Genomic DNA, 144,179 nt, shown 5'->3' with positions numbered 1-144,179 from the left:
ACACCATGGTAATCATGATCCGGGTTGACTTTTGTATTGTGTTGCTATTAGGTCTCGTTTTATACATGTAATTTCTACTTGTTAGAGAAATTGAGATGTGATTCATGTTAGAAATTATGTTTAGGCTATGTGCTTATTCGGTTGAGACATAATTTGCATATTTATGTTGTTTTGAGTTATTTGCTTCAACTGTAAATATGTACTCAGTCATGATTATTCATTTACATATCATATCTCAGTCTCTGTATATCATTCATTGTTAGATCACATGTTATCATTAATTGGGCTAGGTGGCAAGATATTGTGAGCCCTGGAAACTTGAGAGATTAATGACTGAGGTGGGCCTTAGGGTCGTGTTGAGAGTGTTATTATGGATCGTGTTGCATGCCGCAGCAGGCCTTATTGGATTTTGATTAGCGCTTGGGCAGGATCCGCCCCTCCGGAGCCTAACATACCAGTATTGAGCACAGGCACAGTGATATATACACATGCTTGACATGTCGGCATAGAGATGTACCATTCCTCATGCTAGCTGTAATTGACATGTTCCTATCAGTTGTTCGGATTTATTTGTTGAATTTTAAAGCATGTCTAAATTTCTGTAGTATGAACGAATCAATTATGATAATTCCTTTGAGTTATTTATTGTTATTGTCATCATTATATCTGTGTTGACATTATATCAGATTCAACTGTATTCTTCTGAGCTCGTCACTATTTTTAGCCCAAGGTTAGTTCTGTTACTTATTGAGTATATAGGGTCGGTTGTACTCATACTACACTCTTCACTTCATGTGCAGATCTAGGTGCATCCGGATGTGGTAATTGCAAGATCTGTGCTAGTACTAGTGCTTGGAGACTTCAAGGTAGCTGTTATGGCGTCCGCAAGCATGGACTTTCTTTCCCTTTATTTTCTCAGGTACTATTCTATTACTCAGACAGTTGTACTAAGGATTTGGTTGCGTTTTGATACTCAGTAGTGCCCATGTACTCGTTAACACCAAATTTTGGGGTAGCTGTAGCAAGATTTCAGTTATTTGTTTAAGATATTTATAATAGTTTCGCTGTTGAGTTTATTAAATCATGTTTATTCAATTGTTATGCTATCATGTGACTGTTGGCTTGCCTGGCAAGTAGTGTTAGGCACCGTCACGACTCCGATGGGAGTTGGGTCATGACAGATCCAACATGTGATTCATTGTCCAAACAATCATCATGATTAATTAAGAATCAAAGGCCAAATCATAGTCCTTAACGTGGGCAAGAAAACTCAAGTAGTCATACTACAATTTAAGGCCTAACACAATAATAACAAGTATGGACGCGTGTTCATAATACATGTGGATATGTCTGAATCGAGAATAACAACGATCTAGAGAATAGTTCATCATGATCAAAGTAAGGTATCATTAACCTCGACATTTAACTCTAGCAAGGCTCATAGTGTTCACGTAGTCAATCAATCGAGTAAACCATAGAACAAGTAGATCATACAACAAAACTAAGTATAAATTAATCTAGCATCTACTCCCGGTCATGAATAACCATGGCACATGCATATACGTTCGTCACCACGCATATACATCAACCCCCGCATGTCCCAAATAATATCATTTATTAGGAAACATTTTCTCAAACCAAAGCAAGGCAAGACACTTACCATACCTGGCTAGTCTTCAACCTCAAATCGCGTCAAAACATTGCTCTAGCCCTCCAGTAACAGAAATTCAAGCAAAACATCATCCAAGGAAGTCAAACAATACTATAGGAAGCAATCCCAATCGATAAAGTTTCGGTCTTTGATGAATTCCCAAAAAGTCAACAAAAGTTAACCAGGCCTGCATGCCCAAAATCATAAGCTGATACTAATTATCGATGACACATATCCTGTTGAGTCCAAATATGTGATTATTTTCCAAATTCGAGTTCAAATTGGTGTTCAAAATTCCAAAATACACTTTGTAATTTTTCACCCAAGATAGCCTTTTGAATCACCCAATTTGGCCTTAAAATGAGAGATATATGATATTTTGAAGTTTTAAAGGAAGTTTGAAACTTATGGATGAACTTAGAGATATAAGCGGTATTTTTGGAATAGTTGCACCAGAAAATTCAGCAATCGCAAAAGCTTAGTTTTAGCACCCCGAAACTCATTCAGAACCTCCGGGACACTAACCATATATGCATTTCAATAATAAAATATGCTACAAATCTACTCATATACTCAAAATACCGAAAACATGTCTTGACATGATATTGATTGTGGTCAAACTCCAAATTCTTAGCTAGTCTCTCAACCAATGGCCCAAAATAGACCTGAGCCCCTTGGAGTCCCATCCAATCATACCGACAAGTACCAATATATTATCCAAACTTATCGAAAGGCTCAAAACACCCACGGAAAAATCACAACAAAGAATCGAGGCTCAAACCGAGTAGAATTTCTCTTAAGTTGTTAAATCTTCATTCTTTCAAAAGAGTGTCCGAATCACACTTACGCTCTTCTGATTACTTCCAATCTTTGCACATAGATTCAACTATGTGAACCTGTCATTGTTTTCAAAACCATAATAGGATTCTGATAACACTAAAGTCAACTCCAGGTCAAACCTAAGAACTCTCCAATTCTTTAAATTGCTAACTTACGATAAATACAGCCAAAACCTTCTACGAATATCCAATTTCAAATTTGAACATACGCCCAAGTGTATAATCACCATACGAACCTATTGAAACCATCAAATCTCAATTCTGATGTCATTTACTTAAAAGTCAAACCTTGGTCAACTCTTCCAACTTAAGGCTTCCAAATTGAGAATCATTCTATCAAATTGATCTCGAACCTTACGAACATCAAAACCAACAATATACACAAGTCATAATACATCATATGAAGCTATTCAAGGTCTCAAACTGCCAAATGGAATTTAAAGCTCAAAACGATCAGTCAGGTTGTTACATTCTCCCTGACTTTAATATATGTCCGTCCTCAAATATGCTAAGAGTCATTCGAAAGCTTCCAAATCACTGTATAACTCATCATACACATACCCATGGGTGATCTCTCATCACCTCAATCCACATAATCCCATAAACGCAACCTGACTGAAGATTCTTCCTTCAACCTTAGCTTACAATCCTTATAACCAAATTCAACTTCTGAAACTCCCTTTAAGATCTGATTCTTGTACATATACACTGTATAGATCCCCACAAGTTGTACCAAGCAATAAATACACTCCACAAATATAACCTCACGATGTACCGCATAACTTATATACTCATAGCAATACCTTCCGACCATATTAGCTGCTCATTACCAAACCTGGTACCGGTAACATACCTATTATCAAATAAACCTTGTTCCAAACCTTTGGAATACTGCTAATGATGAAAGAGGCATGTAGAAACTCATAATCCCCCATTAAATCAACAAGTCATAGTGTCCTCTCGCCCGACAAGAACCATTGCCAAATTCAAAGCTGGCAAATGATATTCTTCTTCCAAACATACCTTATCTAAATCCAATTGCACTAATTCCAGGTCCAATAACCCCATCTCACCCAGTATGAGCTCTAGACCGACAGGCCATCCCAAATTCCACATAGAATGACATACGACGCATTCCATGCACCAAACAAACAACAACTCGAATGTAACCAATAATGTAAAGAAAACCAAATAAGACAAATTTCTAACAAGTTCAATAGATACAACAACAAAATCACAATTCTATGAATCCATCCCACATAACTCTGCTGCAGTGCACAACACGATCCATATATATAAATCCACACAGGGATACCCATCGAGCTAAAATGCTCATAATCATTAAACACATGTGTATCAACAAAAACCATGTAAAGTGCATAAACATAACCATGGGGAGACGGATATCATAATGTAGTACGAAAAAGGCCAAGCACGACTATAGTGCAATAAGCAAATCAATATTTTAAGAGACATCTACCTTAAATAATGCCACAAGAAGTAAACAGAGCCACAACATGCAAGTGAATAATCAAGTCGTCTCACAACCCATCATAGCATAAGAGAGTAGCACATGAAATACACCAGGGTGTGAATAAAATTAACTCCACTCGATGACACACCGTAGCAAAATACTACGCTGAGTACGGAAACCCAACAACTCTATTTTCTCGAGTTTTAGACAAATATAATAAAAGCACTTAATAGAGGAAGAAGAAGTAGGAAAGAATAGAAAAAATGACGGACTCTATTGATCAGACTCATTAGGTCTGCAGCTCTGGGATAAAGTTCCATAATACAATGAAAGATAGATAGAAGGGAGAATGCCGCTTTTGAAAATATACAATAGTTTCCGACTCCCCCATAATTGACCCCTAAGCTCGGGGGAATTGGTCGATCAACTCTAACGCAAACCCAATCTAGTGTAGCATATACATTCTTATTAGCCCTATGAATAGGCCTCCAAACCGATTTAGATCATTCCAAAATAGGTAAATAGCCTTCCAAAAGTCCACAGTGACCCTATCCATGGCACATACAATCTGCTCTCATATGTTGAACACACTTCCATAGTCCGCAAGCAGAGGGATAATCCGCTTCTTAGAAATATAATCTCCAAGGTATGAGAGTACCAGAATCTCTATACCTGATCACTAAATATCCCACTTAAATGACTGCACATCGTGTAGGCTACCAGACCTGAAAGTATTACCACAAAAATAATTTTAAAGCCCTATTTTACCAAAGAAACCTATTATCTCTATTACCATGTTGATCCAAGCCACTAGTAAATGGACCCAACCTCTTCAAATTACTCATGACCCACTTTCACGACAATACTACTCTTTCCCATTACAATACCGACCTCGATCAAAACTCATCTCAAGTGATCCCAAAATGAAATCTCGTCATCCTAAGACTTGTAAGCTACTTTATTCTCTCTTATACACCCAATAGTCCCTCAAGCCAAAGTACCTGCTCTGAAGAAACCTTCTATGAATTTGAAGTTGTTTCTTCCTTCTCTCGAACAGTGCCTCACATAACCAATAATGATATAGAAATGCTCCAAGTTTTTTCTTACAATCCAACGCAAATCTCGAATCCTTAGTCACAGATAAATCCGAAAATGCTCAGATACCACATATTGAATATTGAATATATTAGCACCTTCTCGAGAGTCACCCACTCATTCCTAGTCTTGAATACATAGCCAATCATGACGAACGATTAGTGCTCCATTAGCATATGAATTCTCAAAAAGAAACAACCAAACGAAAGGATCCTTTCCCTGGAACACTACCTCTACATAAAAATATCAAACCTGAGTCCTTTCACAACATCTATATATCGATAAGGTGAAATACAACATTCACCCAACAATTCCTTTCTCGAATCATCCTCGAAGTCATCCTCCTTAAGTCAAATCTAATCCACAAACGTCCCTGAGTTCATATTCTATAGAAACACCTAGGTGAACCAATCGTTGATGGTCTCCCCCACTTGGTTGGAAGCTACAAAACGCATCATATGATAACCCACAATACTCTTTCTCTTAAATTGACATGGTCTTGCACTGTAATTCAGTTGAATTCTTTATTCATATAGTACCAGTCAATACATACTCCAAATTATCTACCAAGTGCATACTCATTCTCGTGATGGTCTAGCCAACTTCCTCAAGTGCACCGAAATGGTAGTACATCATCCCATTAGATAGAAGGAAAGTTATTCGTAGAAACCACGCAAGAACCATATGACTTCAAACCTTTTGGTAGAAGATAATCCACCTGCTTAACCCAAAATCGGCATTTTCATCTATTCTTACTATTGCCATAACCATTATGCAATCAATTAATCTTCCTGAGTCTACACTAGTCATCAAGATATAAGAATCCACTTTATTCCATGAATGAACAACAGAAAGATCCACCAACGCCTCCACTGCATAAGACTATACAACACACCGAGGTGGTAATCAAGTATCCATAACCCTTCGCATCCCAAAAATATCCTTCTCTTCACATCCAAACCATCTAAACTTAGTCCTCAGTCACAAATACTGGTCAAATTGCTATCTAGCCACTCACTATGCCATCAATCCCGCTCCTAGGGACACTACAAGCATATGAGTACTCATACTCCTGAATCTGCCGAGCCCAAGTTGGGGTCTAAGCCTGGCCTCTAGTCCTCCAGATTGTCCTACCTTCATAGTATAGAAACACATCTCGTGCCTCATCCACGACATCATAAGCTGTTAGTGCACAACTAATACCGAGTACTCAGTATCACATACGAATGAATGGAAGGAATTCGAAGATACATGCTACATGATAAGGAATGAAAGAAGCTCCCTAGATGCCTTGTAGCCTATCGAAGACAAGTATGGACATCATCACACCGATTTGCAAGACTCTACTAGACACCTACTCATGACTCATTAAACCTATGAACCTAGAGCTCTGATACTATCTTGTCACGACCCAAAATCTCACCCAGTCATAATGGCACCTAACCCTAGCATTCTAGGTAATCCAAACAATAAATAACTATGATGATCTGATAGGTCATTTTGATTACTTAATTACATGTTTTGATACCTCTATTAGCTTTGTTTTATATTTCTTGATTTGCGTACAAGGTTTGTGTCATTTTCCAGGAAGTTTTTACGTAACAATTTGAAGAAAATATGATTTTTGGCTTTAAAAATAACTTGAGCTGACCACGATCAACAAACTTGGTAAACGACCTTGGATCGGTGTTTTGACGATTCTGGTAGGTTCGTATGATATTTTTGGACTTTCAAGCACATTTGATTGGGGTCCAAAGTGAGCTAAGCAATTTTTGGTGCATTTAGTGAAAGATTGTGAAAATGAACTTTCAAGTTGAAATCTTGATTTTTGATGATCAATTCTTGTTATTTGATGTTATTTTGATGATTTGAGGTAGCGAGCAAGATTATATGACATTCGTACACTTGTGTGCAAGTCGGTTTGGAGCTCGAGGGGCTCGGGTGAGTTTCAGATTGGTTTCAAACCATTTTGAACTTGTAGAACTACTGGTTTTTGGCTTCTGGTGCCTAGTGCTTCGCAATTGTGAAGGCTCTCTCGCAATCGCGAAGGGGATATTTTTGGTTGGGGCTGGTTGCTCTTCACGGATGCGAGAGGCCAGTCGCGAATGTGAAGCAATAGGGGGATTACCCTTCATGAACGTGACATGCAACTCGTGAATAGGAAGCTTTGGGGATGACATGGGGGGATGGCAGGTCATTCTTTGTGAACGAGGACCAAGGGATGCGAAGGTGATGGTAGGCAAGGTATTAAGCCTTCGAGAACGCGATGGACTTTTGGCTAGTGCTCTTGGCGAACGTGTCATGTGCTTCGCGAAGGCGCAGAGCACTTGACACCTAGTTATTTAAAGTGTTAAACATCGCGATTTAGGCATTCAACCCTATTTTGAAAGATAGAGCTCGACCTAAAGAGGATTTGGAAGAGAATTGCATCCCTACTTCATTGGTTAGTGAATTTTAACTTGTTTTGAAGTATTTCCATAATCACACATTGATTTTTATCCTTAATCTAATTGATTTTTATCCTTACTCTATGAATTTCATTATAGAAATTAGGGGTTTTTGGTAGAAATTAGGTATTTTGTGAAATTGAGATTTAAACCTCAAATTGAGGTCGGATTTCGAAACAAATCACATAATCGGGCTCGAGGGTGAATGGTTAATCGGGTTTTGGTCCGATTCTCGGGTTTTGACAAGGAGAGCATGGGGTTGACTTTTTTTGACTTTTTCCAAATTCATTAATGATTGAATCATTTTCGCTCATAGGTAGTTTCTAAAGCTTATTTTGAAATATTTGAACCATATTTGGCTAGATTTGATTGGTTTGGAGGCTAATTCTAAACGAAATGCCATGGTTGAGTGTTGATTTGATTGCAAAAAGAAGTAAGTATTTTCTACTTGATTTATGTGTGGGGGCGCGTATATGCAAGGTGACGAGTGTATATGCGTTGTCACAGGTTAAGCATGCGGGTTGGAACATTTATTTATTGTTTTCAATTATTTCATGCCTTTGTTTGATCCATGTTCCTACTTGTTAAATGCTTTAATTACTACTTGTCTTCACGTGCTAATTCATGCCTTTATTCATTACATACCTTGATTGCTAAATTGTTTCCATGTATCCGCGTATTTATTTATTGACTGTGTTTACTTACCTTTTTACCTCATGTGTTATTAGATAGCTACTTTTATCCGCCTTATGTCTTTAATTGCGTAATTCTTTTATTGCATATTATTTTGTGATTCGTTGTAGTTGGATGTAGTTTATACGTTTAATTTATATTGCTTGGGATCAGGTTGCGTGCCATAGCAGATATTGGTATTACTGTTTGGGATCGGGTTGCATGCCGCAACAGTATTTATTTATATATAATTAAGGATCGGGTTGTGCGCCATAACATAGAAGAGTTGTTTATATATTTGTGGATCAGATTGCGTGCCGCAACGGAGAAGAGTTGTTGTTTATATATTTGTAGTTCATGTTGCGCACCACAACATATAAGAATTGTTATATATATATATATTTGTGGATCTGGTTGCGCGCCGCAACGAAGGGAAAGAAAGGAAACTTGAGCAATCAGTATAGCGGTCCATTTAAGGTTTTAGAGCGAATGGATGAGATGGCTTACAGGCTTACTTTTCCACCCAGCTTATCGGGAGTTCATCCAATATTTCATATTTTCATACTTTGAAAGTATCATGAAGATCAGTCACATGTATTAGATTTCAGTTCAGTACAGTTGGATGAGAATTTGGCTCATAAAGAAGAGGCAATGGCCATTTTGGATAAGCAGTTTGGAAGTTGAGATCGATAGGGATTGCATCATTGAAGGTTCAGTAGAGAGGTCAATCGGTCGAGGAACCAACTTGTAAGATAGAGACTAATCTTTTTGGCACTCCAAGTATGATTCAAAACCCGTTTGAGGACGAATGTTTATTTAAGAGGGGGAGAATGTGACAATCCTGTCGGTCATCTTATGTATTTAAGTCATGTTTCCCTATTTGATCTGTATGCATATTTTTTTTATTTTGTGACTTAGGGGGTGGTTGCTTTGATTTCAGGAATATTTGGGATTGAATTGGAACACTTCGTTCTATTTTGGATAGCATAAATTGTAAGTGTTGATCAAGGTTTGACTTTTGAGTAGACGACCTTAGATTTGTGATTTGATAGTTCCTATAGAGTCGTCTGGTGATTTTGGACTTAGGCATATGTTCGGATTTAGATTTGGGATAGGTTCTTTTAGTTGGTTGAAACTTGTGTGCAAAGTTTGGTTGAATCCGGAATGTTTAGGCATGATTCTGACATGTTTGGCGAAGCTGAAAAGATTGAAGTTAAGAGATGAATTTTGACCATCAATTTGTAGTTCGAATGCTATCCATGGTGCTTTGAGCATGTGAATAAGTATGGATAAGGTATTAGTGCTTGTTGGTATGTTTGGATGGGGGCTGAGAGGCTTGAGTGTGTCTTAACTGTAACCGAACCAATCGGGATGTGGTAGCAATTTTCTAGTGTCTGGTACGTTGCACCTATGAAGGATTATGCGCTTTTGTGAGGGGTTGGATGGTTAGCAGTGGTAGCATCTGCAACAAGAAGTATCGTAGATGTGATGTCGCAGGAGAGAGGAATTGGGTCGCACCAGCGGGTCCGTAGATGCAGCAGGTGCGCCGCATGTGCTAAGGTCGAATGTTTATGTGAATCTTGCATATGTGAGTGTTTTGTTGCAAAAGCGACACTATGGGCCGCATATGAAAGATCCCTAATAGAAGGGTTTTAAGTCGAGTTTTAGCCCATTTTTTACTATTTTGAGTTTTGAAGCTCGCTAAGAGGCGATTTTGGAAGGGATTCTCACTACTACTTTGACTTCTACTTGATTTTGATTAAATATCTTATCTCCCCATGGATTTTTACACTTAGATTATGAAATTTGAAAGAGAAATTTGGGGTTTTGTTTGCAATGCAAGACACTATAAATTGGGGATTTGGGAATAAATTTGAACTCGATCTTTGAATCTAATCACATATTTGGACTCGTAGGGTTATAGGTAGCCGGGATCTACCCCTTGACTCGAGTTTTGGCCATGTGAGCCCGAGTTGACTTTTGTTGACTTTTGGGGATTTAATTAAAGATTGAAGCTTTATTGTTTGGAATTGATTCTTATGTCTTTATTTGACGTTATTAAGTTGTATTGACTAGATTCGAGTCATTTGGAGGTTGATTTGAGAGGAAAATCAGTTTTGGAAGGTTGAAGACTACCGGGTAGAGGTAAGTCTCTTATCTATCCTAGTAAGAGGGAATTTTCCCTAGAGGTAATTTATTTGCGACTTGTTGCTTGATTTAGGATCCATATATATGCGAGGTGATGAGCATATATAGCTAAATTATGACCATATCCGGTAATATTTGGCTTATGATTTTGCATTGTTTGGACTATGTGAACTAATTATTCATGTTTTATTGGTTCCATTACGACGTGATAATTTTTAATTGTGGATTATAAGCATGCTTAAAGTTATGACTTGTTGAATCGGGCATAAAAGATTATTTTTCATATTGAGCTTCTTTGCTAAGCCGTAGTCCTATACTCCTCTTATTGATTCTTGATTTGGAAATTATATGGATTAGTATATTCCTGTTAAATGTTATGAAAGACTGTTGAATATGAAATTCGTCTATTAAATTGTGGAGATGAATTGAGTTATATGACTTTCCATAACCATTTTTAGCCATATGGGCTTTTATAACGCATTTCTATTAATGTGATCTGGTGCCTTTAATTATATTGCCTCATACATATATTATGAGTTGGAGAGTTGAAAAGTGTGAAGAGTTGATAATTTTGGCACCACAAATATTATGAGCGGATATTGATTATTGATGTTGTTGCATGGATCGGATTACACGTCACAACGATAATATGTATGGATCGGGTTTCACACTACAATGATATTATTACTATTAGTAGATCAGGTTGTACGCTGCAACAGCGCTTGGATATGGTATTGTCCCTCCGGAGTCAGGTGATTATCCATGTTTCTTTGTGCCCTATGAGAGTAGACACTCAAATGGGTATTAATTTGGACACTCGGTTAATGTCGGATATATGGAACTGTGTGATGAGAATTAGTATTGGATTGTGAGAATGAATTGATAGCTTAGACTCATGCAATGGCTATTGTATTTATATGATTTTCGGTTGACTAATATCATGATTGTGAACGATTTGAGATATCTAATATTGTGTGATATCTCATGTTTGAAAAGTATGTTTACATACCAGCTTTACTGTGTTTCTATCAGTGGACTTGATTGATGACATCATGCTTTATTCCATATATTATATATGCTTCATATGATTATTGAGCTGATAGTAAGTATCACTATCGACTTCTCACCTTTATTTCTTCAAGGCTAGACTAGATACTTATTGAGTATCGTAATTTTGTACTCATACTACACTTCTGTATATTTTGTGCAGGTTCTGAGGCTGGTCTTAGTGGTATTCGCCTAGCGGAGCAAGAGTGCTATTTATAGACTTCGCAGTGATCTGCTTACTTGATTCGATCTGCAACACATGGAGTCATCCTTCCCTTTTCTTTTTTATCTCTTTCTATGTATTTCTATTTCCAGATAGACGTTTTAGTCAGTTGAGATTTTATATACTCTTCTTAGATGCTCATAACTATGTTGTGACACTCGGGTTTTAGGAGAGCTTGTGAGATAGTTGTGGTCATGTTTAGACCCTGTCTGAGATTCATGGACTCTTGATGTTGAGTTATATCATATTCCACTTTACTATTTACAGTATGAATCCTTAATAATTGAATTTTGTTAATGATGTGAGTGTTGGATTGGGGGCAGTATTGGGGCATATTCTTAGGCCTAATATGAATTTGTATTATACACTGAATTGGATTTGCTTACTCAACGCAACATTTGCTATGGGTGTGTTGTGGAACTTATCATATTTATGCCCTGATATATTTTTTGTGTTACTCTCTTATGTACGATGGGTTGTGAGACAACTTGATTATTCACATGCATGTCGTGGCCCTATTTAAGCCTTGTGGTGATATATGAGTTAGATGGCTTTTGAGATGTTGATTTGCTTATTGTACCGTAGTCGTGCTTACCTTTTGTTTTATAGTGTATTATTCTATCCGTCTCCCCATGGTTATATTTATGCATTTTACTTGCTTGTTGCTGATACACATATGTCTAGTGAGCATGATATGGCTCGATGGGTATCCCTATATGGATTAATAAATTTAGATTGGGCTACACGCTGTAATAGAGTTATGTTACATACTGCAATGGAGTTATGTTGGATATGATTCCTTGTGCTTATTTCGTATGTTTTGTTCCCTTTTATGGGATGAGTTCATAGAATTATGATTTTGTTGTTATATTTGTTAAACTTGTTAGAGAGCTCTCCTATTTGGTTCTTTTTCTATTATTGGTCATATTCGAGTTGTTACTTGTTGGTGCACGGATTGCATCGTATGAGGTTCTAGGTGGCATTTGATATAGTCTGTCAGTCGAACAGCTTGTATTAAGTGAGACGAGGTTTATTGGACCAGGAATTACTACAATCGAATTTGGATAAGGTATGTCTGGAAGAAGATTGCCATTAGTCAGCTCAGAACATGGCAATGGTTCTTGCGAGCGAGGGTACTTAATGAATTGTTATTTTGATCGGTGGTTATGAGTTTCTACACATTTTTTTCATCATTTACAGTGTTGCGAAGGTTTGGAACAACAATTTATTTGATATGAGGTATATTTACCGATATCAAGTTTGCTAATAAACAGTTATTGTGGGCAGAAGATATGGTTAGGGGCATATGAGTTATGGTATATATCGTGTGGTTACATCTTGGGAGTATATTTATGACTCGATGCAGCTTGTGGGAATTGATACGATGTATATATACAAGAATTGGATCTTAGAGAAAGTTTCGGATGTTGGAATTTGGGGTCTAAGGCTTATAGGTGGAGGTTGAAGGAAGAATCTTCAGTCAGGAATGTGTTAATATATTTAAATGGATTTAGGTAGCATGGAATCACTCATTGGTGTGTGTGTATAATGAGTTTATTCAGTTATTTGAAGGTTTTGGAACGACTCTTGGCACGTTCAGAGATGAACTTATGTCTAAGTGGGGGAGAATATAATAACCCGATCAGTCGTTTGAGATTTAGCTTTCCATTCGATGGTTTGCGATATTGAGTAGCTTCAAATGATGTATTATAACTTGCGCATATGGTTGGTTTTGATTTCCGAGAGGTTCGGGATTACTTTGGAAGAGTAATTCTTATTATGGAAGATTTAAGTTGGAAGAGTTGATCAAGGCTTGATTTTAGAGTATTATACCTTGTATTAGTGATGTGATGGTTCCAATAGATTTGTATGATAATTTTTAACTTGGATGTTTGTTCGAATTTTGATTTGGAGGCTCCTAGAAGGTATTAACTTCATTTGCCGAAAGTTCACAATTTGAAGGATTAGAGAGTTTATAGGTTTGACCTGAAGTTGATTTTAGTGTTATCGAATTCTCATTGGTTTTTCAAGACTTTAGACAGGTTCATTTAATTTATTGGGACTTGTGTGTAAAGTTTGGTTGTGATCCAAAATATCCAAGTGTATCTTAAACGTGTTCAGCAAAGGCTAAAAGTTAAGATAAGGATTTGGATCTTTGATTCATGATTTTGTTGTTATTTTTTATGTTTCGAGCCTTAGGATAAGTTTATAAGAAGTATATGGACTTGTTGGAATAATTGGACGGGATCCCAGGGGGTGGGGTATGATTCGGGATAGTTTCGGACCATTTCGATGAGGTTTACAACTACTGATGTGTTGGTGTGCAACAGTACTTCGCGATCGCAGAACAGGTCCTGCGATTGCAGAGATGAATTTTGGTTGGCTGGGAATTTGTGATAGAGTATTCGTGTAGTATCATGGGCTGGTGCATCGTGTTCGCGTGTAGGTGATCGCGTTCGTGCTGAAGTGGAGGCAAGCATGGGCTTGGTCTTTGCGTTCGCGGGGCGAGTGTCACGTTCGCGTAGTGTGTGAGTTGGGTGAGCTTTGGGATCACGAGGGTACTTCCTCAATCGCAAAGGAGGATTTGGGAAGCTAGCAGATTTATGCTTCGCGAACGAGAGGCAGTGGCCGTGTTCGCGAAGGGTAGTGTAGGGCAGACTACTTAAGTTTGAAACTTCGAGAGTAGGAGATCTTGAAGAGGAATGTCACTATTACATTGGAGGTAAGTAATTTTCACTTAGATTTTATTATATATCTTGATTCCCCATAGATTTCTACACCTAAAACTTGAAATTTTAAAGAGAAATTTGGAGGTTTTATTTACAACTTAAGAGGGTATATTTTAAAAATTTAAGGGCCAATTTGAACTCAGTTTTGGAATGTAATCATGTATTTAGAAACAAGGGATTATGGGTGAATATATCTATGATCAATTTTAGATTTCGGTGGCCAGCTCGAGATTGAATTTTTGTTGACTTTTTAATTTAGATTTGAAAGGAAAGACGGTTTTTTTTATTGAAGCTTACCAGGTGGGGGTAAGTCTCTTATCTATCCTTATAAGATGGAAGTTTTCCCCATAAATGAATTATTTTCTACTTGCTACTTGATTTAGGTGCTTCGTATATGCGAGGTGACGAGCATATATGTGCGGCTAAGTTATGGTCATAGCCGGTCAGAGTTATGCTTATAGTATGCATTGTTGAGACTTTATAAATTGTTATCCATGTTTCCTTAATTCTATGGCTACGTGATGAATCTTAATCATGATTAAAGACCATGCTAGAATTATGACTTGTTGATTCAAACATAACAAACTTCTTTCACAGTGTTGGGCTTTCTACTTTAGCCATATTTATGCATTTGCCTATTTGACTTATGATTAGTGATTATTGGCTCTTGTTGCTCATGCTTCATATCATGATCGGACCTAAGAATATTAAATGAACATGTTGAGCTGCTATGGAAAATTAAATTACATGATTAGTCATAGCCCTCTCTTGTTCATGTTAATATTCATCTGTATTTTATTATTTTGTCTTGGTGTGTCTTTGTTATATCATCTCATATGCATATACATGAGTTGGAGAGCTAGATATTGAGGAAAATTGAGGATTTTGACATTAAGGATATCATGAGCGGATACTAATTATGGATTTCAATTTTTTAGTGGGTTGGGTTATATGCTGCAACAATACTTGGATATGGATTCACCCCTCGAGAGTTAGGTGATTACCCATGTTATTTTAGGCCCTATGAGCGCAGGCATCAAGATTGGTGCTAGTTTGGATACTTAGCCAGTGTTGGGCATATAGATTGGTACTATGGGGTGTTGAGATTGGACCACAAGCATGCATATGCATTCTAGATTCATGCAGTGGCGCCCCTATATACATTTTGACTGGTTTATATCATGATAAATGAAGTAGTTGAGATACTAGATATTGTATTGTACTTACTTTTTCTGAAAAGCATGTCTAAATACCGGATCTTACTGTGCTCTTGCCTTTGTACCTATTTGATGATATCATGTCTTATCTATTATTTTGTTTAATGCTTTTACTTGCTTATTAAACTTTTAGAAAGTGTCGGTATCGGCCCCTCGTCATTACTTCTTCGAGGCTAGACTTGATGCTTACTGAATACCATAATTTTGTACACATATTATATTTTTGTATATTTTTGTGCAGATTCTGAAGCATGTACGAGTTGTATCCATTCAGCTACTTAGGAGCTTGCATTGAAAATTTCGTGATAAGCTTCCCTATTTGTATATCTTCGTCACATGGGTCCCCTCCCTTTGTTCCATCTATTCCCTATCAAATTTACTTATTTCTAAACATATATTGTTACTTAGTTGAGATCGTTCCACTCTTGATTAAATGCTCGTGATGTTGTGACAACGAGTTTTAGGCATTGCTAGACAGTTATGATCGAGTTTATGCTCTGTCTCAGGTATTTGTATTATTTATATTGGTTTTGAGGCTATTTTCTCTTTTATATTTTGTCATATCATGTTAAATGACTTAGTAATTTGGCTTTTGTTATTGATATTGGTGTTGGCTTGCCTAGCAAGCAAGTTAGGCATCGTCACGACTTTTAGAGGGATTTTGGGTCGTGACATTGTATCCTTTGTATATACCCTTGTGTTTCGCCTTGGTTGTATTCGAACGAATACAGTTGATGCAAGTAGTATTCGTTGCGCAAACGAATATAGTTGCGCAAACGAATACAGTTGACACAGACTGTATTCATTGAACGTGTTAATACAAGTGATAAAAGTTGGTAACAATTAAACAGTAACCATGAATAATAATTAGGCAAATTATAATTATTAGGCTCTAAATTATTGTGCTTTATATAAATTTCTTGACAAAAATTAAACACAACAGGCGAGCACCTATACACAATGTTGTATGTACCTAGAACCAAAGCCAAAAGACTCAAATAAGGAAAAAAGAAAAACAATTCACAAGACTCTATGTACGAATACTTGAAACGTCTTGCATAGTATAATTTAACTTATTTTGTTGTTTTATACCAAATCAAATTAAGAAGGAAAAAGTGCCATTGTTGGAAGGAGTATATTTTTTTTAACTGAACAATATCATATAAATTGAGACAAATGAATTACTCCTTCCGTTTTAATTTATGTAAGCATATTTTATTTTTAGTCTGTGTCAAAAAGAATAATATTTTTTTTATTGAAAAATAATTTATCTTTATGCAATAATTTATAATCACACAAAATATATGTGTCATATTTTATAACACAAATTCAAAAGACTTCTCTTATTTTTTAAAATTCGTGTCTAATCAAATAGTTCACATAAATTGACCGACCTAGACCTTTACCCCGTACCTTTGCTCACACCAGCTGATCCGGGTCCCACAATCCAATGACGATACACTGTCAACATGAAACTTACTCCTATAAGAAGCCAAATAAATGTACACATTGCAATGTCAACTGCAACCTTAGCCCCCCTTATTTTCTAGACCTTCAAATTTCTTCTAGTAATAACACATAGGAGAAAGAAAATTTTCTTTTCTCAATTACAGCCCCACACTTTCTTCCTTTGTCCTTTCGAGTTTCTTGTGTATTCAGTTTTTCTTTAATATTTTAAATCTTCATAACTCGTGTCGTTCTGGGTAGAAAGAAATTTTGACAAATCAGCTCTTTTTCTCATTTGGGTGGTGAATACCTTTTCTGGGTTTGCAGTACTTTTGTTCCTTCAGGGAATTGGGGTGCAATGAACGCATTAGAGTCAGGTCATTTCAATGAGGAAGTAGAAGAGAATGGAGTGAAGCTAGCCATTGAGGATGCTGTGAAAGTCCTTTTGCAGGGTTTGGGTGAAGATATCAATAGGGAAGGTATCCGCAATACTCCTTCTCGGGTCGCCAAGGCTCTTCGAGAAGCGACAAAAAGTTTTTTTTTTTTTTTGGTTCCTTTTTGCATGCTTTGAATGGATCCTTAATTATTTATTTAACTCCATTAAGTCTATGGAAAGTGGAGCATTTCACAGAAATTATTAATTTTATTGTATCAAGTACTTGTGGTTATAGGAACTACTGGGGACCATAATACTACTGGCACGTAAAAGTTGCATGTTTAGTGTTTGATATTATTGTCTCATAGTATTTGGTTGCCTTAGAATAAAAGAGGCCTTTTTTAGCATGAGGGTGAACCACTCCTAAGATTTTACTCATTTGTCTTCTTTTACCTTCAAAAGTTTTTCCAAAGTTGCAACTTTTGTATCCTGATGATGAAGCAATCTTAAGTTGTGGGCTTATCAAAACTGCACGCACTATCTTATTTTACCCTCTAAAGTTGTTCATTTGTGGAGTTTCTGAAATAATCAGTGCTCCGTCTCTCTGTTATTGGTCTCGTTAGGCTTATTGAGGTGAAAATGTTCACGCATTGGTACTTCAGTTAAGTGAAAATTAATGTTTTTTGTCATTAACATTTCAGTCTTGTTATTTTTTATGTGCATAGTGATGAATTAGATGAACTGAATTTTTAAAGTTTCTTGCTGATCTGTTCTGTCTATTAATTAAACCAAATAGTTATTTTCTTTGGCTGTGAAATGATTGGTTTTTGGAAAATAAAGGTAATGCCTACTAATAACCTTCGCTTTAAGAAATCCAGTATTCTCCTATTGAATCTATCAGTTAGCTTTTCTTTAGTAAGGTATCAAAGGAAACATTTAGCAATATTTTGTAAACAACTAAGGTGGTTTTATTTTCTCTAGTTTATATATACAGCCATGTTTTATAATTAGTGGGGCATGTCCTCGGTACTTTAGTATGAAGCTGTCCAATGCGAGCCTATGTATATGGTTGGGAAGCGGGTTACTTTCTGGAAATTCATAAAAATGGTGTAGCCCAAGCATATGTGAGACTTAGAAATCAACATCTTGCAAATTGAAGGAGTTATTTAGTCATACTTCCAGTCCTACCTTATTGTGTTGGTTGATGCTTTAAATATCACTGTTTGACTATTTACTTTTCTTTTTAAAATGTTGTTTGACTATTTTCATCTTTTTGGTTGTTGTACGAAGGTTATAAACAAAACGTGAATGATGTTGTTCATGGTGCGTTATTCCCTGAAGCTGGGTTGGGAGGTGGAAGTGGTCAAGCTGGAGGAGCAGGTGGGCTTGTGATTGTTCGTGATCTTGATCTCTTCTCCTACTGTGAGTCTTGCCTGCTTCCATTCCAGGTTAGGTGTCAAGTTGGTTATGTCCCATCTGGCCAAAGGGTTGTAGGACTAAGCAAGCTCTCTCGTGTAGCTGATATCTTTGCGAAACGGCTCCAAGCTCCAAAGCGTCTTGCTGACGAAATTTGCACTGCTTTGCAGGTGTTGCTGTTGTTTTGCAGTGTTTGCACATTCATTTTCCAAATTCTGAATCAGCCTTCCTTGACACCTCTCACAAAAGTTGGGTGAAGATACAAGTTAGCTCTGGTTCTGGTGTTTTTGAGGACGAGAAGGCGGACATTTGGGCTGATCTTTTTACTCTTCTGAATTTCAGAGGTATAAGCAAAGAAAACGCCCATCCTGGGGTGTTTGACCAATCATGGTGCCCATCTCAGTCTTGCAACAAGTTGGAACAATCAAATTCAACTATGACCAATGCAGTGGTTTCAATACTCAAGTCTTTGGGGGAAGACCCATTAAGGAAAGAGCTTGTAGGTACTCCATATCGTTTCTTGAAGTGGTTAATGAACTTTAGAAACTCTAATATGGAGATGAAACTGAATGGCTTTCTTCAAAGTAGAATTAATAGTTCAAGTCCTTGTGGTAAGGTTGGCAATGCTAAGGACTTTATCTGTTCTGAGCTCAACTTACCATTCTGGTCCCAATGTGAACATCATTTACTTCCTTTTCAAGGTATTGTGCATATAGGTTATTTCTCTTCAAATGGACTTAATTCCATTGGAAGAAGCGAATTGCAGTCAATTGTACATTTTTATGGCTTCAAACTGCAAGTACAGGAGAGGCTTACCAGGTAGATAGCCGAGACCACTTCATCCCTTTTAGGGGAAGGTATAATGGTAGTGGTAGAAGCAAGTCACACATGCATGATAATATGATATCTAGAGGAATTGAGAAGTTTGGAAGCAGTACAGCTACAATTGCTGTTTTGGGTCGATTTTCCACTGACCTTGCTGCATGGGCAAAGTTTTTAAAGAGCCTTCCAAGCTTTTCTTCTGCATGAAAATGATGTCTTATTCTGCACAAGGAAATAGGCTGTAGTATAAAATCATGAGCAAGCAAAGGTAGTATAAAATCATGAGCAGCAGATATTTTTATTCATTTTTTCGTACGTGTATTTGTAACATAAAACAAGGGCTCACAGCAACCTTTATGCTTGCATATCAAAAGTTGGCACCTTGGCGCCATGTAGCTTTTTGAATATCAAAAGTTGTTGCTATATAAATGTCAGAGTTGAGTTCCTAAATTCCAAAAGTTTTTGTAATTCTACTGTTATGAAGCGCTTGGCAAAGAGACTGCTTTGATTTCCTTTTTGCTATGGTAGTTTACTTTCCTCCTAGAGGAGTTTTAAGACCATCAACTTCAAAAGGCTCTGGAATTTACACTCCGGTTTGAAAATAAATGAAGCATATCGTTGTTTAAGTTTCATATTGAGTTTGTGTTATATTTTGGAGAACATTTGAGGTGTCGTCTCTTTGTTCTTTTTAGTCTCTCTCTCTCACACACACACACATATATGTGTGTGTGTGTGTGTTTGTTGTTAGATTAATGGAAGGAAATAATTGTGTTCATTTGTTGCTATAAAATATAGTGACTTATGGAACAGTTTATTCATGACCTTTTTTGATGTGCCAACGGAAAAAATTGAACCAAGAAAATTAAAAATAGTTGGTTTGGTTTCCTTTTCTTCTCTTTTTATAAAATCTAGGGAAAATACATAACTTGTACTCCATAATTGTCCGAAAAAGTCAGTTAAACACTTAGCTGAAAGTCCTATTAAGTATTAAGACATTAGTTTTTCTTTCCTTTACTTAGTACAGTGAGGAACAAACTCCCACAGTAAGCTCTTTCTTCTTTGCTTTATCCTTCTTCTCCCTCAGTCACCTCATTGAACAAAATTAACGAATTCCGGCAAAGCTCTCCGATCTACTGCTTCGGCTGCACCAGACATGGTGTTTGGAAAGAAATGGTGAATTAATGGGGTTTAATTTGTAGTTGTGAGATATTTTGAAGATTGAAGATGAAGGGAGGCTCGGTAGAGAGGTGATCCTTCCGGCAAGATAGAGGAATAATGCTAAATTAAACAATCATCTAAAGTGATAATATTAAATCTTTGTAAATAGCTATGCTATCTGTAAGTTTTTTCCATCTCTATTCATGCTTTAGTTTAATTTGGCATAATTTCAATTCTTCCTATTTGATCATTTCATCCTCTTTAGTGGTCACCAGAATCGTATACTGGGGTTGGAGTGGGTTCAGAATCAGGGATTAAATGGTTAAACAAGGATTAATTAGTGTATAATGAGTAATAAAAGGAAAAAACTGTGATTGAAAACAAAAACAAAACAAAAAAAGAGTACAACAACAACCCAGTAGAATCACACTAGTGGGGTCTGGGGAGGGTAAAGTGTACGCATACCTTACCCCTACCCGAAGGGATAGAGAGGCTGTTTCCGGGAGACCCTCGACTCATAGATAATAGATCTGTAACAACAACAGAAATCAGAAAAATAGTATCAGCATCGTAAAATACAGCAAATAAATGGAAAGGCCAAAATGTGAAAGATAGAAAAATATAAAACACAATAAAAACCGCTAGTAGTCCTAGACAAAGCACTATCAGACTAGCCGGCACAGCGAGGAGAAACGCTCGACTATCCCCTAACCTACAACTCTAATGCTCGACCACCACACCTTCCTATCAAGGGCCATGTCCTCGAAAATCTGAAGTCGCGCCATATCCTGCCTGATCACCTCGCCACAATACTTCTTAGGTCGCCCTCTACCTCTTCTCGTACCTGCCAGAGCCAACCACTCACACCTCCTAACCGGAGCATCTAGGCTTCTCCTCCACACGTGCCTGAACCATCTAAACGTCGCTTCCCGCATCTTGTCATCCACGGGAGCCACGCCAACCCTCTCCTGGATATCCTCATTCCTAATCTTATCCATCCTAGTGTGTCCGCACATACATCTCAACATCCTCATTTCTGCTACTTTCATCTTCTAGGTATGTGAAATCTTGACTGGCCAACACTCAGCCCTATACAACATGGACGGTCTAACCATGCTCTGTAGAACTTACCTTTAAGTTTCGGTGGCACATTCTTGTCACACAGGACTCCAGACGCTAACCTCCATTTCATCCATCCCACCTCGACACGGTGTATGACATCCCCGTCAATCTCCCAAAATCCTTGGATAATAGACCCTAGGTACTTGAAATTCTCTCTCTTATGGATGACTTGTGAGTCAAGCCTCACTTCAGCATCTGATTCCCTCGACACGTCGTTGAATTTATACTCCAAATATTTCGTCTTGGTCCTACTCAACTTGAAACCTTTAGACTCTAGGGCCTGCCTCCATACCTCCAGTCTCTCGTTAACACCGCCTCATGTCTCATCAATCAGAACTATATCATCAGCGAAAAGCATACACCAAGACACCTCCCCTTGAATATGGTATGTCAGTGTGTCTATCGCTAGGGCAAATAAGAATGGGCTGAGCGCAGATCCTTGGTGTAACCCCACAACTACCGGAAAAAGCTCTGAGTCACTTCCCACAGTCCTAACCCGAGTCTTAGATCCATCATACATATCTTTAATTGCCCTAATATAAGCTACCGGAACACCTTTCACCTCCACGCATCTCTAAAGAACGTCCCTAGGTACCTTGTCATACGCCTTCTCTAGGTCAATAAACACCATGTGAAAATCCCTCTTCCTATCTCTGTACTGTTCTACCAACCTCCTATTAGGTGGATAGCTTCCGTAGTAGCACGACCCGGCATAAACCCGAACTGATTCTCTGATATAGACACTGTCCTTCTTACCCTCTCTTCCACCACCCTCTCCCAAACTTTTACGGTATGACTCAGTAACTTGATACCCTTATAGTTGTTACAATTCTAGATATCACCTTTGTTTTTGTACAGCAGAATCATCGTACTACACCTCCACTCATCTGGCATCCTCTTCGTCCTGAAAATAACATTAAACAGCCCAGTCAGCCACTCCAAGTCTTCTCTACCCACATTCCTCCAAAAGTCTACTAGGATCTCGTCTGGTCCGGTCGGTTTGCCCCGACTCATATTACGCATCGCTCTCACGATCTCTTCAACCTTAATACGCCTACAGTACCTAAAGTCTTGGTGACTCTCGGAGTGCCCCAATCCCCCTAACATGATGTTTCTTTCCCCCTCTTCGTTCAATAGTTTATGAAAGTACGTCTGCCATCTTTGCTTAAGCTGGGCCTCTTCCATCAATACACGACCTTCCTCATCTTTGATGCACCTAACTTGATCCAGGTCACATGCCTTCCTCTCTCTCGCTCTGGCCAGGCAAAATAGCTTTTTGTCCCCATCTTTGGCCCCCAGTTCCTCATACAGCCGACCAAACGCAGCAGTCTTAGCCTCCGTGACCGCTAATTTCTCCTCCCTCCTAACTTCCTTATATCTCTCTTTGTTCGCTCTCATCTGCTCCTCGTTGGTGCTCTCCAATAACTTAAGGTATGCCACTTTCTTTGCCTCCACTTTACCCTGGACCACATCATTCCACCATCAGTCGCCTAGGTGCCCGCCAGAGTAACCCTTCGAGATCCCTAACACCTCCTTCGCCGCCTTCCTTATACAGTTCGTCGTCGCCATCCACATAACACTAGCATCCTCACCACTATTCCAGGCCCCCATAGCCGTTAACCGCATCTCCAACTCTTGCGCATTGTCCTTAGTCAAAACTCCTGATCCTCGGTTGACCCCGTACATACCTCTTCTTCCTCTTTATCAATATACCGACGTCCATCACCAGGAGCCTATGTTGTATCGCGAGGTTCTCACTCGGAATCACCTTACAATCCTCGCACATTCCCTTATCACACCTCCTGAGGAGGAGATAATCAATCTGAGTCTTAGCCACCACACCTCGGAAAGTAATCAAATGCTCCTCCATCTTCGGAAAAATAGAGTTCACAATCACCAACTCAAAAGCTCTAGCAAAATCCAACAGTGAAGTTCCTCCTCCGTTCCTATCCCCAAAGTCGAAGCCACTGTGCACCTCGCCATAGCCACCAGCACACGTCCCAATATGACCATTGAAATCCCCTCCTATAAATAACTTCTCCGTAGTCGGAGTACCCCGCATCACCTCATCCAACGCCTCCCAGAAGCGCCTTTTAACCTCCTCGTCCAAACCCGCTTGCGACGTGTAAGCGCTAATGACATTTAGAGTGCTCCCTCCAACTACTAACTTAATCGCCATCAATCTGTCGTTTACCCGTTTAACCTCTACCACTGACTCTCTGAGCTCCCTATCCACCAAAATACCCACTACGTTCTTGCCCTTCACGCCTCCGGAGTACCACAACTTATACCCGTCCGCATTTTTTGCCTTCGATCCTACCCACCTAGTCTCCTGAACACACGTTATGTAGACCTTCCTCTTCTGGAGAATCTTCGCCAGCTCTATAGACAAAAACAGAGTGAAACTTTTAAAATCTAGTGTATTTATGGCGTGTCGCCAACATGCACACGTGTAACGACTTTCCCGCACTCCATCTCATGAAACTAATATTATATACTTCAGGGTGGTAAATTCTACTTCAAATAAGAGTAGATGGGTAAAGAGACGCCCGTAAATATTAAGGGCGTAACTGACTTTCCGACAACCATATGGTGTAACTTAATTATTTTCTCATGTAGGGGTGTCAATGTATATTTAAAAATCGGCTAAATCAAACGAGCCGATTATTAGTTTCTTTTACTAAATTCATAAGTTTTATATAAACATATAACCACACCAAATATTTAGGTTAAGTTTTATATTTTATGAAAATAAATTAAAAAATAAGCAAATTGTACAGAATAAATTTATATATAAAAAATATATTTATATATTAAGTTAAGCAATAATTTTATTTTTTTAGGCCTTGTGATTATGAAAACGGCTACAAATTAACAAGTAATTAACACATAAAGTCCCAACTCCCAAATATATTTTGCTACTCCTATTAAATTAAATTAGTTCTAGCATCTTGATCAGTAGCAAGCCACAAAATATTCTAGCGATCTTGAGTAGCATACCACAAGGTATTAGATATCTTTCCTCTCATATGATTCAGATTTCTCTTGTTGGATTAATCTTTTGTTAGAATCCATTCTTAAGTCCCAATGTGATTAATATCTTTTTTACTCGTGTAAATTTGTATTTCTCTTGTATTTGCTTAATTTATTTTACGTTGTGGAATAGTGGAATGAATCTCTATTTAGGCCAATTTTCATTGTTCCCTTAATTAATCATCCTCTAAATAGTAAAAAAATCTAGATTTTGCTAAAGTCCTATGCAAGTACGCCTGGCATCGCTTTCTAACTATTACTATACATGATATTTTCTTTAAAAAAAATATTAAAAATTAATCAAACTGTAATGATACCGAAAAAAAACCTAGATGATTGGGATGGTTTCAAAAAAATTTAATTGTAGTTATATAAAATAAAATAATTAAAAAATTAGTATAATACAAATTTTCATAAAATATCGACCTAACCGAACCATTGACACTCTGTCTTTCACGATAGCATTTATTGAACTGAAACACTAAAACGAATCAAATTATTTCAGTTAAGAATGATGTGACAATACATATTTATTAATTATAATCAAGACAAAGAAATTATAAGACAACAAAATTATGCTATTAATTTTGCGTAAATATTTTCCCCCTATCGTAGTTGGACTTTAAATTTTTGGTTGTGCAAATTCCTTTTATTCCTACTATTTAGAAACGGGAATAGAGGGCCTTTTCGTCGTCCTGCTTGCCGCTTGAAGAGTAATTTAGTAATTAAATTCTGACACGTGTTGCACCTTATAAATCGACAGCTGAATCCAGTGATTTGTCACAAAAACCTTTTTTTGTATCAACTTTGCCCCTGCGTATTCCTTTTCCACCTTACATGATTTTTTGTTTGAGGGTAAATTGCGCCACTTTGGAGCCCTTTTAGATAATGACAAAGTAGTGAACCTTTCTACCAATTCCTCAATTCTGTCCTTCAGCTTAGCTTCACGTTCTCTGATTCTCTCTACTTTCTTTGTTTCTGGTTGTGAGAAACTGAAATTGTTTATTCTATTATGGTCCAGTGGAAATCAGCGGCTTGGTAGGAACGATTATAGACCTTCTTTTGCGCGGTGGAATTTGGCCGAAGCCCGAACGTACATATTTGTTTCTTTCCAAGGATCAGTTGCTGGTTGGATACTCAAATTAGAAGCCTCTGAGGTTGCTAAATGGTGATATTTAGCTATTATGGTTGACTGTTTTCTTAGATTTTAGATGCCATTTTTTCCCTTTTTGGGTAATTGAGAAGTTCTCAAGAAACTAAGGTAAGGTTTACTGGTGTAGTAGGGTTGCTTGTGCTTCTTTCTTTTTGGGTATTTTGGATGATCTATAGTCTCTCTACTGGACTAATTACAATTAGTTCGAAAAGTTACATGGTTTACCTTTTGCTGCATCTTGCCTTACTGTGATGATTTGTTCTCATTAACCATCAACAGATTAATTCTCTATTTCTTTGTGAAAAACTTTCAAGGTAAAAAAAAAATCCTTCCTTAGGGAAATTTGTAAAATTGTTTGATTTAATTATTATTCAAGCACAATTGTACTTATGCCTATCGCATGCACTCGCACTTCAATTTGTTTTCATAAACTGAATGTAGATTGTTTGTGTTATCGTACATATGATATACTTTGAGAACTTTGCTAACGCCCAAAAAGATATCAAAACTGATGATGTAAGAAGTGGGAGTAATAGGGAAACACACAGCATCGTCGTCCTCCTTTTAAGTCATGTAATTACATTTATGCCTTTAGGTTTTCTTATTACCCGCATTTCCTTGCGGACATTTATGTAAATTTATTTTGTTCTTGGGCGGTGGTTGATCAGCCCTCTTTAATCGTTTGCTCTCTCTCTCTCTCTCTCTCTCTCTCTTTGTTGCTGTGAAGACGTCGACCACGGTGTAACAGACATCAGTGGAGATCAACAAGCGTGGTTACGAGTATTAGCCATGGTGTAACTTGGGCAGAGGTAGAAATTTATTTCTCCGATGACGGACAACCATGATAAATGTTAGGATCGGGAATCCGGGTAGTGCGAAATATAGCCAAACAACGGTATAATGACAATAACAAAGACAATGGAAGTTGATAACAACGACAATTAAAGTAGATAAAGAAGACACAAATTTAACGTGGTTCGGTCAAAGTGACCTACGTCCACAAGCGGAGAGGAGCAATTTACTATAACAATAAGAGTACAAAAGAGAGTACAAAATTAGAGTAAACACTCTAATTAATCTCAAATACCCTAAGAGAATAACCTCACAAGATCACTCCAAAGAAAGGGTTCACACAAGTGCTTCCCAACATTAACTCTCATACAAAACACTCTTAATAAAGGAAGAAAGGAAGAAACAAGAATTGAAGACGTCTTGTTGGTGTGTCTAAAATGAACTAATGGCCTTCCCTTTTATAGGCAAAAAAGTCTTGACTTCTTAGGTGTAAAAGAAGAGATACAACTTGTGCAAATGATGTCCAACACACAATGCAATATTTTTGGGTCCCAAAGAATATTGCCAACAAAGTCTACACTTTGCAAAGATGCTTATGCTTATGTGAGATGGACTCCATTTGACAAAATAATGGCCATATTACAAATCTCCACCTTGGCCTAATTTTGGATGATATAGTAAATTTGCTCCACCTTCTCCGCAAAAGCTCCCAATGGGCATATGTCAAAATTTAATGCCATCAAAATCAGACAAATTGTCTGATACCGAAACTGTAGTAGGGCCTATAACAGTGGATCCCAATAAAGTATACAACGAACCAGATCTGTGTGCTTTCATGATCAAACGAGCACCTTGAAAAATTTTCAGAACTCCACCTTCACCAGTGAATTTGCACCCAAGGGATTCTAAAGTGCCTAGAGAGATGAGATTTTTCTTCAACTCAAGAACATATCTAACATCGGTGAGAGTTCTCACCACATCATCGTGCATTCTGACCCAAATTGTACCTTTGCCAATAACGTTACAAGTAATAACATTGTTACCCAATTGGACAACTCCACCTGCAACTGAATCATATGTAGAAAATAAGTCCCTGCTAGGACACATATGATATGAACAACCGGAATCTAAAATTCACTCATTGTCTAATCTGAAACTAGTTTCAGTTGCTAAAAATATAGTTCCCTCAATCTCATCAGTTGCTACACTAGCTTCGGCGGTGTCAGTATTTTTGTGCTCATTTTTTCTTTCTTTGTGCTTTTCTTTATTTTTCAGTTTATAGCATTCAGAGATATTGTGACCTTTCTTATGACAATAGCGACACTCTAAATTATTGTATCTGGAATTGGAGTCGGATTTGCCCCTAACAAACAAGCCAACTTCCGCTTGAGTTCCACTAGCTTCCCCAGTAATATCACTATCTATCTGTTCTTTTGATTTTAAGATAGATTTAATATCCTTATAAGAGATATTATCATTTGCATAAAGCATAGTATCTCTTATATGCTTAAAAGATGGGGGTAGAGAACAAAGCAGTAACACAGCTTGATCCTTATCTTTAATTTCAGCATCTATATTACTCAAATCCATAAGAATGGAATCAAAGGTGTCAAGATGAGAGAGAATAGAGGTACATTCACTTATACGAATTGTATAAAGCTTCTGCTTCAGGTAAAGTCTATTTTCCACTGTTCTGTTCATATATAAGGTTTTCAATTTTTCCCGCATGCCTTTAGCTGTGGTTTCTACAGAAACTTCACGTAAAACCTCATTTGAGAGATTTAAAATAATACTTGCTTTTGCCTTTTTGTCTATGATGGCAAATTCCTCATCCGTCATTTTATCCGGCTTCTTCTCCTTTCCTTGTAACGCCAAGTCTAAGTCATCCTGAATTAGGATAGCTTCCATCTTTAATTGCCACATTTCGAAGTTTGCTCTTCGGTCAAATTTCTCAACATAGGTCTTTGTTAGAGTCATTTTGGCTATTGAAACTAACCCGGTTAGATCCGGCTCTGATACCAATTTGTTAGGATCGGGAACCCGGGTAGTGCGAAATATAGCCAAACAACGGTATAATGACAATAACAAAGACAATGGAAGTTGATAACAACGACAATTAAAGTAGATAAAGAAGACACAAATTTAACGTGGTTCGGTCAAAGTGACATGCGTCCACAAGCGGAGAGGAGCAATTTACTATAACAATAAGAGTACAAAAGAGAGTACAAAATTAGAGTAAACACTCTAATTAATCCCAAATACCCTAAGAGAATAACCTCACAAGATCACTCCAAAGAAAGGGTTCACACAAGTGCTTCCCAACACTAACTCTCATACAAAACACTCTTAAAAAAGGAAGAAAGGAAGAAACAAGAATTGAAGACAAGTCTTGTTGGTGTGTCTAAAATGAACTAATGGCCTTCCCTTTTATAGGCAAAAAAGTCTTGACCTCTTAGGTGTAAAAGAAGAGATACAACTTGTGCAAATGATGTCCAACATACAATGCAATATTTTTGGGTCCCAAAGAATATTGCCAACAAAGTCTACACTTTGCAAAGATGTTTATGCTTATGTGAGATGGACTCATTTGACAAAATAATGGCCATATTACAATAAATATCAGACTGCTATATGGAAATGACTGAAAACTCAAAAAAGAAGCGGTCGAGGCTGGTAAATGGTGCTATTGAACTACTGTTGTCGATTTTGACGGTAATTTGTTTTTTCATCCCGAAATTATTCAGCTTTGAGTATTTTCTTGGGTTTCAGATGCCATAGTTTTTATTTCATTTTGAATATATAAATTGGCATAATTTCACAAAAAACTAAGGTAAATTGGTGTAGTAATCTCTCTCTCTCTTGGTGATTTATAGTCTTTCAGAAAGTTAGCATCTTTGCTTATGATATGTTCTCATTAACCAATATGTAATTCTCCATATTTCATGTAAGGACCTTTTACGGTTAAAAGACTGATAATTTCTTAAAGAGATTTGCAAATTTCCTTGATTTTAATCATTATTAAAAAGTAATTGCAATGGTGCCTATTGCATTTGCAATTTGATTTGTTTCCATAGGCTAAAAGCAGATTGATTGTGTTTTTCTTTTTGTGCCTGCTCTGGGAGGTCGAGAGGTGCTTCATTGTTATGTTTTATCATAGTCGTCAGACATGTGACTAACATCATTAAATATTAGTATGACCAGTTGAGATGTCCAATTAGAAATTTCACTACGATGGCCCATAAAGTAAACCATTTTTTCTTAATACATTATCTTCACTTGCTGTTGTATTCATTCTCAAATACACAACTTCCTTCTTATTAACACTTGGAGGACTCATGATATGGTAAGATATCTGTTGTTTACTCTTTATTATGTCATGTTGGGTAACACTTCATTGAAATTATTTAGACATAGCAGTGATACTAAGTGTTTTGGAGACTTCAACCAATAGTAAGGTTTTTGTTTATACTCTCAAGTAACTGAGATAGGCCGTAACATCAATCAAATAGTATTATTTCAAGTTGATGTTAATGGTAGTGAATATAGTAAGGAATATAGATATCAACAGAGCTAGTGTGAAGAAATTTCTTAGAGGGAGGAGTGAGAGACATTTAAAAATAACAAGTTCTGAAGTTTAAAAGTGGAGATGAATACCCAATACTTATAAGAACTGACACCATTTTTCTTGCCTTCTCCTTCATTTCTGTGGAAGGAGTTCAAAATATATTACTATATGCAAGTACTTGATCACTTCAAATAAAGACGCATAATTAATTTTAAGTATTGGGGTGGCTCTACTTCAGAATCCCACTTCTTCTTCACTTCCTTATCGTTATACATATCTCTGACAAGTATTTTTGTTTGCGGTTTAATTTAGGTTATATTAAAGTAATTATCCTTCTAATTTGAATGAGTTTATTTGATTTTACATTGAAGATTTAAATCAAGCACATAGTTTGCAGGATCATTGTATTCGTTTCACTAGTCAAATAGTTCAATCACATGTTAACACACGAACTAAACTATAAAGTTCACGGTCTATGATCGTACCTTGTTACAGAAATTTGTTCCAAGTGTTTCGCAGAAGAAATCTTCACAAGACCTTCACCAGAACTCTTTAGAATTGTGTGAGACAAGAAAGAAAGAAAAATTCGGTTGAAGGAGGAGAGAATTCGATGATTGAGTTCTCACACAGGCTTCTCCTTTTATTGAACAAATACAACACAATGGTTTAGGGAGTCCTAACCGTTGTGTCTCTTCTTTTATTTTAATTGGATATTATACATATATAAATATATTTACTTATAAATATATTTACTTATTAAACATGGACTGGGTTGGCCCATAATTTCTTTCATCTCCCACTCACACATAGTGGGTCAACTCTCACTCATATTCTGTAACTTTCATACATAACGACTAGACCGTGTGACCGGTGCATACTTCGAGAGCTTCACTGCTATGCATCTGTTAGGAATATATAGCTTCTCGATTTAATGGAATTTGGAGTAGACAATAGTATGCAGTACCCTAGACCATTTATCACATTCATATCCCACAATCTCTTTTGTCTTAATTTGAGTTCATCATTATGCTCTTGTCCAATGAACAAACATAATGGATCGATTAATGAACATAATTAATGTGATAATACTTAATGATCTTCCTCATCTCATGAATCTCTCAATCTCAATCTGATATGCTTTTCTAGAGATGTTCTGCTAGACCGAATCAAACATGATCTTTTGACAACACTAAGATAGCAAACACCAAACTGAATCTTAAGAAACTGGTCAGAGTCATGAGGGTACAAAGTGAATCAGGACTTCACACGATAGCAAGCAGAGATTAAAACTTGTACCTTCCTTATAGGTCATTTTATACATACGTGGAATGAATCACGTATCACAGTATTGACTCCTTTCCCGTGGAGCGTATGTCTTTTACAAATTCAATACTATGCAGATGATAGTTCAGACAACTCATGTCTAACTTTGAGTTCATAAATCTACTCTTTATTTTATCAATCTATCACAACTCACATCTGGCTTTAAGACAGACTGTTAAATATAATCACACATGATTAACTATAAATTCAAAAATGACATTCATATTATAAACATCAAGCTCTCTATTATTATCGCTTCTGATAATAATAAGTTTATAATTGTCTCATCTCTATTAGTCACTTGACAACAGAGGCGATTTCCTGTGTGAATAGGCAAATCAGTTTGTCTGTCCGACATATTTTTTATTCTTAAAATTTATGTACTCAAACATAAAAAATATTATATGTATATGAACCGACAAGAATGAATAATACGGCATCACTAACATTAACTATAATAATTTAGTTATACATGAACATGTTTGGGAAAAAACTTAAAAAATATAAATACACTAGCATCTACGCAAACCCAATGACTTCACATGTCTTTAATAAGTATCACATGCTATAGGTTTCGTTAGTGGATCTACCACCATATGGTGCGTAGATATGTATTTCACGCTCACTTCTTTATTTACAACCATGTCTCTAACAAAATTATACTTAATATCAATATGTTTCGTCTTCCCATGGTACTTAGGATCCTTTGTGTAGGCTATTGCAGCTTGACTATTACAATTGATGGTTACTGGTTCAATAATATTGTTATACACACCCAAGTGGATCAGAAAACGTTTAAGCCAAACAGCTTCCTGCACAGCTGCTGAAAGTGCTACAAATTCAGCTTCCATTGTAGATAGGGCTATGCATGATTGTTTCTTGCTACTCCATGATACAGCGCCATTGTTAAGCAAAAATGTGTATCCAGAGGTAGATTTTCTTTCATCTAAATCTCCTCCCCAATCGGCATCAGTGTAGCCTTTGAGTTGCAGATCAGTTCCTTGGTAACATAAGGAATAGTCGATTGTGCCTTTAAGATATCTCAGTATTCTTTTAACTGCTTTCCAATGTTGTTGTCCTGGGTCACATTGATATTTGCTAACTAATCCAACAACATAACAGATATTGGGTCTTGTACACATCATAGCATACATTAGACAACCAATTGCATTGGTATAAGGAATCTTTCTCATTTGTTCTGTCTCTTGTGGATTCTGAGGGCACATCCTCCGGCTTAAAGCTTCACCTCTAGAAATAGGAGTGTTTATGGGTTTGCAATCTTGCATATTAAAACGTTCAAGAACTTTCTTAATGTAAGGTTCTTGGGAAAGAGACAACAATCTCTTTGAACGCTCTCTTGAAATCTTAACTTCAAGAATGTATGATGCTTCACCCATATTTTACATCTCAAAAGTAGAAGATAACCACTCTTTTGTCTCTTTTACATACTCGATGTCACTTGCAGCTATAAGTATGTTGTCTACATACAATGATAAGATTACAAACTTATCTTTGGATCTTTTAATGTACACACAATGGTCTTCGTGGACCATAGTGAAATCATATGATATGATTGCATTATGAAAACGTAAATACTATCGTCTAGAAGATTGCTTAAGGCCGTAAATCGACCTACGAAGTCGGCATACTTTATGCTCTTTGCCTTTTTTCACGAAACCTAGAGGTTGTTCCATATAGATTTTCTCTTCTAGTTCTCCATTATGAAATGCAGTTTTTACATCCATTTGATGCAATTCAAGATCCAAATTAGCCACTATTGACAAAATTAGCCTTATTGAAGTAAACCTCACAACAGGTGAAAAAGTTTCTTCATAATCGATTCCTTCCTGATGTGTATACCCTTTAGCTACTAGGCGAGCTTTATATCTTCCGATACTACCATCAGCCTTACGCTTGATTTTAAGAACCCACTTGTTCCCAATTGCTTTACGGCCCATAGGTAGATCAACCAATTATCACACTTGGTTTGATTTCATTGACTCCATCTCATCTTCCATTGCTTTTAACTATTTATCTTTTGCGGGGCATATAAGAGCCTCATTTACATTTCGTGGCTCTTTTTCGCCTTGTGGAGTAACCATAAATGCTTCCCCTTCGATCTCAAATCGACGACGGGGAATATGTTGATGACTCGTTCGTCGAGGTTGAGATTGATAAATTAATCTATCAATTGGTAAGTTACTCCTACTGGGACCAGCAATATCAAATTCACTCAATTCGGATGGTGTATTAGTAGTAATTGGAACATACCCATTATCATCAGAGTGACACTCATCCAAAATTATTTGAGTGTTTACAACGGAAGCTATCTGGTCCATAGTTTCATAAAGAGACAAGTCATGACCTATCTTGCCCTGCTTAGGAAAATCATTCTCTAAAAATGTAACATCACGTGATTCAAGTTCAGTCACCTTGCCGTTATCTTGTTCACCTATGAACACACAACCCTTCGAATGTTCAGAGTATCGTATAAAGATACATTTTCTTCCCCTTGGACCTAATTTTTCATATGAAGAAAAAGGATTATGAATAAAAGCAGCACAACCCCAAGGCTTTAAAATACTCAAATCGGGTTTTCGATTAGTCCATAACTCATATGGCGTATATGTAACTGACTTAGAAGGGACACGATTAAGTACAAATGCAGCAGTGAGCAAAGCATCACCCTAATAGGTGATAGGCAATTTTGCTTGTTCCTTCATTGACCTAACCATTTCTAACAAGGTTCTATTTCGTCGTTCCGCAACACCATTTTGTTGTGGAGTGTGGGGAATAGTCAGTTGCCTTTGAATTTCCTTTTCATCACACAATTATTTGAACTTATCAGACAAGTATTCTCTTCCTCGATCGGTTCTTAAAGCTTTGATTTTTCTATTTAGTTGATTCTCAATCAAGTTCATAAACTTGACGAAGCAACTTAAAGCTTCAGATTTATGAGAAGTTAAATATATATAACCATATCGAGTAAAATCATCGATAAATGTGATAAAATAAATAGCAATGTGCCTTACCCTTATATTCATTGGACCACAAATGTCAGAATGAATTAACTGCAATGGAGTTTCGGCTCTAGTACCTTTTCCAAATGGTTTTCTTGCAGATTTTCTAGTTAGGCAATACTCGCAAGTAGACAAATCTACTTTATTTATAGAGCCAAGAAGATATTCTTTGGCTAAGAGATTCATTTTTTGCTGGCAATATGGTCAAGACTAGCATGCCATATATTTACATCATTTTCACATATAGAAGTTGACGTAAATAAGGAAAAACTAATATTATTATTATTAGGACTAGGAACAACATCCATTACAATAAAACCATTACATAAATAACCAGTGCCATATTTTGTCTTGGCCAAATACAAATCAAAACCATGTTCATGAAAGACTAAATGAAATCCTAAACTAATCAACATAGTTACTGAAACCAAATTTCGACGAATTGATGGAGCATATAGTACATCATGTAGAAATAGAGTTCGGCCACCACGCATATCAAGTTTGCAGGTATCAATCCTTTTAACCTCTGCTTTGGAGTTATTGCCTACATAAATCCATTTTGTTCCTTTTGGAATTCGCCAAAATTCCACGAAAGCATCTCTTTCTGTTGCTACATGGTCGGTGGCTCCCGAGTCTACAATCCACACAGGATGTGATTCAGTTAGATAAACAGGAAAAGAAACATTTACATCACTATGTAAATTAGAAATAAGGTTATGTACCTTTTTAGGCTCAGGACAATCACGATCAAAATGTCCCTTGTTCTTACAGTTATGGCATTTCAACTTTGCCATATTCAGTTTCTTCTTTGGTTTGGGAACCGAAACATCATTCTTCCCTTGATGATTAGTCTTAGGCTTCTTCCAGGCTTGTCCCTTCCCCTTCTTTCGGAAAAAACCACTAAACTTGCGTTTTTTGCCTTTTCCAGAATTTGGATCAAAACTTGCCACATATGCACTTGTAGTAGCTTTGTCCACTCCGAGGCGCTCTTCCTCAAGTTCCAAATGACGCTTAGCATCTTCCATAGTTTTGATGCTAATGTTATGGGTTAAGTGCATCTTCATATTCTCCTAATTTTGTGGTAAGGAACGAATCACAGCTTGGACTTGTTTCTCTTCGGTCAATACATGGCCAACATCTTTTAGTTCATTTACCATATTTGACATATGGCGGAGATGTTTACGCATGGTATGATCAGGACGTTTCTTATAAGTGTCAAATTTAATAGTAAGTGCCCTCAGGTTAGCAACAGAAGTATGGCCAAACTTTTCCTTCAATGCAGACCACATGTCCTTAGCATTGTCATATTTGTGAAATTCTCTCTACTCAACAATGTTATGCGAGCAAGAGAATTTTTCTTTTTCCAAGCTTGATATGCTTTAAGATCTCTCTCATGTTGGGGCGTGTCGCCACTTTCAGGAGGTGTCATAGACACATTAAGAGCCTCAAGAGCCTCTTTCTCTTCCAGGACATACTGGATTTTCATGCTCCAGATCTCATAATTATCACCATTTAGCCTATCACCCTTGTTAAGCTCAGCGACGATAGTTTTCGCAGCAATAGACATACTGATGTAAACAAGCATAAACTATTATGAGACAACTACGTACTTATATTTTAAAAAATAAAAGCCTAAATTCATACACATAATCATTAACCATGTTAATATTTACTTCACATTAGATTCAGATTCGAAAGTTCACTAAGTTCCCAATCATCATCTGAATTCTCATATGTTGTAAACCTAACATAATTAATCATATAAGCAAGCTTATCTTAAATCACATAAATTCAAGACAAATATAGAATTATTCAATAACATGAAATATTAAATTATTAATTCATACAAGTATACATACAAGTTAGTCAGATATAGACAACTATTATACATATTATCACATTAATTGCCGCTTATGAATAGGAATGGATGAAATAAAAATTTTATGCAAGTCATCAGGCAGTAATATTTTTGCTCTTAGAACTATTGGTTTGACCAAATTTATTCTATTACTGTTTCTCATAGGCAGTCCAAGGGAACGACACATAGTCTTCTGAACCTTCAAATCTATGTACTTATACACAAACTCTTGAACTGTCTTCCTATAAGATCCTTTTAACTTGTGGTCAACTTCTTGCCATGATTTATCAAGCAATTCTTTATGGAAGTTATAATTATATGGCAATGTAGACCATAAAGCCCTATACTTCTCTTCATCACTTAATAGACCACCAGCCCAAACAACTTCTTGAATTAACTTAGTAATTCTAGTAATATATTTCACAAAATTTGAATGATCATCATCTTGTTCATTAGATTCCATCGACAGATTGATCAAATTATCAATCATAGCCTTCACCCTTCTTCTTTGGTCCTTTGTGAAAACTCGTTTGGGTGTCCTTATCATCACCATAACTTTCTGTTACACGTACGGAAAATATTAGAATCACCATAAATATACATATACACACATGTATATGTTTTTATATATTATATATATGCACAAATGTATACATTAAAATGGTGACTAACGATAGTTTATTAATACATGTATTCGTTTAAGTTACTTGTTATATTAAATTTTAAACCAATGTTAATAAATAGATACATAGTCTACCATATCTAAAGAGCAAGCAACTGACGGGAAAAAAAACGTCTTTGCTTGACTGTTATTTAACAAAAAAAATAGTCTGTAATTACTTGCCAGATAACTACTATTAAAGTTTAAACTACAAGTTTAAACTACAAACGTGTGACATAAAAATCTGTAAGTCACACGTTTAAACCTTTATACTTAAACCAAAGTACTGTACTAGAAACAAAATTCTTCACAGTGTGAAGTTTGAATTGATTGATAACCAAGAAAATTGGTTACGTATTGCCAACAAATGGCAAATCTTCAACCCATTTATAATAAACTAATGTCACACTACACTTATGTGTTCTTTACTGGAAAAAAAATAGCAACACTTAACTTTATAACCAATTTACATTATAATGTAAATCTATCTTCACAAGAAAAAGGAAAACAAAAAAAACACAAAGTTCTAAAATAACAAAAAAATTCGGCGACAGCCTTCATTGTGCGGATTACCAAACAGAAACCCATTATAATCTTTATGGGTTTCACTTCAATTAAGATGAAAACAAATTTCATCGTAGTGACGCATCAACAAGTTTTGGAAAAAACTATTTACTGTGCGTTTCTTCAATAAGAGGACAAACTGTCGCTTCCAATTTTCACATTGTAAAAAAAAAGAATATACGATTATGAAACTGACTAGAAAACAAATAACATAGGCTCTTGATACCAATGAAGATTTAAGTCAAACACATAGTTTGCAGGATCATTGTATTCGTTTCACTAGTCAAATAGTTCAATCACATGTTAACACATGAATTAAACTATAAAGTTTACAGTCTATGATCGTACCTTGTTACAGAAATTCGTTCCAAGTGTTTCGCAGAAGAAATCTTCACAAGACCTTCACCGGAACTCTTTAGAATTTTGTGAGACAAGAAAGAAAGAAAAAATTCTGTTGAAGAAGGAGAGAATTCGATGATTGAATTCTCACACATGCTTCTCCTTTTATTGAACAGATACACACAACAGTTTAGAGAGTCCTAACCGTTGTGTCTCTTCTTTTATTTTAATTGGATATTATACATATATAAATATATTTACTTATTAAACATGGACTGGGTTGGCCCATACGGGTGGCCCATGTCTAATTTCTTTCATACATAATGTACACTTGTACTAAAACAATGTAACTTAAATAAACGATATAGTTAATTTTTAGATGATCATTATTTTCGCTGTAACAGTTGATTAGTACAACTGATCATGTGATTGATGTGCCTCCAAAAGAGTACTGGGGTACCTTTTGTTTGTTGTTTCAAGTCTTGAAGAAGATATGGATTCAATTAGTTCATGAAAATGAAAATGAATAATATTCCTATTCCTTGTTTAATGGCGGATCATATTGAAAACAGATAGTGATTTGTGATTGAGCTTTGACTTACAAAATTGGATTTCAAAATAGCAGAAGATTAGTACTAAACTAAGCATCAAATGGCTAACAACCAAATGAATGCTTCACTGCTACTATGGTAACACATGCATGGACACCGATAAATAAGATATTTTATTGTATAAGTGACTACTTCCTTCAAAATAAGTTTCATGAGACAGTTATTCCAAAAGGATATGGGCAATTTGGAAGAAAGTGTGACTGTTGTGGTGCTCAGCCAGAAGAGAACTTCCCAGCTCTATGGGAATTGAATTCAGACCAGCAATATACTTTTGGGAGGCATGGTTAAGTCTAGCTACAAAAAATTCTAGGTCTGCATGATCTTTTTGAATATCCATCTTCTTCTTCTTTTGTTTCACGATATAGTAATTAGGGAAATTTAAATGGCCATCTTCTCCAGTCTTATTTCGATTTGAAGAGGTATACTGGAAAAATATTCAAATCATGTAAATTGAATCCTCAGTATCCTCATGTGTGGCCACTGCTGAAACTTGAAGAGAATAGTTCAATTCGATCAGAACTATATAATACCAGAAAAAATCCAATGAGGATGAACTAACCAAAAAAATCAACAACCTAAAATCCGCAGCTTTAATTCCAAACCTAACGCCAAAGGAACTAAGAAAGAGGAAACAAGAGAGACAAAGAAGAGAGGGAGAGTATAGGGTAAGGGGGTGGGGGGAGGTGATGTAAAAGAAGAATCTGGGTTCTCTTGCCTTGTAGAGAAAAATTTAAGTTTTTGAGCTTTACCCTAATTTGCAATAGAGTGTTTTTCTCTATTTTGTCTTCTTTATCCTTGTTTTTGGTTCCAAGCAGGGTGGTGATAGTCTTTATCTTGTTTTCAATTGCGTGTGGTGTTTCTTTATCACGTTAATTGGTTCCAAGTGGTGACTTTAGGAATTGTTTGAGTTCTTGATCATTCAAGAACACGTTTCTTGATCTAAATTCGTTCTTTTGATATCATAGAATCATAACTTTCATTGAACTGGTGCAGCATCAATATTTACTTGTTTTAAACGAGTAAATAGTCTTTCTTATAGTTCAAATCGCCATCTTTCACCTCGTTTTTGAATCATCAGATTCCTAGTCCTAAAACTTGAGAGACGTTGTTTCTTGAAATTGGCCCACAAAATTACGTTTTCGTTTCAAGATCTTGATCCCGGTCGGTTGGTTCTTTGTTAACTCGAAGAATCACATCAGGAGGGGTTAGGGGTGAGGGCTGTGGCGGAGTTAGAAATTTCGCAAAGGGTGTGCAAAGTTTTGTCTCAATTGTGATAAGGGTGTGCAAAAACTAAATATATACTTATAATAGCTAACATTTAACCTATGTACACCGCATAATTTTCCGACGAAGGGTGTGCACTTGACCACCCTTCGCCTAAGGTGACTCCGCCCATGGTGAGGGACATATGTCATCCAGAGGTAAAATGCATCAACCTTCAAGAATCGTCGAGTTTATTGCTAATAACAAATCATGTGAACATTTTGTAACTACCTCAAATTAAGCCTTCAAATCCCTACTCTAACTAGGGCTGTACATAATTTGGTAAACACCGAATTACCATACTAAAATCAAAATTTTTGATATTTGGTATTTTGATATTTGGTATGGTATTTGGTTTACATTTTAAAAAAATTTGGTATTAGGTATGGTATTTGGTATTTTTTTTAAAATACCGAAATACCGATACCGTACCAAAATATATATTAGATTAATTTTAAATGTCTTGTCATCCTTGCAGCCTGCAGTTACCAGAGTGCTTAAGGAGAATGTTTCTAGTTCCATATTCTTTAGTTAAAGCTTGTGCGCCACCTATTTTTGTCTATGTGGTTAATGGATATTACCCGAATGATTTATGTAAACAACACTTGTGAAAAACTTAATTTGGTCACATTTGAGAAGCTTACTAGTGTCTGGTATATTACGGAGATGTAAGTTAGAGCTTTAGACCAGACATACTTACACGTTGATGAAGTTTGTAAACGTTATTCTGATCTTATGCTCTTGTTTATAGAAGTCCAATATATGATGTGTAGTGTTATTGCATTCATAAGATTGATTTTGCTGGTTAGTTAAGGTGTTATTCTCCCTTAAATATAACGTTCAGAAGCTGCTTTAGAACCGAATAAACCGAAGTTACTGTACCGAATAAACCGAAACCGAAAGGCAAAAAATCGAACCATACCGAATTTAATTAGGTACGGTATTGGTATAATATTTTAGGATATCGAATACCGAAAATACCAAACCGAAACGTTTAAATACCGTACCGTACCGACCAACGAACACCCCTAACTCTAACTACCTCAAAATTTTCAATTTTAAGTTTGGGTCTGGGCTCAGCACGGTCTAGCTCTTAACTAGTACTCTTGATAAAAGTTATAAGTCGTAGTAATCTATTGGATAGGATAAACATAAATTTGTCTTGATTGTTTGCAGCATGATAAATGGGGTACAGCGACATGCCGTACAACAATAGCGTGACAAGCCATATTAAGCAGACAGATCTCAGATCCATGGCCGGGTGGTACCATTTATAATAGACTAGAAACACACACTTAAAGTTCGCTCTAGATGTCTCTCTCATGCTTCAACATACCATGTGACCATATAGACACTTTATATTAGTTTTAGTATGTCTCGTAAATACTCCGAGGTGACATGAAAAAATGAGTGTCTCGCTCATATTTGAGCATGTGAAAATGCATAAAATTATATTTTTACTTTAATTTTTTTCATGTGGACCCCGTCTTCTTCATCTCCAATCAAGCCATAGCCACCATCACCATGTTTGATCTTTTCTTGTTCTGAAAGATGGATTTCACATTACCTTTTTTTTCTCTCGCCTCACCATCTTCACTTTGCCACAAGCTCATCTTCTCCATTTGTCTTCCACCATATGAGCTTTACCAAACTTCACTCTAATACTCAAAACAGCCATGTACATAAGCTCTTTTAAGTCAAAAAACGAGCAGCCCCATCACTATCAAACAACTCGCACACAGAAGTACAAAAACACCATGTAACCATCACCCATCTTCTCAACCTAAAAATAACAAAAAATTTGTCAATTTGTCCAAAAGTAACATGAAGAAGAAAGAAAAACCTCGTTACCTCCATCTCCTCGTAAACAATATCTGGATCATTCAAAAACAATAACATTTAACATTAAGAAGAAGAAAAATCTAAACAGTAACATTCCCGGCGAAAAAAATCTAAACAATAACATTTTCGGCGAAGTTTCTTTTTTTCTCAACAATAACGAAATTAATTTTTGTGACTTAAATCTGGAAAAAAAATCAGATTTATATCTCAAAAAAATCCGACGAAGCTTCATTTTTCCGGCGAAGTTTCGTGAATCTAAAGAAGAAGAATCAGATTTGGAACTTTCAAAGAAATTTCGACGAAAGCTCCAACATGAAGAAAAAGAACAAAAAAAAGATCAAATTTCTGGAGAAGAAGACAAAATTGGAAAAGAATGGCCGGTATTTAATTTTTCCGGCAAGGAGGGGTCGTTGGGGAAGATGATGGAAGAATTGTTCTTTTTGAGTTTTTTTAATCAAGTTATTATTAAGGTGATAATATTTTTATTTTGAAATTACATGTGTCATTATTTCATTTGTTGACTTGACATGTCAGCAGAGAGTGTATTTCACGCAGGTAGACTTACAGACACAGGTGTCCACGTGACACATCTGTGCTAAGTTGAAGTATTTATTGGTCACCTGGTAAGTTGGAGTGTGAGAGAGACATCTGAGGCCAACTTTAAGTGTTTGTTTATGTATTTTGCCTAAATTAAATATTTCTAAAAAGGTAAAAGTTACTCAAAAGATGTATTCTTTTATTAAGGTCAAATACATAAGCAATTTCTTAAACTTGCTCCTTTTTTTGCCACTTAGGGATCGTTTGGTAGGATGCACTAGATAAAATAATGCATGCATTAGTTTTGTGTATTAATGATACCTTGTTTGATAAACTTTTTGAACATATGCATTAGTTATGCAAGCATTAGTTATACATCATATTTGGTATTATCCTATGCATAACTAATGCATAGGAAACCATGGTATTATGTTATCAATGCAATGGGTTTTAATGCATGTATTAGCTAAATTAAATACAAAATTGCCCTTCAAAATTTATACTTGATTAAAATATATTATTATATTAATGCAAGTTTGAATGTAAAGTTTAATACTAAAATTTCTCCCGCTATTTATATCAATACACCGCCAATTTCTTCATTGTAAATTAATAAATATGTACTCTACTACTACGTATTGGAATGCACTTGTAATCAACTTATTTTCCTTTTATTTTTTTAATTCAAACTTTCTTTGTCTAATATCCTAGAAAGTGAGAAATAAAATTATATCCCTAGTAGATAAATAAATACCTAGTATATTTCTCTTTCATAAATAAATATTCAGTTTTATACTACAATATATATAGGTAGACAAATCAAATAACTTTTTAAAATATTTTTCATATAAAAACATTACTCAACATATATTTCTTTTAAAATGATAAAGTGATGGATCGGTTATAAAGGTATTTTTGTAAACAAACAATTTTTTTTGAAATTGTACAATGCTTTAATACATCAAATCAAACAATGAATAAAAAATATGCATAACTAATGCAAACATAACTAAATACACTCTATTCAGCATTCTTCTTATGCACCGTACCAAACGACCCCTTAAATTAGACTTTGTTCCTATTGAACACCTAAACTAGAACCAAATTGTATCTGTTAAACACGCACGACACAATGTGGAACGGCTTAAGTGTGGCTCGTGGCAAAATAAATAAATTAATATGTGACGCGTGGAATTTTTTACATAAAACTATCGTTTTACATTATTTTATTTCAAAATCTCCTCCCTTTATCGTCTTCTTGCCCTTCCCCCTGCCCTATTTTTTTCTGTCTTTCCCAACTCCACCGATTATCATTGGTACCAGAATATACCGACAACTATGGCGTGGGAGCTTATGAATGAGCCTAGATGCACATGCACATCAGATTGTGCTTTGTCCTTTTTAGTTCGTCCTTTCTCCATATCTATGCATTTATACAATGGCTCAAGTTTTAAGAAGCAAAGTTTAAATCAATGCATATTCGATGTCCCACTGTTCCAGCTTTTTCATTTGGGGAACATAAGAGTTGCTGGTGGTGCTTTAATTTCCGACCGACGGCAAAAATTTTCGGTGGTTGTGCGGTCAATTCATTGTCCATAGCCTCCAAGTATAGCATATCGGAGTTTGTTCTAGGTAATTTATGTACGAAATGGGAAGATATTTGTGGTGAGAAAGTAGCGATTTCAAGCAAATTCTACCCGTGGTTGGGTTTCCCGGCGAGTAATTCTCCGGTGTAGGCTTTTTTGTTTTTCCGCCAAAAGTTATTACTGATATATTTGTGACTTTAGAAGAGAGAAGAGATGACTAATAGGGAAGGATTTTAACAAGAAGGATGAGGAAATTTTCTTTGTATTGTATTCAAAGGCATGTATATATACAAGTATAGGTGTTGAAAGAAATAATGTAATATGAAAAACTAAAGAATATTCCCTTTACACTTGTTATGTTTTCATTCCTACTCCTATAACAAAATAACTAATTTTATTCTTCTACTATGTATTCACATGTGTGGGCATGTGTAGAGAAGCTTCCAGACCTCTCATTCTTGTGAGCTTAATATGCCATATCGACGGCTCAGATTAAGAGCAGCTGAGGGTCAAGATACTTCCATGTGTCTCATTATTTTAAGAGACCAAACTATACACTACATAGATAAATCCGAAATCCCTAATATTCTTGTTTGAAACCCATCTCTTTCCCTTTCTTCTCTTTCCCTTTCTTTCTTGCATCGATCAAAATCTCGATGCCTTCTTCTCTACATCCCCCCTCAAGTTGGAGGGGAGAGAATGAACCCCCAACTTGTGTAAGAGAAGATTATGTGAAGCTCTCGATAGAGGTTTGGTAAAAAGGTCGGCGAGCTGCTATTGCGATGGGACGAAAGAAAGGATTATTAAACCGGAGAGATACTGTTGGCGGACGAAGCGACAATCGAGCTCAACGTGCTTCGTTCGCTCGTGAAAGACAGGGTTACGGGCGATGTGTATCGCTGCTTGGCTGTCGGAGTGAATCGGAATAGGAAGAGAAGGTGGAGATGACATGTCTGCAAGAAGGCGCACCAACCGGGTAATTTCTGCAGTAACTCGCCTCATAGGCCTATATTCTGCCTCTGCAGATGAAAGTGATATTGATGCTTGTTTTTTCTCTATTTTCAGGAGATCGGAGCTCCACCAAGCATGATGAAAAACCCACTTACGGACCTCCTAGAGTCTTTGCAAGCCGCCCAGTTGGTGACACAAAAAGCGATCAAATCAAAAGAAGGATCTGAAGATAGGAAGATTCCCTGTGAAGGATCTGCAGATAAATAGCGTAGAACATGCAAGCCAGCTGTGAAATGAGAAAGGCAGGGCCTTTGCATAAATTAACTGAGGCAAAACACTACAAAGGACAAGTCAGGGCGGGTGTTTGTGAGGTAATTAAGCTTGCCCACCAAAAGCCTGTAAAGACTGGGATCTGAAAGAAGAGGCCCATCATGAGCGCAGAGCTTGGAATAAGGATCAAGTGATGAAGAGACAGTCGAGCCAGAGTAATCAAATTCCTTCAAAAGATCCAAGGTAAATTGCCTTTGACTAATAATGAACCCCTATTTTTCTCGAAGAATTTCCATGCCTAGGAAAAAATGAATGTCTCCTAAATGTTTGACCTTTAATTCTGTATTGAGAAAATCTTTAATTTGATTGTTTCCTTCAATGTCACTACCTGTAAGCAAAATATCATCGACTGTTATGATAGAAATTAAATCCCAGATTGTTTGTAGAATAATGAATAGTCATTGAGGGAACTAGAATAACCTTTATAGCTAAGTGCCCCAGCAAGCCTCGCATACCACTGCCTAGAGGCTTGCTTTAAACCATACAGTGATTTTCTCCATAGACACACTTTAGTAGGATCAGGAGGGGATAAGCCAGCAGGAAATCTCATGTAGACTTTTTATTGCAAGTCTCCATGTAAAAAGGCATTGTTCACATCAAGTTGTGAAACAGGCCAACCTTTCTTGACTGCTACTGTTAAGAGACACCTAATTGTGCTCATTTTTACCACAGGCGACAAAAGTCTCTGAATAGTCAATTCCTTCTCTTTCCACAGGCGACAAAAGTCTCTGAATAGTCAATTCCTTCTCTTTGTACGTCCCCCCTTACAACTAACCTGGCCTTCCGCCTTTCTATAGTGCTGATAAGTGGGGATTTTGATACTTATTAGCGCATTTTAGCTTTTTATTTTAATCTAAAAGCATTGATTGTGTTCCCGAAATTGATGAAATATGCTAAATTGCAGGAATGTTAGAAGATGGACTCCCGAGATGAAATCCGACTCAAAAAGGAGTAATCTAAACTCAAGGCAATAAAAGGCACAGAAGCTTACAAAGTGCGGACTGCAGAATTCCATCTACGGTCGCAGATGTTGAAGGAAAGCACAACAGACTTTTGTACAAATTACAGACCGCACATGAATTGTGCGGCCGCAAAAGCTGGGCTAGGAACAAAGTTCAGAGAATGTGTAAATTCCCAAGTTCCAAGTCCCTCAGAATTGCGGACCGCACAGGAATTGTGCGGCCGCAGAAGTAAAGTTACGGACCGCAGAAGACCAAATTACGGCCGCAGTTTTAAATCTGCGAACCGCAGAAAGACTGCCTCGCGGCCGCAAATCAGAATTGTGTGGTCGCAGACCCCCATTTCGTGACAAGTTGAAGAAACCTGCAGACATCACATGGAATTGTGCGGCCGTAGAACCTCCCGAGGGGCATTTTTGTCCGAAATTGTCAGCTTTGTATAAATAGAAGAGTTTCACGAAATTAGGTCAACTTTTGACATCAGCAACTACAGTAGTCGTTTCTTTTTGCTTCTTTTAGTAGTTTTTGCATATCTTGGGATATTTTAACATAGATTTAATCATTTTGATTTTACAATATGAGTTTAATTAGCATTTCCTCTTCTATTTCTTCAATTTCAAGCATGAGTAACTAGATTTTTATTAGGGTTGTGACCCAACCCTAGTGTGTAAACCTTATGGGTGTTTAATTTAATGCTTGTTTATGGTTGGGTGTTTATTATTTAGCCTTGTTCATGCTTTAATTTATGGAATTAATGGTTGCAAATATTAGTTCAGGCCTATTTGACTTAGTTTCTACTTGAGAAAGAGAGACGTAGTCTAGGAAAACTTGGCTAACAAGAAATTGGGTCAATCGAGAGATTGATAATCCCAATTAAAGGGTTCAACCTAGAGATAATAATAACCCGACTTGAGCTTTTATCAAATGTTTTGTGCAATACCCATTTGGACTTGAGAAAGCCAAATTGGACAAAATCACTATCTGACTAAGAGGTATTGAATGGGTAATTGAGAGTTGATAGTTATAATACACCCCGATCAACAAAACAAGCATTAAGGTCTATATCTCATTAGGCAAACACCTAGGTGATGGTCATAGCCCTAGGCTTTTTACAAAACTTGAAAAACAACAAAAATAATTTCTTAGTTTCATGTCATAACTTTGCAATCTTAGTTTAAAATAGACATAGAAACAACCCCAATTTGTGGAAGTGTAAATTGAGGTAGTTCAAACTCACGTACTACAATATATACTCCTAACTCCCATATATAGCTCACTGTGGAAATTGACCCCGACTCTTGTTGGGTACTTTTATTGCAATCGACCATTTCAGAACCTTGATTTGAGGTGTGAAATTAGACGAGATCAATTTTTGGCGCCATTGCGAGGGAGTTAAAACGGTGTTAACTATATATTTAGTTGTGTTTTTGGAATATCTTATTTTCCTTCATTATTACTAACGTGTTGAGAAATTGTAGGTGCAATCATGGCAAACAATGAGTTCGGAAACATAGCTTTGGGGTATGTGGACGTTGAGGAGGATCAAATGGATGAGGTACCTCTTGAACCTCAAGCCAATAGACGAGGCCGAGTGCCTCATGAAAATGTGTCCGCTCCACCCTCACCGCCACCACGAGCGGCTCCACACCGGTTGTTGCCGAATGAAGGGTATGCAAGTGCTATAGTCCTTCCCCGTATTAGGGCGGGCAACTTTCAAATAACCAATGTGATGCACACTTTGCTCGAGCAACGAGGGTTCTTCACCGGTGCACCGAGTCAAAATGTATACAAACACTTGAAGGAGTTCGTAGATATGTGTTGGGGGAGTAAACAAACAAATGTCTCTAAGGATGCTTTGAGGCTAAGGTTTTTTCCCTTCTCTCTACGGGGGAAAGCTTTAGATTGGTTGGAACGTTTGCCAAATCATTCCATTCATACTTGGGATGAATTGGCGGAGAAATTTATTTCTTAGTAATTCTCTTTCGGGCACATGGCTATACTTTAGGATGAAATTCTAGCATTCAAGCAACAGCCCAATAAACCACTACACGAGATATGGGAACGATATAGAACAATAGTGAAAGAGTGTCCCAACAATGATATGACGGAGAACATGATTTAACAAACTTTCTATCAGGGATCAATACAACTAGCCAATGTGTAGTGAATCAATTTGCCGGTGGGAACTTCATGACTACGCCTTATGCGGAGGCGTGTGATATTTTGGATGAGATGGCGGATACTTCATCGGCGTGGCAATCTCGGGCTAATGATCCACAAGGTGATCCCAATGTGATTCACTTTTAAAAAGAATTGCATGACCATAGGCAAGCCATAGCCAAATTGACCACCACCATGAACCAATTGGCAAAGGCTCAACTTCAACAAGTGCAAAACCCGAGGCAAGTCAATGCAATGGAGGGAGTAAACATGATGGTGAACAAACGGAGAACAAAGGGTTCGCAAGTGCAACAAAGAGTGGAAAATGTTGTACAAAAAGATAGTGGGTTTGAGAAAGATGATTCCTACAACGACCAAGAAAAAGAGGTCCAATATGTGAACAACTTTCAAGGGCAAATAAATAACTTCCAAGGCCCAAGCCAACAACAATGGAGACCTCAAAACAATCAAGGAAATTGGAATTCTCACAACCAAGGTAATTGAAGTGGTGGAAATAATCAAAGCAATTGGAATAACAACAACAATCAAGGAAATTGGAGTGGCGGAAATAATCAAGGGAATTGGAATAACAACAATAACTAAGGCAATTGGGGAGGCAACAATCAAGGCGGTTGGAGTAACAATCAAGGAAATCGGGGATCGGGTTTTCAGAGGCCCCCGATGTATCAACAACCGAGCAACCCACCTCCTTATCCTTCCCATGGTCCTAGTTCTTCCAACAATGAAATGGGCCGTATTGAGATCATGTTTAAGCAAATGATGGAGAAGAATGCCGATTTCGATGCCCAACTTGCTTCACACAACACATCGATCCACAACTTAGAAGTGAAAATGGGGCAAATCTCTCAAGCTTTAAGTTCTCGTCCTAAGGGGGCACTACCAAGTGACACGGTGGTGAACCCAAAGGGTGGGAACAACACGGGGCATGCCATGGCCGTTACTACAAAAAGTGGAAGAGGTGGGAATGCACCCACCTCAAGTCAAAGGCAACTTGTGGATGATGAGCAAGTGGTAGAAGAAGAAGAGATCCCGAACAATGTGGTGCAAGCAAATGATGAAGTGATGATTGATATTGATGACAATGTGGGACAGACTCAAGCAGAAGTGAACCCGTCTAGGGATCATGTTATTGACATACCAGAACCGGTAGTGCAAAAGGCTAAGGCGCCATTGCCTAAGCCTCCTCCTCCATATCCTCAAAGGCTCACCAAGCAAAATGGTGAGAATCAATTAAAAAAGTTCATTGACATGATGAAGAATCTCTCAATAAATGTGCCATTAGTTGAAGCTTTGGAGAAAATGCCCGGTTATGCAAAGTTTATGAAGGATTTGGTGACAAAGAAACGGTCGATGAATTTAGAAACTATCAAAGTCACGCATCAAGTGAGTGTAATTGTGCATTCGATGGCTCCTAAATTAGAAGATCTCGATACTTTCACAATACCTTGTACCATTGGAAGTGCCGAGTTTGCTAAAGCTTTTTGTGATCTTGGGGCGAGTATCAATTTGATGTCCTATTCGATTTTCAAGACTTTGGGAATTAGGTAACTAAGACCCATATCTATGAGATTACAAATGGTCGATCGTACCATGAAGAGATCGTTGGAAGTGATTGAAGATGTATTGGTTCGTGTTGATAAGTTCATTCTTCCGGTGGATTTTGTTATTCTTGATTGCGAAGTGGACTATGAGGTGTCGATTATTCTTGGAAAACCTTTCCTTACTACGGGGAAGGCTCGTGTTGATGTGAAAGCCGGAGAACTCACTTTCCGGGTGGGTGATAAAAAGGTGATGTTCCACGTATGCAAATTTATGCGGCAACCAAACAACAATGAAGTATGTTCTTTCGTGGATTTGGTGACCACGTGATTATTGATGATACAAGTGCCACGATTAATGTGGATGATATGTTGGAGGCCGTCTTGCTCAACTTTGATGATGACAAAATGGATGGCTCCATGGGATATGTGAATTCTTTGCAAGGAATGGGGTCGTACAACTATGCGCCCCGAAAACTTTCCTTGGATCTTGAAAATAGGAAAACTCCTCCTGCAAATCCTTTAATTGAAGAGCCTCCTACCTTGGAGTTGAAGCCATTGCCACCACATCTTCGGTATGAATTTCTTGGTCCTTGTTCTACTTTACTGGTTATTCTTTCCTCTTGTTTAACTAACGTGCAGGTTGACTCTACATTGGCGGTGCTCCACAAGAGGAAGAAGGCTATTGGGTAGACTTTGGCGTATATTCGGGGAATAAGCCCCCGCATTTAGCATGCACAAGATTAACTTGTAGGAGGATTCCAAACCATCTATTGAACATCAAAGGAGATTCAGTGAAGCTATGCAAGACGTGGTCAAAAAGGAGATTATCAAGTGGTTGGATGCCGGGGTTGTCCACCCCATTTTCGATAGTTCGTGGACTTCTCCGGTGCAATGTGTCCCAAAGAAGGGGGCATGACGGTGGTCACCAATGACAAGAATGAATTGATTCCCACAAGAACGGTGACCGGGTGGAGAGTGTGTATGGACTATCGGAAGGAAAACAAAGTCACGAGGAAGGATCACCAATGACAAGAATGAATTGATTCCCACAAGAACGGTGACCGGGTGGAGAGTGTGTATGGACTATCGGGAGGTAAACAAAGTCACGAGGAAGGATCATTTTCCACTTTCCTTCCTTGACCAAATGCTTTATAGGTTGGCCGGTCGTGCTTTCTATTACTTTCTATATGGATAATCGGGCTACAACAAATCCTTATTGCCCCGGAAGATCAAGAGAAAACAACTTTCACATGTCCCTATGGTACTTACGCTTTCAAGCGGATGCCATTTGGCTTATGTAATGCACCGGCGACTTTTCAAAGGTGTATGATGGCGATCTTTACGGATATGGTTGAGGACTACCTTGAAGTCTTCATCGATGACTTCTCAGTGGTCGGGGATTCCTTTGATGATTTCTTGGCAAATTTGGATAAAGTATTGGCAAGGTGTGAAGAAACGAACTTGGTGCTAAATTGGGAGAAATGTCATTTCATGGTCGAGGAAGGAATTGTCCTTGGCCACAAAATTTCAAAGAATGGTATAGAGGTCGACAAGGCAAAGATTGAGGTGATTTCTAAACTTCCACCTCCAACTTCGGTGAAAGGCGTGCGAAGTTTCTTAGGTCACTCGGAGTTCTACCAGCGTTTCATTAAGGATTTTTCTAAAGTGGTGAACCTGTTGTGCAAGCTCTTAGAGAAAGATGCTAAGTTTCACTTCAATGATGATTGAATGAGAGCCTTTGAATTGCTAAAGTTCAAGTTGACAACCACTCCCATTATCACCGCTCCTAATTGGAGTATCCCTTTTGAGCTCATGTGCGATGCTAGTGATGTAGCAGTTTTGGGAAAATGCATCAACAAGATTTTTCATCTGGTCTACTATACTAGTAAGACCATGAATGATGCCCAAGTCAACTACACCGTTATGGAGAAAGAGCTCCTTGCCATTGTGTTTGCAATTGAGAAGTTTCGCCCGTTCTTGATGGGTGCAAAGGTTATTGTTCATACGGATCATGCGGCACTTCGCTATCTTATGAGCAAGAAAGATTCCAAAGCTCGGTTGATGAGATGGGTGCTATTGTTGCAAGAGTTTGAAAGACATCCAAGATCGAAAAGGGAGTGAAAATCAAGTGGCGGGCCACTTGTCTCGTTTGGAGGAGAAGGGGAGGCAGCATGATGGCCTTGAAATCAATGACTTCTTCCCGATGAGCAACTCTTGGCTATCTCAATGAAGGAGGTGCCATGGTTCGCGGATCTAGCAAACTTCCTTGTGTGTGGAATCATCCTGGATGAGTTCTCTTCAAATCAAAGGAAGAAGCTCAAACGGGATTGTCAAGATTATTATTGAGACGAACCATACCTTTTCCGGATTTGCACAGATGGGGTAATTAGAAGATGTGTACCGGATGAAGAGAAAAGTGTTATTCTTGAGGCTTGCTTGCCATTCTTCGCCGTATGGTGGTCACCATGGCGGATCAAGAACGGAGGCCAAAGTGCTAAGTTGTGGTTTCTATTGGCCCACTCTTTACAAAGATGCAAGTGATGTGGTGAAAAGATGTGATGAATGTCACCGGGACGGTGGAATCTCGAAGAAGAATGAAATGCCTCTCACTACCATTTTAGAGATTGATATCTTTGATGTGTGGGGTATTGACTTCATGGGTCCTTTTGTGAGTTCTTGTGGAAACACCTACATCTTGGTCATGGTTGATTATGTGCCTAAATGGGTTGAGGCTATTGCTCTACCCAAAAATGAAGCGAGAAGTGTGGTGGTGTTCTTGAAGAAGAATATTTTCACAAGATTTGGTACTATGCGAGCTATCATAAGCGATGGGGGTCGTATTTTTGCAGCAAGGCTTTTGACACTTTGCTTGGCAAGTATGGTGTCACTCATAAAATCACGACTCCCTATCATCCATAAGCTAGTGGTCAAGTGGAAGTCTCCAACCGGGAGATAAAGAATATCTTGTCCAAAACAGTGAATGCTAACCGGACGGATTGGTCAAAGAAGTATGATGATGCATTATGGGCTTACCGGACTGCTTTCAAAACTCCTATCGGAATGTTTCCATACCGGTTGGTGTTCGTCAAATCTTGTCATCTTCCGGTGGAACTTGAGCACAAAGCCATGTGGGCTTTGAACAAATTGAATCTTGATAGGGATGCAGCTGCTAACTTGCGGGTTGCACATTTGAATGAGTTGGATGAGTTCCGGTACCATGCATACATAAGTTCGTACTTATACAAAGTGAAGATGAAATATCTTCATGACAAGTACATTTGGAATAAAGAGTTCAAAGAGGGTGATCTTGTATTTTTGTTCAACTCACGGTTAAGGATGTTTCCCGGGAAGTTAAAGTCTAAATGGAGTGGCCCGTTTGAAGTCGTGGGTGTGACACCCTTTGGTGCATTGGACTTGAAGAAAAAAATGATGAGGTATTCCGAGTCAATGGTCACCGGGTGAAGCACTATGTGGGAAAAGTTGGTGATGGCCACGTTGTGGCAGTGATTCATTTCAAATGATGGTAATCTGCGTCGTGCCGCGACGTTAAATCAGGCGTTGCTTGGGAGGCAACCCATGTTTCTTTTTCTTTTCTTTTCTTTTCTTTTCTTCTTTTGTAGTTAGGTGTTATTTTTGTGCTAACTGGATTTGAAGTGTGTTGCAGGGTTGAGGGTGCTTTACAGGAAATATGTCCAGAAATTTGGCTAAGTGTGGAAAGAATTGCGGATCACAATTGTTTTGTGTAGACCGCACACCTATGGTTATGGCAGCAAAAGGTCCTCTACGGCTGCACAATTACATTGCAGACCGCACAAATTGAAGGGGGGAAATGACAACTCTCTGAAGTTGGTTTGTTAGAGAAATGGCCAAATTGTGTCCGCAAGACAAAATCTGCGGTCCGCAACAAATTTTGCGGCCGCACAGCAAATTCTGCGGACCGCAACACAAGAGGGCTTCTAAGCCCCCAGGTAACAGAGTGCGACCGCAATGGGAATTCTGCAGCCGCACTCAACTCTCTTTCCCTCAGTCAGAACCGTCCAGTATAAATAGAGGGCCTAGGGCTACTGTTACTTTTTTTCCCTCTATGAGAATTCACAAGTCTAAAACATTGAAATCATCTGGTAAATCATCTGTCACACACACTCAATATTTGTGATCACTCATTTGCACTACTTCATATCTTGTATGCCTCAATTACTTATAGAATTTTTTAATTTTTAGCTTAATTTACAACTTGTTAGTTAGGTTTAGGCCATTTGTCAGTAGAATTCAATTATACAACCATGTGGGGTTAATACTGTAGTGGGTCAACTAGTATAGGTTTTCATGACTATACACTACCACCATGTCAAATTTGTGCAAAAATTGCAAACACTAGAACTCTGATCGTAATTGTTTTGAAATTTGCGGCCGCACAAGAAAGTGTGCGGTCTGCAAAAGTTGAAATAAGGGTACTTTAGTCAAGCATGATTCTACGGCCGCAATGAAAAATGTGCAGACCGCAGAAATCCCATTGCGGTCGCAGAACAACTATTTATCTGTTATCAGAGAGTTGTCAATTTGATGACTCACATGTGCGGCCGCAATAGAAAATGTGTGGACCGCAGAAAACTGATTGCGGCCGCAAAACAGCCCATTCTCCGTTATCAGAGAGTTGGCATATTGGTGGTATCTGAGTTGCAGCCGCAAGGGCAATTGTGCGGACCGCAATCCAATTCTGCTGCCGCAATGATAAATTGTGTCGTCCGCAATGTCCATTCTGCGGACCGCACTCCTCTACCATGCAAGCATGTTTTACACTGTGTTGTTCACTGTCTCTTTGGTGTGTTCTTGTATGTTTGTACTTGAATTATAACTGACACCTACTTTTTCTTGGTACAGAAAATGGTTAGATCTCGAGGCAGAGGTGATACTTCAAAGGGGAGGGGTGAACCTTCCAGGGATCGAGGAAAGAGTGCTTTACCCCTCACCCTCCAAAAGATAATCAGAAAGAAGGCTACAGTCGGCCGAGGGAGAAATGCAAAGCCCTCCGAATCCATTTCTTATGTCCCATCTAGGGAAGCATCGGAGGGCAACTCGGTTCAAGAGCAGCCGGCTGTCCAATCAAAGCCACCAGGAAGGTATCAACTCCAGGACGAGCCTTCCACATCTCAGAGCACTTCTGAGGATGCAGAGAGTGCTAGTCAGGCTTCCGAGCCCTCCTCTACACTTTCAATGAGGCACCAGCGACTACGGTTGATGACCGATGATGGCAGAAAGGGAGATGCTACGGTTGCCGTCCTTGAGCGATCGAAGAAGAAAGAGAAGTGGGAGGATAAATTCGTCAGTTTGGCTGCCTTCTCTAGTTTCTGTGAGTGGTGGATAGTGAGATCGCTCACTCTTGAGCGTCAGTTCTAATTGAAAGATCTTGAAAAGTACAATCCGGCAGTCTTGAGGCAGTTCCGAGAGCAGAAGATGTGGATGTGGTTTCACCCAGAGCATAGAGGACGTGAAGAAATACCTTGTCCGGGAGTTCTACGCCAATGTGGCGCATATCAAGAAACGGACCAAGGTAACTAAAGTGAGGAACCTGAAGGTGCGTTTTGACCAGCACACATTGAACACCTACTTGGGGTTTGATGATGTTGAGCCCACATAGTATTTGGAGAAGTTTGCAATGGGGGATGCAGCTCGCCCGTGGCTAGCTGAGATTCTGGCAGCTCCTGGGCCACCACCACCATAGATCACAGCAGGGGTATCTATTCACAGAAACACCCTGAGTTTTGAGGCAAAAGGGTGGCAGACCTTTGTATGCACCCGACTGGACTCGAGTCAGAATGAGACATACCTTCCCATCCCGCGGGCAATTCTAGTCTCCTCTATCATGACCGGGTACCCGATCAATGTGGGTGCCGTGATGTCAGCCAACATATCTGTGGTTGCCAAGCAAGCTGATACCTCATACCCGTATCCCAACACCATTACTGAGTATCTTACGGATGCATGGGTGGAGCCGTGAGATTTTGATACGAAGGTGCGGGCAAAGAAGCCCTTCTCATGGTATTCGTTGATGGATGCACACAACCCTAAGAAAAAGGGTCAGCCGACTACCACCATAGGCCAGTCTGATGAGCCATCGATGGTAGCTGCAGAGTCAGCCGACATGCCATCTACTTCGGCAGAGCCTTCAGCCAGTGCAGCAGCTATGCCTCCACCTCCAGCCTCAGTGCCTCCAGTAGCCCCCATTACAGGTTCCACCTAGGCTTTGAAGCCGGTGCCGATGCCCACTACTCTATTATCTACGCTGCAAGTCTCCCAGACACTAGCGAGCCTCAACAACTAGATGCAGACAGCTACTGCAAAGCTGTCTGACATATCCAGTAATGTTGTAGCATAGTCCTCCATTCTGGCACCCCAGATTCCGCCCATAGTTGAAGAAACTTTGAAGAAGCTCTTAGAGAATCAGAACACAATCATGGCCACTTTGGTGCAGCATGGGTCAGTGATAGAAGATCTGGCCAAGGAAGTGAAGAAGATGTGGAAGTCCCAGGCCTCCAAGAAGTCAGTGGACAAGCTCCGGAGATAGGTTACCAAGCTTGCAGCAGCCGGAGACATTCCATTTGACATGTTGATTGACCCGCACCACCCAAGCCCAGATCCTACAGCACATACATCACCAGTTGTCCAGTCTGAGGAGCCAGACCTTGCTGCTAACACTACCGAGGCAGTACGTCAGATGTTCACCAACCCAGTCACGCCCGGAGTTGATGATGATGAGATCCAGTTGGATGAGACTGAGGTCGGTGATGCTGTTGTGGACACAGAGATGGCCAAGGAGCCATAGGGAGTTTTCTTCACTCTTACCCTTCCTTTACTCTTATTTTGTTAAGCATTGGGGATAATGCTTATTTTTATTCGGAGGGGGGGGGGAGTTTATTTGATCTGATTTGATGATTATGAGACAATTGGTTTGTAATAACTGACAGTATTTTCTTCTTTTTCCTTATTCTGTATATATTCTCTCTTTTATTCTATTTTCTTCTTTCTCCTTATTCTGTATATATTCTCTCTTTTCCTCTCTCATTATGTATATATCTTCTTTCATTATGTATAGTCGTTATGCTTTCGATAGTTTTTGCTTTGTAGCCTCTTTATATGTGTTTTCTTATTAGTTAGTGTTTAACTAAGTAGTTTTTTTTTTGAATTAGTAGCTTATTTTTAATTTAATAGCTTCTATTTGTGTTTTAGTAAATAATAAGCCTTTGGTTTTCTTAATGTCACGCTTCTTTCCAAAGGTAGTTTTTGTGTGAACCGGGTGACTCTTCCCAACGATGGATGGCGTGACAACCTTCTTAAGGGACTGAGTCTGTTTTGGTGTTTAGATAATAATAGTAGCAGTAATGAATAAAAAGACCTAATTAAGTCATGCTCGAAGAGTCAAACATGCTTCACTTGGTACCAACACACTTAGCTACGTGCTTATGGTTAAAAACAAGATTTTCGAAAAGAAATAGCTCTAGTTAGTGACTTTGTGACTCTTGTGCTGACTTAGGCAATCTCGAGTGGTTTAATCGAACCATAGTGATTTTCAATCTTGAATGTGGTCATTGTGGGCCCTCGACTCTATCCTCTTTAATAATCCAGTTGTGTGAGAAGTGAGATGTTTTTGTTGCAAGTCTGAGTATCCATGCGAATGGTCTAGAACTTGCTCTGAATGTGTTTCAAGGCGAAATCTTAAGTTATGCTTGGCTAGAGAAGTGATTGTAGGCTTTCCTTGAGAGAGATGAGTGAAACTTTCGCAAATATTTTGGATTGAATGCTAAAATTCTTAAGTGAAATACGCAAACGAAGAGAAGAGGAGGAGGAGTTTGGGATCCACAATGACCTACATGAAAGAGTGAGCTTCCTTAAGGAATAAAGTCAACTCTTGATGATCAAGTGTCACATTAGAACTATATGTGCATAAAAGTTTAACTTGTCGCCTTGTTGATAATACATAAGTAGTATGGGTAAATGTTGGTCCCAATTGATGTGTGAATGACTCACATTTGATTGGCTGGAATGGCCCTTAACTTGTGGAGGTGGGAACTATTTTATTCGCTTGAGGACAAGCAAAAACTTAAGTTTGGGGGAGGTGATAAGTGGGGATTTTGACTACTTATTAGCACCTTTTAGCTTTTGTTTTAGTCTAAAAACATTGAATTGTGTTCCCGAAACTGATGAAATTGCTAAATTGCAGGAATGTTAGAAGATGGACTCCCGAGATAAAATCCGACTCAAAAAGGATTAATCTAAACTCAAGGCAATAAAAGGCAAAAAAGCTTACAAAGTGCGGACCGCAGAATTCCTTCTGCGGCCGCAGATGATGAAGGAAAGCCCAACAGACTTTTGTGCAAATTGCGGACCGCACATGAATTGTGCGGCTGCAAAAGCTGGGCTAGGAACAAAGTTCAAAGAATGTGCAAATTCCCAAGTTCCAAGTCCTTCAGAATTGCGGAACGCACAGGAATTGTGCGGCCGCAAAAGAAGTGCCTTGCAGACCGCAGAAGTAAAGTTGTGAACCGCAGAAGACCAAGTTGCGGCCGCAGTTTTAAATCTGCGGACCACAGAAAGACTGCCTCGCGGTCGCGGACCTCCAGTTCGTGACAAGTTGAAGAAACTTGCGGACAACACATGGAATTGTGTGGCCGCAGAACCTTCCGAGGGGCATTTTTGTTCGAAATTTTCAGCTTTGTATAAATAGAAGAGTTTCACGAAATTAGTTCAACTTTTGACATCAGCAACTACAGTAGCCGTTTCTCTTTGCTTCTTTAAGTAGTTTTTCATATCTTGGGATATTTTAACATAGATTTTACTATTTTGATTTTACAATATGAGTTTAATTAGTATTTCCTCTTCTATTTCTTCAATTGCAAGCATGGGTAGCTAGATTTTTACTAGGGTTGTGACCCAACCCTAGTGTGTAAACCTTATGGGTGTTTAATTTAATGCTTGTTTATGGTTGGGCGTTTATTATTTAGCCTTGTTCATGCTTTAATTTGTGGAATTAATGATTGCAAACATTAGTTCATGCCTATTTGACTTAGTCTCTACTTGAGAAAGAGAGACGTAGCGTAGGAAAACTTGGCTAACAAAAAATTGGGTCAATCGAGAGATTGATAATCCCAATTAAAGGGTTCAACCTAGAGATAATAATAACCCGACTTGAGCTTTTATCAATTATTTTGTGTAATACCCATTTGGACTTGAGAAAGATAAATTGAGCAAAATCACTCTCTGACCGAGAGGTATTGAGTGGGTAATTGAAAGTTGATAGCTATAATACACCCCGATCAACAAAACAAGCATTAAGGTCTATATCCCATTAGGCAAACACCTAGGTGATGGTCATAACCCTAGGATTTTTACAAAACATGAAAAATAACAAAAACACCTTCTTAGTTTCATTTCTTAACTTTGCAATCTTAGTTTAAAATAGACATAAAAATAACCCCAATTTGTGGAGGTGTAAATTGAGGTAGTTCAAACTCACGTACTACAATATGTACTCCTAACTCCCATATATAGCTCCACGTGAAAATCGACCCCGACTCTTGTTGGGTACTATTATTGTAATCGACCATTTCAAGTGCTATCTGACTTGTGTTTAACTTTGTAAACCCACTTGCATGGTAGAGCCTTCTTGCCTGGTGGCAAAACCACCACATCCCAAGTATGATTTAGCTCTAGAGCTGCAATTTCTGCATCCATTACCCTTCTCCAACCTGCTTCCTTACAAGCTTCATGATAGTTTGTTGGTTCTGAAATAGTGGACACACTCTTTAGAACATTTTGATTGTTCAGTGTTTGTGCTCCAAAGGAGAAATCATTAGGTTTAGATGACTGAGTACAACATGAGGAGTTGAGGTCAGTGAGAAATATGTTGTTGCACACATAATCACTTAGGTATGTTTGCTTTTGACTAATCCTTTCAAATTATCTGATTGGAGGTGGTGGAATAGGAAAAGTGTGAAGAGGAGATGAGATAGGTGTATTGGGTGTGCTAGGGTCACATGTTGATGATGTACTAGGTGAGAAATGTGGTGAGTTGGTTAGCCCAAAGCTTGGCAAGGGGGAAGAGGGATCTGGATGGTTGGTGGTCTGATTTACTAACCCAAGTGTCCTGCTAGGTGTAGAAAAGGAAGGGGAGTCAGCTGAATCTGCTCCAGGTGTAGGGATAGTGTTGATAGGTGGTTGGACAGATGGTGGATTGTCATAGGATGTGGTAGAAGGGGAAAACAAAGGCTGAGGTGTTATGGTTGTTAAAGTGGATAGAAAATGATCCTCATGGAACTTGGCATCCCTGGAAATAGACACCTTTCTTGTCTCAATTTCCGAACTTTATAACCCTTTTTGACCTTGTGCATAGCCCAATAATGCGCAGCTCTTAGCTCTTGGCTCAAACTTACTCCTGTTATGAGCCAAAGTAGATGCATAACATAGACACCCAAAAGATATAAGTGATTCATAGTTAGGTGGTCTCCCAAATAGAACCTCATAAGGTGTTTTCCCTTTCAAAACTCTAGAAGGTATTCTATTGATGAGATGAGTGGCTGTCAGCACACATTCTCCCCAGTATTGAATAGGGATCTTAGACAGAAAAAATAGACCCCTTGCAACCTCTAAAATATGCCTATACTTTCTCTCAACCACCCCATTCTACTGGGGTGTTGCCACACAAGATGTTTCATGCAATATCCCTTGTGAGTCAAGGAAAGCAGCTTCATGTGATCATTTGCCTAATTCCCATGCATTATCAAACCTTATCCTTTTCACCTTCATCCCAAATTGCCTCTCTACCATGCTCAAGAAAGATTTTAGAACTGTAAAGGCATTACTCTTGCAACTTAACAGAAAAGTTCATGTAGCTCTACTATAGTCATCTACAATAGTTAGGAAGTACTTAAAACCATTGTATCTCACAGTCTTGAATGGTCCCCAAGTATCAATGTGAATTAAATCAAAAATTCCTTGTGTTTTAATATGACTTAAAGGAAAAGGAAGTCTAGTTTGTTTAGCTTGAGGACAAATGTTACACACATAATCAAAATTTGAAGGGAACTTAATGAAACTAAGATTCTTCATTACTGAAGAGGGCAGATGATCCAATTTGACATGCCATTGGCTTACATTAGAAGTAACATTAGCCACTAATGGTGTTTGAAAAGAAATAGAACTAGAACAGTGATTGGAAATTCTTCCTTTTGGAATTGAAACTACATCTTGACAGGGCAGAATGCCAGAAACTACACTAGTGGGCCTGAGTAGATATAAATCATCTCTTACTTCGCCAAAAACTTGTCCCCTCCTCATTAAAGGGACCTGCATTAGACAGCCATCAGAAGTTAGATTTAAGGAGCATTTGAATTGACTACATAACTTATGAATAGGTAATAAGTTATATTTGAAAGAAGGCACATGAAGAACTCTTTTAAGGATCATATCTGATTGAATGGGAACACTACCTATATGTGTAACATATAATTGGAAAGAGTTAGGTAGACTAATATGTAAAGGAGTCAAATCTATAAATGAACTTGAATCAAAACACATGTGTTCAGAAGCTCCTGAGTCAATGATCCAAGTCTTAGTATTAAAAGCTGAAAGACAAGTTCAGGTATACTTAAGAATTGTACCAGCCACTGCATTGGCATTGATTTCTGAACTTTCATGTGCTGAGTTTCCAATCTGAACCTGTTTGATCAAGTTAACTAACTCAGAAACTTGCTCCTTGCTGAACATTTGTGGTTGATTGTTCATGTTTCCCTCATTATTAACAGCTGCTACACCCTCCTTCTGTCCTGTTACCACTGCATTTTCTTTCACTGTTGCCTGATAATTGTTTGGTTGTTTGGTGAACTGAAAATCTTTTGGGAACCCAATTAATCTGTAACAATCTGCTCTCACATGTCCTATCCTCATGTAGTGAGAGCAGGTCACATTAGGGTTGTATTTAGACTTCTTGCCTTTGAACTTTTGTGAACTATTCCCAAACTTTTGAGTGGCAGTCCAGGGTTTCTGAGTGTGATTGTTGTTCCTCTGTTGAAACTTTGTCTGAGTTCCTACCATAAAGGATGCTCCATCAGAAGGGTATTGAGGGCTCATGTATACCTCTCTTTGACTCTCATCCTGTAGTAACAAAGAGTAGGTATGGTCTAAACCGGGTAGAGGATTCATCATGAGAATATTGCCTCTTGATTGGCCATACACATCATTAAGTCCCATAAGAAATTGAATAACTCTCTGATCTTCCAAAAACTTAGTTACCTTCTTCTTTCCATCACACACACAGTCACAGATGCATCCTAAGTGTGTGCTCGGAGAGTCCAACTCATCCCACAGTCTCTTCAGAGTTGTGAAATAACCTGCTACACTAATATTTCCTTGAACTGACTTAGATATCTCCTTTTGCAGGTGGTATAGTTTGGCCCCATTGGATTGGCCAAATATGTGCTCAAGATTGTTCCACAGTTCCATTACAGACTTAGAGTAGATGATACTGTCTCATATTTCTTTAGATAGAGAGTTCAGTAACCATGAGGTTACCATGTCATTGCACCTGCTCCATTGAGGAAGATTATTGGAATCCAAGCTTGGTTTCCCACAGCTTCCATTGATGAAACCAAGTTTATTCTTGGCAGATTGTGCAATTATGATTGACCTCCTCCAATCTCGAAAACCTCTCGCATCGAATGGTGTGTTCACGAGAGTCATACTAGGTGCATCGGAGGAGTGAAGAAAATAAGGGTGATTACAGTCCTGATTGACTGTGGTAGATGAAGAACCAGGGTTGGAAACCACTTGAGTAGAGATGACTGGAGTTTCTTCTGTTACTACCATGGTTAACTTTGAAATTTATGAGATTTTGAGATGAAGTTTATGAAGGATCGAGCTAAAAGTGCTCTGATACCATGAAGGATTTTAACAAGAAGGATGATGAAATTCTCTCTGTATTGTATTCAATCTCAAGGCATGTCTATATACAAGTATTGGTGCTGAAAGAAATAATGTAAAATAAAAAACTAAAGAATATTTCATATACACTTGTCATGTTTTCATTCCCTACTCCTATAACAAAATAATTTATTTTATTCCTCTACTATGTATTCACATGTGTGGGCACGTGTAGGGAAGCTTCCAGACCTCTCATTCTTGTGAGCTTAATGTGCCATATCGACGGCTCAGATTAAGAGCAGCTGAGGGTCAAGATACTTCCACGTGTCTCGTTATTTTAAGAGACCAAACTATACACTACATAGATAAATCCGAAATCCCTAATATTCTTGTATGAAGCCCATCTCTTTCCCTTTCTTTCTTTCATCGATCAAAATCTCGATGCCTTCCTTCTTCTCTGCAGAGGGAAGGGTGCGGGTGAAAGAAGGAGAAGGTGGATGGTGGTGGAAGGTGGCAGGGAGTGCCATATCAGCAAAACCGGTTTAATAGGTACAATTTGACTTTAGTTTAAAGTGTTCAGTAGGAACAAGAGTTGGTTTAGGTGTCTAAATGAAAACAAAATAGGTAAATTTAAGAGTCAACTTATATATTTGGCCTTTTATTAAAGTGTAGAATTCCAAAATTGTGTTAATTCAAAGAAAATATTTTCGTATGCAATTTTTCTCTTTCCCTTGAAACAAAATCAAATCTAAAGCTTTCAAAATAAAAGGCTAAACTCACTTGATATATGTCCTAGATATGTATATTATTGTATTTTCTATTTTCCTGGAAAAAGTGAAACTAGCTAAAAATGACGGATTAGAAATTAAGGTTAAAATTAAAGAAATTAATATTCAAACGCTAAAGATATATCATACGAAAATGAGAGACAAAAATGAAGCGTCTACAGTATTAGAGAGATCTGGTTTGAAATAAATTCATTAAACTGTTTATTTCGGACAAAATTCGAATCAATCCTTTTAAAAGTTTAGATCAACTAGAGAGTCTTAAACCCATGTCAACAAAACATAAAATCATATCTCATCCATTTCAATTTGGGAAAACTACCCAAACTGTCAGTCCATAAACAATTTCATCCAAAACTTGCCCAAAACAAAATATCTACCAAAAATAGTCCAAATACTATTTTGTAATTTTGTTTTTTTGCTAAAACACAAAGATAGTTCAAACTTTTTGAGACTTCAGCAATATTGCAATATTCTAATTCCTTCAAGTTAAAATTCAGAGAATCGAGCACCTTAACTCGATTAAGAAATCACTATTAAACATTAGATTGTTGGATTGGATAGAAAGATTAAACTGAAAACGTCATGGACAGCTATTGAAGCTTGCATTCAAAAATTTGGATTTTCGAAATTGGACTTTATTTCGAGTGGGTGTTATTGGAATAGATTGGGTATATCTTAAAGAGTGGAAATCTCAATTTTGGGACGATTTGGTGGAGATTCTAGGTATTTGAATTGAAATTTGAGGCAAATTAGAAGTACACAAGATGAACATGGAAGATCATATGTGTATCACACTATGTATCATTTGTGCATTACATATGTACAGGGGCGGCTCAACGGATCTCGTGACCTAAGGCGAAACCATATAGAGAGGATTTACTTTCTAAACAACAAATTAATCATTTAAGACAAAAAATATCGAATTTCAAAAAAAAAAGGAGGAAGAACACAAAGGATAAAGTGGTGCATTACTAGATATTGAGGTCCGGAACTCAATGTAAAAATTTTGATTTGGCTATTCCCACAAACAAGAAAAAAAATTGAACGTACATAACGTCATAGTTTAAGTTTTGGGCATTGACAATGTCAAAAATATTCACACATTCTGGTCAATTTAAACGATAATTATACTTCATCATATTAAGTAGCATCATTCGTGAATATCTAAACTAAATTGTAAATAATCCAATATAATATGTCGAATTACACTAAAAGAAAACTGGTGCATGAATGCTTTTGTGTTCATGCAGTTTCAGAGAAGATTGTAAAAGAAATTCATTATGTTGTCACTGTATATAACTTAATTTCTATATAAAAAGAATAACATTAAAATTGAAGAGTGAGGCAAATATACTAATTAATGAGTAAAGAAATTATCATAATTTATGAATTTATTGGTGTGAAGCAACCTCAATCAAATAATAAAAATATATATAGTAACACTTTTATTTATACTAATTATGATATAAATTAAATAATAATAATAATATAATAAATAAATTTGGGGCCTTCAAATTTTGGGGGCCTAAGGCAATGGCCTCACGTCCCTAGCCTTTAGAGCCGCCCCTGCATATGTATCACATATATATTCATGTATACATGTGTATGAGATACATGCGTGATACATGTATCGCAGAATAAAAATTTAAACTCGATTTTAACTACGAAGTTTGACCAAATCACCTCCAATCTTGCTCAAATTTTATATATTGCCTCATCTATATGTTTTCAACGAATTCCAACCATACTCACTGGAAAAACAAATCCTTTGTTGCCTAATTTTTTTAATATTGTTTATCATTGATAATAAATTTTAATTCCAAACTAGTCTAACTCACCTTCAAACTTCGTCAATTTTGACTATTGCCTTATCAATGTGTTTTTAATGAATTGCAATACTACCCATTGAAAAATTTGCCTATATTTTTTTTATGTTAATGGTAATTTTTTTTTATTTTGTGGTAGCTTGACTAAAATGACTAGTTATTGATAAATAGTGTCTTTTACACTTAACTTATAAAAGAAATAAGTAAAAACAAATTAACACCTAAATAAATATTTAAATGGTACATAAGATATAAGATACCTTTGTACCAAACAACTAGTATTACTCGTTAAAGTGGCGGTCATTCAAGAGTCATGAAATGGTTATACTAACCTTCTTTTACGGTCAACCGCAAGTCTTTGTTGATCGACAGTTTGTCCACGAGGCCTAAAAATGCTCATCAGCTCACCATTCATTCTACCTACCATTCTACAAGCTACAACATCCTGCTTTCTTCCTGTGTCTTTACTCTTTTTTGTCCTTTGGCTTCTCCATGTCCCATATATATGGAAGTTCCGATTATTTGCATAGCTAATACTACAACACACACTCATAATTATACTACTGAATCAATTATGAAGAATGACAAGTCAAATGATGTTCTTCATGTAGTTATGTTCCCATTTTTTGCTTTTGGTCATATTAGTCCATTTGTGCAGCTTGCTAACAAGCTCTCCTCTCATGGTGTCAAAGTTTCTTTTTTCACCGCATCTGGCAATGCTAGCAGAGTCAAATCTATGTTGAATTCTGCTCCCACTACTCATATAGTCCCTCTAACTCTTCCTCAAGTTGAAGGTTTACCTCCTGGTGCAGAAAGTACTGCTGAGTTGACACCAGTAACTGCTGAACTTCTCAAGGTTGGTTTAGACCTTATGCAACCACAAATCAAGACTCTACTTTCCCATCTCAAACCCCACTTTGTTCTTTTCGATTTTGCTCAAGAATGGCTCCCAAAAATGGCTGTTGAATTAGGGATCAAGACAGTTTTTTACTCTGTTTTTGTTGCACTTTCCACTGCTTTTCTTACTTGCCCTGCTAGAGTCCCTGAAACCAAAAAATATCCAAGTCTTGAAGACATGAAAAAACCTCCACCTGGATTTCCTCACACCTCTGTCACTTCAGTCAGAACTTTTGAGGCTCGAGATTTTCTATACATTTTCAAGAGCTTCCATGGCGGTCCTACTGTATATGACCGTGTACTCTCAGGACTCAAGGGTTGCTCTGCTATACTAGCCAAGACTTGTTCTCAAATGGAGGGCCCTTATATAGAATACGTGAAAGCACAATTCAATAAACCTGTTTTTCTTGTAGGACCAGTAGTCCCTGATCCACCTTGTGGTAAATTGGAAGAGAGATGGTCTAGTTGGTTAAACAAGTTTGAAGCTGGAACAGTCATTTACTGTTCTTTTGGAAGTGAAACTTTCTTGAAGGATGAACAGATCAAAGAACTGGCTTTAGGTCTGGAGCAAACTGGGCTACCTTTCTTTCTGGTTCTAAACTTTCCTGCTAATGTTGATTTCTCAGCCGAGCTAAACCGAGCTTTACCTAAAGGGTTTATGGAAAGAGTGAAAGAGAAGGGAATTATTCATTCAGGTTGGGTGCAACAACAGCATATATTAGCTCACACTAGTGTAGGTTGCTATGTATGTCATGCAGGGTTCAGTTCAGTGATAGAGGCACTAGTGAATGACTGTCAAGTGGTTATGTTGCCCCAGAAAGGTGACCAGTTTCTGAATGCAAAGCTGGTGAGTGGGGATATGAAAGCTGGGGTGGAGGTAAATAGGAGAGATGAAGATGGGTATTTTGGTAAAGAAGACATTAAGGAAGCTGTGGAGATGGTGATGGTGGAGATTGACAAGCAGCCAGGTAAATTAATTAGGGAAAATCAGAAGAAATGGAAGGAGTTCCTGTTGAACAAGGATATACAATGCAAGTTCATTGAGGATTTACTTCATGAAATGATGGCAATGGCTAAGGTTTCAAGTACCTAGGATATATCAACGTTCATCTCACCTTTCATAGTTGGCATTATTACAATGAATTGAGCATTTCCCAATGTACCCGCAGAATGTCAAATTTTAACCATCAGGTCACTTGAAATGAAACTACGTAACTTTTTATTAAAGTATTGATTAATAAGTAAAATTTAAAAATAGCCAGATTTACAAGTAGTAGTTGAAAAATAGCCACAATTTCAAAAGTAATCGAAAGTTAATCATTTTTCATGTAAAGATAAATCTGAACAAAAACACAGTTCAAAATCCGAAAAATATTTCAGTATAATATACTGGAGTTCGAATTTTTTACACATGAACTTCAAGCATAATATACTGGAGTTCCAGCATAATATATTGGTCCAGCATAATATACTGGTCTAGCATAATATGCTAGAAGTTCATACACAGGTGCTCCAATCTTCAGAATATTATGCTGGAACTTTTCGTGAGCTGGAGTTCCAGCATAATATGCTGAAAGTTCATACACATGTGCACCAATCTCCAGTATATTATGCTGGAATTTTCCGTGTTGCAACAAAATAGTAGCTATTTTACAATGACTTTGCAAACGCTGATTATTTTTCAATTACCAATGCAAAAACTAGCTAGCTCGTACTATTTTCACCCTAAAAAATAATACTAAATAACTTCCTAATAACAGATTATATCACATTAATGATGTAAAAAATTACATTGTCACATATGACTAAAATTCTTTAAATTTTAACCCAAATTGCAAATAAAAATGGGAAGAAGAGGAAGCTGGCAGAAATGCATAAAATTTTCCATGCAGAAATTAAGTTTCACGATTCAGTCACTGTTATCAGCAATCAGAAATAGGCTGTGAAATGCTATTAGCTTGTCAGATAAGGTCACGTATCATTTCTTTTCAGTTTGTTGCACAAATAAGCATATGCTCAAATCAAGACCGGTCTTTACTAGTTATATTTAAATAGTTTCTTTCTCCTCGTCTTTGATGCTTCATACACAGCTGAAAACACATTTCAGCTTAATTCCCATATATTACACCAACTAAGCCACACAAGGGGCATGAATCATCTACGTTTTAGAAGAAAAAACTTCTAAGAAATAAAATAGGGCTTGTGATGATCCGTACAAGACAATTATAATTTTTTATGTGGGCAATAACATTTACAAACTACAACTGTATTCCCTATAAATCACTTAATTACTCACTCAAACAGCTGAATAATCAGTTGCTCAAACACAATGTCTCTGCTGGAAGGAGGAAGACATGGCTAGAAAGGGGTGGTCCAAGATGTTAGACTGCAGAGATGCCAAGGGGAATACCCTCGATTGTGGTACTCCCGCAGTTGTGTGTGGAATTGAGCTGTTGAAAGATAAAAAAGAATTTATTGTGTGCATCTACTGTTTACACAAGTGCAGTAACTTTTGATGTCCGCCTACTGTTTAAAGAAATATGTTCACCAACTTTCAACGTCCGCTGTAAATTCAAGGACCTCTATATCATGAACAGAAGATACTACTCCATGTATAATAATCTCATTCAAGAAAAAAGGTCATTTTAATTTTAAAGCTGAAGGGTTTTCTGGTCACACACACGCGATTGCATTTTTTGGTTAATTGTGTCATTTTGAGCAGGTAAATATTGCTATATTGCTAAACCATCATGATATGAGCAAAGTCTTAATCATTTGACCCAACCATATATTTGATATCCTAAGGGTTTTGAAGAATACAGTTACTATCCAAACTTGAGTGGGGTGTATTATCACTTAGTCCAGTTTGACCAATCTGATCTTTTTCTTTAGCAAGTACTTCGTCATTTCTTTTCTTTAGCAAGTCCAGTTTTTTTCAATAAGTATTTTGTCTCAACTCATCTTTACCAATTCATCCATCAAATTTTGGACTGCACCCTCTGAATCCGTTTTAACCCGTCCAAGTTAGCTGAACCAGTCAATTATACACTCGTGTTGAAATACAAAGTGGAGGACAAGGTCTTTTTAGTGTTTGCTTTTCTTTTGATAACAAACACTTGAGCTTGACTGTTTAGAGTTGGAGGATAATTTAATTACACTCTCAGTAGGATATGCTTAGCCTACTTTCTTTTAGGATTATTCCAAAATAATGTCCAATTTTCCCAATTCGAAAATTTAAATACATTTCAGAAACTACAAAAAAAAAAATGAGACCCACTTAATGCAATCTTTTATGCTTTAATCCATTTTTCCACACCACAAAACCATGGATTAATATACACTTGGATGTTCTAAAAAATATTAATCTACTCACATCATCACACCGCCATTAATTAATTGAGCTAAATCAAAAGGGGGCAAGCAAATTGAGACAACACTAATGATTATGAGCAAAGGGCTTTTTATATATACAGGGAAACCTTAGTAGTGGCATGGACTCTTGAATGAATTGGGGCACAAGACTATTGTGTTGGGTGATTTAGAGCACTCCGAGAGTCGTCGTGATTTTGGGTATTGTAGGCATATAAAGTTTGAGGAGGCTGAGGGAGCTATGGTAAGATGAGGAGGGGAAGAGCGACCAGACATGACGAGATCCCAGTAGAATTATGGCAGAGCACAGGCAAGGCAGCTATAGAGTGACTGACTAGGTTGTTTAATGTCATTTTTAGGAAATCAAAAATGCCCGAGGAATGGAGGTGGAATACCATGATTCCGTTGTACAAGAACAAGGGTGATATTCAAAATTGCAACAACTATAGGGGTATCGAGCTGCTTAGCCACACGATGAAAGTTTGGGAGAGGGTGGTGGAGATGAGGATAAGCGGTGGGGGGGGGGGGGTGTCGAATTCCGAGAACCAATTGAGATTCATGCCGGAGTGATCTACGACAATTGTCATTCATCTTGTTAGGAGATTGGTGGAGCAGTATAGAGAAAGGAAGAGGGATATATATAGTATTTATTGACCTAGAGAAAGAATACGATAAAGTCCCGAGGGAGGTTCTATGGAGATGTGTGAAAGCTAGAGGTGTACGTGTGGCATATATTAGGGTGATTAAGGACATGTATGATCGAGCCAAGACCCAGGTAAGAGCAGTTGGACGAGACTCGGAACACTTCCCAGTTGTGATGGGGTTACACCAGGGATCAACTCTTAGCCCGTTTTTATTTGCTTTGGTGATGGATGAATTGACGCAATATATCCCAGGGGAGGTGCCATGGTGTATGCTATTTGCATATGACATAGGGTTGATTAACGAGACACGCGGCGGAGTTAACGCTAGGCTAGAGGTTTGGAGATAATTCTTAGAGTCTAAAGGTTTCAGGTTGAGCAGGATCAAAACGGAGTACTTAGAGTGCAAGTTCAATGACGAACCTCATGAGGCAGACGTAGAAGTAAGGATTGGTGCACAAGTCATCCCCAAGAAAGGAAGTTTCAAGTATCTAGGGTCTATAATCCAAAGAAACGGGGAGATTAACGACGATGTCACACATCGTATTGGAGAGAGAGGTGGATAAAATGGAAGCTCGTATCCGATATTTTGTAATAAGAAGGTGCCACTAACACTTGAAGGTAAGTTCTATAGAGATGTTGTTAGACCAGCCATGTTGTATGGTGCGAAGTGTTGGCCAGTCAAAATTTCTCACGCTCAGAAGATGAGAGTAGCGAAAATGAGGATGTTGAGATGGATTTGTGGACATATTAAGAGAGATAAGATTTAGAACGAAGATATTCGGGACAAGGTAGGAGCGACTTCCGTGGTTGACAAGATGAGGGAAGCGAAGTTGAGATGGTTCGGGCATGTGATGAGGAGATGCACAGATGACCCAGTGAGCAGGTGTAAGAAGTTGGCTATTGTGGGTCTAAGGAGAGATTGAGGTAGGCCGAAAAAGTATTAGGGAGAAGTGATTAGACAGGATATGGCACACCTCCAGTTTATCGAGGACATGATCCTAGATAGGACAATATGGAGATCGAGGATTAGGGTAGAAAGTTAGTAGGTAGTCGAGTTTGGGATTACCGTATATGTTCTGTGTTTTTCATATCATGTGTATGATTATTATCATTATCGTATTATCTTAACCTTCGATTTTTATTACTACATGTTGTTTCCGTTGTGTCGGTTTTCTCATTGCCCTGTTATTTTGTTGTTGCTATTATTCTTGTCTTCATCGTTTTCAACATGGCTTCTTCACTATTGTTTCTCTTTTTCAACCTGCCGAGTATTGCTTTTCTTGAGCCAAAGGTTTACCGGAAACAACTTCTCTACCTCCACAAGGTAGCGGTAAGGTCTGCGTACACATTATCCTCCCCAGACCCCACACACGGGGAATATACTGGATATTGTTGTTGGAAACCTTAGTAGTGTAGAAATTTGTAAAGAGAAGGAAGATGTATTCCTTCGCCATACTCCATATATAGTACATTATTAAACAGCCAACCGAAGTTTAATTAGAAGAATAATAACTGACCTGAATGAGGACTCCACTGGCACAGAGGTATGATGGTGATCAGGAGGAAGCAATGACCAAAAAACTGTTAAAAAAAAAGGCATCAGCAATGACTTAACTGGATAACATTGAATATGAAGGTCTAAATGCTTAAAGGACAGAACCCAAAGATGTCCCGATGGGGTAATATGCAGTGAGGACAAGTGCCATAAATTTCTACAATGGTCAACACAATAAGGTATTAAAGATATCAAGAGATGTACACAACCTACCTGATTGCTGTGAGTGACCCTGAAAATCAGAACAGAACATATCCTGCCATTTGTCACCAGAAAATTATTCAGGCCAATGTAACTGCTATGTGATCAGGAGCATCATGAAAGAAAACCCTAAAAACAGTGAGTAAAGCTACTGAGAAACGAAAACACAATACAACTCACCGTTCCTGTGCCTCGACTTCTACTTGTCATTTCCACAGGAAATAAATCTATATAACATGATCAAGGTAAATAGTTTTAGAAAGGCGCAACTAAAAAGAGAAAATAGAAAAGTAAAAAACTTGAAGTTTAAATTCAAGATAGAAACTAAACGGGACAATCACTTCCTACTTGAAACAAAAATAATCTCTCTGTCACTTGAAACAAAAGTTATTTCTAATGACAATGATAGTTTATTTCTTTAAGGATTTTTTTTTTGTATAACTCTTTTTACTGGGAAATATTTTTCGTTGATTTTTCTTTTAGGGGAGTATGGTGGTGCAGGCATCACTTATGAGAGACAACAGGGAAGAATGCACCAGTTATGATGAGATCCAGGATTAACATCAACCAAACTGCAATTTTTGTTAAAAAAGAGACTCTTAGGCAGACATGTAAATGCAGTTTTTGCAACAGATTGAGTCACAGGCAGATGTGCATCACAGCAAAGACATGAGACTGTTGCGAATTTATATTTCATGGCTGCAAAAGGTATCATGAAAAAGAAAATGGAAAGCATATTGCCCTGCAAGTAACAGGAATAATGAAAAATATAAAATACATACCCAAACTAGGAGGACTTGGGTTAATTGCCAAAGTTAAACCAAGAAAATAGTCATCTTTTTGTCTCCCAAAGTCCCAGAGGTTCAACTCAAGATTTGGCTTAGGTCCTGCAGAAACAGAGGTTAGCTTCACAGACTTGTTAAAGATAACACTAAGGCTAAAATTGTTTTGTGAGTTCTTACCACCATTGCTTAACTTAAGCTGCAGCGGATCCTCTAGCGGCTCAAGTATCCACTTACCAACCTAATTTATTAGCAAGCAGCAACTTATTCAACCATTACGGAAAGATGCCAATCATGCCACTAAAAAATTCTAATTAGAGTAAGCAAATGACAAATAAGAGAAATATCTTACATGGAAAAAAGGGTGCTGCAAGCATTGTTCAGCAGTTGGCCTCCTTAAAGGGTCCCATGAACAGAGTTGCTATGATATGAAGGCATAAATTGTTAAAGTATTTTCTATTTCATGAGAAAAATGGCAATTTGGTAGAGATTGCAAATAACAACCTTGATCAAATCAATAGCTTCCAAACTTGCATTTGGAATGACATCAGACAGATTGACTGGTGAAACCTGCCAAAAAGAAAGGATAATAACAGAAGGAAAGAACTCAATGTGTTAGTGCACATGTCAGCATGCGCATGCACATATCAGTAAGGGGTCGTTTGGTTGGGAAACAAGTTATCCCATGATTAATTATCCCAGGATTAGTTATCCCGGAATTAGTTATTCCACCCTCTCATGGGGATAAAAAACACTACCATCCCGGGATTAGTTATACCACAATTTTATCCCAACCAAACGTGGAATAAACTTATCTCAAATTTAATCCCGGAATTAATTATCTCCTATCCCTGGCCCTAAGAGAGATCACATGAAAATGGCAGGAAACTTGCAATAGGTTCAAGCTAGACTTACGTTTAAATTACTTATATCAACCAATCGTGAAGCACCTCTCACTTCTGGGAAGATAGTCCAATCTGGTGGTCCAAGAATGTAGCATATCTTATACAATTGATCAGCTTCACTGACCATGGGAAAAGAATATTAGAAAGCTCAAAATTAACAGTTCTCCAAATAATTTGACTTAATATTCAAATAAATCAAGCTTCAATTTACTAGCAGAAAAGAATCTTGCAACATCAAAATAATTCTGGGTAATTGACTATGAGAGTACTTCAAGATATATCAGTATCTCTTTAAATTTTCACGAAAGCAACAAGCATTCTAACTATATGAGGTATAAAGAAGTCTAAGCTCCAAAAGAAAGAATGTAGCACATCATTTTCACGTAACTAATTATGGGCCATGAAATCACCTTTCACCAGGGAAAATTGGGCACAAAGTGAAAAGTTCAGCAAGTATTGCACCAACTGCCCACATATCTGTGTTGGTTGTTTACATATGTTACACAACACCAATAATAAAGAATAACGGTATATAAGCAAGAAAACATCAAGGAACTATTCAAAGAAGCAACCAATAATAACAATTGACTGGTTATTTCTGCCAATTGTAGACCTTATTAAAATGAGGCAAGAAACAGATTGCAGAACAAAGGGTATATACCAAAAGTAATTGCAAAACTACATCAAGTTCAAACTCTCGAACACCAACTCAACTATCTACAAACTACCTGAATCATTGGTTTTGGATGCCTGTGCAATTTTTTAGTTATACTCTTATTCTATGTGCCAATCAAACTAAGACCACAAAAAATGGGATGGAGGCAATAAGGTTGTACTAGGACAAGGTTTTACTATATCAAAAGAAGCGGAAAATTTGTTCCTTCCAGCTTTTATTATCCAAAGAAGCTAACACTTTCAATCATAACATTAATGTATTCGGGTCAGGCATTTTGAAATTAGTTCAAGGAAATTATTGGAATTGTCCTATTTATCTTCATATAACCTTCCAACTGACTAAAGCTTATTTAACCTTTTTAAGAGCCATGACAGCTAACAAAATATTATTCCCATCAAACTCACCGGTTGCCTTTATCTTGTTCCAGTATAAAACTTCACAAACGAATTTATGCCCAGTCATGTACTGAGAATTAAATTCAATAAGGCCAAATATAAAGCTACCGACAATAATATTCAAGATTGTAAACATTTTGCTCTTGATAAATAATACTCAAGATCAAGAACGTAACCAGAGCACAATGATCCAAGGCAATATCTGAAAAAATCAAATTTTAGCTTCTAAAAATACAGTATCTGGCTAGTATCAAATAAAAACCCAGTGCATTACTCAAGAAGCTTCTGGAATAGTAACAGTGAGTGGACAGTGCATACCAATGGCAGGTGTGTATGAAGAAGATTGCAACAAGATCTCTGGTGCTCGATACCTTTTAAACATATAAACACCCATCCCATCAGAGGCAAAATATTTAGTAGCACATGAAGAGGAATAATGCACTGAGAGTAGAGGAGATAACTCACCAACGAGTTGAAACATAATCAGTGAAAGGTGGCATTGATGACAGTTCTCTAGCCAATCCCATGTCAGCAATTTTAATTATGTCATTTGTCACCAATAAATTCTCTGAGACAGAACAAAGTTTACTAATTAAGGTTCACACTGCCGCAACGAAAAATATCCGTAAGCTGCATGAAATACAGATAATCATTTGATAGCTCAATACCAGGTTTCAAGTCCCGATGGAAATAACCATTTTTATGCATGTGAGCAAGTCCTTGCAGCACCTGCAACATAAATCCCCGGATCTCCTCCTCTAAGAAGGGTCTTTGTCGTTCTTTCATTGATTGGTAAAGATTACATTCCTAGATACAGGTAAAAGGGAGATGCTATAGAGGTTAACATAATATTTCAAGATTCTGAAGCTAAAAGCCACCTAATTTCTAGAGTGACATAAATGCAACCTATGTTAATTGAAATTGTTGCATTCACAAGTATTTAGAGATTTTACTGCACAGACAAAGAGGAAAAAGCTAATAAAATAGAAAATATAGCTAAAAGTCTCAAATGCTACCATGTATTCAAATATGAAGAAAAGCTCATTGTTTTCCATCACAATCTCCTTCAGCTTGATTATGTTAGGATGATTCAATTTCCGAAGGGACTGCAGAGAGAAACACTAGAAAGTCAGTGAGACCAAGTTAATACACGTAAGCAACTCTAACAGTATTAAGCCTTGTGAGTTGACAGTCTTTTGTCGATGTTTCTAGTCAATTAAGTGTTAAGAACAAAGCCACCCACTTTTACTTCACGTAGATTAATGCATTCTTCCCAAAAATAGAACTTCCTCTTCATTTTCTTGACCGCAACCTGCAAAACATTAGTTAATCTAGCTAAGCTGCATTCTTGGATAAGAAATAACATCCTATGGAATTCCAAGTATATAGATATCCATATTGGGAAATAGTATACCTGTAAACAACTAGACATAACTCCATCAGAAGTAGGGGAAGCAGAGACAAAATTAGTGGAGAGAAAACACTTGCTCATTCCAAAAGGTGAAGACAATAGAGCAACATCTCATCATCGTAGACATGAAACCTAAGTTGCTCGGATTTCGGTGCGGGTGTCCGATACGGGTGTGGATCTAGAGGTTGGATCCTTCATCATCTAAATTTTAAAATTCAGGAATACGGATCCAAGTATGAATATGAGTGGGATTTCGGCTAAAATTAATTCCCTAAAATAGAGTTATAAAAATATGTCTAAATTATGAGACATTAGGAGGAAAACTTACAAGGTATTCCGAGAAGGAGAAAATATTAATCAAGAGGAGAATTTGAGAAGAAGATAAAAGGAAAAGGACTGACATAGAAATTTCTATATAAAAGGTATTCCATTTTCTTCAATGATACCCTAGCTTTTGTTTTGATTTCAAAAATCAATGTGCATGTCCCGAATTTCTCCATCGATTTTGGTCAAAGTCCTAAAATCAGTTGACAAGATCCGATACGGATCCCACACCTACACCCACGTTGTGTCGACACGGGTGTCGCATCAAAAGTGAAGAGTTCGAGCAACTTAGCATGAAACAAGGAACATGACCTCCCACTTAACATTTCATCCAATGGAAGAAAAGGAAGTTGAAAAAATCCTAATGCATCATGCTTCATTAGACATAATCTGAGGCAAGAAGCTTTCACATGAGTCTTGCTAATTGTTACATGCCGGTTTTAACGTAACATTTTTTAATCAGGTGGTTTGAACCTAACATGCCCATCAACTCCCAAAATGTACTAGCCAAAGCTAGGCAATCTAGGATTTTCCATGTGTAATTACTGTTGCATGGGATGCACCCATGTAAATATATTATAAAGGAAACCAAGGACAAGGAGCAAAGTTAGTTCTACCTTTACTTCTCAAGTCTTGGAAATGTTAAGCGCTAGCGCTTAAACTAAGGGGTTCTCATTAATTCAAGCACACAACTCCCAAACATGCACAGACAGAATAACTATTACTACTACACTCAATCCAAAACTAGTTGAAGGCACACAAACAACAACTTCTCTCAAAGCTCAAGCTTCACAGTTAGGCCTAAATTTGTTAGAACAAAATCCTGGAACATGCTCTTACATCAACTACTCCCTACATCACAAGAAAGAATGGTGGGATTCAAAGTAAGGGATCAACCATCTACATATAAGTGTCTAATCTAAATATTGATTCTTAATTCTTTTATTTGACAAGTACATATTAAGAAACAACAACAACAACAACAACCCAGTATAATCCCACTAGTGGGGTCTGGAGAGGGTAGTGTATACGCAGACCTTACCCCTACCCTGGGGTAGAGAGGTTGTTTCCGATAGATCCTCGGCTTCCTCCCTCCAAGAACTCCCCACCTTGCTCTTGGGGTGACTCAAACTCACAACCTCTTGGTTGGAAGTGAAGGGTGCTCACCACTAGAGCAACCCACTCTTGTCTTACATATTAAGAAACAAATATTTAAAAATGTTTGAAACATCCTATTCAGAGGAACTGTTTCTGAAAGAATAGTAGTGTTTTCCTCTTTGAACAGAGGAAATTAAAAAATAAAAAATAAAAAAAATGATTCGGATGCATGGATAAATGAAACACTAAATTTTAGTAAAGTAAAGAATCACTTACAATCTCATATGTTTCCATATTAAGAGCCTTATATACATTTCCGCAGGTTCCATCTCCAAGCTCCTTCAATATTCTATATCTGGGATTATAAAGTCGCACATAAGAAATGGATAAATCACAAGGTTGAAACAACATTTAAGTATCTAATCGACATCCAAACAAAGACCTTACTTTTCCATCTTTATATTTACAAATGAGTGACAGACCAACTCTTGCTCAACGGACTTCTCACCTCTTGATAGAGGTTTCTACAATGTAAAAACAGTGCTCTTCATGTTGTTGTTGACATACATCAGGCTTTATATGTGGCATATGATACAGTATATTGTAAAAAATCCACGTCTCATTGAAAGAGTAATTGAAAAGGAACTGAAAACTTATCAACATGCTTAAATGCAGCCTTCACAAGCTGCAAGCAGTTGTTATCATCTAAAAACAGCCACTATTTTCTGTCAATTCCTTGCATATCTGTCAAAAAGTTTCAGGAAAAAAAAACAATAGAGCATAAAAAATCATGCTACCTTCAATCATTTAAATGGATCAAAACTGCGGGATTAAAAATGTAAAAGAGAAGCAAAAAGAACTTTTCTTAGTTGTCCGTTACACACACGGTGAGACAGAAGATGACAGAAAAGATAAAAGAAACAAGAGAGGTGATATGGTTAGGCTGCTCTTTTATACACCAAATGCTCTCTCCCCTTGATATGATCTTTTTGTCAATAACACTCGTGAATGTAATAAGCAATTAGGTATTCAGTATTCCGTTGATGTTATTATGATTCTTTAGTAACATTTGTGCGCTATAAATAGAAAATCGCCATTTCATGATCAAATTTGATTTTTTTTTTTAAGTTATCATTAAGAAAAAAGATTAAATGGAGAATCAATCAAATCAAATCATCATAAGGTCCAAGTATAGAGCGTGTGTAACTACATATTCACAAATACACATGAATGTGATGGTTCAAATTCAAACCGCTAGAGAAAATGTAGGAAAATTGTATAGCTGTTGTCTGAAGACAAATCAAACAGCACTTTTTAACTTAAGAAAAAAGCAAACAAAGCAACTTCGAGTCCAAGATTAGTATAATCGGCACTCCACTAATGTAAATCAGCAACAGGAAAAAAAGAGACGAAAAATGAGCTCGAAGAGATAAATACAAAATGTAATAGAATTCGCTCAAAATTTGCTAACCGTAACGACAAAAGAAGATTCTCGAGCCACAGAGAAAAGCCTATGATATATCATATACTCATGAAAGGAAATGCAAATACAGAGAAATTTGGAAGAGATGAAACTCACCGGTTAGTGCAGCGGAAACGGAATCAACGTGGGAAGATCTAGAGAGAGAAAGTATAGGGAGAATTATAGAATATTCCAATGAATAATGGACCCGTGTTGTCGTTGAAAACAAAGAGGAAATATGAAGAAAGAGAGTAGAGAACAAGGAAGGAATTGGTTAACAGAGAGAGAGAGAGAGAGATGGTTTTGCTGGTATTTGGCATGTAACAGCAGAATTCGCTGAAGAAGCAAATAGTAGACTGAAACCGAAAAAAGATTTTAGGATTTTGTTTTTCCTCTGTCGAAATAGTTTTTACTGATATATTTTAAATTAATGAAAAATCTGCAAAAGATGTTTGGTGGATGGTGGGAAAAAGATCCATGGGTCCCACCCGCGTAAGTTTACCCCATTGCCCCTTCTCCAGCTCATTTTTCTAGCTTATCCATATCCGTTTCTCTCTAATGACTAACTTGCCCTGCTATCGTTCATCTAATTGCTCTTTTTACCCCTTGGAGTCTAGGTTATATTCGATACTCCTTCCTTTACAATGTACTAGTACTAGTTTTATGATACGCGCGTTGCGCGTGAACCCTCTATCGATGCGTATAAAATTATAAAAATATAAGTCCTTGAAAAAAAATTAAAATATAAGATCTTGAAAATGATAAATATTGAGCCTATTTAATCAAAAAAAAAGGAGTAGATAGCCTAGCTAAGCATGAAAACAATCAAGATAATTTTGAAAGTTTAGTGTTCTGTTATGTAACCCCTTCTTTTATATTAATTAGTATCAAAATAATAGTCGAGGTACCATGTATTCTAGATGAGTCAACTACAAAAAGAAAAAAAATTAGCGATGGACAAATTATGTAGTCAAATAACAAAAATTTATCACTAATCTTATTCAGTGATAGAATTAGTGACATATTATTAAAAAAAATTATATCAGCCACAAGATAAATTTCGTAAGTAATTTCTATTTTGTAAATTTATATTATGTAATAAACTTTCTTAGTAATAATATTAGTTTCTTTTTTACCAAAAAATAAAAGTCTTTTTTCATCTATTTAACATGAATATGCATTGAGGTAATTTAGGTATTTTCTATAAACTAAATTACAGTAATTATTTTTTTATCACAAATTAATAATTACTATTTTTTTCAAAAACAATTACTATTTCAAAACCTAATGTCGTATGAATAAACGAATTTAACCAAACTTCTTAAAAAGTACTTATGATTTAAATTTTAAAAACAACAAATAAATCATATGAAAGGAAAATAAAGAGGCAAAATTGGTCTCTATGATTAAACAATGACAAGGAACAAAAAATATTAAACAAAATCGTGAAGTTTCCTTGTTGGAAACTGTCACGACCAAAAATTCCAACCTGTCGTGATGGCGCCTATCTCGATACTAGGCAAGCCGATAATCTCGATAAACCACAATTTCTCTTAAGTTTGAAAATACAATAATTTAATACAATACAAAATCTCATAAATACTGACACGAACACTTTTCAAAATCTGGTGTCACTAAGTACATGAGCATCTAATATGAATACAAGTCTGAAAAATACGGTCTATAATAGTCTGAGACCAAATACAGTAAACAAGGAGATAGAGAATGAGAGACAAAGTCTGCGAAACACGGCAGCTACCTCAAAATCTCCTTAAAATCAACCGCGCGAAAGGATCAACACCCGCTATGTCGGAAAATACCTGGATCTGCACACGAAGTGCAAGGGGGTAGTATGAGTATAACCAACTCAGCAAGTAACAATAATAACTAAGAAATTGAAGATAATGACGAGCTACATAGTTATAGTTCACTTTCAGTAATTCCCGCAAAGAATAGACATGTTTTCAAATCCGGCAGTTTAACTCAAATCAATTTTATACAGTTCAAGTTCATGTAATCCGAATAGAAAATCTTTCAGAGATTTCACAACAATGACATATAGCAACCAAGTGCAACAACAAATGCAAAGCAAGTACAACCTCTCAGACAACAGTCACTCAACTCATCACTCGGCTCTCAACCCTCAGCACTCACACTCAATGGGTATCCACGCTCACTAGGGGTGTACAGACTCCGGAGGGGCTCCTACAGCCCAAGTGCCTTAATCTGCACGGACAACTTACGTGCCATAATATCCTTACCTCACCGACAGGCCCTCGGCCTTACTCAGTCCCCAACCTCTCTAGTCTCTCGGGCTCTCAGAAATCACAAAGATCAGCCCAAACAAAGATAACATAGCGTATCAATAAATATCCAGAAAAGACTGAGGCATAATACGCAAGAAAAATTATGACTGGGTACAAGACAACAATTAGCAAATAATTAAACAAGTACGCGACCTCGGTGGGTCCCAACAGTACTATCACATAGCCTAAGCATGATTTCTAACATGATTTATAGTCAAATTTCTTCAACACATAGAGAGCATATAGCTAACAATAAATTATTCAACTTTACAGTTTCACGGGGCGGACCAAGTCACAATCCCCTCGGTGCACGCTCACACGTCCGTTACCTAGCATGTGCGTCACCTCCAAAATAATCACATGACACAAAATTCTGGGGTTTCATACCCTCGGGACCAGATTTAAAACTGTTACTTACCTCAAGCCGTGAAATTCTTATTCTGCAATGTCCTTTCCTCGTGAATTGGTCTCCAAATGCCTCGAATCTAGCCATAAATAATTCGTTTCAGTCAATAAAATTTATTGAAATTAATTCCATACGAAAATAATAATTTTCCAGAAAAATCCGAAAATTAGCTCAAAAATTGCCCGTGGGGCCCACGTCTCGGAACTCGACAAAAGTTATAAATTACGGAAGCCCATTCAACCACGAGTCTAACCATACCAATTTTACCAAAATCCGACCCTCAATTCTTCAATTTAAACTAAGAGTGTTTTCTAACTTTTCCAACTTAATTCACCAATTATATGATAAAAACAACCATGGATTCGGGTAATTTAACCAATATTGACTTAAAAATACTTACCCCGTTGTTTTCCTTGAAAAACTCCCGAAAATAGCCCCTTCCCGAGCTCCAATCCGTCAAAAACTGAAAATCCTATTTTCAGAACTTAAACTTTCTGTTCAGACCTCTCTTCTTCGCGAACGCGACAGGTCCCTCGCGTTCGCGAAGCACAAAATGTGCTGTCCAACATTTGCTCTTCACGAACGCGATGCTTTACGGAGCCCTTCTTCGCGAACGCGAAGGGAAAAACCCATGCCCACTATTTTTCCCTTCGCGAACATGATACCCCAAACGCGAACGCGATGCATAACCCAGCTCCTCTTCGCGAACGCGAGACCCCCTCGCGAACGCGAAGAGCAAAATCCTGCCTGCCTGAAATTTCTCTTCGCAAACGCGAGGGCCCACTCGTGAACGCGAAAGAGAAAATTCGAAAAATACAGCAACAGATATCAGCAATCTCACCAAGGCCACAAATCATCCGTTAACCATCCAAAACTCACCCGAGCTCCTCGGGACCTCAACCGAATATACCAACAAGTCCTAAAACATCATACGAACTTAGTCGAACCCCCAATTTACCTAAAACAACGCTAAAACCATGAATTACACCCCAATTCAAGCCTAATGAACTTTGAAATTTCTAATTTCTACAAACGATTCCGGAACCTATCAAATCACGTCCGATTGACCTCAAATTTTGCACACAAGTCATAAATGACATAACAGAGGTATTTCAATTTTCAGAATCGGATTTTGACCCCGATATCAAAAAAGTCAACCCCCGGTCAAACTTTTCAAAAATTAAACTTTCGGCATTTCAAGCCTAATTCCACCACGGACCTCCAAATAATTTTTCGGATACGCTCCTAAATCCAAAATCACCATACGGAGCTATTGAAATCATATAAATTCAAATCCGAGGTCGTTTACACATAGGTCCATATCCGGTCTACTTTTCTAACTTAAATTTTCAATTATGAGACTAAGTGTCTCATTTCACTCAGAATCCCTGCCGGACCCGAACCAACTAACCTGGTAAGTCATAAAATAACTATAGAGCATAAATTGAGCAGTAAACGGGAGAACGAGGCTATAATACTCAAAACGACCGGCCGGATCGTTACAGAAATCAAGAAAAACTTTCCTCCTATTTTTTTGTATTCTTTTACTGCCTTAATATTTTGTATCCATATTAGGAGATGATATTTAGAACTCCTAAATATTAGGAATTTTTTTTTATTTTACAGTTTTATCCAGTGTGAAATCTATTTCTAAAGGGTAAAAAAAGCGAACGACAATTCGCTAAGGGTCTTCGTGCTTTTAATATAGTATAAATTTATATCCGCGCGCAGACAAATACCAAATTATAATTTGAGTTGATTGGATTATGCAAATTATGTTAAAATTTAAATCTTCTAGATAAAAATTACATATAATTATTAGATATAAGTTAAAAAGAAGGACATGAAACTATTTCTCATATTTCGTACCGGATAACATGTTTTCTTTTTTTTATATCTGTAGCAAACCAACCCCTTGATCTTAGTACTTATATTTTATTTTGTGATCAATATTAAAGAATACTAAACATATCACGTTGTAATATGTCTTGTTTGAACAAATTATTTTAAAAAAAATTATTACCACTTTATGTTTTTACCTCAAAGTCGAATAAATCCTATCCTTCTACATTTTCACCGAATTGTTTTTTATCTAGTCTTTGCTTATAATTGCTGCATTATTCATTACTTAATATTGTTATATTTTCATGTGATCTTTTATTAGCGTACCAAATGATTTAATATCTTGCTTATTACACTTTTGATAATCATATATAAATATAAATTTTTTATTCCTAAAATTTAATGTATTTTAATACTTTTATCCTCTTACTTAGAGTTCTTTCGTCATTTAAATCTATCAATAATATTTTTGAGTATTATTTAATTATTTAATATATTTATCCTTAAATTAATTCAAACCATAAATATTCTCACACTATCTCTATTTTCCTTTTTATCTATTATGAAATTTTAATTAGTTTTTTTATTAATATTTTATTATATAATCAAAATACCACATTTCATTTTAAGTTATAACTTTGAATTAGTCTAAATTATTAATACATAAGTTTTTAAATTATTATATTAAATCTATTATGTTTTCTTATAATTATGTTTTATATCACGTGCAATTAAATTTTCTTTCTCTTTTAGTGTCAGAATACAAACTTTTATTTTTCATTACTAAATTACCTACATAAGATATTTATTTTGTATTCTTAAAATTTTAATTTGTTATCCAAATTATTTTTATTTATGTAGTAAAATTTTAACTTTGTGGTCCTGTCCATAGTTTGAGCATTTTTATAATAATTTTAATCTAATCTCAAGTTCAAATCATCTCCTCACTTCTATTTGTAATATTAAATATTTTTAATTTTTAATTATTGCTATTATGTTACCTAATATATAGTATTTCCTGTTTTCATATGGCCTTCATTAACTTTCCTCTTTATTTAATATCATTATCCATTTATATCCTTTAATATAATATAGATCAATGTGTGATTTATTAATCTTGAAATAAATATTTATATTATTTCAAATTAATACTCGAAATTATTAAATTTTTTTATATTTATTAATAATATTTTTAAGTATTATATAGTAAAATTTCTAATATTTTAATTTAGTTATTTATTATTATATAATTAACAAAAGTTATATGCGACTTTTTCTGGTTATGCCATATGGTTGAATTAGTTATTAGTTAAAAATTATATTTTTGAGTATTATTTAATTATTTAATATATTTATCCTTAAATTAATTCTGTCACGACCCAAAATCCAACTAGTCGTGATGGCACATAACCCAACCCGTTAGGTAAGCCAATTACCAACTATCTGATTCCAATGAAATTAACGATGCAAATAATTAAAAGAAAATATCTAAAACCAATACTTTTCCCCAAGAACTGGTAGTACAAATCATGAGCTTCTAAGAATAGAGTATACAAAGCGGAAATAAAATAAATACATAGTCTGTTTGAATAATACATAAACAGAACTTTTATAAATGTAAGGCTACCCTGAACAAGAGCCAACTACAACAGGAACGCATGTACATCTTCAAGTCTCGCAACCATCGAGCACAGCAACAACAATAGCCAACATCTGCACGCAATGTGCAGAAGTGTAGTATCAGTACAACCGACCCCATGTACTGAGTAAGTAACAAACCTAGCCGTAGGTTGAAAGTAGTGACGAGCTTCCACCAAGTCAGATCCAAAATCAATAGTCCACAACAATCCATAATAACATAAAGTAAATAATAATAGAAGTAACTCAGGGATAAAATACTCAGCCAAATACTGATTTCAAAAATTATAGTTCTTCATTTCAAATACATCAGTAAAAATCCAAATCGTTTGCCGGAGTTGCCAAAAATATAAATAGTTTGAAAATAATAAATTTATCCCAAAATCTTGTCAATAATAAATAAGATATTTTATTTTCCTTTCGGATAACCTGTGTAAAAACAAATGCATCACTATGCCCATCTGTCAACAATGTGTGAAAAATCATGAATGTTGTGATGCAGTACAGCACAAGGAAATACATCTATATGCATGTATGTCGTGTGTGCATGCCAATGCAATGCAACTCAATGATAAAATCATAAACAGCCCCTCGGGCAGAACATCACTCATATACAGCCCCTAGGGCAAACCTCACAGTCACTCGCGCCACTCGGGCATACCTCACAATCACTCTTGCCACTCGGGCATACCTCACAATCACTCTTGCCACTCGGGCATACCTCACAATCACTCATGCCTCCCAGTCACTCAGCACTCGACATTCGGCACTCGCACTCAATAGGTACCTATGCTCACTGGGGGTGTGTACAGACTCCGGAGGGGCTCCTTCAGCCCAAGCGCTATAATCTGCACGGACAACTCATGTGCTGTACGGACAACTCACGTGCTATAATAATAAAGTATGCTGCAGGCGGGCAGCCCCGATCCACACTCATCCTCACAATCAGGCCCTCGGCCTCACTCAGTCATAAACCTCTCAAGCCACTCGGGCATTTCAGTAAAATAGGGCATTCGACCCAAAACATTTATATGCATCAAAATAGAGTCATAAAACTGAGTTATGATATGCAGTGAAATGAATATGACTTAGTATGAATTTTCAATTAAAAATAAATAATTCACAGTAATATGACCTCTGTGGGTCCCAATAATACTGGCACATAGTCTCAACATAATTTTTAATATGCTTTTCAACTCAATTTCTTTAACTCATAAAACCGCATGGAAAATGTCAAGATCATTTAACTACAAAATTCCACAGAAATAATTATGTCACAATTTCTATAGTGCACGCCCACATGCCCGTCACCTAGCATGTGCGTCACCTCCCAAAAATTCACAAAATACATATATTCAGGGTTCATACCCTCAAATCCAAGATTAGAAGAGTTACTTACCTCGAACAAGCCGAATCCAATGTCGAGCAAGCTAAACAATGCTCCAGAAATCCCATTATGCGAGTATCAACTCTCGAATGGCTCGAATCTAGTATAAATTAATTTGATTCAGTCCACACAATTTATAAAAATTAATTCCATATCAAAATGCTAGTATTTTCCACAAAATCTGAAATTACGCCCCAAAAATCACCCGTGGGGCCCACGTCTCGAAATCCGACGAAACTCACAAAATACGATAACCCATCCAATTACAAGTTCAACCATACTAATTTCACTTAAATCCAACTCCAAATCGGTATTCAAACTTGAAAAGTTCATTTTATAACATTATATAAATTTCCTTCTATTTCTCTTGAAGATTCAATAATCTTACACCAAAAATGAAGATTAATTCATGAAATATAATCACAATGGAGTTACGAACACTTACCCCAAGTTGTGTTGAAAATTTTCTCTCCAAAATCGCCCAACCCGAGCTCCAAAGTCCGAAAATGGGTGAAAATGTTGAACCCTCGAATTTAAGGTTCTGCCCCAACGATTTCCGCATATGCGAACAAGTTTTGCGCACCTGCGCATCCGCTTGTGCGAGCAAATCGTCGCATTTGTGGACTCCACTCGCCTGCCCAGTTTCCGCTTTTGCGCGCATCCGTCCGCATCTGCGCTCACGCAGGTGCAGAATTTTCCCTCGCACCTGCGACCAATGCCTCACAGCCCTCTGCCCGCATCTGCGCTCCTTCTCGCGCAGGTGCGATTCCGCACCTTTCGAAGCACCTTCCGCACGTGTGCACCTCGCTTCAGCGCACCCCTGCTCGCACCTGCGACTACTTTTCCGCATGTGCGATTACACCAGAAGGCTTCAGTTCCAGGAATCTTCCCAATCGAAAATCAATCCGTTAACCACTCCACTCGCCTGCCCAGTTTCCGCTTCTACGCGCATCCGTCCGCATCTGCTCTCACTCAGGTGCAGAATTTTCCCTCGCACCTGCGACCAATGCCTCACAGCCCTCTGCCTGCATCTGCGCTCCTTCTCGCGCAGATGCGATTCCGCACCTGCGAAGCACATTCCGCACCTGGTCACCTCGCTTCAGCGCACCCCTGCTCGCACTTGCGAGCTCGCACCTGCGACTACTTTTCCGCAGGTGAGATTAAACCAGAAGGCTTCAGTTCCAACAATCTTCCCAATTCAAAAATCAATCCGTTAACCATTCGAAACTCACACGAGGCCCTCGGATCCCCGTCTGAACATACCAACAAGTCCTAAAACACACCATGGACCTACTCGAGGCCTCAAATCACATCAAACAGCCTCAAAAATACGAACTACACACGGATTCAAGCCTAATAAATTTAGAAATTTCCAAATTCTTCAAACGACGCCGAAACCTATCAAATCACGTCCGATTGACTTCAAATTTTGCACACAAGTTACATTTCACATTACAGACCTATTCCAATTTCCAGAATCGGATTTCGACCCCGATATCAAAAAGTCAAACCCCGGTCAAACTTCCCAAAAATTTAACTTTCGGCAATTCAAGCCAAATTTCACTACGGACCTCCAAATAATTTTCCGGACACGCTCCTAAGTCCAAAATCACCATACGGATCTATTGGAATCATCAAAATTTGAATCCGAGGTCGTTTACCCATAAGTCTGCATCCGGTCACTATTTTAACCTAAACTTTAAACATTGGAACTAAGTGTTCCAATTCCTTCCAAAACCTCACTAGACCGGAACCAATTATCCCGGCAAGTCACACAACAACTGTAAAGTACAATTTGAGCAGTAAATGGGGAAGCAAGGTTGTAATACTCAAAACGACCGGTCGGATCGTTACAAATTCAAAGTATAAATATTCTCACACTATCTTTTTTTTTCCTCTTTATATATGTTTACCACGTTTACGAAATTTTAATTAGTTTTTTATATTAATATTATTATATAATCAAAATATCACATTTTAGTTTAAGTTATAACTTTGAATTAGTCTAAAATATTAATAAATAGGTATTTTAGTTATTATATTTTAAATCTATTGTATTTTATTATAATTATTTTTATATCACGTGCAATTAAATTTTCTTTCTATTTTAGATGTAAGATACAAATTTAACTTTTATTTTCGTTACTAAATTACCTACATGAGACATTTATTTTGTATTCCTAAAATTTTAATTTGTTATGCAATGTTTATTTTTATTTATGTAGTAAAACTTTAATTTTGTGATTTTATCCATAGTTTGAGCTTTTTTACCATAATTTTCATCTAATCTCAAGTTCAAATCATCTTTCCCTTCTATTTCTAATATTAATTTGAATTTTAATTATTGTCATTACGTCACCGAATATATAGTATTTCATGTTTTCGCGTGGTTTTCATTAACTTTCCTCTTTATTTAATATCATTAACCATTTATATCCTTTAATATATAAATTGGGGAGAAACTGCTCCCCGATTTGAAGGTAGTTATTTATTTATTTATTTTATTCTAAATAATTTTAAAACTCCAACTTAAAACTACTCTCCAATTTGAATGAGAAGTTTTTTTTTTATATTTTTATTTTTTATTATAGATAATTATAAGATATCTATATTTATTAATTCAAATAGAGTAACTAATTAATTCAAAATTTAAAATTTAAAAGATTTTTTAGTTTTATATATAACTGCTCCCCAATTTGAAGGTTTTTTTTTTTTATTATTTCTATTTTTATTTTTTTAATCTAAAATAATTTTAGTACTCCAACTTGAAACTATTCCACAATTTGGATGGGTAATTTTTTTTTCTTAATTTTGTTTTTTATTATAGACAATTATAAGATATCTATATTTATTAATTCAAATAGAGTAACTAATTAATTCAAAATTTAAAATTCAAAAGAATTTTTAGTTAAAAAGGTAGTTTATTTTATCTTAAAGTTCCGAATGACATATTGGTATGATGTCACTTGGCTTAATGAGATTACTTTTTCTTCTACTTTTAATTATAGATAGATATGACATTGGTTGAATCGTCAAGAAATTTTAATAAAAAATAAATTAATAATTAAATTTATACTCTTGAGTATACTATAGTATTTATGTGACTATATAATATTGAAACGTGTGACCTTAATTTAAACATGGTATATCATTTGTGTAATTAAAAAAATATTGAGAGTTAAATAATTATTGTTTAGCTTAGTGCTTAGCTGATTTTATGGCATTTAATAAGTAGTTGGGCTAACGATTAGTTAAGTGTCAGCTGGTGTCAGCTCATTAGTTGGTTAGTTACTAGATATTTTTCTTTTGTCTCAAATGTGTATATAATACAGTCATTACATAGAATGAAATTAGTTTTTACTTTCCCAAATTCATTTCGTCTTCTTCCTTAGCTTCTATTGACCTAGAAGATTAAAGAGATTATTAATTGAAGCTCAGCTCGAGCTCAAGTAATATCTTATAACTGTAATTTGATATGGTATCAGAGTCTACAAGTTTTAAATCTTTCTCATTCTGTGTTCGATCTAAACATGCAAGCTTTATTTCAGTTCAATCACTAAACTTTTGAAAATTCGTGAATTTCACGCATAATCTGTTCTAAACTCTTTTTTAATTTCATAAATCAAATTATTTTGCCATGCCTATTATGAAAATAAATAATTCATTATTGAATCGAGTAATCATGCTATTGTTGACACGAGTATATATGCATCCCTCTGATAATTTCGATGCGATGTTATTACAAGTTCCTTGTAATAGAGTTAAATACTGATTCTAAAGAAGAAGAGTATTACGAGCACTGTTGGCCAAAAATAAATAATATTTTATTAATGGAGAGTATAAAAGGCTTCTAGAATTATTGAAGTAGTAGTGGGAAAGGCGTGATGATATGGTGACCTCGTAGATTTTGAATTTCTTAGCTAATGAAATTGCTAATAGTATTGAGTATATAAATAATGCAGTCGAGTTACGGAAGGAACTTGAGGATTGCTATGATCAGACTAATGGTACAAAATTATATCAAATTTGAAGGAAATCAATGACATGTCACAAGTATTTCTTAACATAACTAGTTATTATTAATAGGATGAAGAAGTTATGGGAAGAGTTGAGTACTTTAAGTGCTAAAATCTAGTACAGTTGTCAATGCAATATGGAGCAATGAGCATATGCACAACATTGAATAAGATCGGGGACGATATAATTTTTCATAGGGTTGAATAAAATATACACTGTAATTCGAGAAAGTATTCTTAAGATGAATCCATTGCGCTCAATAACACAAGCCTTTTTTATGCTGCTTCAAGAAGATAAATAGAGAGAAATTAGGTCAAGTAACCAATCGGTTATTGAGTCTACATTACTAAATGTGAATACAACAAGTCCAAACTCTTTTAGAACATATTATGCTCCAAACAACAACTATAATTACACCAACATATCTAGACCTTTCTATGACTATTACATAAGTGTTTGTTCCCAAAGTACATACAAAGTATACAGGGCTCACAAGCAGTAAAGTAACTCGAAATCCGGATGTGGAATGCACAAACACTTAGTTTAATCACTACCTAAGCTAGCAATAATTTATTATCCGTTCAAGGTTATCAAAGAGTGGTAGTTGTGACTAAATTATTATCCCAAAAGTTAAACAAGTAATTAACTAACAAGAATGCAAGTGCTTATGATTATGACTTAACCAATTGAGATGAAGATTCCGTGGTCGATTTATCAATCCTAATTATACTCCGTTAATTCAAATTATCTATGGTTACTAGTTAACTCGATCATTTAACGAATAGTATGCTCCTGCAGTACTACCTGTCTATTATAATATATCAATTATATATCCCTATGGTATTGAATCTATCATGCACGAATATAGTACGACATTCAACTGAGCAAGACTACTAGATATATCTCTATCCTAACCACGAAATCTTTTTTCGATACGCGAGTTCCAAAATAAGCCCTATTTAATTCTAGTCTAATCTAAAACGGTAGCATAAATAATAAATAAATTGGTGGTTACACAATTTATAAATTAAATCTAGAATTAAAGAAACAATCAATAATAATAATTCGTATTAACAAAGTAGTAATCAATTAGTGCCAATAATTATGTCAACCACAAATGAGAATAAAAGTATTTAGCTACTCATAAAAAGAATTTTCAAAACAATAGCTAAAATTCATAAACGAACAAGAAAGAATGAAAGAAATAGTTGAACTCGCTGCCAGATCCCTTTATCTTCCGCTCTTTGTATGTCTGCCTCAAAAGATGTGACCCTCCATCCCAAGATATTTCATGGGGTATTTGACATAGGGCGGCTAAGAGGTCATCTAATGCAATCCAATTTCGCCTGGGTCTCGCGCGATGCGAGCCCAAGCTGTAATTTTTTTTCCTCTTCTTTTTCTCGCATAGGCTCGCGCAATGGCCCTTTTTTGAGTGAGGGCTGACTCCTCTAACTCATTTACCTCTCCACTGATACACGACCTTTGGGTGAGCTACCTTTCACTCTTTTTCTTGTGTCTTCACTTCCCATTTCGCACGATTTCATCCGCTTTTGATCCACTTTAGTCCAAACTAGTACCTACACTTAACAAATACATAATGAGTATAAATCACATCAATACTCATAAAATCTTCATCAAATCACACAATATATAGGATGCAAATATATCTAGAATATGTACTTTTTTTCAATTATCACCGTCACACGGTTAAACTTTTGCTTGTGCTCGAACAACTTTAAAATTCAAACACAATGTCAAGAAACACTTTCAAAACTCACTCAAGTATCACAGTAATGACATTAGCTTATATGAACGTTTAGAACCCAATTTTCAGATATACAAAAAATTATCACTTTTATCCGGGGAGAACTAATAAAGAAATAGTATCAGATAAATTTAAAAAAATGAGTGGTAATTGAAAAATAGTCTCAGTTTAAAAAATAATCGAAATTTAACCACTTTTCATGTAAAGATAAATCTGAACGAAAACACTGTTCAAAATCCGGAAAATATTCCAGCATCATATACTGGAGTTCGAATTTTTTACATGTGAACTTCCAGCATAATATACTGGTCCAACATAATATGCTGAAGGTTTATTCACAGGTGCTCCAATCTCCAGTATATTATGCTGGAACTTTCCGTGTGCTGGAGTTCCAGCATAATATGCTGGAAGTTCGTACACAGGTGCACCAATCTCCAGTATATTATGCTGGAACTTTCCGTGTTGCAGCAAAATAGTGGCTATTTTTAATGATTTTGCAAACGCTGGCTATTTTTCAATTACCCGTCCGAAAATTGGTTAGCCCATGCTATTTTTAATTGTTTGACTTACCCAAAAAAATGTTCAAGTTAAAACAACTTGAAGATATTAGAAGCTGTTTTTCCAAAGAGACTTTTCAGAACATCATAAAAAATACATTTTAGAAAACAACTATTCAAACACCGTTTCTTTTTCCAAAAACTTCTCCGAGAAACTGCCGCTAAACACTAGCAACAACAGCTAACTTGTAAAACTAATTATTCGATTGTGGTTCACATTTGAAAGTCAATTAATTCATATGTATTTCATATTTGTGAGATAACGATTGAAATCCAGTGGCTCAATAAACCACTAAAATGTTCGTTAAGACTAACACCAACTAGTTTAAGAGTAGGCTTTAGTTGATCAACTGATATGTAATGCTAAAAGGTGCATTCAACTATGAATGGAGTTGTTTCATGACTTGTATTTTACCGATTAGTCTCCCTGTTCCCTCCCAATCGTGCAGTTTCAAGTAATTCCTGCATATACTGTTGAGGCTGGTTTATAGATGGAGCAAAACTCAAAAGTCATTTGCTCATAATTCTTAATCTGCATCTTCGATTTTATTTTTAGACAGCTACTTTTCGATTTAGTTTGTCCTAGTTTTCTTTTCAATACTCCAAGGATTTCTTTCATTTTAGATACATTCCTGAGGCATCCACCTGTGGAATTAAATACAATTACAAAACACCTTGTGAACTAACTCGCATACTTTCTTACCATACACCATTATTCATATAAAGAACGTAACAGGGGTCTTTAAATTGGAAAATTAACAATAATCAGAAATGGAGTGGCGTACTTAGTTTGCAGTCATTGATTTGGAGAGAACCAGCAGTTGTTGACTTCTCAGTAATGTTATGATCTTCTTGATCATCATCAGACAAGTTCTGATTGATTGCCTCTGTTACTGTGGGCGCCATTGTTGCATCTCTTTCTCTATCATCAACTTGTTGCGTTTGAGCTTCTTTATCCCTTTGTTGATTAGACATTTTGAACTTCTTGATACTCGCTTCTACTAAATTCAGAGAGAGAGATTTACACCTTACCACCGAGTTATAATGAAAAGAAGCTGTCTAAAAATAAAATCGAAGATGCAGATTAAGAATTATGATTAAAGAACAGTCGCCAAGAGCGAGCGAGTTTGAGTTTTGCTCCATCTATAAACCAGCCTCAACAGTATATGCAGGAATTAAATGAAACTGCACGATTGGGAGAGAACAGGGAAACTACTCAGTAAAATACAAGTCATGAAACAACTCCCAGAGAAATAAAGATTTATCACACAACATATAGTAAGTGAAAAACCAGTTGACACACTGCACATCCATACAAGGCAAATGAAAATTGTTATCGCTGGATAGATTTACCTGTCATAATATACATGCCTCCCAAACCTTTTATTACACACCTATATAACATTAACATCATTTGAAAGACTACTCTATGGCTCCACAATAATCTTTCCTGTTGCATGTCCATCAATGCTCCTGCTCCAAGCATCTTCAGCCTTGCTCAGGGGATGTTTGGAGTCTATCACTGTTTTAAGTTTCCCTTCCTTCACAAGACTAACAACCAAGTCCAGGTTCTCCTTCTTGGGAATTAAAAGCAATGGCACCAACTGCTTCTTTGAGAAGGTTAGTTTCTTTACTGCATAGGTCCACATGGCGCTAGGTCCAGGAGTCAGGTCGATGACCTTCCCTTTCGCACTTAAATTAGGCTCAAAGGTAGACCAAGGAATGCCTGTAGTACAGTGAATTACTGCATCATATATTTGGCCTGATGGACTCTTAAGAGCTGCTCCCTCTGGGGTCTTGTAATCAAGAACCTCATCTGCTCCTAAGCTCTTCACAAAATCAAAGTTACGGGCTCCACAGGTAGCAGTAACATGGGTGTTAGCAAGTTTCGCCAGTTGCACAGCATAATGACCTACACCACCAGAGGCAGCTGTAACTAAGATGTTCTTCCGGGGTCCAGTTCCATCGAGCTTGACCTCAGCAGGATTGACAAGGGCCTGAAGAGCTGTAACTCCTGCAACAGGAAGACCTGCACCTTCAGCAGCTGATACTTCAGCTGGTCTTGGAACAGTCAAACTCTCCTTAGCCACCGCGTATTCAGCCAATCCACCTCCATTCTGCATGACAGTTCACAAAGATCCAACAAGCATAAACGATAGAACAATATTATGGTTCAAAGAGAAATGATTAAGCAAAAGAGGAGAAATACTACAAGATAGGACAAGGGCAGGTTGTTCTAGTCACGCGAGTCCACTTCCAAACAAGAGATAAGGAGTTTGAGTAACTTGGAGAACTGTTGTTGGCCCATGGGGAGGAGGGTATGAAAAGGGGGATTTACCATATAAATAAAAAACAAAAGTAAGTAGCATTGAACTGTAAAGGCAGCCAGCAAGAAACAGAAACAATATTCATGTAAAACGAATGTAAACCCTGCGCATGCCCTTCACTTTTTAAGTTTCAACCAAGCTCCAAAATGCAAGAGAGATAAATAAAACATTTGAAAAAGAATTGGACTTACCAGGGTATTAAGCATAGCCACAACCTTGTCGCCGACCTTGAAATCTTTTACACTAGATCCTACCTCTACAACCTCTCCTCCCACGTCAGTAGCTGATACAACAGAAATTGGTTAAGAGCACAGTAAAATCACAAGAATAAAATGCATAGTGCAATGCATCATGCAATTACTCCCTATAAATAAAGATAACGGCCATGCTGTCTTGATGTCTTCCCCAGTTAACTTCCTATTCAAGTACATTACTATTAACAACAGTTGATGTTGTTGAGCAAAGTTAATCTTCCTGTGGGCTTCACACTTTCGTTCCTTTTACTTTTTCAGAATTCAACAAGTTCAGATCACTCGTTTATTAAATGCTAAACAAGCAAAATAACTTCCATTTCTAACAATATGACCTTAAATCCTTTTCCAATCAAATTATTCACCTTTTTATGTCACGATTCTCAATTTCTCAGATATTTTATACTGATGCCGTCTCCTATTCTAGTTATCCCTATTGTTCCGAAAATTTTGATAGAGCCTTCACTTTGTCAATACAGCTTCACGATAAGTTATTAAATAATATATATTGCAAGTAAATTTATATGTAAATAGTCCAAGAAAAGACTTCTATCTTGATTTTGATGTGTTTTGGGAACTCTACTCTAGGCAAATGCATACATGCTAGGAATTAGCTTTAAGATATATCATTCAGCAAAAAGCCTGAATATGAATACGCTTCCAAACAAACTCTATCAGCACAAAAATTTAATTAGGGATTCTAGATATGTCTGTCGGCCTTGTATAACCTAACAGCCAAGTACCTAGGCATTTCTGTTTTTTGGCCAGACAAAATGGGCAATGAAAAAGTTGCTCAATACAGGAACACCTATCTCCACCAATAAGAAATTCTCTGTTAAATCACCTAGGTTACTAGAAAAGGGAACAATAAGACAAACTATATTAACTTGTCAAGGGAGATGAATTTTGATAGTCAATATATATATTTGAGAAAACCTAGACAGAGCCTCTCATACCAAAGCTGATGCGAAAAACATTTGAGAACATATAACACAAGGCAACAACTACCAAAACCAAAAAACACTGCAAACAGTGTGTAAGGAAATTCTGACAAAATGTCTAGATGTATTGATGATTGAACTTACTAGGAATAAAAGGAAACTTGGGAGGCAGAAGAGGACGAAGCACGCCCTTCTGAATTTTCCAGTCAACAGGATTTAAGCTTGTAGCCTCCAGTTTTAGCAAGACCTCATCCTTCTTCGGAGTAGGCACAGGGACTTCAACATGCTGCAAGAAGCAAAGACGAGCATACAATCGAAAAAGCTCTTATATTAGCAGAAATCTTACTAGTACCGAGTAAATGAGCAGCCTCATTCACAAAAATGCTTAAAGCAAATTACAAAAAAAGAAATAAGACAAAACAATATGGGAAATAACTGCAATTCATTATTCAAGAGCTGTATCCCCGTTAAGGCACAAAATCCAAATGGTGACAAAGGAAAACTTTACTTATAAACATCAAATAAAATTTTATATGTATACGACACTCAAATTTTCTTCTAAAATGACCAATTCATTGATATTGATTACTAAAATATGGGTAGTCACCTAGAAAAGGTCTTTCATGGTTGGTGGAGTTGCTCTTTTTTTCCTTTATCTTCTTTTCCTCAAACTAATACTCAATTTATACTAGGTATGTTGTTATTGTTGTTTGTTCCAAGCTAGCACTTGTCTAGAAATAATAACACAATTAAAGCTAGAAGATATGCTAGTTAACAAGAATCCATCTTAAACTTTTCAAAATTAACTTTAATTTATTTATATTTTAACAATCCTCCAAACTCCTTTGCCTTGAACCCCGTACCCCACACTCCCCTATCTCCCTATCATCCGATAGCCACAAATAGTGGGCATCTTTACTACTCAATGGCTGTAGCTCAAAACCTACTACAATTACAAAGTTATGAACCTACTGTATTTCAGAGTTATGATAACTCGGGATTACATAAAAAGCTAAGCAGAGGAAAGGGAATTTTTTTTTCTTTGCAGGGTTCATATGCTGGTTGGGAGGAATAGATAAAGAAAGGAGGAAGACTAAAGTGAGAGAAGATTTTAAAAGGAATCCATTTTTGAAGCTGCATGTTGTCTAGATTGAGATTTTTTGTTAGGAAATGATTTCTGCAATAGTGTTATCTTGGAAAAATAGACTGAGTTAGTTAACCTTGTTTTTAGTTGGCATTGCCCCAGTTAATTTGCAAGTTGCATTACCTAATCTGTATTTCCATGCATTATTGACCCCATAATTAGACTTTACCCAAATTTCAGTATATTCTTGCCGCTACTGTGGTTTGATAATTCGATTTGCATTGACTGAAAAATTGCACTTTTGACTAAATGTTTTAAGTAGTCTCATGCTTAAACATCAACTTCGCCAAAAAGCACCTGTATGTATGCAGAGCTACGTATCAGAAGGCATTTTTCAATCTCTCCTTACAAATACAAGTAGCACAAATGTAAATTTTCTTGTCAAAACTAGCACCCAAGATGAACGCTACTCAATATTGGAAAATCTCATTACAAACTATTACCAAGTACATTCGTGTGTGTGTACGGAGACATATCAAAAGGCATTTTGAGGCTCTTAAGAGATAGCTGTGTTTTAGAGAATAGTAAAAGGTATTTGAGGCCTATCAAATCTTAATATCCCGGAAAGGCCAAGGCCGCGAGGAAAACTCCAAGCCCAACTTTACTGCTTTCGAACTACAGCCTTAGCAACAGCCGACGTCTGATGTTACCATTTCAGCATATGATCGAACTGTTGGATTAAACTGGTTTACTAGGAGAAAGACATGAGACCAAACAAATTTAAGGGAATAATAGGATCTCAAGTTGCTTGGAATGGATCAGCCCTTTTAAGATTAATAACTCTATAACATTATCTAAGAAATACAAGTAACTTTTGTTTATAGGAATTTCTTCCAGCTTAACCAACACTTCCATTGATAGATATTTCTTCCATCTTAACCAAACCACCGTTTACCATAAGCCTATTTCTTTCTCATTGCTTTTTTTATCAGCTTATGCATTATGGTATTCTGGAAATTCAAGAGCTTTTAAGACTTATCCCTTTCCCCCTTAACTCTTGCACCTTCGCATTATGAAGTTCCACTACATACACAATTGAAGCAGAAAATAAATTGGATTATTCAACTCTTAAAATTTGGTCACCTAAAGTTTTATTATCAACTCAACCATGAAAATTAGAATACTTGTAAGGATGGTTTATCAAAATAAATAGGACAAGAAGTAGGAAACCCCCTAAAGCTAATGGCATCAAAATAAAGCCCTTCTGTCCTCTTCTGTTACTAGAGTATTTTAAATCCCTTTTTGTTAAAGCTACGAAGCAAAAACTTAATTTCCAGATAGTAAACGGGAAAAAATAATTAAGTTTTATAATTCTTAACTAATGGCAGATATCATCTTCTCACATCCCTACGTCCTAATTCTGCAACTTTTTGTGATACCCAATCCCCAACAAGAAAAGTTTCCTATAGAGTAAGTAGTTAAATTATCATTTCAAATACTAGTCTGAAAATAATTTTTTCTGTCTAAACTTCAAATAAATTCAAGTATCCTGCCAATAAGAATTCAGTCGAAGAATTCTAAATTTCTAATGACGTAAGTTCAACAGTCCAAGGGCCAATTATATAGGTTTAGACGATCGTCGCCCTCATCAAGAGTCCCGTTCAAACAACTATATCTGCAATTTTCTAATGAGAAATGAGCCAATTAAAATACCCACTTTAACCATCTTCAGTAACGTCCCAAAGAATCAATAAAATATGTTAACACTCAAAAATAGTTATTGATATGTCAAATGATGAGCGGAAGTGAGAATACCTTTAAGCCAGCGGCACCGCCACCATAAGAGTTGTATTGGATAGCATGCATCACCTTCCCAGCCATATCAAATTCACGCCTTTCTCTTAATTCGGGGAAGGAGCGAAACCACCGAGGCAATGTAGTATTGTTATATACTACTCCTATGCGGGAATCGCCGCTAGCATAGGGTGCTTATTCTATATCTTTAGGGGACACGTGGCTCATACAGGACTTCTCATATATAAGAAACTTAGGTGGCATTTATTTCGATTAATGATGAAATCTTTTTTTTCTGGAAATGAAGACCGGACCGATCCTAAAGAGTAAAGACAATGAATGATAAAAATAGTAGTATGTCACATCAACGAACAGATCTGAGAATGCTCCATCCATTGTTCCTAAATCTGAGGCTACAGATTCATTCCCTTGATTCACAATGATGATAATTTTTTACTTCCCTAAGGTAAATTATTGTTTACCTTTCGAATCTGATAACAATTTAATTTATACGTGGCTTTAAGGATACGTGATACAATTTGATACGATTTGAGAGAATAGATTAATATTCAAATTGACGATAAAGAAATAAATGCAAATCACAGGAATCGAACAGCCTTGGCCCTCAAATTCGATCACCCTTGAACCAATAGATGTTTCAACTAATGTATGAACAAATTAACAAAATGATAAAAGCTAGAAAATAATAGTATATTACTTTATGTTGCGTAATGTGTTTCTTTTTACAAATGATCAGACCCCCTTTATATAGTAGGGGAGTCCTACTCTTGATATAATTCTATGTGAGGTAAAAAATCTCATGATTAGCTAATTAATTGGTCTATCCTTGATACGTGCCGAGATTTCCGTCATGATCTACAACCGATCTCGATTTTGTTTGGTCCCGGAGTCTCGAACTTAACGGTATAACCTCGCATCTCAGTTTGATATAATTCGAGGTCGAACCTTGACCTATCATATTCCTGTTTCGATTAGTCACACAAGGGGCGAGCCCAATTTTGATTGTATACAGATAGTCCTCTCGTTTCTCGGAAAGAAGATGACGAGAAATGATATGAACTTCCGAATCCCGTCTCGATGGGACATGACGTAAGCGACGAACGGTCACTGAGACACCCGACTATGACGTAAGCGACAAACGGGTACCGAAACGTCCCGTCGGCCCAGTTACCAAGGCATTAAATGCATGTCTGTTGCTGGTCGGTCACTACGGGTTCTGAACCGTCATCAGCAAGCTATAAATACCCTAACTTTCATTTATTCAAACTTTACGTTCAAAGCTGCTCCTATTCTTGTTCTTCAAAAATCCCTTTGCTCTCCATTTTTTGCACCCAAATTTCTTGAACTTTTAGCAAACCGCTAAACATACCTTCCTAATTTCCCTTTCTTCTGTTCTACAATGGCAAAAGCTTCTAAGACTGTCCCGTAAAAAGAGGCCGCCTCTTCATCACGACCCGCCGGCGACGGGGCTGCGGCGGAACTACACCCTGAGGAGTTCGTTCCTGCGGGGTGCCTGATCTCGTCCAATTTCACTCCTCTATTTGAGGATATGAAAACGATCGATGCAATAATAATACTCAACAGAGTCGGGGTCGAATTCCACATGGAGCTATATGAATGAGTGTTAGTAGTATATATCTTAACGCGTGAGTTTGTATATCTTAATTTGCACTTCCACAATATTGGCTTTTGTTTGGAAATCTAAGTTAGATTACAGTTGCTATTTAAAGAATGAAACCAGGAAATTATTTTTGGTTGTTTTTCAAATGATAAAAAGACCTAGGACTATGATCTTTACTTAAGTGTTCGCTTAACGGGTTGTAAACTTTAAAGCTTTTTTTATTGGTCGGGGTGTATTATAGCTATCAACACTCAAGTACCCACTCAATATCTCTCGGCCAGAGAGTGATTTTGCCCAATATGGCTTTCTCAAGCCCAAATGGGTATTTGAACAAAGCAATTGATAATAAGCTCAAGTTGGGTTTTACTATCTCTAGGTTCAACCCTTTAATTGGGCTTATCAATCTCTCGATTGACCCAATTTCTTGCTAGCTAAGTTTTCCTAGACTAAGTCTCTCTTTCTCAAGTAGAGACCAAGTCAAAAAGGCATGAAATAATATTTGCAACCATTAATTCTTCAAATAAAAGCAAGAACAATGCTAGATACACCTAACTATAAACAAGTAATAAACCAAACACCCATTAAGTTTATACACTAGGGTTGAGTCATAACCCTAGTAAAACTCTAGCTACTCATGCTTAAATTAGAAGAAAAAGAAGAAGAAGTGATAATTAAACCCATATTAATAATTAAAAATGACAAAATCAATATTCAAAAAGCTCAAAATAGCAAAAACTACTAAAAAGAGCAAAAGAAAACGTCTAGAGTGGCTGCTAATGTCAAAAATTGACCTAAAAAGTAAAACTCTTCTATTTATATAGAGCTAGAATTTTTGGACAAAAATGCCCTTTCGGAGAGTGTGCGGTCGCATAATTCTATGTGCGGTCCACACTTTGCTTCAGCTTAAAAAGGTTGGAAATCTACGGCCGCATAATAATGAAGTGCGGTCACACTGCCCCCTTTCTACGGTCCGCACAATAATGTCTGCGGCCGCACCTTGTTCTTATGCGGTCCACACAATAATGTTTGTGGCCGCACAACTCTTCTTTTGCGGCTGCACAATAATTGTGCAGTCCGCACTTGAGTTGGACTGGAGGTGCAGGTTCTCTGAACTTTTACTCTGACCCAGCTCTGCAATTGCTTCATGACCTGCGGTCGCAGATGGTATTCTGCGGTCTGCACTTTGAGCTTTTGTGTGCTATTTTTGTCCTTGAATTCAGATTACTCCTTCTTGAGTCGGATTTCATCTTGAGGGCTCATCTTCCAATATTCCTGCAATTAAGCATATTTTATCAATTTTCGGGAACACAATTAAGCGCTTTTGAACTAAAACGAAAGCTAAAAGGCGATAATAAATAGTCAAAATCCCCACTCATCAACTCCCCCAAACTTAAGCTTTTGCTTTTCCTCAAGCAAATAAAGTAGTTTCTACCTCCACATGTTAAGAGCCATTCCAACTAATCAAAGGTGAATCAATCACACATCAATTAGGACCAACAATTACACATGACTTTTATGAATTATCAACAAGGCAACAAGTTGAACTTTTAAGCATGAATAGTTCTAATATGACACTTGAGCATCAAGAGTTGACTTTATTCATCAAGGAAGTTCGCTCTTTCATATAGGTCATTGTGGATCCCAAACTCCTCCCCCTACTCTCCGTTTGCCTATTTCACTTAAGAATATAACACTCAATTCAAAGATTTGTGAAAGGTTCGCTCATCTCTCAAAAGAATATCGCAAAGTATGGTTTTAAGTACCATAGGCTTGCCCCTCATATAAATCACCACTAATGTAAGCTTACTCGGCTTGAAATCACATAGGGCTTTTTTGGGATGCAATGAAAGCTTTTGGACTAAGGATGGATAAGCTATGATAGAACGAGTTCATCTTTCCTTAAGCACTCCATGTTCTTTTAACGGCTTATGCTTTTGCCAACTCTTTGAGGCATTTCCTTTTCCGTAGGGGAGCTAGAGAGACTTAACTTCACTCTTTCTTGGTCATGATACTCATTTTCTCCTTCTTTGCTCTTTCCATGCTTTGCATCATTACATTTTTTTGAATCCCTTCAACTCTTCAACTTATTCACTTTATTTTTGCAATTTTTTTGTTTGGTTCTTTCTTTTTCTTGCCTTTCCTTTTCTGTTTTGTGCCTTGATACCTTTTTCAAACTCCTCGTCTCTCCCCCAAACTTACATTTTTAGCCAATTGTTTCACAAGGGTGTTAAGGAAAGCTCGGGTGCCAAGAGAGGGTCACGACAAAATGGGTAAAGGCTTATAACATGGTTATCAAATGAGAAAGGTTTTAGGCTCAAATAGGTTGACTAGGGATAACAACATAGGTGGACAATGAAAAATTTCAAGCGGGTCAAGGAGAGCCTACAATCACTTCTCAAGCCAAGCAAAACTTAAAATTTCGCCTAGAAACACATTCAGGGCAAGTTCTAGACCATCTGCACGGGTACTTGGACTTGCAACAATAACATCTCACCTCTCACGCAGCTGGATTGTTAAAGAGGATAGAGTCGAGGGCCCACAATGACCATATTCAAGATTGAAAATCACTATGGTTTGACTAAACCACTCGATGATTGCCTAAGTCAACACAAGAGTCAAAAGGTCACTAATTAGAGCTATTTCTTTTCAAAAACCTTATTTTTAACCATAAGCAAGTAGTTAAGTATGTTGGTACCAAGTAAAGCATGTTTGACTCTTCGAGTATGACTCAATTAGGTCTTTTTATTCATTATTACTGCTATTCTTACCTAACCATCAAAAACAGACTCAATCCCTTAAGAAGATTGTCATGTCATCCATCGTTGGGAAGAGTCACTCGGTTCACACAAATACCACCTTTGAAAAAAACCGTGGCATTAAGAAACCAAAGGCTTATTATCCACTAAAACATAAAAAGAAGCTATTAAATCAAAAAAAAGCTACTAATTCAAAAAGAAGACAAACATAAAAATAAAGAAGCTAATAAAGCAAAAAGTTATTAAAAGATAAACGGATATACATAATGAGGGATAAGAGAGAATATATACATAATAAGAAAGAAGAAGAAAATAGTAATAAGTTAATTACAGGCCAAATGTGTCATAGTTATCAAAATACAGAATCAAAATCATTAAAATGTCAAAGAAACTCCACCCCCCACCCGAATAAAAATAAGCATTGTCCTCAATGCTTAATAAAATACGAGCAAAAGAAGGGTAAAAGTTAAGAAAGCTCCCTATGGCACTGCGGCCATCTCTGTGTCCATGGCATCATCACCACCCCCTGTCTCCTCCAATTGGATCTCATCGTGCTCAACTCTGGGAGTGGCTGGGTTGGTGAACATTTACCACACTGCCTCATCAGTGTCAGCAGCATTGTCTGGCTCCTCAGACTGGCCAGCTGATGCTACTGGAGTTGATGGTGCTGGTGCTGCTGGTGCTGACATTGCTGGATCTATCAGTATGTCAAATGGAAGATCTCCAGATGCTACAATCTTGGTCACCTTTTTCTGCAGCCTTTCAATTAATTCTTGGACGCCTGGGATTTCCTCATTTTCTTTACTTGCTTGCCCAAATCCTCAATCGCTAATCTATGTTGTACCAATGTGTTCATTATTGTGGTCTGGTTCTCCAGGAGCTTCTTCAAAGTCTCCTACACTATTGGAGGTATTTGGGGTGCCTGAATGGAGGAATCTGTTGCAACAGCACTGGATATGTCAGAAACCTTTGCAGTAGTTGTCTGCATCTAGTTGTTGAGGCTCGCCAGTGTCTGGGAGATTCGCAGCGCAGATAGTGGAGCAGAAGGCATAGACACCGGCTTCAAAGCCAAGTTGGAAGGTACTGAGGCTGAAGGTGGAGGCATGGCAGTTGTACTGGAAGATGGCACTGCTGAAGTGGAGGGCATATTTGCAGACTCTGCAGCTACCACTGAAGGCTCATCAGACTGGCCTACGGTAGTAGTCGGCTGACCCTTTCTCTTTGGGTTCTTTGGATCTATCAGAGAATACCAAGAGAAAGGCTTCTTTTCCCGAACCTTCGTGTCAAAGTCTTGGGGCTCTACCTGTGCATCCGTAAGGTACTCAGTGATGGTGTTGGGATACGGGTAGGAGGTGTCAGCTTGCCTAGCAACCACTATCATGTTATCTGACATCACGACACCCACATTGATTGGGTACCCGGCCATAATAAATGCAACTAGAACTGCCTGTGGAATAGGTAAATTGGTCTCGTTTTGGCACGGGTCTAGTCTGCTGCATACGAAGGTTTGCCACCCCTTCGCATCAAAATTCAGGGTGTTCCGCCGAATAGGAACCCCTGCAGTGATCTATGGTGGTGGTGGCCCCGGGGTTGCAAGAATCTCAGCTAGCCATGGGCGAGTTGCATCACCCATTGCCAGCTTCTCCAAGTACTGCACTAGCTCCATGTCCTCAAACACCAAGTAGGTGTTCAATATGTGCTGGTCGAACCACACCTTCAGATTTCTCACTTTTGTCACTTTGGTTCCTTTCTTGATATGTGCCACATTTGCATAGAACTCCCGGACCAAGTGGCGTCCACTACTGACTGAGTGAACCATATCCACCACTTTCTTTCTCGGAACTGCCTCAACACTTCTGTATTGTACTTGTCAAGGTCTTGAAGTAGGAACTTTCGCTTAAGAGTGAGCGATCTCACCGACCACCACTCACGAAAACTAGTGAAGGCAACTAGACACACAAACCGATCCTCCTAGCCCTCTTTCTTCTTCGACCTCTCAAGGCCGGCAACTGTGGTATCACCTCCTCTATCATCGTCCGGAATATCATCCACAACAGCTGCTGGTGCTTCAGGGATAGGTGTAGAATAGGTCTCTGAAGCCTGACTTGCACTCTCTGAACCCTCGGAAGTGCTACGCAAGGAGAAAGGTTCGTCTCTAAGTTGGTAACTTCCATGCAGCTGCTGTGGGTATGATTGAACCGCAGGCTGCTCTTGCACTGAATCGCCCTATGATGCTTCCCGAGATGGGGCATATGAACTAGATTCGGAGGGCTCGGGCTAGCTTCCTCGGCCTATTGTGGATTTCTTGTTGATTACCCTTTGGAGGGCGAGGGGTAAATTGCTTTTGCCTCTGCCTCTGGAAGGCTCACCCCTCCCCTTTGACATGTCACCATGACCTCGGGATCTGACCATGTTTTGTAACAAGTAACATCAGAAGTTAGTTATGGTTCAATTGTAAATAGGCAGTATAACACATTTCACAACATGAATGCAGGGTGGGGAGGTGCGGTCCGCACAATTGCAAGTGCAACCGCAGATTGGGTTGTGCGAACCACACAATTTAGAAGTGCGGCCGCAGTGATGAAACTGTGGTCCGAACAATTTTGAGTGTGACCGCACATTTGAAGTGCGGTCTGCTTCGGCCGCACATTGGATGCCTTAAAATAAAAACTCTCTAAAGACAGAGAATGGGCTGATATGCGGTCGCACACACATTTCTGCGACCACGATGATATTTCTGCGGTCTGCATAATTTCAAGTGCAGTCCGCAGAATCATGCTTCACCAACTACCCTACTCTCCACTTCTACGGACTGGCGGAGCGCACAATTTCTTGTGCGGTTGCATATTTCAAAATTAAATCGGGTAGATTTTCTAAGGGTTTCAATTTTTGCACAAATTCGACATGGTAATTGTAATAAAATATGATAATCAAGATACTCATTCCCTAAATAGCAATTAGGAGTTGACCCAGCACAATTTAAATCCCCTCATACATAAAATTGACCTCTAGTGACAAATGGCCTAAAATAACTAATAAATTGTAAACTAAATTAGAAAATTGAAGAATCCTAGAAGTGATTTGAGTATACCAGATATGAAGGAGTGAAACTAAATGATCACAGACGTGGATGGAGTGTGCCAGATGTTTGAACAGATGAGTTCCAAATTTTAGGGTTTAGAGTGCTCAGAGATGGAAAACTTGTACAATAGCCCAAGACTACAATTTATACCTATGGGTAGGCTTGAGGAACAAAGGAGAAGTGTGGTCGCAGAATTCCTTCTGCGGTCCGCACTTTGTTACCTAGGGGCGCAATTTTCCTTGATGATCTGCGGTCCACACAATTTGGGGTGCGACCGCAGATTTTGGCTGCGGACCGCACAATTTGATGTGCGTCCGCAGAATGGCCAATTCTCTGACAGACCAAACTTCAGAGAGTTTGCATTTTTTCATCTCAATTTGTGCGGTCCGCACAAGAATTATGCGGCTGCAATTGCCTTCTGCTGTAACATTCAAAATTGTGCGGTCCGCACTTTTTCCATACTTAGCCACTTTTTCTGAGCACAGTTCCTGAAAAGCACACTCATTCCTCCAACACACTTCAAATCCAGTTAGCACGAAATAAGACCTATCTAAAGAAGAAGAAAAGAAAAATAAAAATAAACATGGGTTGCCTCCCAAGAAGCTCCTAATTTAACATCGCGACACAACGCAGATTACCATCACTTCAAATGAATCACTGCCACCACGTGGACATCATAAACTTGTCCCAAATAATGCTTCACCCGATAACCATTGACTCGGAATACCTTATCATTTTTGTTCTTCAAGTCCAATGCACCAAAAGCTGTCACACCCACAATTTCAAAGGGACCACTCCATTTGGATTTTAGCTTTCCGGGAAACATCTTCAATCGTGAGTTGAACAACAAAACAAGATTGCCTACCTTTAACTCCCTGTTTCAGATGTATTTGTCATGAAGGTACTTCATTCTTTCTTTGTACAAGGACGAACTTGCATATGCATGGTACCAGAATTCATTTAATTCATTCAAATGTGCAACCTGCAAGTTAGCAGCTGCATCCCAATCAAGATTTAACTTCTTTAAAGCCCACATGGCCTTGTGCTCGAGTACCGGAAGATGACAAGCTTTTCCAAATACCAACAGGTATGGAGACATCCTAATAGGAGTTTTTAAAGCAGTCCGATAAGCCCATAGTGCATCATCAAGCTTCTTTGACCAATCTGTCCGGTTTGCATTCACTATTTTGGACAAAATACTCTTTATCTCCCGGTTGAAGACTTTCACTTGACCGCTAGCTTGAGGGTGATAGGGAGTCGTAACTTTATGAGTGACACCATACTTGCTAAGCAAGGTGTCAAATGCTTTGTTGCAAAAATATGACCCCTCATCCCTTATGATAGCCTGCGGAGTATCAAATCTTGTGAAGGTGTTCTTCTTCAAAAATGCCACCACACTTCTTGCTTCATTGTTGGGTAGAGCAACGACCTCAACCCATTTAGACAAATAATCAACCGCAACCAAGATGTAGGTGTTTCCACAAGAACTCACAAAAGGTCCCATGAAGTCAATACCCCACACACCGAAAATATCAATCTCCAAAATAGTGGTGAGGGGCATTTAACTTTTCTTTGAGATTCCAACATTCATCACAATGCTTGGCTAGATCACTTGCATCCTTGTAAAGAGTGGGCTAATAGAAACCGCAACTTAGCACTTTGGCCGTTGTTCTTGCTCCACCATGGTGACCACCATATGACGAAGAATGACAAGCCCCAAGAATTTCGACTTGTTCCTCCTCTGATACACATCTTCTAATCACTCCATCCGTACAAATTCAAAAAAGGTACGGTTCATCCCAATAATAGTCTTGACAATCCCGTTTCAGCTTCTTCCTTTGGTTTGAAGAGAACTCATCCGGGGTGATACCACTTACAAGAAAATTTGCTAGATCCGCGAACCATGGAACATCTTTAATTGAAATGGCTAAGAGTTTCTCATCGAGGAAGGAGTCATTGATTTCAAGGCCATCATGCGGCCTCCCTTCCTCCTCTAAATGAGACAAGTGGTCCGCTACTTGTTTTTTACTTCCTTTTGGGTCTTGGATGTCTATATCAAACTCTTGCAACAAAAGCACCCATCTCATAAACCGGGCTTTGGAATCTTTCTTGCTCATAAGGTAACGAAGTGCCGTATGATCCGTGTGGACAATCATTTTTGCACCCATTAAGTACAGGCAAAACTTCTCAATAGCAAACACAATGGCAATGAGCTCTTTTTCGGTCACAATGTAATTGACTTGGGCATCATTCATGGTCTTACTATCATAGTAGACTGGATGAACGATCTTGTTGATACGTTTCCCCAAAACTGCTCCAACCGCTACATCACTAGCATCACACAAGAGCTCAAAAGGAATTCTCCAATTAGGAGCGGTGATAATGGGAGTAGTTGTCAACCGAAACTTGAGCAATTCAAATGCTCTCATGCAATCATCATTGAAGTGAAGTTTAGCATTTTTCTCCTAAAGCTTGCACAAGGGGTTCGCCACTTTGAAAAAATCCTTTATGAAACGCTTGTAGAACCCCGCATGACCCAAGAAACTTCTCACGCCTTTCACAGATATTGGAGGTGGAAGTTTAGAAATCACCTCTATTTTCGCTTTGTCGACCTCTATTCCCTTCTTTGAAATCTTGTGGCCAAGGACAATACCTTCCTCGACTATGAAATGGCATTTCTCCCAGTTCAATACCAAGTTTGTTTCTTTACACCTTGCCAATACCTTATCCAAATTTTCCAAGCAATCATTAAAGGAATCCCCAACTACCGAAAAGTCATCCATGAAGACTTCAAGGTAGTCCTCTACCATATCCATAAATATTGCCATCATACACCGTTGAAAAGTTACCGGTGCATTGCATAAGCCAAATGACATCCGCTTGAAAATGAAAGTGCCATAGGGACAAGTGAAAGTTGTTTTCTCTTGATCTTCCGGGGCAATAAGGATTTGATTGTAGCCCGAATATCCATCTACAAAGCAATAAAATGCCCGACCGGCCAACCTATCAAGCATTTGGTCAAGAAAGGGTAGTGGGAAATGGTCTTTCCTTGTGACTTTGTTTAGCTTTCGATAGTCCATACACACTCTACATCCGGTCACCGTTCTTGTTGGAATCAACTCGTTCTTATCATTGGTGACCACAGTTATGCCCCTCTTCTTCAGAATACATTGCACCTGATAAGTCCACGAACTGTCAGAAATGGGGTAGACAACCCCTACATCTAACCACTTTATGATCTCCTTTTTGACCACCTCTTGCAGGGATTTATTGAGTCTCCTTTGATGTTCAATGGAGAGTTTGGCATCTTTCTCAAAATTAATCTTGTGCATGAAAAATGCGGGGTTTATTTCCCGAATATCCGTCAAAGTCCACCTAATAACTTTCTTCCTCTTGTGGAGCATTACCAATGTAGAGTCAACCTGCATGTTAGTCAAACAAGAGGAAAAAATAACTAGTAAAGTAGAGCAAAGGCCAAGGAATTCATACTTGAGATGTGGAGGTAATGGCTTCAACTCCAAGATAGGAGGCGCTTCAATTGAAGGCTTTGTAGGAGGAGTTTTCCTATTCTCAAGATCTAAGGAAAGTTTCCGAGGTGCATATTTGTATGACCCCATCCCCTGCAAAGAATTAACACATTCCATGAAGCCATCCATTTCATCATCATCAAAATTGATCAAAACGGCCTCCAACATGTCACCCACATTAATCGTGGCACTTGTATATTCAATAATCACATCGGTCACCAAGTACACGAACAAACACACTTCATTGCTATTCGGTTTCCTCATAGATTTGCACACGTGGAAGACCACCTTTTCATCACCCACCCGGAAAGTGAGTTCACCGGCTTTCACATCAACAAGAGCCTTTACCGTAGCAAGGAAAGGTCTACCAAGAATAATCGGCACCTCATAGTCCACTTCATAATCAAGAATAACAAAATCTGTTGGGAGAATGAACTTGTCAACTCGAACCAATACATCCTCAATCACCCCCAACGGTCTCTTCATTGTACGATCATCCATTTGTAATCTTATAGATATGGGTCTTGGTTGCCCAATTCCCAATGTCTTGAAAACCGAATAGGACATCAAGTTGATACTTGCCCCAAGGTCACAAAGAGCTTTTGCAAACTCGACACTTCCAATGGTACAAGGAATTGTAAAAGCACCGAGATCTTCCAACTTTGGAGCCATCGAATGCACAATTGCACTCATTTGGTGAGTGACTTTGATAGTTTCAAAATTCATCGATCTCTTCTTTGTCACCAAGTCCTTCATAAACTTTGCATATCCGGGCATTTGCTCCAAAGCTTCAACTAATGACACATTTATAGAGAGACTCTTCATCATATCAATGAACTTCTTGAATTGATTCTCGCCATTTTTCTTGGCAAGCCATTGAGGATAGGGATGAGGTGGCTTAGGTAATGATGCCTTAGCTTTTTGTACCACCGGTTACAGTATGTCATTCACATGATCCCTAGACGGGTTTACATCCTCTTGAGTCTCTTCCATCGTGTCATCAATATCAATCCGCACTTCATTATTTGCTTGAGCAATATTGTTTGGGATCTCTTCTTCTTCTACCACTTGCTCATCATCCACAAGTTGCCTTTGACTTGAGGTAGGTGCATTCTCACCTCTTCCACTTCCTGTAGTAATGGCCATGGCATGCCTCTAGTGTTCCCACCCTTCGGGTTCACTACCGTATCACTTTGTAGTACCCCCTTAGGACGAGAATTTAAAGCTTGAGAGATTTGACCCATTTGCACTTCTAAGTTACAGATTGATGTGTTGTGTGAAGCAAGTTGGGCATCGAAATCAGCATTCTTCTCCATCATTTGCTTGAACATGTTCTCAATACAACCCATTTCATTGTTGGAGGAACTGGGACCATGAGAAGGATAAAGAGGTGGGTTGCTCAATTGTTGGTACATCGGGGGCCTTTTAAAACCCGACCCCTGATTTCCTTGGTTGTTGTTCCACCCACCTTGGTTGTTGCCTCCCCAATTGCCTTGATATTATTGTTTTGCCAATTCCCTTGGTTATTGCTTCCACTCCAATTGCCTTGATTATTTCCACTATTCCAATTACCTTGGTTGCTAGAGTTCCAATTGCCTTGGTTATTCGAAGGTCTCCATTGTTGTTGACTAGGTCCTTGGTAGTTGTTTCTTTGCCCTTGAAAGTTGTTCACATATTGGACCTCTTCATCTTGATCATTGTAAGAATCTCCTTGATCAAACCCACTATAATCCTGCACAAAATTGTCCACTCTTTGTTGCACTTGTGGGACTTCTTGTTCTTCTCTTGTTTACCATCATATTGACTCCCTCCATAGCATTGACTTGCCTTGGTTTTTGCACTTGTTGAAATTGAGCCTTTGCCAATTGGTTCATGGTGGTTGTCAACTCAGCTATTGCTTGCCCATGGTAATGTAACTCTTTATGAAGAAGAATCACATTTGGATCACCTTGTGGAACATTGGCTCTAGATTGCCACGCCGATGAAGTATCCGTCATTTTATCTAAAATATCACACACCTACGCATAAGGCATAGTCATGAAGTTCTCACCGGCAAGTTGATTCACTACACATTGGTTGGTGGTATTGATCCCCTGATAGAAAGTTTGTTGAATCATGTTCTCCATCATATCATTGTTGGGGCACTCTTTTACCATTGTCCTATATCTTTCCCATATCTCCTGTAGTGGTTCATTAGACTCTTGCTTGAATGCTAGAATTGTATCCCGAGAAGTACTTTGAAATAAATTTCTCCGCTAGTTCATCCCAAGTGTGAATGGAATGATTTGGAAAACGTTCCAACCAATCTAAAGCTTTCCCCCGTAGAGAGAAGGGAAAAAGCCTTATCCTCAAAGCATCCTCAGAGACATTTGTTTGTTTGCTTCCCCAACGCGTATCAATGAACCCCTTCAAATATTTATATACATTTTGACCTGGTGCGCCGGTGAAGAACCCTTGTTGCTCGAGCAAAGTGAGCATCACGTTGGTTATTTGAAAGTTGCGCGCCCTAATACGGGGTGGGACTATAACACTTGCATACCCTTCATTCAGCGACACCTGGTTTGGAGCCTCTCATGGTGGAGGTGGGGGTGGAACGAGAACATTGTCTTGAGGCAGTTGGCCTCGTCTATTGGCTTAAGGTTCAAGAGGGACCTCTTCCGTTGCATCATCATTAACGTCCACATCCCCCACGACTATGTTTTCGAGCTCATTGTTTGCCATGATTGCACCTACAATACTCACACGTTAGTAACAAGGAAGGAAAATAAAATATTCCAAAAACACACCTAAATATATAGTAACAAGGAAGGAAAAGACGATATTCTAAAAATTGATCTCGTCCAATTTCACTCCTCTATTTGAGGATATGAAAACGGTCGATGCAATAATAATACCCAATAGAGTCGGGGTCAAATTCCACAGGGAGCTATGTGAATAGATGTTAGTAGTATATATCTTAACGCGTGAGTTTGTATATCTTAATTTACACTTTCGCAATATTGGATTTTGTTTGGAAATCTAAGTTATACTACAGTTCCGATTTAAAGAATGAAACTAGAAAATTGTTTTTGGTTATTTTTCAAATGATAAAAAGACCTAGGGCTATGACCTTCACCTAAGTGTTCGCTTAATGGGTTACAAACTTTAAAGCTTGTTTTATTGGTCGGGATGTATTATAGCTATCAACACTCAAGTACCCACTCAATACCTCTCGACCAAAGAGTGATTTTGCCCAATTTGGCTTTCTCAAGCCCAAATGGGTATTTGAACAAAGCAATTGATAATAAGCTCAAGTCGGGTTTTACTATCTTTAGGTTCAACCCTTTAATTGGGCTTATCAATCTCTCGATTGACCCAATTTCTTGCTAGCCAAGTTTTTCTAGACTAAGTCTCTCTTTCTCAAGTAGAGACCAAGTCAAAAAGGCATGAAATAATGTTTGCAATCATTAATTCTTCAAATAAAAGTAAGAACAAGGCTAGATACACCCAACTATAAACAAACAATAAACCAAACACTTATTAAGTTTACACACTAGGGTTGGGTCACAACTCTAGTAAAAATCTAGCTACGCATGCTTATATTAGAAGAAAAAGAAGAAGAAGTGATAATTAAACCTATATTAATAATTAAAATGATAAAATCAATATTCAAAAAGCTCAAAATAGCAAAACTACTAAAAAGAGCAAAAGAAAACGTCTAGAGTGGCTGCTGATGTCAAAAATTGACCTAAAAAAGTAAAACTTTTCTATTTATACACAGCTAGAATTTTCGGACAAAATGCCCTTTCGGAGATTCTACGGTCGCACAATTCCATGTGCGATCCGCACTTTGCTTCAGCTTGAAAAGGTTGGAAATCTGCGCCCGTATAATAATGAAGTGTGGCCACACTGCCCTCTTTCTGTGGTCCGCACAATAATATCTGCAGTAGCACCTTGTTCTTTTGCGGTCCGCACAATAATATTTGCGGCCGCACAACTCTTCTTTTTGCGGCCGCACAACTCTTCTTTTTGCGGCCGCACAGTAATTGTGCAGTCCGCACTTGTGTTGGACTGGAGGTGCAGGTTCTCTGAACTTTGACTCTGATCCAGCTTCTACGGCCTCACAATTTTATGTGCGGTCCACATTTTGCAACCTTCTTTGATGGAATTGCTTCATGACCTACGGCCGCAGATGGTATTCTGTGGTCTGCACTTTGAGCTTTTGTGTTGTTTTTGTCCTTGAGAGTTCAGATTGCTCCTTCTTGAGTTAGATTTTCATCTTGGGAGCTCATCTTCTAATATTCCTGCAATTAAGCATATTTTATCAGTTTTCGGAAATACAATTAAGCGCTTTTAGGCTAAAACAAAAGCTAAAAGATGCCAAAAAGTAGTCAAAATCCCTACTTATCAGTGCCCGGCCGTTGCCGATTTTAATATTGAAAAAACTTCCTCGGTACCTGGTCGATGTGAGCCGATCTCGAGGTACATATGTACGATCATCGATGATCTCCTCACCAAGGTTAAAGAAGATTTCAACTGGGCCAATAAACATGTGGTGGTGCCTTCACCTGAGGAGTCAATCACTACCCATGTGGGGGATCTTTTTTTAAGTGTTTATACTAACCCCTTTATGTTGGGGACCTTAGACTCGATCATTGTTTCCTTCTGCAGGAGGTACGACATGACTCTTGGCTAGATTCACCCTTCATTCAGGAGAATAGTGATTCTCCTTCGATTCTTTGTAAACAAAATCGAGGGGTGTTCCTTCACCCTCGATCATCTTATGCGCCTCTACAGTCCTGGACTCTATCGAGGAGGGCTGATCAAACTTGCTCGCCAGGCCAGTAGAGCCCCGTTCTCGAGTATAGATGAGGCTCGAGACCGAGATTGGATGGGCCGATTTGTTCGAATAAAGACTTCGGGCCTGATCCCTGCCGATGACATGCCATTTCCCGAGAAATAGAACATGAAACGTAAGTGGTACTTTGCCTAGAAGATTTAATCTTATTGTTTTCCCTCTTATCTCCTTTCTTATCGATGTTTTTGGTGTTGCAGTGGTGACCTAGATGCTAGACATAGTTCCTCAACTCAAGGAATGGGTCGAGGGCCTTGTGTCACAGAGACCATATTCCGAGTGTGCTTGGATGGAATTATCGAAGGGTCGATGAGAGGCCTGTAATCATGGTAAGTTTTTTTCCTGATGTAATAATGTTTGATTTCCTCCTTTCGCTGTCGAATTCTTATCTAATTTCTCTTGTAGGTCTCCACAAGGACATTGCTATGAGGCCTCCATCCGGTGATGAGGATATGCCTCTCAAGTCCCCTGATCCGAGGCAGGGTGATGAAAAGAAGAGAAGAAGGGCCCCGAGTTCCCTGAACTTGGAGAAGAAAAAACCAAAGAGGAGGCTGGTGCGTAAAGCTAAGGAAAGTACCAGCGCCCTCCCATCGGACTCGATCCGCCGACTGAGGGATGAGTCTGAAGAAGAAGAAGAAAAAGAAGAAGAAGATAACTCTGAGCTAGTGGCTCGGGTGCGGACCGCTTTGCCCCGAACTAAGGAGGATGTTGAGAAGGCATTGGCCGGTACCTGCGAACCGGAACGGGGTGCGACAGCTTTGCCCCAGGCCAGGGAGGTCGAGAGAGAGACCGGGGCTGAAAGTTCTCTAGCAGAGGGCGTTACCCCAAGGGACGTTCTTGGGGCGATCGACCTTATCGGGTCCCCTCAGATCTCATACGCCATGATACGCGAGGTCGGTATGCTAGAAGGTAGTTCTTACGAGGGGCCTCAGGGGGCAACTGATATCCACAGCTTCTTGATTGGGTTAGAGTCCGCTACCTCAGAAGATGTCACCATGCTTGGTGACTTGCTGGTGCCAAGGAAGGTACCATTATCGGGTGCCAGTGGGTCTTCATCGGGCCCAAAGCTGGTGGATCGGTTCCCGGCCCCGAGTGTTAACCCTGACCATAGGCGGTCGATAGTTTTCTCTATCCCGGAGGATGCCTGGGTTTTCTGCCCCTGTGGAGATTGCTAGCTACCTCAGTTGCTTGGTGACCGAAGAGGACCAAGCCGTGATGGACGTGGTGGAAATGCCTTACCTATGCAATGAGGCCCAACACACTTTGAATCGGGTAACTTCGAGTGTTACTTCATTATTTATTTTAAATTTGAAGTTGTAAATACTCCTAACACCTTTCTTTATGCTTGCAGGCCTCGGTATTGCACCATGAGGCTTTCCTCCGAATTGGGGAGGAGTTAACCCGACATGAGGCTGAGGTTCGGGAGCTCATCGAGAAGAGAGATACTTATAAGCTTTTGAGTGAGAAGCTTCAGACCGAGTTAGAAGCGGCTCGGAATGAGCATACTGAGTGGGCTGAGTAGGAAAATCGAGTACTTGAAGATAGTGATGACCAACTAGACTCAGTGGCTAATGATCTGATCCTGCAGGTACAATAAAGGCTTGAACAAATCGAGCAGCTCCAGGCGCAGGTAGACGCGATACAAACTGAGGCCGATGAGTTCAAGAAAAACATGGACCTCATAACCTCGCAAAAGGAAGTTGTCCAAGCATAACTGGCGTCGGCCGAGGCTCAGCTTTGGGCTGCAAAGGAGAAGACCTCGGTGCATGCCAAGAGGATCGAGGAGCTCCAATCTGAGCTTGAGAGCCTAGCAACGGAGCTCGAGGCGGCCAAATCTGAGGTGGCCGTGGTCAATATCAAGGCCGATGCTAAAGTGACCCAATTCAAGGTTGACTTCAAGGCTATTCAAGCACATGCCAAGAGCATGGAGAACATGCAAGGTGGGAAGCTCGAAGGGAAGCCCTCGAAGGAGTTCATGCTCAGGGTTTTGACATATTGGCGGAAATCAAGAATGCCAAGGTAGAAGAAACCAGGGCCCGAAAGCTGGCTTTTTCCCAGAAAGGCTCCGAGAGCTTATCTGAGTCTGAAGGTGGGGAAGACGCCGAGGATGAAGTTGCTGCTTCCGATGAGGATCAGGCCATTTAGGTCTTTAGATGTTTTATTTTTTGCTTCTTGCATCTTTTTGAGGTCGTTTTGGCCACTGTACATTCCTATATTGGGCCATTCTGGCCTTTGTAAAAAGATTATATACACAACGCTTTCTTTCCCTTTTGGCTTTCAAATTTCCCCTTTGCTTATTTACTTGTATTCATAAGGGCCGGAACGCCTTAATATAAAATAATTTAGGTTATGTCTGAAAGTTCGAACAAACCTTGTCTTTGCTTTACTTTGTTTTAAGGCGTCTTGGGGGTTTGGTGTTATCGAAACATTTTCCCCAAGTAGGTAGCTGCGATTGTAGTTTGCCGAAGGTAGCCTTTAGAACTGGTTGTGAAAAAGTTTCTTTTTCGGAGGCCTAACTTTTGTTACAGGTTTCGGACGTCTCCGAGCCGTGTTAATTCGGCCGTAGACTTTTAGTTCGGGAGCTTCCCATTGGACTTGTTTTTTCGAGCTATCCGGTCTTTCCCAAGATAACAGTCCCCGAGTGGGGTGGCCGTGGCCTTTAAAAATTGAGAATTGCCTAATAGGTCTTATACCCCCGAGGCCTAGTGACTTGGGTTGTTTGAGCATTTAGGACGGTAGTCCCCGAGTGAGGGAGTGGTCGTTCGTATTCCATTATGGATTGCCTTTGGGCTCGTTATTTCAGTAGATTGGAAGTACGAAACTCTTTAAGGGATGTAACAATTTCTTTTTAAAACATAAGATGATAGCAAGGAAAGTACTTCTCTTTATTCTTGTGCAAAATAGTCATACATTCGTACATGTTTTATGCTAGGGCTCGAGCAATCTATGTGGGCACGTTTCATTTGACCGTTTGGCCCTTACAATAAATCCTACCTATCGAAACCCTTCCTTTACGAAGTAATTTCCTCGCTAAAGTTGATATCCAAAGGTAATGCATATCTAAGGGTAATACCCTCCCCCGTATTCGAGGTTGATTGTAGAGGAACCTCGAATATTGTTGAATTGATCTTCGGTAATGATTCATAATCGGACTTAATTCTAAGTTAGCATGATCCATTGTTGCCTCGTTAAAAACCTTGCCGAAAAGCCCATTTGGGACAAAACTGGTCTAAGGAAAAAAGAGTGCAACCTCTCCCCTCCCCTGTGGGTTCAACCCTAAGTCTAATGCCTTAACGGCCTTTTAAGCGCCTCTCACAACGGACTCGACACCAATGGGGCTTAATTCTAAGTTAGCATGATCCATTGTTGCCTCGTTAAAAACCTTGCCGAAAAGCCCATTTGGGACAAAACTGGTCTAAGGAAAAAAGAGTGCAACGCATGCTTTCAGACCTAAAGACTTCGTGCCTCTTCTTGTTGATCACCTTCAAGTGTTAGTCCGAAATAAAAAAGAAATGAAATGGGGTCGTACCTTAGCAGTAATACCATTTTAGGTGAGATATATTCCAATTGCTCGGTAGTTATTCTCCGTCCATCATTCCGAGCTTGTAGGACCCTTTCCCGTTGACCTCGAGAATCTAGTATGGTCCTTCCCAATTCGATTAACCTCTTCTTAATGTTTTGGATGATGGTTTTGTTGGTCGATTCGTCTTGCCCGTTTCTGCTAGGGTGATAAGGTGCCGATAAGATTCTTTTGATCTTTTGATCTTCGAGAAACTTGGTCACTTTTCTGCCGATGAATTGTTTCCCGTTGTCACACACAATTTCGGATGGCATCCCGAACCGACATATGATGTGGTCCCAAATGAAATCGATGACTTCCTTCTCCCTAACCTTCTCATATTCCTGTGCTTCAACCCAGTTAGAAAAATAATCAATCATAAATAAGATAAATTGAGCCTTACCCGATGCCCATGGAAGAGGGCCAACGATGTCCATTCCCCACTTCATGAATGGCCATGGTGACAAGACTGAATGCAGCATTTCCCCGGGTTGGTGAATCATCGGGGCATATCTTTGGCATTTGTCACATTATCGAACAAACTCCTTCGCATCTTTTTCCATGTCGATCCAGTAATAGTCGACTCTGATTATCTTTTGAACCAATGATTCGGCGCCTGAATAATTTCCGCAAATGCCCTCGTGAACTTCCCTCAGAACATACTCGGTATCTCCCGGTCCCAGATATATTTCTAGTGGGCCATCAAACATTCTTTTAAACAAGGTTCCGTCTTCGGACAAGGTGAATTGGGTTGCCTTTGTGCGCAGGGCCCTCGATTCTTTTGGATCCGAGGGAATTTTCCCGATCTTCAAATACTCTACATATTTATTTGTCCAATCCTAGGTTAAGCTCGTGGAGTTTATATCGGTGTGACCTTCTTCGACTACTGACCTCATGAGTTGCAAGATGGCCCCTGAGTTGAGATCGTCATCCTCGATCGACGACCCTAAATTTGCGAGGGCATCAGCCTCACTATTTTGATCTCGAGGTACGTGTTGCAAAGTCCATTCTTTAAATCGAGGTAAAGTTACTTGTAACTTATCTAGGTACCTCTGCATTTGTTTTTCTTTGACTTTGAATGTTTCGTTAACCTGATTCACCACAAGGAGGGAGTCACACTTAGCTTCGACCACCTCCGCCCCCAAGATTTTGGCTAGTTCGAGACCTGCAATCATGGCCTCATATTCGGCCTTGTTGTTAGTCAATTTCATAGTTATAATAGTTTGTCTAACCATGTTGCCTGTGGGCGGCTTTAGTACGATGCTAAGTCCGGACCCCTTTGCGTTCGACGCACCGTCCATAAAGAGGGTCCAGATTCCCGATGACGTCCCCGAGTTAATCAACAACTCTCTTTCGACCTCAGGTATTAGGGCCGGCTTGAAGTCAGCCACAAAGTCTACCAAAATTTGAGACTTAATGGCTTTTCGGGGTCGATATTCAATATCGTACCTGCTGATCTCTACGGCCCACTTGGCCAGTCGCCCCGAAAGCTCGGGTTTATGCATTATATTCCGCAATGGGTAAGTTGTTAGAACATATATATGGTGACATTAAAAGTACGGTTTTAGTTTCCTAGAGGCGCTTAACAAAGCAAGCGCCAATATTTCTAGGTAGGGATATCTAGTTTCGGCCTCACCCAAGGTCCGGCTAACATTAAAAATCGAAAATTACGTACTTTGTTCTTCCCGGACTAGGACTTCACTTACCGCTATCTCTGATACTGCCAGATATAAGTACAACTGTTTGTCTACCCTCGGCGTGTGAAGCATCAGCGAGCTTGACAAGTATCGTTTAAGCTCTTCCAGGGCCCGTTGGCATTTCAGTCTCCATGTCAAGTTATTTTTCTTTTTCAGCAACGAGAAAAATCGATGACTCTTATCGGAGGACCTCAAGATGAATCGCCCCAGGGTGGCTATGCGCCCGGTTAGCCTCTGTACGACCTTTATTTTGTCTACTACCATGATATCCTCGATTGATTCGATCTTGTCGGGGTTGATCTCGATTCCTCGGTTGGATACCATGAATCCGAGAAATTTACCAGAGCCAACTCCGAAAGTGCATTTTTCCGGATTCAACTTCATGTTGTACTTATTCACTATACTGAAGGTTTCCTGCAAATGCTTCAAATGCTCCTCTACTCGCAGGGACTTAACTAACATATCATCAATGTAAACTTCCATAGATTTCCCTATTTGTTCTTTGAACATCCGGTTTACTAGGCGTTGGTAAGTGGCACCAACATGTTTTAATTCGAATGGCATTACGTTATAGCAGTATCTACCATATTTAGTGATGAATGAGGTCTTTTCCTGATCATCCGGGTTCATTTGAATTTGGTTGTACCCGGAATAAGCATCGAGAAAACTAAGGATCTCGTGGCCAGCCGTGGCATTGATCATGCGATCGATGTTATTCAAAGGAAAAGAATCCTTGGGGCATGCTTTATTTAAATCTTTGTAATCCACATACATTCTTAGTTTATTTTCCTTTCTTAGGGAATACTACTACGTTTGTTAGCCATTCGGGGTATTTGACTTCCCAGATGGACCCTATTTTAAGAAGCTTAGTTACCTCATTTTTGATGAAGGCATGCTTGATCTCGGACTGGGGTCTCTTTTTCTGCTTCACCGGATGGAATTTCGGGTCCAAGCTTAGTTTATGGGTGGTGATCTCAGGTGGGATACCTGTCATGTCAAGATGGGACCAAGCAAAACAATCCATGTTAACTATAAGAAATTAAATGAGTTTTTTCCTGAGCTCGGGAGTTAGCCCCGTTCCCAGGTATACCTTTCGATCGGAAAGATGTTCGATCAATATGACCTGCTCCTGCTCTTCGACTGTTGATTTGGTAGCGTCGGAATCATCGGGGACTATGAAGGATTGAGGAACCCCATAATCATCGTTTTCGTCAGTCCCCTACTTATCTAGTTGGGTCGAGGTCGGCATCTGTGATTGCTATTTGGCTTCCTGTTTTGCTTTTGAATCTGACTCCTTTGTCGATAAGAGTGTTGATATTGGAATCACTTCATCAACGACAAACATTTCCTTCGCGGCGGGCTGCTCCCCGTAGATTGTTTTGATCCCCTATGGTGTTGGGAATTTTAACACCTGGTGCAAGGTCGAAGGCACAACCCTCATGTTGTGGATCCACGGTCTCTCGAACAGGGAGTTATATCTCATATCCCCTTCGATCATATAAACTTGGTCTTCTGGATGGTCCCGACTGCGTTTACTGGCAACATAATTTCCCCCTTAGTATTTTCACAAGCCATGTTGAATCTGTTTAGCACTCGGGCCACATGCACGATTTGGTCTTGTAGGCCGAGCTGTTCTACGACCCTTGATCGAATGATGTTGGCTGAACTACCTGGATCAATTAACACACGTTTAACTCGAATTTTATTCATGAGTACATATATTACCAGTGCATCATTATTGGGCTGTATGATTCCTTCCGCATCCTTGTCATTGAAAGATAAAGTTCCTTCTGGTACGTAGTCCCGAGTTTGTTTCTCCCTCGTGATCGACACCTTGGTGCGTTTTAACATCGGCCCTTGGGGAACATCGACCCCTCCGATAATCATATGAATGGCGTGTTGAGGTTCTTCTTGCTCGTTCTGTTTATTAGAATCCCTATTTTTGAAATGATTCTTGGCTCGATCACTCAGAAACTCCCGAAGGTGCCCGTCGTTGAATAATCGGGCTACTTCTTCTCTTATCTGTCGACAATCTTCCGTTCTGTGGCCATAGGTGCCATGATATTTGCACATTTGGTTGGGATTTCTTTAGGATGGATCGGTCTGCAAAGGTCGAGGCCATTTGGCATCTTTAATGCGTCTGATAGCCGATACGATGGCGGCTGCGTCAACATTAAAGTTATATTTTGACAATCGTGGTACTTCTTTAGGTCTGATAGGCCTATCGAAACCATTCTTGCTCATGATCCCTCGAGAGCTCTGACCTCAGTCATTTCTCCTTTTATTTCGTATAGGATTTCACCCAGATCCGCTGCTCCTACGATCTCCATTATACGACTGGTACCGATCCCTATTCAACCTCGTTTCTCGATCAATGTCCCTCTTGATTTTATCATCGGGCCTGATAGGATAAACGGACCCGGAAGGAGCCCCAAGCTGGTCATCTTCGACCATGATCTTTGATTGATACCGATTATTCACATCGGCCCAAGTAACAACCGGCTATTCTATCAAATTCTACTTCAACTGCTATGAAGCCACCGAGCTTCGTACATTGAGTCCTTGGGTGAAAGCTTGAACAACCCAATCATCGACGACCGGTGACAGATCTATTCGTTCCATTTGGAATCGTGACACGAATTCTCTGAGTATTTCGTTGTCCTTCTTCCTTACCTTGAAAAGGTTTGATTTGCTAGTTTCGACCTTGATGGCCCCAGCATGTGCCTTTACAAAGGAATCTGCAAGCATAGCAAACGAATCAATAGAATTAGACGGTAAATTATGGTACCATATCATAGCACCCTTTGACAGGGTTTTCCCAAATTTCTTTAGTAAGACAAATTTGATCTCGTCATCCTCTAGATCATTCCCTTTAATAGCACATATGTAAGAGGTGAATGCTCGTTCGGGTTGGTCGTTCCATTGTATTTAGGAATTTCGGGCATGCGAAACTTTTTGGGAATCGGTTTGGGAGCCGCGCTGGGGGGAAGGGTTTGTGCACGAACTTTTTGGAATCAAGACCCTTCAATATTGGTGGTGCCCCCGGGATTTGATCGACCCTGGAGTTGTAAGTTTTCACCTTCTTATCATTTTCCTCGATCTTCTTTTCCCCCGACTCAACTCGTTTTGTTAGTTCTTCGAGCATCTTCACGATTGCAGGATCGGCCCCCGATTCATTCCTGTTCGATTTCCTTGAAAATAATCGACCCTGTGGGCAACTTCCTGGGATGGCTCGGGCTCGATCCTGCTTGGTGGGCGATTCTGGTTTTGGAGCTGGGCTATCGCTGCTTGTTAAGCCTGCAACATTTCGAAGATCACCCAAAGGCTGATCCCGCCCTCTTTACCGCCATGTGTGCTTTGAGCGGCTGATCGAACGTCCCTACAGATGCTGCTCTCGGGATCGACGGCCAAATTTGCATTGATGGCTACATGCAAGCTGACGTCGATTGGACCTCTAGCCGAAACTCCATCGAGGCCAACTGGAGGTACGTCGTTCCCTGGTGCTATGTTATCATTTTCGTCATGGTGACCGAAATCATTGTCCACGTGTATGGGTGCTGACTGAGAGTTCGACATTTTGATCCTAGAATCAAAGATACTTAAAAGAACAAGTGTAAAATAGTGTGTGTTATGAAAGCTTGTACCAGGTAATCACTATTATCCTTAGCCCCACGGTGGGCGCCAAACTGTTTACCCTTCAAATCGGATAACAATTAAATTTATACGTAGTTTTAAGGATACGTGATACAACTTGGTACAAATTAAGAGAATAGATTAATATTGAAATTAACGATACAGGAATAAATGCAAACCACATGAATCGAACAACCTTGGCGCTCGAGTTCGATCACCCTTGAACCAATAGATGTTTCAACTGATGTATGAACATAGTAACAAGTTGATAAAAGCTAGAAAATGATAGTATATTGCTTTATGTTGCGTAATGTGTTTCTTTTTACAAATGATCAGACCCCTTTATATAGTAGGGGAGTCCTACTCTTGATACAATTCTATATGAGGTAAGAAATCTAATGATTAGCTAATTAATTGGCCTATCCTTGATACGTGCTGAGATTTCAGCGTGATCTACAACCGATCGCGGATATTTCGTCCTTATATTATTCGGTTTGGCAAATTTTCCTCGATCTCGCCTGATCTCGATTTTGTTTGGTCCCGGGGTCTCGAACTTAATGGTATAACCTTGCATATAATTCGAGGTCGAATCTTAACCTATCATATTCCTGTCTCGATTAGTCACACAAGGGGCAAGCACGATTTTGACCGTATAAAATCATACTCTCTTGTTTCAATTTATGTGATTTTTTTTATTATTTTGGAGATTCAATTTTGTTAATTTTGATCATGCATCTAAACATAAGATCTTTTTTTTTTTATATAAACTTTACATTTTTAAAAACTACGTAAAATATACTATACGTCACAATAATTAATAATTCAAAAAATAATTCGTTAGATTCTCGAAATTCGATATATATATATATATATATATATATATATATATATATATATATATATATATATATATATATATATATATATATATATATATATATATATATATATATATATATATATATATATATATATATATATATATATATATATAATAATTTATACACACACATTTTTCCGACTTCTTAAAGCTATCAATTAATATTTTATATAGAGAATAACTTGCAATACATTTTTAAGTAATATGATGATATATACATATTTTTACACCATCAATACGGAGAGCTTATATTATATTTATATATGATCTCCGCTTATTGATATTGTGTTCCATGAAAAGGTTTTGAATTTTTAATTAATTAATTAGGAATTCAATTTTTTTTATATGAAACACATACGTAATGAATATGTGTGGATCATAATATCTTTCCTTCCTTTCAATTACATTTTCTACTTATTTAGAAGCGGGAGTTAAGTGCTCTTCGTCGTCCTGTTTCCCAGGGTAAATTTGTAAATTCCTTGTATTAAACTTTGCTCTTTATATGTGTTAAAAGCTGGAGCAAATATCTGCTTTTCTATTCATCTTCCACTTTGGCTATGTTCCTCTAGGTGTTCACCGACTGGACTAGAGATTATAGCTAATTATCTCTTTGAATAATATTTAAAAGATAATAATAAATCATAAAATACTAAATCTTTTTACTTTACTGTGACTATGACAAGCATTAATTTTACGTCAAAGTTACGTGTGCACCCATGATTTTAAAATTCTAGATCCGCCTCTGCTTGTGGCAGGTTTATCAGAGCTTAAGAATCTAGCTAGGGCTATTTGAACTAATAAGGAAAAGTAGGCATGCTAAGTATATTTTGATAGCATTGAATCAGAAGATACTACTTTATGTCTATCTACTGGGGGTAATTTGGATTTCTGTGCTTGAAAAATATTGTTCCCGCATTCTTAGATGTACCATTTACTTTAAATGGACGAAAAATTTAGGTGCTCTCTTAATTTCTTTTGCATCTCAGGTACTATATGGACTTTCTTCTCGATTTAGCTCTTCATGTTGCTTTCACTTCTTCTTCACTCTGTTGCAGATGTTATTATTTTTAACTGTGCTTCAATGACTATTAAGATCTTCTGATTATATCATCCAAAAAAAGCTCCAAAATTTCAACCACATATCACAGGTGCAAACTATGATCCAATTGTTATTACATATATCTATGGATGAAAACCTTATATAGGTATCTGAAACTACCCATTTTTTGTTTCTATGCTGATTTTTTTGCGCCTCTTTCTGCATATATATGTGCACATTTGTGTGAATGATGACAATATCCATGTTATATTGCTCGGCTCCTCTTCATTGAATCTAAGAATCACTCTAAGGATGTCCTCCTTGGACTACCAGTTCTTTTCATGTTGCATTTTGAATTGATTCTTTCTGAGTTTTGTTTACTTTCCCCTTTGGTGACCTTAGTTCCGGAAAATATTTTATTGTTTAGCTCAAAATAGGAAGTGAAATTAGATATCCAATGTTGGTGATATTCAAAGTACTGCTTGTCTAGCCCATCCCAATGTCCAAGATAAAAAGAACGAAGGTAACACTAGAGTGCTTGTGAAGAGAAATCGTGTTGAAAAAAATGTAAGGAGATTGTAAGCTCTCCTACTACAGCTTCAGTTTCCATCTAAATATCTTACTTTGTTAGACAGGCTTCACAAGATTAGTGCTGCAAGCATAAAACTTACTTCTTATTTTCCAGTCCATTTGGATGGAACATTAGGTTGCTCTTGCCCTGTCTCTCAAGGTTCTTCTTATTTTGCATCGAGTTCTGCAGTAAATGAAGTTGCATCGCTCGAATTGCATGTGTGAATGTACTTCAGAAGTGAGGTGAAATACTATTCTCTTTTTCTTTCTTCCCATTTGCCTTGTTTTGTTTTTCCCTTTTTTTTTTGTTTCTTGAATTTTAGTTCGTTACGCTTACTTAGAATGCAATGACATTCATTTGAGGAGTTTACTACTGCTGAAGGTGTTTTGTCTCCAGGTTTACCATCTTATTCAACCAATGAAGGTTTTTTTTTTTATGGTCCTATTAGATTAATGGATTAAAAATATATTATTTCTCTCATGTCGTTAGCATGTTGTAATTAATGATACGTGTGGAACATGTGATGGTGGAATTCTCCATGCCTTCGAAAGAAAAATTCGAGGTGTTTTGAGGGCAAAAAAGTTTTGTACGGATGGTGAAGTATGGGTTTAGATTGTTAGCATTTTGGTGTAACGAGTGTGATGTAAATGAGAAATATAGTATGGTAGACTTTATCAACACTCTACCATAAGCAATTTTATAGAGAGGACAACCATTACTAGAAAAATCAATAACTTTAACAACGAATAAGTCTTAAATGATCATGATAAACATGCAATTATTTTTCTAATAATGATTGTCCTCTCTATAAAATTGCTTTTGATAGAATGTTGATAAAGTCTACCATCATGTAATTATTTTAAAAAGAATAAGGACAATGTGACTCGAATTATTCTTTTCTAATTAAATTTAGTAAAACTTTTATCTCAAGTTTGGGCCCGGGCTCAACAGGGGCTGCCCTCTAACTAGTGTGTTAATAGGACGAGATTTATCCTTCCAACGGCAAAAAAAGATGTCGTCATACGTGGGACTTTCAATCCAAGATGCCCATTTCAGTGGCATTATTTGAATCCACTATATGTTTCATATGTGGGTAGTTTTTTTTTAATTGATCAAAGGTTTAAGGTAGTTGAGTTTATTGTGTTACTAGATAACGAGAGCATAATTCAAATAATCCTCTTAAGTTTCTCAAATTATTCCGATGGCATTAAGAGGAACCATCACAAGAGCTATTAAGCAACTAAAGACAAGTTTGGAGGGAGGTTTCTGGATTTGTTTTCTTTCTAAAGATCATGTATATAATTAGGTTCAATCTACAGCTACTGTTATCATGAAATATGAGTTGGTTAATAACCAGGTACACAGCGCCAATAAAGTTGAACGATTGTTGACTGATTCTTCTAATTTATATTTTGAGCTTCTCCTCTTTCTCTGTTTTTTTCTTTTTTATCGTGAATGGAAAAAGAAAAAGAGAAAAACAAGAAGAGGTTATGTGCATCTGGAAATGATAGGTATTTAGCAAGCGGCAAGTTCTTTGAGGATTACAAACAAGAAAGAGCTGAATCATTTAATGATGGATAAATTAAGCAACTTAATTAGCTTTTAATTAGATCATATTATATTATACGGGCTCAAAAATTTTACCGATAAGATATGTTTGTCAAAGCAACGTGAACAATCATTTGATATACTCTGAACGGTAAAATTCTCACCGCTTGTTTTGTCCAGTTTGAGAATATTACTACAAATTTCAATTATAATTCCACTAGATTTTTAACCTCAAAATCAGTATCTTTTTGGAGGTTAGCTAATTTCACTTTGTACCATCAAGATTCCTCCACCCTTAACAAAGGTCTTTACGTTCCAGCCCAAAGAATAAAAAGATCACGATAAGGAGCACTTCCTCTTCAAATAGGCCTTACACCATGCGAATCTGATACAATCTCCACAATTGAAGATTGAATCGAGAAACCTAAAGAGCAAAGTTGGAAGAATTGCTCTTGAACAATCACTCGAAGAATTGAAAATATTGAAAGAGATATAGAAAGAGAGTTATTATTGATCAATAGAAGAAAAATCATGTGTACAATTGGGGAGGATTCTACTGATATAGGAGGGGAAAATCTGGGAGGGAAAACTTGGAGGGAAAGGTAGTTATAACTAACTTGGGAAAATATGTGCCTCTCACATGACTGAGCTTAACAACTTCAACTAACTCTTAACTAACTCAGCTGATTTAACTAACTCTTATCTCTATTACAAATGAATCATAACAACTACCCTCCCCTTCAAACAATCCTTGTCCTCAAGGATTGAAGTGAGGAAATCGAAGCTGGAAGTCATGTAGATCCTCCCAAGTGCTGTCTTCTGGTCCTGTGTTGAGCCATTTGATAAGAACTTGAGTAGTTGCTCGCCTATGTTTTTGAGCTAGACATCTATCCAAAATAGCTTCAGGAGCCATCAAGACATAACCATGTTCAGTATGAACAGCAGGTAAAACTGGTGAAACAAGGTGGTTGCCAATCTTCCTTTTGAGTTGGGATATGTGGAATGTAGGGTGAATTTTTGAGTGAGCTGGTAAAGCTAGTGTGTAGGCAACAACACCGACTTTGTGAGTAATTTGGAATGGTCCATAAAACTTAGCAGAAAGCTTTTAAAAAGAGTGATCTTTTAAGGAAAGCTGCCTATAAGGTTGTAATTTGACATATACCCAGTCCCCAATTGCATAGGTTCTGTCAGTTCTGCCTTTATCTGCATGAGCTTTCATTCTATTTTGGGCTCTGAGCAAATGAGCTTTTACAGTTCTCAGAATAGCTTCTCTTGCCTGTAAGCTTCTATCCACAGCCTCTATCTGAGAGTCGAAAGGCATGTAAGGAAGTAGAGGTGAAGGTGGCTGGCCATACACAATCTCATAAGGAATCATCTCTGTGGCAGTGTGATAAGAGGTGTTGTACCACCATTCAGCCAAGGATAACCACTGAGGCCACTCCTTTGGTTTGTCAAATGTCATGCACCTAAGATAACACTCCAAGCATCTGTTGAGTACCTCTGTTTGGCCATCTGTTTGAGGGTGGTAGGCAATAGAAGTGAGCAGGTTAACTTTCTGCAGCTTGAACAATTCCTTCCAAAACCTACTTGTAAAAACCACATCTCTGTCTGACACTATCGATTTAGGCATACCATGCAGCTTGATAATGTTGTCCATGAATGCTTGTGCTACTTCTAGGGCTGAGTATGGATGCTTTAGAGGAATGAAATGTGCAGCCTTACTTAGTCTGTCCACCACCACATAAATGACATCTTTGCCTCTAGCTTTAGGAAGACCTTCAATGAAGTCCATATAAATATCATGCCACACCTTTGATGGAATGGGAAGGGGTTGCAGCAGACCTGAGTAAGCTACATTCTCATGTTTACACCTTTGACATGTGTCACATTCCCTGATGAAAACATAGACAGTCTGCTTCATCTTCTTCCAATAAAAATCTTGTTTCAGCCTATGCAAAGTAGCTGAAATGCTTGAATGACCTCCAATGGAGCTACTATGATAGGAATGTACTAACTTCTTCTTCAGATGTTCATCAACTCCTACCATCATTTTGCCTCTCCTGCTCAGAATGCCATTATGCCATTTGTAGTGAGCCTTTAACAGGGGAACCAAATTGTAATTTGTCAATGAGAGTCTTTAATGTAGGATCCATTTGCCAAGAGTGCTTAACCTCCTCCAATAACTCCACCTGAGATCCAGAGATGCTGTATAACTGGACTGACTCCTCTCTCCTAGAAAGAGTATCAACAACTGTATTTTTCTTGCCCGTCTTGTAAGATATGGTGTAATCATACCCCAGTAGTTTGACCAACCATTTCTGCTGACTTGGAGCGGTGATCCTCTGCTCCAACAGGTACTTAAGACTGTGATGATCAGTCTTGATAGCAAAGGGTCTGCCCAGCAAGTAAGGCCTCCATTTCTGCACTGAACTCACTAGTTCTAGCAGTTCCCTCTCATAAACAAATAGAGCTTTATTCTTAGCAGATAGACCTTTACTGTAGAATGCTATAGGTCTTCACTTTTGTGTCAATACTGCTCCTATACCATCTCCTGAAGCATATGTCTTAACTATAAGTTCTTTAGTGTAGTCTGGTAGAGCTAAAACAAGAGTTGAAGTAATAAGTTCCTTCAGCTTTTCAACAGCTTGAGTGGTAACATCATTCCAAATGAAATTTCCCTTCTTGAGTAGATCAGTAAATGGTCTAGCAATGGTGCCATACCCCTTTACAACTCTTCTGTAGTAGCCAATTAAACCAAGGAACCCTCTCAATGCTTTGATTGTCTTAGGCATAGGCCAGGTAAGTACTGCACTCACTTTGCCTGGATCTATAGCAACACCATCTGCAGAGATTAAGTGACCCAAATAGTCAACTTGAATTTCACCAAATGCACACTTGCTTTTTTTAACAAACAAAGTGTGAGATCTCAGAACCTCAAAAGCCAACTTCAGATGTTGTAGATGATCTTCCCAGGAATCACTGTAAATCAGAATATCATCAAAGAATACAAGGATGAATTTTCTGAGATAAGATTGGAAGATTTTGTTCATTAAACTCTGAAAAGTAGATGGGGCATTGGTAAGGCCAAATGACATAACTAAGAACTCAAAGTGGCCATGATGAGTTCTGAAGGCAGTTTTAGGGATATCATCCTCAAACATCCGGATTTGATGATATCCTGATATGAGATTCAACTTATAAAAGAACTTGGCACCATGCAGCTCATCAAATAGTTCTTCAATAACTGGGATTGGAAACTTGTCCTTAACAATATGACTGTTAAATTCCCTTTAATCTACACACATCCTCCAACTGCCATCCTTCTTTTTCACCATGATAATTGGTGAAGAGTAGGGACTGGTACTGTCCCTAATTACCCCAGCAGTCATCATCTCATCAATAATCTTTTCAATTTCTTCTTTCTGAATGTTAGGATATCTATATGATCTGATATTAATAGGAGATGTACCCTCCTTCAACACTATCATGTGGTCATGATCCCTGTATGGAGGTAACTCTGTAGGAACCTTAAACAAATCACTGTACTCCTCTAATAATTCATGCAGTCTTGTTTTGTCTTCCTCTATAGAGCAGTGTCCTTCTAAACCCCATAGGCAAGGTTCAAACTCAGGATCTGTTGTGAACATACAGACATACATCATGGACAATTCAGCTGGTTTAGCTAACAAATTATGCATCTGCCCTTGTTCTACCAACTTCAAAGCTGGTAGTTGAATGCCTCTCAAAGACACCTTCTGACCTTTATGTTTAAACTCCATTCTCAACTTCTGGAAATTCCAAAGGATATCTCCTAGAGTAGTGAGCCATTGAATGCCGAGGACCATGTTACACCCTCCCAAGGGAAGTGTTAACATGTCAGACAAGAATTGTACTCCTTGAATCTTTCACTCAAAATCTTTGCACATGGACCCATTGTACATCTTGTTACCATCTGCTACTGACACAGAGAAAGGCTGTATTTGAGTCAAGTAACACCCCAACCTCTTGGCTGTCTCAAGATTTATAAAATTATGTGTGCTGCCTGTATCAATAAGGATCTTAACAGCTTTACCCTTCACAGATCATGTGACTCTCATAGTTTTGAATACTGTCTTGTAGTTATATATACCAGTGATAGCATGCACTGATACATAAGCTAAGATAGCTCCTTCAGAATCTACATATCCTTCTACTCTTTCCAAACACAAGAATTCAGAAGGATTGAATTTCATGTCTATCTCCTCATCCCTTATTTCTTCTATTGGTTCCTCTACTTCAATAGAAAACAACTGCCTCCTTTTGGAACACACATATCCAGGTGTATACTTTTCATCACAATGGAAACAAAGGCCCTTAGCCCTTTTCTCCTCCATCACTGCAGGACTCAAGAATTTGGGGTTTTTATATATGATTTTGTTGGTTCCAGCTTGGGAGTTTTGGGATTTTTGGAAATTTTGGTTGGTCTTAGGATAGAAGGGATAGGTCTGGTTATGAGGATTACTGGGAAGTCTTGCAACATGTCTGGGCTGTGAAAGAATTGGGGCATTTCTTAGAGTTTCTTTTTGAATGATCAAGGTTTCTTCTTAGATTTTTGCAAGGCTAATGGCTTTTTGTAGGGATATAGGAGCAAACATTTTCACTGGCATTCCAATTTCTCTTTTTAGACCTCTCAAAAAATAGCTGACAATATATTCCTCACTCAATTCTACTCGAGTTAGAAATTCATCAAACACATCTATGTAGTCTTGCACAATGGTAGTCTATTTTAGGTCTTTCAAATCCCCCATCGGATCATCAAAAATTTTAGACCCAAACCTAGAGTATAGACTACTCACATTCCCCCCAACTAGGCCATTCTCTAGTGATTCTAGTTTTCATATAAACTTGGTGCCATTGAAGAGCCTTACCTTCGAGCCGGCAGGAAGCCATTTTAACTCTTGAAGCTGCTGGAGTTTCAGTCACTTCAAAGTACTACTCACATTGATACAGCCAGTCGCGCAAGCCTACTTCATCAAACTTAGGAAACTCCAATTGATGACCTCTGATAGGCAGCTGATACTCCTCATCTCGTCAATGCCTAGCAACTTTAGGGACAACTTCTTCATCCTCAACCCTTCTTGCTCCTTGTCTATTAGGAACTTCTTCGCCGAGTGGCCTTTGATTACCAACAATTGCCATTAAGATTCTTCTAAATTCCTCCATAGATGCAGCCAGCTTTTCATCTACAGTTCTCCTCAATTCCTCCATGCTACCACTAATTCCATTGAAGGATCCACGAAGTCCATCGAGATCTCTGCGTAATTCCTGAATTCTCGTGTTGTGTTCACCCATTTTTACTCACAGATCCAAGGGAAGGAGTGATCTGATACCAATGATACAATCTCCACAATTGAAGATTGAATCGAGAGACCTAAAGAACAAAGTTGGAAGAATTGCTCTTGAACAATCACTCGAAGAACTGGAGATATTGAAAGAGATATAGAAAGAGAGTTATTATTGATCAATAGCAGAAAAATCATAAGTACAATTGGGAAGGATTCCACTGATATAGGAGGGGGAAATCTCGGAGGAAAAACTTGGAGGTAAAGTTAGTTATAACTAACTTGGAAAAACATGTGTCTCTCACGTGACTGAGCTTAACAACTTCAACTAACTCTTAACTAACTCAGCTGATTTAACTAACTCTTATCTCTATTACAAATGAATCATAACAGAATCTGAATTAATCGGAACCCCTATACTAGTATCGGACTTCGAATAAAAAACCAAAAACATTCCACTTGGCCGGAAGGGGAACTCTGAGTTATGAGTTATGGCCAAGTTTCTCAAATAAAAGTATTCATGATGTAGTTGTGCTTACCCACTCTCCCCATCTATTGCAGAAGGATCTTTTACTGATCTAGGTGCACCTTATGCATAGACTGGATGATTATTCTATAACTTGGGTTATTTCCTTAATCAACATTTAGATATATTATCCTTTTCTTGAAACTTAATTATGTGCTTTATATTTACTTAAAACTTTTCTCTTTATGATTCAAATCGGCTTTCAATTTCATGTATAAAGCGCACAAGTTCAGGTTACAAGGCTAACCTAGTTTTAGTCTCAAACTACCAGTTTTAAGTTTTAGCCCCCTAAAGTTATTTCTGAACCTTTTTTGGTATTGCACCAGGCACCAGCCATTTCATTCCGCACATTGCTCTAAACTGAGACAAGAATCACACGAGCTTTGTAATGAAAAACTACAGCCATACAATAAGCTCTTAGATCATTACTTGTCCGAAGAATGCTTATATAGGGTGGCAGTAAAGGTAAAAAATCAATTACATGACATACATACATTAAATGGTCGGCACATAACAAGCAATCATTAAGGCAATGTCCAATCTCGCTTGACTGTTCGATCACTTGAATAGGATGAGATTGATTGATCCACCTCTACTCGCATATCCTTAATGCTCTCAATGCTCAATGAGACACCAGTATTCCAAAATCTACATCGATGTAAGGAAATATTTTTATTGCTCCACAATGATCTTGCCTGTGGCATGTCCATCAATAATCTTGGCCCATGCATCTTGAGCTTTGCTTAGAGGATGTTTGGAGTCAACCACAGTCTTAAACTTTCCTTCCTTCACCAACCTAACAAGTAAGTTCAGTTCCTTATCTCCTTTAGGAATCAAAATAAATGGCAGCAACTGCTTTTTGGAGAAGGTCAGTTTCTGAAATACATAGGTGCATATTGCACTAGGTCCAGGAGTCAGATCAATGACCTTACCACTGTCACTCAAATTAGGCTCAAATCTTGACCAGGGAATGTCTTTAGAACAGTGAACCACTGCATCATATTTCTGTCCTGATGGACTCTTAAGAGTTGCGCCTTCTGGCGTCTTGTAATCAAGAACCTCATCTGCTCCTAAGCTCTTTACAAATTCAATGTTACGAGCACCACATGTCCCTGTAACATGTGTATTACCTAGCTTTGCCAATTGAACAGCATAGTGTCCAACACCACCCGAGGCAGCCGTGACAAGAATGTTCATACGCGGTCCACTTCCATCTAGTTTTATTCCAGCAATATCAACAAGGGCCTTGTGTGCTGTAAGAGCAGCAATTGGAAGACATGCACCTTCAGCAGCCGATACATTTTCTGGCCTTGGAACAGTCAAGCTCTCCTTTGCGACTGCATACTCAGCCAATCCCCCTCCTATCTGTTATCAAACACATGAGTATATTTATGTTACAACTATCATACAAGAATTTATGTTTCGTGCACTGACAGTGCAAAGAATTTTTACGCTATCAAGTTAAGTTAGTTCACAACAACAGGTAACTCGCCATATCAAGACTGATATGGTAAATTGAAGAAATAGTATAATATCTGCAATAACTGGTTAAATTGCATTGATAATATATTCTTTAGACTGTCAACATATATAACTTAAACTCATCATATTAAGGCAAAAAGATCAAGTTGATGAGGTTACTTTCTAATAATGGTAGCAGAGACCAAAATAAAATAAGATACAGAGACGATTATTTTTGGGACTTGTGTGTAAATTTAGAACAATCAAGCTCTACTTTGCAATGCATATTCGGCCAATCCACCTCCTATCTGTTTTCAAGAACATAATATTATTACGTTACAACTATCATACCAGAGTTTATATTCTGTGCATTGACAGTGCAAAAATTTTTTACGCTATCAAGTTAAGTTGGTCTACAACAATGGGTAACTCTCTATATTGTGTAAAATCTTGTAAAATTGAATTGACTTTAATAATTCTTTATACTGTCAGCATATATAACTTAAACTCAGCAAAAAAGTCAAGTTGATGAGTTATACTTTCATATTAATAGTAGCGGAGACCACCATAAAATAAGATAAAGAGACAATTGGTTTTGTGATTTACAACTTGTTTGGATGATTGTTACCCATCGTTTCGTAATGTATATTATACTGTAATATTTTTTGGATACAATGTTTGGATTAATATGCTAGACTAACATAATGAAAACAAGTCAAACGAAAAGCAATTAGACTTACAAGAAGATTAAGAATAGCCACAACTTTGTCACCAGCCTTGAATGTTACAACACTAGATCCAACCTCTACAACCTCCCCTGCTACATCAGTACCTGCTCCTCACAAAAAATGCAGTATTAAAAGTGTATAATATAAAGTAGAAGACTATAAACGATGAGCTAGAAAGGGTTAGGGCATCTTGGTGTCTCCTTATTTTGGATTCTGAAGAAAGGATCAGATGTGAAGATTATTGAAATTACCAGGTATAACAGGAAATTTGCGAGTAACAAAAGGACGATTGACACCGTTCTGAAATCTCAAGTCTAATGGATTTAAGCTTGTAGCCTCCAACTTTAACAATACCTCATCCTTGTCTGGAGTAGGCACTGGAACTTCAACATGCTGCAACAAAGCAATATATGTGCATCAATCAGTAATTTGGCTACATGATGCACCCCTGTGGAATGAGTTAACGCGATTATCCGTATTTCCTTTGCATTCTTCAAAATACACCAAAAAATTACATTTTCTGTATAAATACTTAATAAACATCAGATACGTACTCCTTCCCGGTTCCATGTAACATAGGCCTTATTTATGACACTTGCATAAAATAGAAATTAAAATTCGTGTGCTCCAGTTAACAGTCATAGAATTTGTTCTGACAGTGCAAAAAGTAAAATTTATACTATAAGAGAACTACATGTAGTCGTCCACACGAAGTGGGACTAGTAACCTAGAAAATAAGATATGTTAGCGATATGCTTAAATTTTTTCTGTTTATTGCCAATATATACAAGATAAATCCTTAATTGTACATAGAGAGTTTCCATCCAAAGGAATGTAGAGAAAGTACCTTCAAGCCAGCAGCTCCACCTCCATAAGAGTCGTACTGCACCGCGCGCATTAGCTTCACTGCCATTTTCACCATTCACTAATTTCACCTCATTGTCTTGTTTCTTCAGCGGCAATATTTAAAATGATTGAGGATGAATATTAAGCAATATTTTGCATTTAAATGGTTGAAAAGTGGTGCTAGTCAGCGTTTCCTCCTTCCTAGTGCTTTCCAAGGAGAATAGTCAACCGTGTATAGTCGTTGGCATATCCATTGTCACTAGTTAAAAAACTAAGGTCGAAAATTAAAATTGCTTTGACTCATGGAAATAGTCAATTGTTGCCTTGTTGGAGTGGTGTACCTTGAGTACTCTTAATTGCGAAGAGATCATATAGTGGATTGTCAACCAATTTAATCCATTCTCTTGAAGATCAAGTTGAATGTAATAAGCAAAATAAACATATTAAAATTGAAGAAAGCAGTTGTATTTCATCTTGGACCATTTGGGCCTATTCAAACAAAATTGTCATTTCTTACGGTTTGTTTGGATGATTGTTAGGTGTTGCATTCTATCGTATTATTACTTTAAATACAATGTTTATTTGATTGTTACTTAAATTTTATTATATTGTATCATTAAATTCGTCGGCACCTAATGACGAAAAGTGTCACTTCATGGAACGATCGATTTGGTGTGGTCGCGTCATTACCTTATTCTTTTCTCTCATTTTTTGCCCTTCCTTATTGTTAAATAATAATCATATTTTATCCTTCACCTTACCTTTTTATATGATAATTCTACCTCGTACCTTACTTTTTCTTTATAATATTGCAAGTTTATTCTTCATATTGTTGGTGCATGATATCATAAAATGACGGCAAATAATACAATCTATCCAAACATTGTATACATCAAAACGATACAGTACAATACAGTATAACACTACTATACGATGCATTATGAAACGATACATAACAACCATCCAAACAAGCTGTGGAACTAACCTTTCTCTAGAGCACCAGCCTCCATAGAATAACTTTTTCTTTTTGATCTTCCGTTCGAATGTTATATGGTCGAAGCGAGAACGTTATAATCAGAACATCACATATTACTATGGATCAACGTTTCCCCTAATTGTACTTCCAAACAACCAAAAATAAAGCTCGTTATTCAGAGAGGGGAAAAATAAAGAAGGTAGGGCTTTTGGGAAGTGGAGTTGCAACAATTCAACTGTCACTCCAATCCCCTCGCACCAAGTTCCAAACATTTGACTCTAGTCTAGTATTGCATACTAAAGCTGACTAGATTTTTAACCAGTGAGAAATTTGAACAATAATTTGATTTACTCTTGTGTTTGGTACGAAAAAAAAAATATTTTCGATTTTTTCATGTTTGGTTGGCTTAAATATTTTTAAAAATATTTTTTTTCATGAACTCATTTTCTTCAGATTGAAGGAAAATATTTTCTCTGGGAAAACATTTTCTAAAATTCTTCTTCAACTTTCCCCACTCTATTCCCCATCCTCACCAACTCTTCCACACCCTAATCCACCCCACCCACCCTCCCCCAACCTTGCCCTACCCCATCCTAAATAAAAATATTATTATGGATACCTTTTTTTTTTTTTTCATGTTGCAGATAGAGTACTTTCTTTTTTATTTCAACAGAATGAGTATTTTATTTTTCATGATGTAAAAGATATTTTCTTTCATTTCAACAAAAAAAATACTTTCTTTTACATGATTTAGAAAAAGTATTTTCGTTTATTTCAACAAAATGACGTAGTAAAAAGTATTTTCTTTCATTTCAACAAAAAATACTTTCTTTTTATGATGTAGAAAAAATATTTACTTTTATTTTAACAAAATGAGTACCTTTTTCATGTTGTAGTAAGAGTACTTTCTTTTTTACCAAAACAAGAGTATTCTTTTAAGTTATGTAGCATAAATTTCAACGTTATTTTTGCGTGAAAAAGTAAAGTAATACATTAATCCCTTTGAGTTTGTATGAATTTTTAAAAGAATAATTAAATTCTTGAAAAAAATAGAGTCATGAAAACGTTAGATATTTGGGGTATGAGGGGAGAGGGGGGAGCACAGGAAACATGGAGATTTGGGTGAGGGGGAGGGGAGGGAGGGGGAGGGGGAGGGGATAAGGAAAGTAGAATAAAAATTATTTTCCTAAAAAATATTTTCTACTCTCTAAACAAACACTAGAAAATATTTTCAGGAAAAAGTTTTCCACTTACCAACCAAACAAGGAAAAATAAGTGATAAAATCACTCATTTTCCAAGAAAATAATTTCTAGGAAAATATTTTCAATGGATATTCGAAAACTGACTAAACCGACCGAACCGTACCGCACCGAATCGAACCGATTTTTATGTTTCTTTTAAAGAAATTGTAGGTTTTTATATAAATCTATAACTACACCGATATTTAGGGTAGGTTTTTTATTTTATGAAAATAAACCGAAAAAATACCGAACTGTACCGAATAAATTTTACATGTAAAAAATATATTTATATAGTAAGTTTAAAAATAATAATGCATTAAATTTTTCTTTGAGCCTTGTAATTATGAAAATTATTACAAGCCAACAAGTAATTAAACTCAAAATACTAATTCCTAAAACCTATTATGCTACTTCTACTTAAACTAAGTTATTTCAAGTATCTTCATTAGTAAGACACAAAGTATTCTAGCGATTATGAGTAGCAAACTACAATGTATTGAATATATTTCCTTTCATATAATTTAGATTTATCTTTTTGAATATTTAATCTTCTATAGACTTTATTCTTGAGTCCCAACTTGGTTAATATCTTTTCACTCGTGTGATTTATATTTTTTTTTGCCTTTGCTTGGTTTCTTTTACGTTGTTGTAGAATAGTTGATGGATCTATACTCTATCTATTTTTTATTTTTTTAATTCATCACCCTTTAAACAGTAAAAATGTCTAGAGTTCTACTTCTACTAGTGAATTTTACATGATATTTAAAAAAATACAGAAAATTAACCGAACCGTACCGATACCGAAATGAAACCGTCATGATTGGGACGGTTTCGAAAAGTCTAATTTTGGTTATACATAATAGAATAACTGAAAAATTGATATGGTACAAATTTTATAAGATAACCGGCCGAACCGAACCATTGATACCCTCAGCCGGTTATTTTATAAAATTTGTACCATATTAATTTTTCGGTTATTTTATTTTGTATAACCAAAATTAGACTTTTCAGAACCGTCCCAATTATCTCAGTTTTTTTCGGTATCGGTACGGTTCGGTTAATTTTTCGATATTTTATAACAAAAACGTCATACAAGAATCGCTATTCGAAGTTAGAATGCGATAAATATGTACTTATATAGGACTTTGGCAAAACGTTCTAGACATTTTACTATTTTCAAAGTGATGATAAGGAACATGAAAGATGTCCAGCATTGAGATTCATCACACTATTCTATGGTAACATAAAATAAAATAAGCAAAGACAAGAGAAATATAAACCATACAAGTGGAAAGATACTAATTAAGTTGGACTCAATAATAGAGCTTATCAAAAGAGTAGTATCCAACAAGAGAAATCTAAATCATACGAGAGGAAAAATATCCAATACCTTGTGTCTTGCTACGAAAAATCGTTAGAATACTTAGTGGCTTGCTACTCAAGATGTTAGAACTAATTTAGTTTCGAAATTAAGAAGTAGAATAGGTTTGAAAGTTGGGACTTTGGATATTAATTATTTGGTCACTTGTAGCCATTTTCATAATCCCAAGACCCAAGAAAAAAATCCCCCCCCCAAAAAAAAATTTTTTTTTGTTAGTTTGAAACTTAGTATATAAAATATATTTTCCATATATAATTTTATTCGGTACGGTTCGATATTTTTTGATTTATTTTTATAAAATAAAAAACCTACCCTAATATTCGGTACCGTTATAAGTTTATATAATAATTTATAATTTTATTAAATAAATCTAATAATCGGTTCGGTACTGTTCGGTTCGATCGATTTAGTCAGTTTTTAAAGATTCATTGACAACTGCAGACACAGAACATCAAAAGAAATCAAGCAGCAAATCTGCACTCAATGAGAATCCCACTGAATATCCTAATTCAACAACCATATAAAATTAGTGATTGTAATTGCTGTAGATATCTCAAATCTCTTGATTTTAGGAATTGTATGAGATTCTCCATTGATTGTAAATGTGTGTGCATATTTGTAGTCGGCAGTAATGGAAATTAGAATTCTCATGCCCACATATCAAGCTCTTATATAGCCGCGCGCACCCTCGATCTGAAATTTGAAATTACAAGGAGGGGTGAATTGTGGACTATTAAAATTTAGTTGACTAAGATTTAGTTTAGTCGACTAGCTTTCGTACAGTACACAAATAAGATAAAGATGAATGCAATAAATTTGAAGGCAACACAAGACACAACAGTTTTTATACTGGTTGAGTACCGGTGTAATACTTACGTCCAGTTTTCCTTAGGTCATAAAGGTTCTTTTAGATCTTGATAAAGAATTACAACAGTGATGGTTTTGACTCGTTCACCACCAACGATGTTTAGCAATAATGATTTCTGGATGTTGACACAACTCTCTTTTGTGTTCTAACTCCTTCTATCTTTTATGATACTTGTAGACTCAAGAATACAGTGTTTGTACTTAGATTTAGAGAGACTTAGAAGTCATTGTTTGTAGTTGCGCACTAAACTCCTTGAGTTCGCCAGTGACCTTATAGGCAAGTATTGTTGTGTGTTTGTGTCTGATTCCAGCAAGGTGTCTTTGATTCTTTCAAGAGAGATGAGTGTTAGATTAGAGCAGGGTGTCTATGATTTCTTTAAGAGAGATGGGGTGGAATTTTTTAAATCATGGAGTGCTCTGTTACATGCCGTTTCCATGCCGAGATTGTACCGCCCCGTAAAAATTTCCTAATGATTTAAGATTTTAAAGTGCGTCAACAGTATTTGGGAATAACGTATTTGAGTATTAAAGGAGACCTATGAGATATATCCATATAATTTTGAATTGATAATGTATGTTTAAGGTGTGTTGGAATACACTAAAGAGTTTTGTGAATCGCAAGAACTTGTGTGGAACAAGTTGAATACATTAAGTGTAAAGGATGTTTCAATTGGCACAAGATTCAACTTCAAATGAATATAACTCCCTCAATATAATGAATTAGGTGGTGATCTAACTATCAAATTAAAGCCCTTTGAGTCTAGTTTCTAACGCATCAAACTGTTAGTCATTTGGATTTATATACAGAAAGTTATGGCCATTTTACTGGACCTGTATCATATGCACGCCCAGATGCGCGGCGTTTGAGAGTTTTTGCCTCAGGTGCGCGGCCAGATGCGCAGCCACTTGCCCAGGTGCGCGGCCACGCACGTAGTAACCCATTAAATACCCCTAAGGCCGGGTAGAGAGAGATAAGTCATTTCTTTGAGTTAGGGCTTGTATATCAAGGGGAATCCACCTAACACCTCCCTCCCATGAACCAAGGTAATATTTTTGGAGTAATTTTGAGTTGATTACTACTCCTAAATACTTATATTAACAAGGATTAATCTTGAAGATCCATAGATTTTCATTTAAATCCCCAAATTGGTCAAGAACACTACAAGTTGGGATTTTCATGAGTCTCACTACAAGAGGTATGTCTACCATCTCTAACTAATATATGGGGATTATTTATGTATGGAATATGTGTTATGACTTAGGGTATAGTGAATGGAAGCCATAAGTTCCCAATTTAAATACATAACCATTGTAGAGATGGAAAGGTGATTATTTAATGAAATTTTATTGGTTGGGTGTGGATGGATGGTCATGTATGGGATGTTGGAAATTAAGAATTGTTTAAGAATGATGGTGGGATAAATTATTGGTAAATGGTAGTATTTGAATGAACTAATTCTATGGTTAAGAGATGTATAGATTCATGCCTACTAGATATTTGATAAAATGCTCAAATGAGCTGAAACCATGAATATCTTCCTAATTTGTGTTCAACTTTATTATGTCTCAAAATAGATTGGGATTGCTAGAATTTCCGGAACGTTGTAGTAATTTAAGGAAAGCTCAAAGTGAGGTATGTTGGCTAAACTTTCACTCTTAAAATCGAATTCCATAATGTTTCCGTAAGATCAAGTATGATTGACTCAAGATTCCTAACTTCTATATTTCGGGTTATTCCCTATAAACTTGGCTATTCCGAATGAGCCTTATGTCGAAAGATAGCTGTTCAAAGTATGGTTTGCGTATTAAAATGCTAAGTCTTGGAGTCGTGTTCCAAATGAAGGTTATGATACCAAATTGTGTGAGAAAATTTTAATATTCTTAAGACTCTTAATTGCTCATATGTGTACCTAAAGTCTTGATTTGGAAATGTCTTATTGTTGATAATCTATAAAGGTGGTTGAAAATGAAATAATTGAATTGGGGATATAGTGTGTGGCCAAAGTGCCATGAATTTAAGTTATGATTGTGACTAGTAGTGTAAATGATTTGAGAGGATGCGATAAAGAATATGAAATGAGCCTCGACTCAACTGTGTTAAAAGTGATTTGAAAAATAGAATTTGCCTAAGAGCTTTTGTAATCAATTCATGCACATTAGTGACTGCTTTAACTAATGCTTTGCTTTATAAATATATCCAGTGCGATTCGAGTTCTATATACTCATGTGTTGAAATTGTACATTGTCATTTCTGGGGGAGAGTATTGCAAGAGTAAATGGTGTATTGATTGTTTATGATTTTTCATGTGTATTTATATTGTTGGTTGGTATGCCTCATTCTTTGGGAAGAAACCATTTGTGTTTGAAGTTCCCATTTCAAATGGATTTGAAGTATATGATTTCTGGAATTTTTTATATGTTGATATTTGACGGTGATCTTTGAAATTGAAAGAGGTGAAGATGTAGAATATGAAATACGGCCATCGTGCCAGGAATAAAGAATCTTATAATG

General features: G+C 37.6%; 5 protein-coding genes and 1 pseudogene across 8 annotated transcripts; 2 read left to right on the top strand and 4 right to left on the bottom strand.

Annotated features, from left to right (window-relative positions):
- Nucleotides 1-17,084: 17,084 nt before the first annotated feature.
- Nucleotides 17,085-20,115, top strand: LOC107785358 (GTP cyclohydrolase 1-like; annotated as a pseudogene).
- A 2,598-nt stretch (nucleotides 20,116-22,713) lies between these two features.
- Nucleotides 22,714-24,061, bottom strand: LOC107785359 (uncharacterized). Its single transcript, XM_016606643.2, has 2 exons — nucleotides 23,651-24,061; nucleotides 22,714-23,343 (listed from the first exon to the last, which is right to left on the bottom strand). The coding sequence occupies exons 1-2, from the start codon at nucleotides 24,059-24,061 to the stop codon at nucleotides 22,714-22,716; spliced, it is 1,041 nt and encodes a 346-aa protein (XP_016462129.2).
- Nucleotides 24,062-41,624: 17,563 nt separating this feature from the next.
- Nucleotides 41,625-79,493, bottom strand: LOC107831043 (serine/threonine-protein kinase MHK). Of its 4 annotated transcripts, none has more exons than XM_075237674.1 (19): nucleotides 79,354-79,493; nucleotides 78,436-78,518; nucleotides 78,222-78,298; nucleotides 78,051-78,129; nucleotides 76,185-76,253; nucleotides 75,958-76,047; nucleotides 75,610-75,748; nucleotides 75,407-75,509; nucleotides 75,260-75,312; nucleotides 74,281-74,347; nucleotides 73,881-73,989; nucleotides 73,470-73,535; nucleotides 73,318-73,386; nucleotides 73,146-73,206; nucleotides 72,966-73,070; nucleotides 72,364-72,410; nucleotides 72,196-72,238; nucleotides 71,945-72,008; nucleotides 41,625-41,847 (listed from the first exon to the last, which is right to left on the bottom strand). In XM_075237674.1, the coding sequence occupies exons 3-19, from the start codon at nucleotides 78,227-78,229 to the stop codon at nucleotides 41,757-41,759; spliced, it is 1,263 nt and encodes a 420-aa protein (XP_075093775.1). In that variant the 5' UTR covers nucleotides 78,230-78,298; nucleotides 78,436-78,518; nucleotides 79,354-79,493; the 3' UTR covers nucleotides 41,625-41,756. The 4 variants fall into 4 exon arrangements, with proteins under 4 accessions (XP_075093775.1, XP_016514242.1, XP_016514244.1 ...); XM_016658756.2 differs by lacking the exon at nucleotides 41,625-41,847 and adding an exon at nucleotides 68,429-68,864; XM_016658758.2 differs by lacking the exons at nucleotides 41,625-41,847; nucleotides 78,222-78,298; nucleotides 78,436-78,518 and adding an exon at nucleotides 68,429-68,864 and having other exon boundaries at nucleotides 79,354-79,491.
- Nucleotides 65,626-67,641, top strand: LOC107831042 (anthocyanidin-3-O-glucoside rhamnosyltransferase). Its single transcript, XM_016658753.2, has one exon. The coding sequence runs from the start codon at nucleotides 66,023-66,025 to the stop codon at nucleotides 67,505-67,507; it is 1,485 nt and encodes a 494-aa protein (XP_016514239.2). The 5' UTR covers nucleotides 65,626-66,022; the 3' UTR covers nucleotides 67,508-67,641.
- A 14,909-nt stretch (nucleotides 79,494-94,402) lies between the features above and the next one.
- On the bottom strand, nucleotides 94,403-99,918 carry LOC107770378 (chloroplast envelope quinone oxidoreductase homolog). Its single transcript, XM_016589682.2, has 4 exons — nucleotides 99,573-99,918; nucleotides 96,818-96,959; nucleotides 95,673-95,764; nucleotides 94,403-95,271 (listed from the first exon to the last, which is right to left on the bottom strand). Exons 1-4 carry the CDS (start codon nucleotides 99,636-99,638, stop codon nucleotides 94,582-94,584), a joined length of 990 nt encoding a protein of 329 aa, XP_016445168.2. The 5' UTR covers nucleotides 99,639-99,918; the 3' UTR covers nucleotides 94,403-94,581.
- Nucleotides 99,919-134,591: 34,673 nt separating this feature from the next.
- On the bottom strand, nucleotides 134,592-138,039 carry LOC107823290 (chloroplast envelope quinone oxidoreductase homolog). Its single transcript, XM_016649917.2, has 4 exons — nucleotides 137,203-138,039; nucleotides 136,607-136,748; nucleotides 136,368-136,459; nucleotides 134,592-135,531 (listed from the first exon to the last, which is right to left on the bottom strand). The coding sequence occupies exons 1-4, from the start codon at nucleotides 137,275-137,277 to the stop codon at nucleotides 134,839-134,841; spliced, it is 1,002 nt and encodes a 333-aa protein (XP_016505403.1). The 5' UTR covers nucleotides 137,278-138,039; the 3' UTR covers nucleotides 134,592-134,838.
- Nucleotides 138,040-144,179: the final 6,140 nt, after the last annotated feature.

The sequence above is a fragment of the Nicotiana tabacum genome, chromosome 19 (assembly GCF_000715075.1).
Source record: "Nicotiana tabacum cultivar K326 chromosome 19, ASM71507v2, whole genome shotgun sequence".
In the NCBI taxonomy this organism is placed as follows: Eukaryota; Viridiplantae; Streptophyta; class Magnoliopsida; order Solanales; family Solanaceae; genus Nicotiana; species Nicotiana tabacum.
The sequence above is the reverse complement of the archived record's forward strand: the minus strand, read 5'-3'. Positions and strand labels throughout refer to the sequence as shown.

What these genes read in the sequence shown, in the direction of transcription:
- LOC107831042 (XM_016658753.2), top strand. Translation starts at nt 66,023, where the DNA reads ATGGAAGTTCCGATTATTTGCATAGCTAATACTACAACACACACTCAT.
- LOC107785359 (XM_016606643.2), bottom strand. Translation starts at nt 24,061, where the DNA reads ATGGCGATTAAGTTAGTAGTTGGAGGGAGCACTCTAAATGTCATTAGC. An exon ending in GAATGTGCGAGGATTGTAAG is followed by an intron (nt 23,344 to 23,650) that starts GTGATTCCGAGT and finishes GATGTGGTCCAG; the next exon opens with GGTAAAGTGGAGGCAAAGAA.
- LOC107770378 (XM_016589682.2), bottom strand. Translation starts at nt 99,638, where the DNA reads ATGGCTGGGAAGGTGATGCATGCTATCCAATACAACTCTTATGGTGGC. An exon ending in CAAGTTTCCTTTTATTCCTA is followed by an intron (nt 95,765 to 96,817) that starts GTAAGTTCAATC and finishes CTGTTGTATCAG; the next exon opens with CTACTGACGTGGGAGGAGAG. An exon ending in TGGCTATGCTTAATACCCTG is followed by an intron (nt 95,272 to 95,672) that starts GTAAGTCCAATT and finishes ACTGTCATGCAG; the next exon opens with AATGGAGGTGGATTGGCTGA.
- LOC107823290 (XM_016649917.2), bottom strand. Translation starts at nt 137,277, where the DNA reads ATGGTGAAAATGGCAGTGAAGCTAATGCGCGCGGTGCAGTACGACTCT. An exon ending in GTGGAGCTGCTGGCTTGAAG is followed by an intron (nt 136,749 to 137,202) that starts GTACTTTCTCTA and finishes GCTTTGTTGCAG; the next exon opens with CATGTTGAAGTTCCAGTGCC. An exon ending in TGGCTATTCTTAATCTTCTT is followed by an intron (nt 135,532 to 136,367) that starts GTAAGTCTAATT and finishes GTTTGATAACAG; the next exon opens with ATAGGAGGGGGATTGGCTGA.
- LOC107831043 (XM_016658756.2), bottom strand. An exon ending in CCAATTTTCCCTGGTGAAAG is followed by an intron (nt 73,990 to 74,280) that starts GTGATTTCATGG and finishes TCCCATGGTCAG; the next exon opens with TGAAGCTGATCAATTGTATA. An exon ending in CCCAAGTCCTCCTAGTTTGG is followed by an intron (nt 72,411 to 72,965) that starts GTATGTATTTTA and finishes CATGTTATATAG; the next exon opens with ATTTATTTCCTGTGGAAATG.